This window comes from Sorex araneus, chromosome X, assembly GCF_027595985.1.
Source record: "Sorex araneus isolate mSorAra2 chromosome X, mSorAra2.pri, whole genome shotgun sequence".
Classification (NCBI taxonomy): Eukaryota; Metazoa; Chordata; class Mammalia; order Eulipotyphla; family Soricidae; genus Sorex; species Sorex araneus.
The window spans coordinates 110,960,319-111,104,497 of NC_073313.1; the positions used below are offsets into that span (position 1 = coordinate 110,960,319).

The 144,179-nt window shown below is 40.6% G+C and overlaps 1 protein-coding gene across 3 annotated transcripts; it reads right to left on the reverse strand.

The window, feature by feature from the left end:
• Positions 1-27,752: 27,752 nt before the first annotated feature.
• Positions 27,753-100,383, reverse strand: AMOT (angiomotin). 3 transcript variants are annotated; one of them, XM_055121028.1, is made up of 15 exons: positions 99,991-100,383; positions 91,698-91,831; positions 91,448-91,523; positions 82,124-82,271; positions 79,187-80,120; positions 70,864-71,368; positions 65,251-65,395; positions 64,348-64,440; positions 58,691-58,836; positions 43,036-43,185; positions 41,592-41,782; positions 35,913-36,035; positions 34,442-34,674; positions 32,234-32,920; positions 27,753-31,505 (listed from the first exon to the last, which is right to left on the reverse strand). In XM_055121028.1, exons 5-15 carry the CDS (start codon positions 80,056-80,058, stop codon positions 31,408-31,410), a joined length of 3,243 nt encoding a protein of 1,080 aa, XP_054977003.1. In that variant the 5' UTR covers positions 80,059-80,120; positions 82,124-82,271; positions 91,448-91,523; positions 91,698-91,831; positions 99,991-100,383; the 3' UTR covers positions 27,753-31,407. The 3 variants fall into 3 exon arrangements, with proteins under 3 accessions (XP_054977003.1, XP_054977004.1, XP_054977005.1); XM_055121029.1 differs by lacking the exon at positions 82,124-82,271; XM_055121030.1 differs by lacking the exons at positions 79,187-80,120; positions 82,124-82,271; positions 91,448-91,523; positions 91,698-91,831; positions 99,991-100,383 and adding an exon at positions 75,693-75,808.
• Positions 100,384-144,179: the final 43,796 nt, after the last annotated feature.

A 144,179-nucleotide genomic window follows, 5' to 3' on the forward strand; every position in this document is an offset into this window, starting at 1 on the left:
GCTCGAGCGGGCAGCAGGAATGTTTTCATTGTGAGATTTGTTGTTACTGTTTTTGTCATATGGAATATGCTATGGGTAGCTTGCCAGGCTTTGCCGTGTGGGCGGGATACTCTTGGTAGCTTGTCGGGCTCTCTGAGAGGGACGGAGAAATCGAACCTGAGTCAGCCGCGTGCAAGCCGAGAGCAACCTAGCCACTGTGCTCCAGTCTACCTACACTTCCACACACAAAAAAGAAAAATGTAAGGAGATTCAAGTAAGAATAAAATATGGTATTGAACTTTGATTTTGTCCTTGGGAGAAATTGTGACTGAACAGCAAACTCTTGGAAACTGCAAGATTGGCTTTATTCTCAGCCATTACATTTGTGGCACTTTCTTTTTTTTCATTTTTTTATTAGAGAATCACTGAGATGTACAGTTACAAACTTATGAACTTTTGTGTTTGCATTTTACTCATATAGTGATCATTTACCCATCCCTCCACCAGTGCCCATTCTCCTCCACCAATGATCCCAGTATCCCTCTCACCACCCCCACCCTATCACCCATCACCCCACCCTGACTCTGTGGCAGGGCATTCCCTTTTGTTCTCTCTCCTCTTGGGTGTTGTAGTTTGCAATAGCGGTATTGAGTGGCAATCATGTTTGGTCTATAGTCTACTTTTAGTTCGCATCTTCCAACCGGAATAGGGACTCCAAACACCCTCTACTTGGTATTATTTGTTCTCTATCTGAGCTGATAGAGACTGGTCAATGGTTGGGAATTACAACAAGGGTGTGGGGAATGGAGGGTAGTTAAGATAAAGGAGGGTCAATTATCAAAATACTAGTTGGAGATCATCACACTGGACAAGAACTGAATACTGAAAGCAGACAAATGTATACACATGATAACCTTTCAGCATCACTTGTCACTTGTCATTCCATTGCTCATCAATTTGCTCAAGTGGGCACCAGTAACGTCTCCATTGTGAGACTTGTTACTGTTTTTTGCATATTGAATACTCCATGGGGAACTTGTCAGGCTCTGCCATGTGGGCAAGATACTCTCGGTAGCTTGCCAGGCTCTTCAAAAGGGCCATAGGAATGGAACCCAAGTCGGCTGCATGCAAGGCAAATGCCCTACCCGCTGTGCTGTCGCTCCCGGGTTCGATTCCTCTGTCCCTCTTGGAGAGCCTGGCAAGCTACCGAGAGTATCCTGCCCAAGGCAGAGCCTGGCAACTCCAATATGCCAAACACAGTAACAACAAATTTCACAATGGAGACGTTACTGGTGCCGACTTGAGCAAAACCTTTCAGCATCTGTATCACAAATCATAATACCTAAAATAAGAGAGAGAGATGAGGTGCTTGCCATAGAGGTAGCCTGGGGTGTGGGGTGGCTTGAATGGATGGGAGGGAACCTGGGGACACTGGTGCTGGGAAATTACACTGGTGGAGGGATGGTTGTTGGAACATTGTATGACTGAAACACAATCATGAACAGTTTTCTAATGTTCTATCTCATGGTTATTCAATAAATAATAAAAATAAATAAAAATAAAACTAGCACTGCAGCACTATCGTCCCGTTGTTCATCAATTTGCTTGAGCGGGCACCAGTAGCATCTTCATTGTGAGACTTGTTGTTACTGTTTTTGGCATATCGAAAACGCCACGGGGAGCTTGCCAGGCTCTGCTGTGTGGGCGGGATATTCGCAGTAGCTTGTCGGGCTCTTGGAGAGGGAATGGAGGAACCAAACCCGAGTCGGCCACATGCAAGGCAAACGCCCTACCCGCTGTGCTATTGCTCTAGTTTTTTTTATCCAGTAAAAGTGAAACATTTTTTAAAATTGTGGCACTTTTTCATAATACATAATAGCAATAAACAACCTTAAAGCTCAATCCTTTTTCCCTGGCCATCTACTCCCCATCTTTTGTATCACAGCTAAAGTGTCACCATGTCTGAGGGTCCTTTATCTAAATAAATCCCCTATGCAACCCCATTACTCTCCTTTTAATTCATTGTTTTGTTCTTTCATGGCCTTATCATAAATTTAACTATATCACTTGCTTGACTTTTAAAAAAATATTGTAGGTACTTGCATGCCACTGTAGCCACACCTAGCAGTGTTTGGGGACCATGTAGTGCTGAGGATCAAATGCAGGTACTGTCACATGTAAAATATATGCTCTATTACTGGAGCCACCTACTTCCTCCCACACTTGTTTGACTGTTTTTCTTTTTGGACCATGCTCAATACTCTGGAGCTACTCTGGGGTTAGTGCTCAGGGATCCTTCCCAGTGGTGCTCAATAGACCATGCGGTGCCAAGGATTGAAACCAGTTCTTTGGCATGCAAATCTACTTCATGAGAATAGATAATCTACTTCATGAAGTAGATTCAAGAAGGATCTACTTCAGCTTTTAGAACATTTCCTGGCATCTTTATTATAAAGTTTAATGTAAATATCAGGAGAACAGGGATTTTTGTTCACTGGCAAAGAGGACCTGAATGTACTGAAAGAACAAAAAAAGTCTATAGTATACAACAGCTACTGTTTCTCTGGGATATAGAAGAGTGAATGACACAGTAAATACTAATTAAGTTTTCATTGAAAAAATGAATATTTATTGAGTATCTTATTTGTACCAGGAACTGCATTCTGCACTTGACCTACCCTATTCTCTTGCATCTTTACAATACCAATTCAACTTAGGCACTGTTACTTTCCCCAGTATCACACAGCTAATATGTGGTAGTATTCTAGTATTTAAATCCTGGTCTTTGTGACTTCAAAGCCTACAACACACCACACTGTGCTCTACTGACCACTAAGCATTTAGCACAGCTGATTACACTCTAGGGTTTACAATGGGTTAAAATATATATTCACATAAAACTTGCTAAATAAGGGTTTACAATGGGTTAAAATATATATTCACATAAAATTTGGTAGATAGGGGCTTACAATGGATTCAAATATATATTGATATAAAACCTGGAGTACAATTTTAGAGGTTTCAGAGAACCCATAGTAAGCTTCAAGTTAATTTCAAAACTGCTACCTGTACCGGTAGGTCTTCTTACTTTAATATAGGTTAGCTGACTCTTTAATTGGGACTACCTCAGTTGGATCATATGAACTTCAGGTACCCTTCTGGTTCTTACAAGGGCATTCCTGAAGATGTAGGAGTAACTGCAAGACTCGAAGTCATTAAATGTTAATAGTAAGATGACAAGTATAAACACAGCCCTTATTTTGGGAACAAGGCTCTGTTTAATATTCCCTATGCTTAAAAATCATGCAAATGTTTTTAACTATTACGTGTAGGTACGTGGCAGTTCCTCTGAGGGAACCCAATATTCCAAGTATTTGTGAAATTACCAGATGTTTAATAGACTTAAATAAGACTTAAAACAAGAAACAAAACCTCCCCCACAGAGCTGTGGAATTTGAGGTAGAAGAAGATTCCTAATCATCCAGCTCCTGTGGTTCAAGGTCTGGGAACTTTGACAATTTCCCCTTTTTTTCAAAAACCCCCACCCAGTCCTGAATCTGAGGAGCTTTTTAATGTCCCCCTCTGAGTACCATTTCATCAAATCCTAGTATTTATGTTCGCTCTTAGCTTTGGGTAACACTTAAAATTCCTTCCAGACAAACAAGAAGATTGTGGCCAAGAAGGAGCCAAGAAAGAAGTGAGAGATAAGACCTTGGGGTTTGATTTATGAAGTAGATTTTCTGAAAGCTGCTCAGTGGCCTGGCAGAAATGAGAAGATTTCTCTCTTCCAGTTGTGTTGCCACTGCCGTAGGGCTTGCCAGGACTCTCTGGTGCCCACAGCCTTGGAATCCCAGTACCCCTTCTTCTTATCATCCCGTCCCCTTCCTGACACTGAGTCCTTATGACGGCTGCACACTCTCCTGAACACAAATGAACCTAGACTGTTTGCATACCGAATTCACATGCAAGAATTTCTGCTTTTCCAAAAATATGACCCACCGCAAAACCTGTGCTTGTTTAACAGTTTGGATACTTTCCAGCTCTGTCCCCTTCATTTTTGTAAAAGGTTCCCTTGCTTCCCATAGCTGTTAGTGGGGTTTCAGCTTCCAACTTGCAAAGGGACACGACAGTCGTTAAAAATCTAGGCCATGGAGCCACACTGTCTAGGGCCTATCTAGATGTATTGCTTCTTGCAAGCTGAACTGTACGACCTGCAGTCAGTTTCACAGCTTCTCTGGCCCTCTTTCATGATCATCAGATGTATATAGTAACAGTCTTGGTGTTATAAGCATTCGATAAATTGCGTAAGCTAAACAAAGCACTAATAACATTGCTTGGCTCATTGCACTCAATAGATGTGAACTGTTTATCTTATTCTTAGAGACAGAGAACTCCAGCATATTCACAGGGTGTCAGTCAATACCTGACTGTTCAAACGGGCGTATGATAACCAAACCTGATCTATGCTTTGGTCTATAATAATAATAATAGTGTGACTTACTGAGCATTTTTTTTACATTTTAGGCCATGCCATAAGCAGTTTGGATGTACTGCTTCAATTAATCCTCACTGAAAATCTAAGAGGCGAGTGCTGTTGTTTTCCTCATCTGCCACATAAAGCCTCAAAGAAAGGAAAGAGTACTAATCATGAGAGGGGCAATAATGATGTGCTCTTTGAAGGCACTATAAATCTAATTTGATTTAGAATCACATGCTAAAATTTGGATAAGCAGAAGGGAAAAAGGATGAAGAATTCCAAGTAGAGGAAACCACAAAAATGAAAACTGGAAACGAGCCAGGCATGTGCAGAGTGAAAAGAATACTCTCCTGACTGTTCCAGGGGTCAATGAGGAAGAAAGGTATGGACTCCGGCTGATAGCATCGTCCATTTATCTTCAGATTGAGTAATTGAATTTTGGTACTGGAGTAGTACCACTTAGTCACTTAGTTCAAAAAGAAGCAATCTTTCATTTTTCTGTCCTATTGCATTCACGCTAGAGAATCATACTTTCTAGTTCATCCCTCTGGACTCCTTCCAAAATGTGCTCATGGCCATGTAGTACACCTTCAGTTTACAAGTTCTCCAGACTTCCTTCTCAGCTCCCCACTGAAACTGTACAGAATGTATTGACTGGATCAGGAGAGGGAGACTTAATTGATCTTTTCCTAAACTTTGGGTGCTAAAGCCATTTTAATGTACACCAGAACCCTACACATGCCTTCCCGCTATCTGTTTTCTTTTAAATTTCTTGCTTTATTGCTGACCCTGACTCCTGACTCATGTTTTGCCCCAGATGTTGAAAGCCTTTAAGAATAGTATATTAGGGGGGTGGAGAAATAGTTCAAAGTGGTGAAACACACTCTTTGCGCCACACAGACCCCTGAGTATGGCAGGGTGTAGCCCTGGTGGCCCTCAGAACTGCCATAATAATACCACATCAATAACCACATCACAGACCATCGCGGGACTGAATATAGCCCACAGTGGTCATTGGGTCCTGGAGCTCCAGTGGGAGCCCCTCCCAAAAATGGAACGTTTGTTTTTATAACCCAAACTTGCGAATCTCTCAGCCATGAAATACCAATGAAAAGAAGATCCTTATTCTATCTCATCCTTTCTCCATCTTTGTTTTCCCTTCTTCCTTCATTTTTTACCTTTAAAATATTTAGACTATTGGAGCCAGAGTGATAGGACAGTGGTTACGGCGTTTGCCTCACAATGCAACTGATCCGGTTCAGTCCCTGGCACCCCATATGGCCCTAGAGCCCAGGTGGGAGTGATATGTGATGAGGTTGAGATCTGATGTCGGGTAAACCATACACATGGAATTTATTATTGGCTGATTGTAAAGTTGGGAGCTATGAATAACTTTGTAAATTACAGTACCTCAATAAAAAATATTTTTTTAAAAAATGAGACTATCAAAAATAGGAAGAAATAAGAATCTCCATGTCACAATCATCATGGTCTTTCCCTCTTTACCTCCATATACTTGACAGCGACCCAGTCTCTTGGAGCAATAAATACCATCTGAACATGAATCAAAACCAGGTAGTATGCATGAATTGTATCTCCTCCCTGAAACTTGAGTTTCTGCCCAGATGTTGCCATGTAATTCACTATTTCTCAGGCTCCAAACTGCATATACATGATGCTTCACTTGTGACCATCCTACTCCCTAGATTATATGTTTTTTTTTTCCTTTTTCTGGACATCAGTAACAGGCTGAGGTCTAACCAGCTCACATCGTAGTCTGGCAAAACAATTATTTGACCAATAAATACCAAAAGGAGAATAAGATAAAACTAGTCTCTTGTCTTCTTTACTGAACTATATAATTCATCAAGATGCAACACCTCTTGAAGGGATAGGTATTGGAACATTGTATGACTGAAACCCAATCATGAACAACCTTGTAACTGTGTGACACGGTGATTCAATTAAAAAATGTATATCACTGTATAGCACTGTTGTCCTGTTGTTCATCAATTTGCTCGAGCGGGCACCAGCAACGTCTCCATTGTGAGACTTTTTGCTACTGCTTTTGGCATATCGAATATGCCATGGGTAGCTTTCCAGGGCAGGATACTCTCAGTAGCTTGTCGGTCTCTCCAAGAGGAATGAGGAATCAAATCTGGGTCGGCCATATGCAAGGCAAGCGTCCTATCTGCTGTGCTATTGCTACAAAAATGTATAGTGAAAAAAATGCAATATCTCTTTTGACCCCATATTCCTCTTCTGGTATAAGTGTAGGGAGTTTTGGATGATTTTCAAAGACTGCTTCCTCCTCCTAATGACTCTGTAAATCTTTAACACTTGCAAAAAGTGTCACTGATAACTTGTTTCTAGAGCATTATCTTAGGGCCTGAGGCTTTGAAAGAAGCTATTTAATGAAAGTCCTATGAATGGTCAGGAATAGGTTAAATAATTGGGAGTGGGAGGTTGGGATAGCTGAGAGTAGACAAATGTAAAAAAAAGTAACATTATTCCTTCCAGTTTGGTGAAAGAACAGACAGAGGCAAATTAAAGTAGGAAATGGAGCCACCTCTTCTCCTATATCTTTTGTACAGTAGCCCCCCACCCTTATCTACTGGAGGATAAGCCATAAGTAGTATCAAATACTATAGATACTATGTTTTTTGTAGACCTATGATAAAGGTTAATTTATGATACAGTAAAGATTAACAATAATCACTGTATCACTGTCATTCCATTACTCATTGATTTGCTCCAGTGGGCACTAGTAACATCTTCATTGTGAGACTTGTTACTGTTTTTGCCATATTGAATATGCCACAGGTAGCTTGCCAGTCTCTGCTATGCAGGCAGGATACTCTCGGAAGTAGGTTGTTAGGCTCTCCGACAGTGACGGAGGAATCGAACCAGGGTTGACCACGTGCAAGGCAAACGCCCTACCCACTGTGCTATAACAAATCATAAATATAGATTACTTCAGGGCCCGAGAGAGTGCAGTGGGTAGGCCATTTTGCCTTGCAAGCAATCAGCGCAGGTTCAATCCCTGGCATCCCGTATGTTCCACCAAGCACTGCCAGGAGTAATTCCTGAGCTCAGAGCCAGAAGTAACCTCTGAGCATTGCCAGATGTGGCCCCCAACAAACAAAAAAATAAATGAATTATGACAATAATAACATAATACAAGTGATATAAATATGGCCTCTATAATAAATTATTTTATGTAACACCTTGAGACTGAAACCACAATGAGCCATGAACACTTACCATATACAAGGTACCTACCTCCAAGGCAGGTAGCACTGTAGCACTGTCGTCCCATTGTTCATAGATTTGCTCGAGTGAGCACCAGTAATGTCTCCATGGTGAGACTTGTTACTGTTTTTGGCATATCAAATACGCCACGGGAAGTTTGCCAGACTCTGCTGTGCGGGCAGGATACTCTCAGTAGCTTGCCAGGCTCTCCGAAAGGGATGGAGGAAGTATTGCTAATTCTACTCATTATCATCATCATCATCATCATCCCGTTGATCATCGAATTTCTCGAGCGGTCTCAGTACCATCTCCATTCTTCCTAGCCCTGAGATTTTAAGAGCCTCTCCTCACTCGTCCTTCCCAACGATGCTGCATTGGAAGCTCTTTCAGGGTCAGAAGAATGAGACTCATTTTGTTACTGGTTTTGGCATATTAATACACCATTAGGACCTTGCGAGGCTCTCCCATGTGGGCAGGAAACTCCCGGTAGTTTGCCAGGTTCTCAAAGAGGAGAAGTAGGCTATAAGATATCGCTTCCGGGAGCTTGCTTTTAAGTCTCTGGATGCTGGCCATGGATGGAATTACACGGCGCTGGGGGCAGTCCCTGGGTGTGACTGCCTAGCTACTGGGAAATGGGAAATCTGGGCGGAGGAGGCCCAGTTCCAATTCAAGCAGGCTTGGAGGTCTCAGGCCCAGGTCCCACACACATATGAGTAGCTGTGCTCCCCTGCTAGAACCTCCAAATCAAGCTCTCAATTTTAATCAGTCTACAAAATTTCCAGATTACGTGGGCCATTCCTTCTTTTCTTATGTGAACTGCTGGCCCAATCTGAACTCCTTGTCATCTCTACCAAGCAAGGATGGTTGCCCTGGATTGGAACCAGGCTACAACCGCAGCAGCACGCAAGGTTTACTTCCTGTAAGATCTTTTCTGCCTCTACCTTTGTTATAAATTCATTTAAATAGTTTCAGTTTTTGATTCAATTGAGTTTTTATTGATATTAGATATGGATAGATATAAAGAAATCAAAATAATGTATTTTCTTTCCTCTTCTTTAGTGAATATTGGCAAGGGACATAGAGGGCCACACCTGCTGTGCTCAAGAATCACTCCTGGGTATACTCTGGAGTCTACATATGGTGCTGGGGATCAAACTAGAGTCAGAAAGATGCAAGAGCTTACCCACCCCATACTATTTCTTCAATCCCTCCAATGAAAAAAATTGTAGAGAAGCAATGCGCATACAAATGTTACAAATAAATAAAATGTATAGTTTAAAACCATGACAATTTTATGAAATTCATATATATAATATGTATGTATGTATGTATGTATATCTATATATCTGATTTGGAACAGATCCACACTCATTAGCTTACAAATCTGTGTAAGGCTGCTTTCACACCACAATGGCACGGCTGAACAGTAAAGACAGATGTGCGTGCATGACCTGCAAATCCCACACTATTTGCAACCTGTCCCTTTCTGAAAAAAAAAAACTTGCCAGTCCTGACTCTAGTCATGGCCTAGCAAATGGCAGGCTATTGGCATGAATGGGTGAACCAGCCTGGACATAAAGCAATAGGAATGATTACTGCAAACTAAAGAGCACCCATCAAATCACCTAAGTTTTTCAAGAGCACACAAGAATACAGATTTTTGTTAACATTGGCAAGCACTTCTCAGGTCAAATTCATCTTGTCTGCCAGTTGTCGGTTCACAGTACCGCCTCCTGAGCTTCTAATAGGCAAAGAAGCAGTTCAGGTTATAAGTCAAAGATCACATTCTACCATCCTTGCAAACCAAAGGTTCAAACAAAGAACAATTGATCACATTGAGAGACAGACTACTCCAATGCAGATGCCTAGGTGCCTGGGGGGTAAAGAGCAGAAATGATAATGAAAAAAATCCAGCCCTGCCTTCTGCTGCCTTTTCTTCCGTGGTGATTTCTCTGGGGGCCTTTGACATTAATAAACCTTTTCTTCTTGACCTTCTTCACAGTCTGGGATCTTCTGCTTCTCTGGCCTGCTTTACTATTTCATTCTCTGGTTTCTCTTCTGCTTTCATCTGTGGTTCCTCTTTTGTTATTTCAGGCACCTGCGTGGATAAAGTGTTCACAGAATTTATCCTTGACTCTGTTACTCTTGAAGTTTCTTTCAGATATTACACAGAGCGTGATAGGTTCTAGAAGGAGGTAGAGTACCTACTTAAACCTTTAAACTAAAAGTTCCAACTCAATAATCTTAGAAATACTAAGCATAGAATTTTTACATTTTTCTATTGGGAGTGGTTCTGTTAACACCACTAGACCATACTTAAAGTGCTTAGGGGCTACTCCCAGATCAGTGCTCATTTGTCATTCCTGGCAGTGTTTAAGGAGTACGTAGTACAGCAGCTAGAATCTAGTATTTCTGCATGTAAAGCCTGTGCTCAGTCCCTGAGCTCTCTCTCCACCTCTCCAGCTCTGCACAGATTTCGATTAGAGTGATACTTTGCCCCCAATCTGTCTACTGTTCTTTGCAAATCTTTCCATAGGTGATCTCATGGGAAAGAACTAACTGGCAAGGAAGAATTTCAGCATTCCCAGATCTTATAGACAAATGCTATCTAGATACTAGCAAAATTTCAGCCTAATTGAAAAGAGATCCGGGGCTGGAGTGGTAGCACAGCGGGTAGGGCATTTGCCTTGCACGCGGCTGACCCGGGTTCGATTCCCAGCATCCCATATGGTCCTCTGAGCACTGCCAGGAGTAAATCCTGAGTGCATGAGCCAGAAGCAACTCCTGTGCAATGCCAGGTGTGACCCAAATAGCCAAAAGAAAGAAAAGAGACCCTATCTGACTACCTGCCTGCCTCAATGTCTTCAAGATCAGAAAGGTCTGTAACTGTATTTTTAGAATTCTCCCCAAATGACGTTAAAACTATCCTTCAAGAGTGTCAAAATTGACCAGCAGATGTCACTGAATCCTTCCTAACCTCCACCACCCACTTGCCCTTTTGTTTCAAACTTTACACTTTTCTGGAAAACTATAACACAGCAAGTAGACCTTACCATATTCTTGCTGTATCCCATAGTTCAAATAACATGCACTATAAGGGATAACAATAGTATTGTTGCGTTGGCATCTAGAAACCAAATCCTTTCTTAGGCAGCTTATTGAAGTGAGCATCATGAAGTAGAAAAGCAGTCCCAAGGCCTGTGGTTTTGCATTAAATCTTGCTGCATTGACTGTTAAGATCAATGCAGCACGATGGTCTTGCTGCATGGTCTGAAGGAATCATTATTTCTTTGGGAGCCTAGACACAAATAGATCTGTTAAATGGAGCAGAGAATCAAGAATAGTCAGAGCAAGACTTCAAAAAAAAGACAAAGAAACGTTTCCTTTCTAAATCAACTTCAATTTTTAATTTACTTCCTGTTCTATGGAAACAGAATAGAGGTTTGGGGAGAAAGCAGAAGAGGGCGAAGAAATAATCTCATCCACTACAGAAGGTCTCTATAGAACTTGATCACTAAAAGAAGAAACACTGGTCCTTCTTTCTATACTTTGAAAGCTCAGCCTCTCAAAGTTTAATGGAAACAGCCTTGCCACAGAACGATTTAGCAATCTGCTCAAAACTGCATCTTTATTTTAAAACACGAATGACCCTCTGATGAAAAACAGTAGATAGCACCAATATGACACTGAATTTCAACATTTCTTTTCTAGGGAAAATATGGCCACCACTCATTCACATACCAGGTACTACTTTTCCTAATGTTTATGAGCCACAAATCATGGTAGATTTGTGGTCCTCTTGATTTGATGCCTTTCCTTCCACTGTTTCTGTATGCAAGTCTATCTATGATGCCCAAAAATGATGGGAAAAGCTTAGTCATCAAGAGATACCATAACATATATCATGGTCTAAGTGACTTAAATGACAGAAATGAATTTTATCACAGTTCTAGAAAGAGAACTTTCAAAATCTAACTAGCTCTTTTTGATTTGCAGCAGCAATTATGTGTTCACATGGCCTTTTCTTGATATTCACACATAGAAAAGACATCTCTCTGTCCCTCTTTCTATTCTTATGAAGTCTCAATTCCTTTTGGATTAGAATGATACCCTTATTACCTAACTTTATCTTAATTACTTTCTAAAAGTCCTTGCTTCAAGTACAGTCATATGTATAAACCTGCAGGAGCCAAAATTCAGTCCATATCAAGAAGACAGAAAAAGATGACTCCAAGCTAACAGCTAGGCTTAATTTTTCAAGCCCATGTATTCCCTTGAATACATGTATCTTTTTTCTCTCCCCTCATATCTAAGTAAATTCCATTAAATAGAAGTTATTTTGTGGGGCTGGAGCAATAGCAATAGTACAGAGTATAGGGTGTTTGCCTTGCACATGGCCCAGATTGGATGCCTGGCACCAAATATGGCCTCTCAAGCTCCACCAGGAGTGATCCCTGAGCACAAAACCAGGAGTCATCCCTGAACACAGTCAGGTGTGGTCCAAGAACAATAACAAAAATGTATTTGCTTCACTAAAAAAAACTAAAAAGAAAAAAAGAAAAGAAAAACAAATACTTAAGCCAGCTTGTAAGCCACTACTGAAAAGACCCAACCAGAAATAAAATAGCATACATGAGACAAGGGAACGATTCAACTACCAAAAGGTCGTTTAGCATGAAGTCCTCAAGGCATCCCTCTCCGACCCAGGCCCTCCATGTTTCTATCTCCATTGAATAGATCTGTATACCCTGATGGAGTGTCTGCTATAATCCATGTTTCATGAAGTGCCTCAATCAATGGATTTATACTCCCTAAGTCACAATTATCCTCCCTCCAAAAAGGAGAATGAGAAGTCAGATCAACTGTGTATCAAGTATCAGCAGAATAGGCCAGAAAACGTAACATTTTCTATTTATCACAAGAGCAGAGATATGATGTGGTTACATAAGAAAAATTATAATTGAATTCATAGAACATAGCTTACTGTAACTGAGTGCTTTCTAGTACATTACTCAATTCAGCCCTAAAAGAAAACTGGAGGGTATCATTCACATTTGACAAATGAGGACACAGAAATCATTTATTACATTGCTCAGGCGGAAAAACCAAGTTAGAGACCATATTGAAATCTAGAAGTAGACACCAAAAAAGGGGCTATACTGACATCTTGGGCATCAGAAGTGTTGTAGTATAGATAATGCTACAGATTTAGTACGGAAGTTATATTCTTGTATTTCACATACATTTTATTTGGGTCTCCTTAAACTCTGAATTTCGCAAAATCGGGAACCAACCCTACCTAGGTTTGTCTCACTGACAATATTTGTGCAAGCATAGTACTTCAGTTTGCAAAACGCTTATATATTTATTAGTTTATTTCATCTTTAAGGGAATCACCAGAAGACTATTTTAAGAAAACTCATTTTGTCTTCTCATCATATTTTATTATAATATAATATAATATAATATAATATAATATAATATAATATAATATAATATAATATAAGCTTATTTTAATACATTTGTTTTATAAAACATTTATTAAGAAATGACTATCCTTGGGCCAGGGAGATAGAGCACATACTTTGCATGCAAGATACCTAGATCAATCCCTGGCAACTCCTGGTCCCCCAAACACTTCTAACCCTAAAAGACATAAATGTTATTTTTCATTTAGCATCTACTGGACAGCAAGTATTAAACAATGAACTATGCCAAAAGCTGAGAACATAAAAAATACATCATCAGTGTCTTTGCCCTGAAGGAATACTATGAATAATTTTTTGTTTGTTTGCTTTCGGCCCACACCAGGCAATACTCTGGGATTTCCTCTGGCTCTATGCTCAAGAAAGGTAACCATCTGTGGTTCCAGGGTTTGAATGCAGGTACGTAATTTGCAAGGCAAGGGGCCTACTTGCTGTACTGTCACTCAAGCCCCTGTATCACTGTATCATTGTCATCCTATTGTTCGTCAATTTACTCATGCGGGCACGAGTAACGTCTCTATTCCTCCCAGCCCTGAGATTTTAGCAGCCTCTCCTTACTCATCTTCCCCAACGATTGGAGGCTCTTTCATGGTCAGGAGAAATGAGGTCTATCGTTACTGTTTTTGGCATATCAAATACGCCACGGGTAGCTTGCCAGCCCTTGAATAATTTTAACGTAGTTTGATGAATTCCTATTAAAGAGCATTTGAGCTCTGTATTATATAACTAACAATGAGGATTTTATCATCTTCAGAGCGGCTCATATCATTTTTTGCATAGTTCTGATAGAAAGATTTTTCTCATCCTGAGTAAATCTTCCTCTTCTTTGTTTCTATTACTTGCTCCTAGACAAATTCCTGGGCCATATAATGTAAATCTATTTTTTTACTTGACAGCTCTTTAAATATTTTAAGGTAGGGGCTGGAGCGATAGCACAGAGGGTAGGGCGTTTGCCTTGCATGCAGTTGACCCGGGTTCGATTCTCAGCATCCCATAGCTGAGCAATGCCAGGGGTAATTCCTGAGTGCAGAGCCAGGAATAACCCCTGTGCATCACTGTGTGTGACCCAAAAAGCAAAAACTAAATCAATCAATAAATAAATATTTTAAGGTAACTGGAGCGATAGCACAATGGGTAGGGCGTTCACCTTGCACACAGCCGACCTGGGTTCGATTCCTCCGCCCCTATTGGAGAGCCCGGCAAGCTACTGAGAGTATCCCACCCTCACGGCACAGGCCAGCTATGTACCTATGGTGTATTCGATATGCCAAAAACTGTAACAAGCCTCACAATGCAGACGTTACTGGTGCCCGCTCGAGCAAATCCATGAACAACGGGATGACAGTGATACAGTGAAGGTAACTGTCATCAGCCACCTCCTCCTCCTCAGATTTCTGGTCTCTGCCTTTGCCTGCCTCAATTCCCCTGCAACTGGGTCAACTGATCTACATCCCAATGACTCAGCCCTGATTTTGTTTACTGAGAAACCCAGATTTAAGATTGCAAGCACTCACTCATATGTTCATCGCAGCGTTATTTACAATAGCCAGAATCTGGAAAATACCCGAGTGCCCTAGAACAGATGACTGGTTGAAGAAACTTTGGTACATCTATACAATGGAATACTATGCAGCTGTTAGAAAAAATGAGGTCATGAACTTTGCATATAAGTGGATCAGCATGGAAAGTATCATGCTAAGTGAAATGAGTCAGAAAGAGAGAGACAGACATAGAAAGATTGCACTCATCTGTGGAATATAGAACAACAGAGTAGGAAACTAACACCCAAGAATAGTAGAAATAAGTACCAGGAGGTTGACTCCATGACTTGGAAGCTGGCCTCACATTCTAGGAAAAAGGCAGCTCAGATAGAGAAGGGAACACCAAGTAAAATGTAGTTGGAGGCCATGCGGGGGAAGGGTGAAGCATGCTGAATGTAGACTAGAGACTGAACACAATGGCCACTCAACACCTTTATTGCAAACCACAACACCTAATTAGAGAGAGAGAGAACAAAAGGGAATACCTTGCCACAGTGGCAGGGGGGTGGAGGGAGATGGGGTTGGGGGGTGGGAGGTATGCTGGGTTTATTTGTGGTGGAGAATGGGCACTGGTGAAGGGATGGGTTCTTGAACATTGTATGAGGAAACATGAGCACGAAAATGTATAAATCTGTAACTGTACCCTCACTGTGACTCACTAATAAATAAATAAATAAAAAGATTGCAAGCATTCAAGTAGATAGCCTCTTCAACTCCAAATGTTAATCACTAGCATACTCCCCTTGTTCTGTTAGTTTCTGAATTCTAGTTTCTCTCCACCTATGCCCTGCACCCTGGCATGTATAATAAGACTTCTGTCTGGGAACGTGGCCTGAATTTTTGCTTGTGGAACTGGTCTAAGTGCCAGGGCCTCTTTTTAAAAAGAACTGACAGTTTGAGCACATTTATTGGATATTGAGGAGGAAATGAGGAAGAGGGGAAAGATTGAAGATAAAGAATAGAAAGAATTTTGGGTAGATCAAAGTGCCTGAGGCGCTGAGGTTTGAAGTCCAGAGCAAAGGTTTAGGCGGAGAGCTAGATCTTGATGTAGAAGTATGCATTATTCTCAGAAACTGAGTGCTGCCTCTCCTGGGTGTAGAATTGTACGCAAATTGCCTCTGGGGAGGGCTGGAAGTTGAGGTTCTTCCTGAGGCTAATTTTGATAGGACTCCTGCCCACATGGCAATAGGAACAATTCACAGATGTCATGTATTCTGACTGGGGAATCAGTGTTCTCTAACAAATGGCTGTGCATTTTTAATGTGGGCCTGAACTTCCCAACTGAAAACTTAACTTTCCCACTGAATTGGAAAGGGAGGCTATATCTGTGAGTAAGGAATGTGTGTAATCAGGCCTGGTTAAATGACATTTCAGGATCAATTGAGAGACAGGGTGATGGATCAAGTAAGAACTTTATTGGCAACATGCCTGCAGATTGGCTTGCTCACATCCTCAAGGGAACCATTCTGTCAGCCTGATAACAAGAGGAAAAGTGGTTTGTATTATTTTTTTGTTATTGTTGTTGTTTTTTGTTTGTTTTATGATCTCTTCTTTTTCCTTATTTTAGCAGTGGTACAAATCAAATGCAGAGTCTCATGCAAGGCAAATGTTCTGCCACTGAGTTATATTATATCCCCGGTCCCTAGAAGCAGTGGCTATTATAGAAGAAAAGGGAAGCATACTGCATCCACACATGCAGTGGATGCTAATGCTAATGGCTGCTAAAGTGGTCAATAAATTCCACTCTGAGCTGTTCCCCTGAGGCATACTTCATTTTGTCTGCAAATCTAAACAAAGATTTCTAAGTAAGGCTGTCAACCTGTCGTTATCTTAAGCTTTGAGGGAAGGACTGATAGTGTAACTGTCCTGCTCTGAAGAGTTTGCTGGTTTTTAATTTTGAATTTAGCTCTCAATTTTCTTAGGGCAAGTTTCAAAAGGAATTTTAAGTTCCACTGCAGGCTGTGTGAGAAGAGTGCTATGTGTGAAATACCTTCTGAGGGAACCAGCAAACTAGCCAAGTTTTCTTTCTGGGGACTGGCCACTAAGGCCCCAGCTAAAATTGGAAATTCGGAATGTGTAGTGGCACCAGTCTACTCATCTTACTTCAGCTTGTACCAAGTCATGGGCCAATTCCTTAAAATAAATCTCATCTCGGTCTCTGCTTCTGTCCCTGTCTTCATCACTGCCTCTGTCTCATCTTTGTCTCTGACCCTCTCTCTTCCTCCATCCCACCTGACCCCTCTTTCTCACTCTCCCATGATTTATTCGTCATTGGTTTTGTTACACTGTTGCACCCTCTAATAGAATGTTAAATTAATATAGTATCACAATATATTTTTCTTAAAGGATTAAGATGTGAATTGCATAAAATACAAATCATTAAAATTCATTTTTTTAAAAAAAGGTTTTGTACCATCATATCTTTACTTATTTGGCTTTCAGGCTCACACAGAGGTGCTCCAGGGACCATATACTCTTGTATCATACTAGGACCTCCAATATGCAAAGGATGCCCTCCAGCCCTTTGAAACATCTCCTAAGTCTAGTTCATCATAATTTGTAGGTTTATTTGGAATAAACTTAAATCTGTTTTGCAGGTACATGAAATTTCACACTTTAACTTTCCAGCTATTAATAACAATACATTTTGATCAAACACACTATTGGATGTTCTTTCTATTCTCTTGAGAAGAATACTACAAAACTATGGTCATTTGAAGAGGTAGATATAAAATCAAAGTCAAAAGTATAGAGTACAGGTATGATAGAGTGTTAGCTAATTTAACATATTGTCATATTTGTGGATTCTGTCAGTTTTTTAAAAAATGTAATTAATAGTTCATCATTTTCAATATTAATGTATAAATATTCTAATAGTTTATTGTTTATGTTCATATTTAATTAAACATTTTAATATCTAAATACTTTGATTATATTAAATATTTATTATTTAATAAAGAAATTATACTATATTTTCTTATATATTGTTTATTTGGGGGTCACACCCAGTTCTGCTCAGGTGCTATCTCTGGCTCTGCACCAACAAATCACTCCTGGCAATGCTCAGGTGACCATGCGGGGATAGAACCCAGGTCAGCTGTGTGCAAGGTAAATGCCTTAACTGCTGTACTAATACTCTGAATCAATAAATGATACTTTAATAAAATTAATTCACAATATTTAGAATTTTTTGTTTGTTTTTATTTTGGGTCACAGCCATGCTCAGGGCTTACTCCTGTCTCTGCACTCAGCAATTATTCCTGGCAGAGCTAGGGCCACCATATGAGATACTGGGGATTGAAACCAGGTCGACCATGAACAAGGCAAACACCATACCTACTGTACTATCATTATGGTCCTTTAAATTTCTTTTTTTCTAAAAAAGGTTCTCTAGATTATCAAAATTTCAAGACTCACAAAATGGAGATCTACCCCTGCATGTGAAACCAAGAGAGAATGAAAAGATGCAATCATTATGTAAAATATAGTTGAAGTTTTGGTTTGTTATTATAAACTTTTGATATGAGAGTTCAAGAAAAGATGAACAAGCTTTTAGAATTCCTATCTATAATCTGCTTTCCTTATTTGTTTTCAATGACAAAGTGTCTAATGCCCAGCATTGAATTTTTTAGGCTGCAAATTCAAATCTTCCGTGGAGACAGAAACCCCAAACCCAGTTGGGATACTTAGAGGATATCAGCTCCACTTATTTGTAGGCCTGTGAGGGTTGAAAAAGCCACCCAGAATCTCAACTAAGAGTCAATTCTCTTTTACTTTTGTTTCTGAATTCAAGGCTCCAAAAAGCACATTTTTTCTCCAGCAATATCCTGCAGAATGAAAACAATACCTTCTGTTGTCTTCTGTCATTTTTAGATCCAGACTCAGAACACTATTCATCACTGCATCCTTCCTTTATAGTGCTGCCTGACTCTTTAATAGTATACAGAATATAAATAATGTTGCAATGACTCTCTCTGTATTAGTGCCTCGCAGAAAGTGTGTCATTGAAAGAAATGGTACAAAGAACCAAGCTATGTGGACAAAATTATTCTTTTCAACATACATAAGAATCACACACAGAATGCTCCAATAAAACTAGAAGTTTTAAAGAAAAACACTTTTAATAATTATTAACAGTTATAAATACTGCTAGATCTTATCACTATTTTGAATTTTCCTTAGGCTAATAAAATTCAATCCTAAAAAAACTTTAAAAATTATCCTAAAAAACTTTAAAAATACTTAAAAATCTTTTAACTTTGGTTCACTCTCACTGTCATCCCCTTGTTTATCCATTTACTCGAGCGTGTGCCAGTAATGTCTCCATTCGTCCCAGCCCTGATTTTTTTTTAATTTTTTTAGTAGTGAATCACCGTGAGGTACAGTTACAAACTTATGAACTTTCATGTTTGCATTTCAGTCATACAGTGATCGTTTACATCCCTCCACCAGTGCCCATTCTCCTCCACCAATGTTCCCAGTATCCCTCGCACCACCCCCACCCCATCCCCCACCACCCCACCCTGCCTCTGCGGCAGGGCATTCCCTTTTGTTCTCTCTCCTACTGGATGTTGTAGTTTGCAATAGAGGTATTGAGTGGCAATCATGTTCGGTCTATAGTCTACTTTTGGCATGCAGCTTTCAACCCGAGTGGGTCCTCCCAACATCCTCAACATCCTCTACTAGGTGTTCCCTTCTTTATCTCAGCTGCCTTTTCTCCCAGCATGTGAGGCCAGTTTCCAAACTGTGGGGCAGAACTCCTGGTTCTTATCTCTAATAGTCTTGGGTGTTAGTCTCCATTCTGCAACTTTATATTCCACAGATGAGTGCGATCTTTCTATGTCTGTCTCTCTCTTTCTGACTCATTTCACTTAACATGATACTTTCCATGTTGATCCACTTATATGCAAATTTCATGACTTCATCTTTTGTAACAGCTGCATAGTATTCCATTGTATAAATGTACCAAAGTTTCTTCAACCACTCATCTGTTTGGGAGCACTTCGGTATTTTCCAGATTTTGTCTATTGTAAACAGTGCTGCAATGAACATACAAATGCAGATGTCATTTCTTCTATACCTTTTTGCCTCTCCAGGATATATCCTAGAACTGGTATTGCTGGGTCAAATGGGAACTCAATGTCTAATTGTTTGAGAATCATTTATATCAGCCCCAAGATTTTAGCAGCCTCTCCTTACTTGTCTTTCCCAACGACTGGAGGCTCTTTCAGTGTAGGAGAATGAGACCTGTTATTGTAGTGTTTTTGGCATGTCGAATACACCACGGGGAGCTTGTCAGGCTCTGCCATGCAGGCGGGATACTCTCGGTAGCTTGCCGGGATCTCCGAGAGGCATATATACACATATATATACATATATATATGCATATATATATTCTTCTATGATTTTATGGAAAATGGGTTCTCAGCCGTGTGGTGCAGAAGTATGTTCACTCTTGCGTGAGGCTCGACCCAAGCATATGGAAGGCGGCCTGGAGTGTGGCGGCAGTTGGGTAGTGGAGGTCAGCTGCTGAGGCTGGGTCCCTAGGGGCAGGAAGGGCTCTCAACTGACCCATCTGGGGCGCCTAAATAAGGTTATGGAGCCTAATTTTATGTTCCTTTCCGGGAGAAGCAGCCATGAGATCTAGAGGGTGGCCAATAAGGAGATAATCTCCTCATCGAGCACAGGTGGGTATGCCCAAAAAAAACAATGAAAGTAAATTTGGTATACACTTTCGAAGGTTCACAGATTCATTTGCAGACAGTCCAAATTCAACTTGCTCTAGATCCTAGCCTCTCTCTCATCCACGTGGGTGACAACTCTATACAGTTTGTATCTTATTTTCCCTCCCCTGTTCTCAATAAAATTTCTTTTTAGTTATAGGGGATTTTAAAAAAATAAATTTTACTTTGGTTGTAAGAGAAAATGTCTATACTATATACACTGTAAACACTAAATGTGCTTAGCACAGTTTCTAAAACCTAATGCATTATTTCAAAAGTTATTTCTTTTTCCGCCTTTCCCGGATCTAGTTAGCCCCATGAGTGTTATGATCACTCAGTCTGCCACTCTTCTCTGGTAGTCTAATGCCACATGACACAATACATTATTTTCCCATTACCCTCTCATGATTTGTCAGTTAGGCCCCTACAACTGGATTAATGGAAATCACCATAAACTCATTAATTAAAATGCATGCAAAATATTATTGCCTTTCTGTGCTTTGATTTTCTCAGATTACCTTGGAAAATTGTTCCTGAAGCTAATGCCATCTTTGAAAAATGACATGAATAGTAGGAGAATAGAGAAGGTATAGTTAAAATGGGGGAGGAAAAAGTCAAATGCGGGCAAATTAAGTTTGCTGTAAAAAGTCTTCAGTATAATCTGACCCTAAAATGTCTTTTTTTAACTGCTGGAAATCGAACTCAGGGCTTTTGCACATTTAAGACATGTGTTCTACAAATGAGCTGCATCCCCAGCTCCTAAAATGTCTTTTTATCTGTGCCGCATAAGCAATTTTGGATCTGTGTGAAAGAATTTATGACCCCAGAGGCAGTATTTTAGTCTGATGGAGTCAAGGAATGTAAGAGCCAGAAGGAACATTAGAGATGGTAATCCAGTGACCTCATATTACAGAACAATCACGAAGCTAAATGATGTGGCCAAGATCGTAAATATGATTGCAGTTATCTTAAGGACTATAACCACGTAAACCAATAAAATAAAATGTATTGAACAAAGTATTCAGCAACAGGTATTACTTAATCAGAGCAGTAGATCTAACCACTTACGAGTCATATCTGGGAATTATAAACTTTCATTTCATCCTAAGTACTAAAATTGAATGAAGCAAATAAAATGGCTTCTTACTAAAGTAAGGGTGTGTGTGGTAGCTAATATCCAAAATGGACTTGGTTAACTATGGTTGTGTATATTGTAGTAAGGGAATTGGAGAGTGGAAGATAAGCAAGGTAAAAGCTGGGAAACAATCCTCCAGTGTTTCTCAAAGAATATAGCCAAAACATTATCTGTATAAAAATCATAGATAGCTTGCTAAAATGCAAATTACTGAATCATCTTCTAGAACAGCAGGATAAAACTCTCTAGGCATGTGCAACGAATTAACACCTGAGTGATCATGATTAATCTGGTTTGGCACACACTATAAGAAATACTGCTCATCAGGTTAAGAAGAAAGAAAATAATGATTCTGTAGCAATAATGGGAGTTTGTTTTATTTTTGTTGTCTTGGGAGCCGCACCCCAATGTAACTGGGAACTATTACTGGCTCTGTGTTCAGAAGTCACTTCGTGCAGTGCTTAAGGGATCATGAGGTGCTGTGGATTAAAACTTCGCTTCCCCCATGCAAAGCATGCATTCTACCTCTTTGAACCATCTCTTCAGTACCTAACAGTAGTGTTTTTATGCATAAGAAAAGAGAAGATACTCAAAAGAAGGCACAACAATGATTTTAACAGAATATAGTCTAAGGCACATTGGTTATTTCAAATCCATCAACAATTCAACTTTGGGTAGGTAGTTTTATCTCTTGAGATTCCATTATGTTTATATCACAAAATGAAGATTTTGAAAGATTCCAAAGAGAGAAATAACACTATATAAATTTTATTTGTTCGGCAAAATATATTTTGTCATATAATATAAAAAAATTTTGTGGGGGTAGGGCGCTTGCCTTGCACCCAACCAACCTGGGTTCGATTCCTCCTTCCCTCTCGGAGAGCCCAGCAAGCTACTGAGAGTATCCCACCCGCACAGCAGAGCCTGGCAAGCTACTGTGGAGTATTCAATATGCCAAAAACAGTAACAAGTCTCACAATGGAGACATTACTGGTGCCCACTTGAGCAAAACGATGAACAACAGGAGGACAGTGACAGTGACAGTGATTAGTGAATCACCATGAGGTACAGTTACAGGCTTACAAACTTCCGTACTTGCATTTCAGTCATACAATGATCTAGTACCCATTCCTTCACCAGTACCCATTTTTCACCACCAATGGTCCCAGCATCCCACCCACCACCCCCACCCTGTCCCCTCCACCCCACCTTACCTCTGTGGTGGGGCCTTCCTTTGGTCCCTCGCTCCTTTTGGGTGTTGTGGTTTGCAATAGAGGCATTGAGCTGCCATCATGTTCTGTCTATAGTCAACTCTTGGCACGCATATATCAATCTGAATGGGTCCTCCCAAACATCCTTTACTTGGTGTTCCCTTCTCTATCTGAGCTGCCTTTTCCTCCAGCATGTGAGGCTGGTTTCCAAGCAGTGGAGCAGACCTCCTTGTCCTTACCTCTACTGCTCTTAAGTTTTAGTCTCCCATTCTGTTACTTTATATTCCACAGATGAGTGCAATCTTTCTATGTCTGTCCCTCTGTTTCTGACTCATTTCACTTAACATGATATTTTCCATGTTGATCCACTTATATGCAAATTTCATGACTTCATCTTTTCTTACAGCTGCATAGTAATCCATTGTGTAGATGTACCAAAGTTTCTTTAACCAGTCATCTGTTTTCATCTGTTTTTCCAAATTTTGCCTATTGTAAACAGTGCAACAATGAACATACAAATGCAGATGTAATTTCGACTATACTATTTTGCCTCTCTGGGATATATTCCCAAGATTGGTATTGTTGGGTCAAATGGGAGCTCAATTTCTAATTTTTTGAGAATAGTCCATAATTTTTTCCAAATGGGCTGAACCAGCCGGCATTCCCACCAGCAATGAGAGTCCCTTTCTTCCCACATCCGCTCCATATGTAAGGTTGAAGTTTTAAGGTGTACGAATTATTTGGAATTTTTGGGACAACAGCAATATCAGTTCAGCAAAACCGTTGATTGGAAACAACTGCTGGACTGGAGCTGTTACCAACTGGATTCCACAGGACATCAAAAGAACGCCTGGCCGCCCACCTATGAGATGGTCAGACTTCTTCGTCAAGACCCCGAACAGTTTGAGGTTCTTCGTGTTCCTGGAGTAAGCAGACACTATTGGGCTACACTTGCAAGTGACAGGGACAAATGGAGATGTTACTGGCACCCGCTCGAGCAAGTTGATGAGCAATGAAATGACAAGTGATACAAGTGAAGTGATAAATTATTCGACGTTTTGGAAGATTAAAGGTCAGGGCAAAAGGCCTAGGAGCACAGGGGTTCATCGAGGGACTTGAGGTCTTTCAGAAGTCAAAGCACAGATAGTGAAGGGTACAACTGAAAAGATGGGAGAGGCTGGAGCGATAGTTCAGCAGGTAGGATACTTGCCTTATATGCTTCCTTACAAGGGGCTCAATCACTGGTACTACATATGGTCTCCCGAGCACTACCAGAAGTAATCCCTGAGTGCAGCTCAGAGCTAGGAGTAAAACCTAAGCAATGCCCTCAAATAAAACACGCGCACAAAGAGATGGGAGACTATGAGCAGATAATTTGAGCAACAGTCTGAAGTAGAGTGGAGATGGAGGTTGATGGAGTTGAGAATTTTGGGAAACTTGCTAACTGGTCAGAGTGCTGATTAGGTTACTTTGGGTCTCAAGAGCACAGCTGGTCCAGAAAACTAAAGCATGAGTCCACTTTGGCTAGTAAATAAACCAATAGAAATAGAATAAACAATAAATAGCCTAATAACATTAAGAACATGCATTGAGGATCCTTTAAAATATATCTTTTCATTAGATAATGAATGGTGGCACAATTAACCCAACCATTTTGAAATCAGACCTTTCTAATTTAAGGCAGAAATTATGGTATCAAAGGAGCTTTGTAAGTAGCAAAGTATAAATATGCCATGCCATCATTTTCTCATTTAGAAGATGGTTTATGTATTTCAGTTCCAGGCATAGAGATTCTGCACTTTTCATTATTAAAAATTTTTTTTTAAATCATCTATATAGCCAGGTTGATGATTCAAAATGCAAGAGTGCATGCTTTACATGTGGAATCTCAGGTTTGATCCTTAGCACTACATGGTCCTCAGAGAATCATCTATATATATAATTTTTATTTATTTATATATGTATATAATGTACATGTATATATACACAAATTGTATATAAGCCTATATGCATATATATTCCATATATACACATATATATAGAATGTGCTTCTATGGGTGAGAATGATAAATCACTTCATCTCTGCAGATTCATGTCATTATTTTGATGGTCATTTTTTATATTTTCACTTTGTGAAGCTCTTGAATACTTTATTTAGGATAAATACTAATAAATACTAATAAAAATAATAAAATAAATAAAACTATTTATAAATAATATATAAATATTATTATATAATTTATAAATTTATATAATATAATTTTATATTCAATTTTATATAAATTTATATAATATATAATTTATAAAATTATATAACATATAATATTGTATATCATAATAAAATAATGTATGATTATATAAATATGATTATAAATACTACTAATAATAATATTCTTGAATACTTTATACAATTCCATCCATATTACACTATTCCACAGCGTAATATATTCATCCTCATGTTACTGGCAAATCTCTCTGAAACCTTCCTCTGGTAAACATTTATTCTTTCAATTTGGGGGCTAATAATCTCTATTTCCTAACTGATTTAGAAATCTGCCACTAACATTAAGAGGGTGCTAAAATTCAGAAAAATTCTCTAGGACTTTTTTATTTTGGTTGCAGGTGTTATGTGAGATTGTCTTTTTTTTTATTATATTGAATCACCGTGAGAAAAAAAAAAGCTTTCAGGTTTAAGTCTCAGTCATACAATGATTGAACCTTCATCCCTTTACCAGTACACATGTTCTACCACCAAGAACCCCAATATACCCCCCTCCCACCCAGCCCCCACCTAAGTAGCTTCATTTTATTCTCTATACTTTGAATACATTCAATATTTCAATAGAGAACTCACTATTATTGTTTGGAATTTTCCCCCAACAATCAGGCCTGTTGAAAAGGCATAATTTAATAATTTCTTTTCATTGCTGAGAATGAGGATTCTCAGGTTTTGGATTTCTGATATTTTAGTTCAGTTCAGTCTAGATGCTTGCCTGTAAGAAGCCGCTCTGGGTGCCAAAATGGGTTAGAAGACCTCTTGGATCATAGTCTGTATGAGCAGAGGGTCTGTTTCGAGAGCAGCAGCTCTGGATCTTATCTGGGCCCTCTGTGAGATTGTCTTAGCACATACTATTCCTTCTGCATGCAATAGCTGTGCCTATCCTTACGTTCTTCCCACACATCTTTCACATATAGTCCCACCCCCATCATCTGTCAACCCAAAATCTTCTTTTGCACAGATACCTTGATCAAACTTTTTCCATTTCATACTTCACAGAGAATTATAAACATAACTCTGTGTATGGTTTTCCCTTACCATGGATTATTTTAATGGGGTGAGGGATTAAATGGGGGGAACTTTTTTTTCCAATGAAGCAAAGTAAGTTTTATTTAAATAAATTTTGAGAAATGTGAGAAAGAGAGATATGTATTTAAGAGAGGACATGGGGGGCTGGAGCGATAGCACAGTGGGTAGGGCGTTTGCCTTGCACACGGCCGACCCGGGTTCAATTCCCAGCATCCCATATGGTCCCCCAGCACCGCCAGGAATAATTCCTGAGTGCAGAGCCAGGAGTAACCCCTGTGCACTGTTGGGTGTGACCCAAAAAGCAAAAAAAAAAAAAGATAGAGAACATGGGCTTCTTCAGAGGGGAAAATGTCTATTTAATAAGGGAAAATTTTAAGCAGTTACCTAACAAACACAGGTGCTTGAAATCAGTGGTAGAGGCAATAGAAAAAGTGAAAAACCATGGGTGCCAATATAAATATCATGGGCTTGGTCAATTTTTGCAACTTAGATGTGAGTATTTATAATGTTCTATACTCTCTTGGTGGTGGGGTAAACATATTCCTTCTTGAATACAAAATTCGTGTCACTCAAGGATCTGTACTCAGATACAAGTGCAAGTGAAATTTTTCTAACAACAAATTACTCACAGGTCTTCTCTTGAATATATACTTTCCTTCAATTTAAGTTGGAAGTGAAGGTAGGAACGAGGGTGAATTTTCTTCTGCAATTCCAACTAGTATAGATTATACAGATTGTTTATCATGCTATGAAATGAAATACCATTTAGGTTATTGGATAAAGTATAACACTGTCTAATACTTTAAAATGTTCCTACAATTTGATCTCAATCACTTGTGAAAGAACTCTTTTTTTCGCCCCATAAATGACTGCTTATTAATAATGGGGAACTATAATTCTTTAAGAGTGTTTTACAAAATCTACAAGAAAGTCTGGTTAGCTTAAGACCATCTCTGATGTCCTGAAAAGGGGGTTGGCTTTCACACAGTTTTCAAGGTATCATAAATGAGAAGAATGTAGCCCAACCTATTTCAAAAAACAAAATATAAAATTCAATAAATTTTATACACTCTCTCCATACATTTTTCCACACCCATCAATCCATTTTCACCATGAAAGTGCGCTTTCAAAACCCTGAGGTCTTATCAGATTGGGAATAAGTAGTAAAAACCAGAGGGTCATGGATGACAGTGTAAAGGTAACTTTTGCATTTTGGGTGAATAAAAAACCAATTTTGTGTAGCTTTTATTTGCTTCCAATAACAAACTCCCTCAAGCAACACTGATTAATTGGCTTAAGAACAAGGGTACAAAGGGAACATCAAAGGACATTCCAAAATGCTGACCAAAAGGCGAATTATGTGCTTTGGGTGGCCATCATTTCATCTCTCAGAACCAGGAGATTAAAAAACAATGCAAAGTCTTTAATATAGGCTGCCTGAACACAAAGGCACAAATTAGAAAACGTGGTCTGTATTGTTGTCTTAATACTTTATAATGACATTCCATACTGAAGGCAAATGAAAATCCTCCTGCATAATGACCTTAGGAGGCAATTTAACTGCATGCAGAATTGAAAGTAATCACTCCCGTCGCACAAAAGAAACCGGCTGGATAAACACAAAGCATTTCCACACAGTGGTACATTTTAAAATAGCTAACTTTATTATCAGTGAAAAGATAGGCACAAAGTGGGTTCAAACCTGCTTAACTTTATTCGAACTAGCTCAATTGATTACAGAATGCGTTCTCAAATCGCTATGGAGTTACATACATTTTAAACCAAAGGCAATTCTTTTCTAGCCATCTGCCAACCCCAACTATCCATTTTACAAACACATGCCATTAATCACAAGAGAGGCCAGAAGGAGGTCTGATGGCTCTGTGTAACCCATCGTTGCTACCGGAAAAAAATAAACAAACGCCCAACACTTGTCCTACTGATGATGGATGGCACTTGGAAGTCACATTTCCAAGGATCATGGCGGGTTGAAAATGGTGGCCATTAGCCCATAGCTGATGCCTTCTTCTGAAAACATGTTCAGTAAGAATGCACATGTTTTAAGTAACACATTCCATATGTGAATGAGCAATTGAGCTAACAGGAGATTGTACGGCTATCACACATGAAAATACAATTTATGAAACATCTGAATACATGTTAAGGTTCCACATTATGTGTTTAAAGTTTCTTCATAAAGAGTAGTCCGCACAGTTTGTTCATTTTCCAATTATTGTACCCATCCAACAATGTAACAAGAAAAAGAGAATGCGACAGGTTTCTGTGCTTGTTTCCTATGACTTCTGATGGCAGGTATTTCAGGTTCTTCCTATTCTGTCATTCTGAAACTCAGAGCAGCATTGAAAATAAATCCTTCATTGATAAAAACAAGATACAAAAGTCTAGACAAATGCTCAAGTTACAATAATTTTATGAAAATTCACTAAGATAAATTTTGTATCAATAGTCACTTGTGAAGGGCTGTTCTAATGACGGTTTTCTACACAGGGGACTTTGGAGGTACAAGTGACTTAGAAGGTCAACAACGACCACCAGGCAATACAAATTTAGATAAGGTCACCCTCCTGTCCTGAGGTGCCAATGCATAGATAGGTGGGAATCAAGAAAAATACCCCAAATTACATTCTCACACTGGTGAAAGGGTGATTCATCTTGAGTTTTCTCCCATAAACCTGAAATTTTAAAATGACCCCTATCAGCGATATTTTTTTCAAAGGCTGAATCTGTCTTCTTTGTAAACATAATACATTGACATGGGCTTCCTGCAACTCTGAGATGCATGTTGGCTTTGAAAATTACCTGGGATTAAAACTGACTTTGGTGTGAGGGGAGCAGAGATGTTGTGGAAAGTTCAAAACAATTACTTAGCCAAGAATACCCCCTTTCTTCAAAGTACATTAATCTAAAGATGGAATGTATGGCTATGTCATCTTAAATTAACATTATGGCTCCCAGAGAGAGCAAAAACTCTAGTAATGTGATATGATCAGGAAAGGAGTAAACAAAAGGTTTATTTTTATTTTTGTGTTATTCATTTGGATAAAATGTAGCTCTTCTGAAGTCTCTAAGTGATTGCTTCTACTATTTGGGCTTTTTTTCTTACATAGGAATTAGTATTGAAACAACTGCTCTTTTCCTTTATATTTGAGATTCATTTAATAACTTAGGAGTAATGTGCAGCATGATCACCTCATTATTTAAACCGTCATGACAAGCTAAAAATCACATCATCCTCCATCTTGTTTACACACACACACATACACACACACACACACACCGCTACATTGAAAAGTAGTTAGGAAAAACACAAAAATACTGTTGACTATGCCATTCCTCTATTTACAGAGGAACCCTGTAAAATGATCCATGACAGTCAATCCCATTGAAAGAAGTGAGGCAGATTTCTTGTGGGGAGACCTTTGTTATGACTTAATGTTGAAATAAGAATAAGGAAGGTCAAACCTGGCAAAAGGCACTGCAGGAAGGACAAGATAGGAATTCCTATCCTGGACAAACCACTTAAGTCGCCAACATTTTACAAAGTACATTAATGACCCAGTCCGTGAAGATGCCTTTTCTGAAAATATGGATTTTTTTCTCGTATAAGGTTTCCCCAAATAAGCATGGAGATTGGCAGAGTGAACAACTATGTTCTGTGACTTTAAGAAAGTCAGTTAATATTTCCAGATGTCAGATTCCTCATCATGAAACCGAGGGACATAGAATACAAGTGACTTAGAAGGGTTATATATTGCTACGATTCCTTCTAGTACTATGCTTCATGACATAACATATCAGGCCTATTCTATTAATCTGATTTCTAACTAGCACACCCTCAATTCTCTACGCCCTACTCCTATCTAATACTCCCTACACCTCCCACCCTCCCAATACCCATGAAAACTGATCTTAATGACATTGTCTAGATTTGTCACCTGACTGAAGGGCAGACAGGTAACACAGAGCAGGGACCTTTGTCAATAGGCAGCCATTCTTTGTCTCTAGAGGCAGTCCTCTGGCAAAACCTGGAGCCATAACCTCCTTGGTCCCTGCCCATGTGTGCATTTCTTGCTGCTTGCCAACAACATTGCAACATGCATTCACTGAGTGTGAGAAGATGTAGCTGCAGCCCACATCTCCACTGACTACAGCATAGTAGCATTTTGGGCTTCTGATGCTATTTATTCCCCTGGAGGTGACAATCAAAGATGCCATTTAAGATGTATGCTAACAATGTGGGAAAACAAACTGAGTTATTCCCAAGTAGTCACCCGAAATTCAAAGCATTCAACCTGGAAACAAAAATGCCACCTCATTTGGTAAATGACTGGCATTTTGAGACTGGTGACACAGCCAGTAAAATTTGTGGAGAAGAAAAGAAACACAAAGCAGATCGGTCTTAGGAAAGGCAAGCACACTGTGTAACTGGCTGTACACCAACCACAAAAGCCTGCACACAGCACCTCATGCTACAATCCATCAGGCCTCTGATGGCCCAATTCCTTAAGAGAGGAAGCTGTACATCACTCAGCTAATTTACTCTCCTAGCATCTGAGAACAATATATTAATCATCCAAAGGCATAAATTTCTCCCGAGAATATATATGAATGCATGAACCTCCAGGAGGGAACCAAAAGAATTCACTTCCAAAGCACCACTGAAATGAAGAAATATATAATTCTCTGGCACAGGACAATGGGAACTTGAGAGGGAAAATTAACTCCAGTATGCTTCCATATCCCAATATACACACTACCTTTTCTCTAGCTTACATAGCTCTCCAAACTATTCTCTTTCATGAGCCTAAGGAGAGAGTTCTCTCTGGATGTTGCCTAAGTGGTAACTATACAAAACAGCACATGCACAAATTCCTTCCACCTTCCCACTCTGCACTACATGTTACAAACTGTCTTCCAAACATACTGTGCTTTTCAATTTTAAAAAAATGACCCAAAATATGAAAATGCTAATCAAATTGAAGCACTCTGAATACATCGGTGTATACCAAGATATCAACAGTTCGAGTCTTTATATAAATCCCAACAATGAACTTTAGAGCACGTTCTGGTTAACCTGTCTTTAGAGGTACTCTCCGAGGATACCAGAAGAGACTGGAGTTCGTATGGCATTATTTAAGTATGACATTGTTTCCATAACAAGTCCCTTTAAAAAACATCCCCCAACTCTTGTCCTCACCCTCAAAATAAGAAAAGCAACAAGGAAACATGATTAAAAGCATTCTTGCTTATAAACCACAGCTCTTGACTCGGACTCTCAGATGAGATATTCCACCATTTCTGCGTCAGGTTCTTGTCCCAGGATCTGAATGGGAGCTTTTCTTTCCAGGGTATTGGAGTGGAAAACAGGGCCATCTAGAAAGGAAGAGGGGTTAAACATGTTTCAGGGGAAGGTCAAAACTCAGATTTCTAGAGACCCAGACACCACCACCATCCTGTGTAGCCACAAGAGCAAAGTAAAACTTGTCTGCCTCCCCACCTTGCTCACCTGATCATTGTCCTTTACTCCTCCCCATATCCCCATTTCAGTATCACTTACACTAGAAATCAATTATACATTCCATCCTTTTCTCCTCTTAACAGGAAAAACTCCCACCAAATGGCCAACTGTGCGTAACAGTAGGTTCCCAGAAAGTTTGTAAGTCTGTAACTGTACCTCACGGGGTGATTCATTAACAAATAAATAAATAGGGGTTGGAGTGATAGCACAGCAGACAGGGCACCCTAGCGCAGCTGGGAGTTAATTCCTGAATGCATGAGCCCGGAGTAACCCCTGAGCATCGCTGAGTGTGACTCAAGAAGCCAAAAAAAACCATAATAAATAAATAAAATATTTTTTTTTGGTTTTTGGGTGACACCCGGCGATGCACCCGCGTGCAAGGCAAACGCCCTACCCACTGTGCTATCGCTTCAGCCCCCTAAAATAATTTTTTTTAAAAAAACTAAAAAACAACAACAACAAAACATACAACCCACCTGAACCATAAAAATCAATAATAAGGATCACATGTACTGGGGAAAAAAAAACACGTAGTTGCCCAGAAACCTGTCATTGAGGGAAACCCTATGAGGGATACTATTACCTATTTTGTCTGAATTGCAGGCCAAACTTGGAATAGAGAGACGACATGGTCCAGATCCAGTTGCTGGACTTGCAGGAACCTCAGCCTGAGCCAAAGTTGGAGCTGGAGCCGGAGCTGGAGTAGCAGTCGAAGTCGGAGCTGGAGTTGGTGCCTGAGCCGGCGCCGGAGCAGAAGCTTGAGGCGTCGCTGGAGCCGGAACCGGAGTTGAAGCCGGAGCTGGAACCGGAGCCGGAGCAGCTGGAGCAACCTGAACAGCAGCAGCAGCGATAGCAGCAGCAGCAGGAGCAGGAGCAACAGCAGCAGCGACAGCAGAGGCAGCGGTTGGAATCTGAGCAGCGGTAGCAGGAGCCACAGCAGCAGCAAAAGCGGTAGCGGCAGCAGTTGCTGGCGATGGGGTGGCAATGGTGGCGGCGGCAGCTGGCGCAGCAGCAGCAGCAACTGGAGCAGCAGCTACCATGGTGCTGGTGTTGCTGGCAGTGGCAGCAGTGGCAGCAGAGGCAACTGGAGCAGGAACAGAGATTGGAGCAACAGTTGGGGGTTTGCTGGCTTCCGTTCCCCTTTCTGTTTGCGTGCTGCAGTCTCGGCTGCCTGTCTTAGAGTGAGCTGAGAGCAGGGGAGTAGAAGGCAGCACAGGTGAGGGCACAGAAGGGACAGACTCAGAGCGGTAGTCTCCACCCAGGAGAATACCTACAAAGGAAAGATGGAAAGAAGTTGTAAACTCTAGGTTAGGCCAACAGAGACCTGATTATCTCTTCTACCTTGCAAGGATATTCGGGAGAAATTTAAACGAAGTCACTGGACTCTTGACTTGGGCAAAGGATTATTATTTGCTCAGGCACTTCCCTATCATGGCAAAAGATTTCTCGTGGCTCCCCTCTGGTTCTTATTCTCCAACTGCCAGAACGTGTATTAAAACCTCTTTAAGAGGGGGGGGCCAGAAGGTAGTGGAGCAGTTAGGGCGCATGCCTCGCACTGGGTTAGATTCCTGGCATCATATGATTCCCGCATTGCTAGGTGCAGCCCTGGGGGTCTCCAGCACCTCAGGGGTGTTGTGAATATCTCCTACACTACCAGGGCCTAAATATCACAGTATCCTCAAGAGGATTGCATAGAAGACCGAGAATCACCAGTGGGGGCCCCAGACTACCTAGCACTGCCTGGGAAGTTAAAAAAGGAAAAAAATAAACTCTAAGTGAAGTGCGCTGGGTATTGGTTCTGGTTTCTTTTTCCAATGGTAATTGCATTATTGCATGCTGTCAGAATGCTCGTATTCGGTTGCACTTACAACCAACATCATCCATTATCTGACAGCTAAAAGGGATGAGATAAAACAGTCTTTGGTGACAGTTGATAATAACTGTATGATCTAAGGTTCTAATAATGATGACAGTCCCCAATATAACATCTTTACCCAAAATACACACCCAAGTGTCAGAGGACACACAAAGGCAGCAGAACAAATAGGTAAAATTCAAAATACATAAAGGGGCCGGAACAAATAGAACAGCAGGTAAGGTGCTTCCCTTGCAATGCAGTCGACCTGGGTTTGATCCCTGGCATCTCATGATCCCCAAAACTCACCAGGAACAATTCCTGAGTGCAGAGCCAGGAGTAATCGAAGGGTATATCCCCAAAACAAAACAAGCAAATAACCAAAACCATAGTGCTTGCCTCCTCCGACTCTAAAAAACATGTGGATCATAATATTTCTGGGATTTTTATTAAAGGGCAAGAAATGAAAAAAAAAATGTATCTCCATTCTCATCTCAAAACACTCTGGGCACCAAAACCTGTCATCCACCTCCATTTTGCTTAAGTACAACTCTGAGTTCTCCTATTATATGGAAAGAAAAACCAGAGAGAAGGTAGGATTTCTGGTTTTGAATGACATGAAGACCACACCAGTTTTTAACAAAGCAAAAGTGTCCCACTGGGCAAAGGGCAGATCTGACAATTTCTAAAAGGAAAATGAAAGAATCTCCTTCCCACACAAGAAGGACTCAGGATGCTTATCTTCTAAAGCCAGGATTTCAACCAACTTTCTGTCAGAAACATGATATTTTCTAGAATCAGAACACATATGTTTCTAGAAAGGATATGGAGATCCTTTCTAGAATCAGAAACATTACTTCTTTACATTGCTCCATGAACAAGCACCTAAAACAGAGCTCACTTTAATATTCTTTTTATAATCATCTAATGTATTACCCAGGCTCCCTTTCCAGCTCTTGTCATCCCGCTTCTCTTCCATGATTGGGGTGCCAGTCAAAGTGGAAGAGTGGGAGAGCAACCCTGATCCAGCATTGGAGATGGACATCAGAGACTTTGCTGGTCGCATGGATGATAGCTGTTCTGTCTTACTTGGCTCCTTCCGGGAACGCTGCTGGAGTACTTTGATCATGGCATCCTTCTCAATAATCTGGGCATGAAGGGTTTTAATCCTAGGAGGCAAAGACAGAGAACATATAAAGATGATGTTCTGGTCTTAATGTACTTAAGCTTCTATTATCTTTTCAACCAAGAGGTCTAACTGCTTCTCAATTGCAAGACAAGGAAGAGGATAGTGTTTAGTGCTGTTCTGCATGCCCAAATAGACACAGCAGAGCACCCAGAAGTTGTTTAAACCTTACAAGATGAAGGCAAAGTACTGGTGAAGAAAAGGCTGTATAAAACAAAAATATCTTTTACATCACAAATATTTTCTACATTGATAGTTAAATTTTATGTGTAAAAGACACAATATATTATCTTTTGGTTGTTATTTCAGAGGTTAATATTATAAATTCTTAACAATATTGTTTGATACATCAATTTCTTCCCAAGTTTATTTATAAAAAATTTTTTTTATGTTTCAAACATTTTAGTATGTTGTACTTTCATTTATACACGTATATTTTGATTATTAGTTACATTTTTCTAGGTTGATTCAGATTTACAGTGTTTCATATACACCTTTTCCCAAAATTTCTTTTTCCCCCCAAATTTCTTTCTGTGACTAGTTTTACCATTATTAGAAAAGATTATTCATATGATTTCAACCCTCGTAACTTTGCAAGATCTGTTTTGTGACCTTTGAATAATTGGGTGGAATGCATCTATTAATATTATTATGTATATTAAAATATACCTTTTGTTTGTGTCCTCAAAAAAAGGCTGTATATATGAAATGCTGAACCAATAAAGTAGGTGTTATTATGAAACACTGTCAATGGAAATAATGTTTTCAGTGAGATGAGGGCTCCTATGATGGATCACAATCTTCAAGTAACAAGTAAATATATTCAAGAGACATCATGTGTCTGTAAGAGAAATCAAGTGCCCTACTTCTCAATTTGTGTAGATGTTGTTTCACCCAGCACTCTGCTGTATCACAGAGTTCAGGTGCAGTGCTAGAAAGTGCTCTAGAGTGCAAATGCCAACAATTCAGTTCTGACAGAATGTAAATGAAAAACAGTTACCAAGGTCAAGAGGGAAAGTAATTCTATTTGAAATTCTAGTTAATAAGGTCATTGCATCCTCAGTTATAGACCTGAACAGACTGGTAAGGATGGAGGGGTACGGGGAGTTTATATTATCAAGTTTCCCTGGTCATGAGTAAGGACGTTTGCCCTTCCCTACAAACCTATATTGTCTCTACACCAATGGATCAGATTCAACAGGGTCCTGATCAACATTTTACCTTCCCTCCATGTCAAGGCAACGCTTATTAGCCATCAAGATTTCTTCCTCTTCCTTCTGGATACGAGCTTCCAGGGCTGTGTCATAGCTGGTATTAGGAGAATGGTTGATGATTGTTGTGTCCCTGCAAAGGGAAAAAGCAGTGATGATGAAAAGTCAGAAATATAAATGAATCCTACCGTCTTTCTTAGCCAAGGTTATTCCTGGAAATCCCTAAACTGAAATCAAGTTCATCAGCAACTGTTGACTTCTGGGTGACTTCTGATAAAAGCTTCCAAAATGGACAGACTCATGCTTAGGTCCTAGAAGTTATGAGCCTGAACATAGCTGCAAAGTCAGTTAGGAGTTCTATGAGATGTATGCAGGTTTGCCTTAGAAGCAAAACAGATCTCCACCAAAAATATCCAAAATACTCTGGCAGATAATGCCTTCAAGTTTTTGATCATGGCCAGGCTACGTGAAGATATACATATGCATATTTATATTATTTGTTACACAAAATATCTTTTTATGTTATTCCCATGGTACAAATAAAAGGATAAAGGCTAAGGAGTCAGGGAAAGTACAAAATAGTGACTGCAACAGATTAATATTGCAAACTATATCTGAATATTAAAAACATACTACAGAATATCAAGAGGTTACGTGGTCAGACAGAACTGTGAATGAGTGAGAAGCAAGGCTTTTAGTCAGTGCCAAATGATTGCTATTTAGTGTCCACCTGAAACTCTGAATCATATCAATGAGTCTACCCTCAACTAAGTGACTATTTTCTTGCCAGAGTCCCAATCACATTAGGGACCATCGTGTGCCAGCTAAAAGTGTCTTAGGCCATTAATTTAAAGAGTAAGTAATAAGGACAGGTGGAGGAGGCAAAGAAGGGCAGGGAAAAGTGAGGGAAGAAGAGTGGATCTAGCTTATGAGCACAACTGCTGTCTCAATTGAAGAAATATAAGAATCCTGTATCCTGATAACGCATAAGGCTATTCTTCCTTCATTTACTTCATTTCAAAACTTGCAGAGAAAAGAAAAAGATAATAAAGGAAACTAGATCCTATTTGTGCAATTTGATAGAGGGAAAAACGAGGACCAGAGAGAATACCGATGTTATTATACTGGTTTTAAAGGAAACCAGACAATAGACCTATAAAACAATGAACCGACAACTACTTCATTATACATAAAATGAGAATGAAGATCTCTGGGAGAACTCCAGGCATATTTTCTGATGCCAGCTAGCTAATTATTTTAACATGAGGCTTTGACCAGTGAAGATGAGGGTTAAGGAGACAGGGGGATGAGTTTCCCAAAATGTTTGCAAAACGGAAACAATCTGAACAGTATTAATTGGAGAGAGTGAAGAGAAACAACTATAATGACTCTCAATTTGTTGAAATAAAATATTTCTGCATTTCAAAATTCTATACTTGCTTATAATCCTACTGGGAATGGCCCGGAGATTCCCAAAGTGCCCCAGTGAAAGTAGTATTGCATAGTGTGAGGACCTCACTTCTGACTAAAGATCACATAAGGGTCAAGTCCCATCTTTTCCAAATTCTCTGCCACTAACAGATGGCTACTCATACAGAGAAAAATGGCAATAGTAACTTTACCTTTGCCTCATGGGTTTTGGAGGAAGGAGGACAAAATTAATTATAAGGCACAGTAAGAAACCCTCAACAAAGTTCTGATTTCAAGGGGGAAATAGGGAGAAAAAGAATAACATATAAGAGAGTGCATAAAGAATTTCAGCTCTTGATATAACCCTGGAAGAAATTCCTACAGTGCAGAGTTCCAATGTAATGGCTGAACTTCAGATCCAGGCGATTCTAAAAGGTGCATAATGTCTATGGACACTGGGGAACTGAGCATAAATTTTGTCACTGGGGGATGGAAGGGGGAGCCAATCCTGGCTTCCTGCCACTTTCATTGCATAAAAGACCATTTGGGGACTCAGAGCCCTGCCAGCTAATTGATATGGACACTGAGCTCCTCAGGAATAGAGCCTGAAAATGTGGGGCACTTAGTGAATCCTTATAGAGATGCCAGCAATCCTCCTTCTAGTACACTGTGGTTACTAAGCCAATAACTTCAACAAAAGCAAAAAATAAGTGTTTGAAGGAGCAACTTGATTTTCTGTCTTCTAATACTCTGAAACTACTTTTTCTTTCATCAGGAGAGTTGCTGGGCCTTAAAACAAAACCTGCAGTCCCCAAACTCTGTACCTTTAATTTGAGTTCTCTAACTCAAATTCTTAAAGTACAGATTCTGTTAGTTATTCCTCCAGTAATCTGCCCTTTCTCTGATGAAGCTATCCCTGTATCACATTACTTACATGGTTTTCTAGAATGTCACTCATGATCTCCCAATTAAAACAGTTAGTGGCAAAAAAAAAAGTTAGTGGCCTTTTAACTTCAAGTCTATATTATCCTATCAGTAGCATCCTGTTCTTTATTTAATATGTGAACTCAACTGTGACAGCACCGTGTTTAAAGCTGCCAGAAGTTGCTAGAAAGTACACTTACATGAGTAAGACCCGTCCTTAGCTATAGAAAATGCACAAAGGTAAATAAAATGTAAATAATTAACTATTGCAGCAGTTAAAAGCTTGAACTTTATTCCAATAGGCTCTGGAAACTGTTAAGAGCTCTTTAAGAATGAAATCATGCAGGCCAGATAATTGCATCATCGGCCACGATCCAGAGTCTCATTGTCATTCTCTTCAGAAAGGTAGCATAACATGACACACGCCATAGCCATGCCGCCTGACCCCGCACCGGGCTGTTTCACTGGGACACCCTGGGGTGGGGGGGTGAAGCCTTCCATGCCCCAAGGGAACCGGCCCTGGCAGCCAACAACCTCCAGAACTCAACTGCTGCCAGGCTCACGGCTGCTCCCCACACTCTCAGGCCCAGCCTCACCCACTGAATATGCATTCTTAGACCTGTGGCCACGAGACAACTCATACCTCACACCACCAAAAGTACATTACCACATTTGATGGGGATTAAAGGAGGAGGCAGCCAACCTTAGAGGGAATTATTTTTTTAACAGATACACACACATACACACACACATACACACATGTATATAAGCACACAAGGTCAACCTTTAACAACATGTTAGTGATCTCTTATAGAAGGGCTTAATGGCCCCTGGGTGAAACACAACAATCTTCACACTGTTTCCTCTAAGGAAACTTTTTAGAGCGTTTTTAGCAGTTTTTCATAACAAACAATACAAAATATATTATTTTCGTTCTGCTTTGGGACAGAGTTTGGGGTTCCGAATGGAAACATCTGAAATATGGTGGTGGGAAGGTGTAATGGGAGTGGAATTGGTGTTCAAATATTAAATGTAATCAAATATTGTGAACTATTTTATAAAAAAGAAAGAAAGAATGAATAAAATTATGCAAACTCTGTTTTAGGAAGATAGCATTATCTCTTGCTGAAAGGTGGTGGAGGAATTAAAAGAACAATACCCTAGAATCAGCCAGGCTCAAAGAGAAGTTATTATAATAATCCCAGCAAGTGTTAATGAAAACACAAACCAGTGAAGTGGCAAGGAAAATGGAAATAGGATATAGGAGACAGAACTGTTAGAACTTGAGAAACATTCATATTTAAGTATGAATGTTATGTAAAGGGGAAAAATAAATGCAAACTTGGTTGTGTCTAACTCATATGGCAAGAAAAGATGGCATACCATTCATATTTTGTGGTAAGAAACTGAGAAAACATTTTTGAAGAAATTTTATAATGGGTTATGTTTTTAGATTATATTTGGAGTTAAAGATTCTTATTAATAGCCATGGTATTTTCTAATGAGTTGTTGAAAATTCTTTTGTCCTAGAGATATCAGTTACTGTTCAAAATTATAATATAGTACGAGATGATTAAGGCAGAATGTTAAATGATAAAAGCCGATTGTGAAGGAATAGTTATGTATAACAGGTATGAGCAGAGCGATTCTATTTTCTGCTGTTCTTTCCTTCATTTTCTTCTGAATTTCCTTCACCCAAAATTAAAATGAAATATCACACATTCAGGAAAATAGCAGACTGATTCAGTAACTACAAATTATAAACTGCATGACTGATCAGGTATGTTATCTTTTCAACCTCCTAGCAAAAAAACCCAAGGTTAGGACATTTCCTTTGGTAAAAAATGGTCCCACATCCCCTTTCCAGTGTTAAAGAGTTTCATGACTAATCTTTGAACAAGCACTGAGTACTGACATTTCCTCTGGAGCTAGCAGTTACACATAATTTAGCTTCTAAATCTGCTACAATCTTCTTAACCATCTTTTAGCGTGGCTGGGATTTCCATGTCATTTATTATGACACTGGCATGTAGTGAGATCACCTTTCTAAAAATAAATAAATAAAAAGGCAGATACACTTCAGTCCATTCAAACTCAAGGTGGAGATCATTTTGGTCCATTTAAGATTTATATCGAGGAGATGAGAAATATTTTTTTTAAAACCATAAAATTGCATTTTGGAAAATAAGCAATAGGCACCAGTCTGTCTCTCAAGCACTGTCCTCCCTCAGATTTGACAGGAGAAGGACTACATAAACACCTGAGTGCAGTGTATTATCCCTCAGCTTAAGATACCAAACTCCAAAACAAAACTCTGTCTGTATCACTAACAAGCTATGCTATGTATCACTTTGGATTTTTTTGGCTTCTTTCCTACATGGCAACTATAAATATAGCACTGTAGTACTGTCCTAGCACTGTCGTCCCGTTGTTCATCGATTTGCTCGAGCGGGCAGCAGTAATGTCTCCATTGTAGGACTTGTTGTTACTGTGTTTGGCATACTGAATATGCCACGAGTAGTTTGCCAGGCTCTGCCGAGTGGGAGGGATACTCTCGGTAGCTTGCCGAGCTCTCTGAGAGGGATGGAGGAATCGAACCTGGGCCGGCCGCGTGCAAGGCAAATGCCCTACCCGTTATGCTATCGCTCCACCCAATTATAAATATAGGAGAGAAATTGGCTAAGAGCATTGTCTCTCCTTCAATGTCCAATTATTAATGTTTATAATATGTAAAAGAACATAAAAGAAGCAAAAAAAAGGAAAAGATCCTCCTATCACGTCCTCTCCATTACAAAAAGGAATATGATTGCTTACATTCAATGGACTCAGGGACAAAGAAATGTGGCCCTCATATAGCTTCTTTCTCAAAGGGTAGGGACGGATTTATGTTTAGCATAGCCTTTGGTATAATCTGGATGAGCTAGAGCTATTAATTGGCAGCAACCACTCCACAGTGACATTTCGTTTCCATGGCAATTCTCTAAAGAGGCTTTCACTCCAGGTCTGAGGCTAAATAGAAAAACCTACATACGTAGGTAAAAAAATTCTGTGGTTCTGATGGATGAAGTATACAGACATTCATTTAATCCCCCCTGTAACTATTCTGGCTCCTGAGGAAAACTTGCCTATATGCTTCCAGTGATGTTCACAACAACTTTGAGTTTCAAATTCCCAGCCTTCTTTCCCCACAATGCAGCAGTCACTGCTCAAATCAGATGAAAGAAAACACACTCCAGCATAAACCATGACTGGGGACACTAAAGCAAAAACCCCACACACTGACAATCTATTAATTATGCACCTTTCTGCTCTGCGGTCCACATCCAAGCAATGACTCTACCAGCCAACTACATACCGCTGAGCAGCTACAGTTGCAGCAGCATCCAAAGCAAAATGTCTCATCACATTCTCCTCCAAATACTTCTGCTCCCACTTAGTCATATCAGCTTCTAGGGCAAGGATCCTCTCCTCCTTCTCACGAAGGAGCTCCATCAGGGCAGCGGCGTTGTATTCGGAAACATTTGTGGGCTGAGAGTTGCCCTGGCGCTGTTAAAGGAGAGAGATAACATGAGTCCTCAGGTTAGACAGATGGATGGATGCTGAGTCCCATTTGAAGAGCTCCTACCCTCCGAAGGGGTTACTGCCAACTGATTTTAGTTTGAATCCTCATTCAGAAGAAACGGGTCTTCGGTATTTGCTATCTTGGGCATGAATATGAGGAAAGGAGCTTGGAGGATCAAATGGCCCTGCTGCTCAGTGCTTGAAAACCACCATCCCTGCCTGCCCGCATGGTCCACAACAAAAATGAGATTAAAATTCTACTACTTGTTTTCTCTCTAGCCCCAAACTCGTCACATATCAAACAGCTCTTCTGGGGCTTGGTTTTCTCTTATCCCTCAGATGAAGAAGAGTATGGCAAGATAATTCTAAAGACTGTTCATTTACAATTCTTTAAGTCTATGGACAACATATTCACTTTTTGAAAGATCTATTGTTTCTGGAGTTCATATGAAAATCAAGGCTCCATGGCTTAGAAGCTGGCCTCACACAATAGAGGAAAAGGCATCTCAGATAGAGAAGAGATACCAGGTAAAGTGTGATTCAAGGACCTGCTGGGGATGGGACATGCAGGCTGAAAGTAGACTATAAATCAAACAGGATGGCCACTCAATGCCTCTATTGCAAACCACAACACCCGAAAGGAGAGAGAGAACAAAAAGGAATGCCCTGCCACAGTAGTGGGATGGGGTGGGGGGATGAGGTGGGGAGGTGGGAGGGATACTGGGATCATAAGAGTGGAGAATGGGCACTGGTGGAGGGATGGGTACTTGAGCATTGTATGAATGAAACAAAAGCACGAAAAGTTGTAAGTCTGTAAAAATAAATAAATAAATAAATAAATAAATAAAAATCAAGGTACAATAGGGTGCCAGGAGCAGTAGTATATTGTGTAGGGCATTCACCTTGCACGCGGCTGATCTAAGCTCTCTGCCCAGCATCCCATAGGTCCCCCAAGTACAGTTGGGAGTAATTTCTAAGTGCAGAGCCAGGAGCAAACCCTGTGCACTGCCAGGTGTGGTCCAAGGACCAAAAAGGGGGTACAGGATAATAATAGGCATTAAGGACTTTGCGAAAATAGGGAGCTAAGGAGCATGGTTCAACTTTACTAAGGGGAAGTGCTTTGGTGTAAGGTCAGGTGAGGAAGGAGATGTAAAGATAAACAAGAGATCAGTTTTTGCCTCATGTCAATCACCAACAAATCGATCAAGAACACCTCATTTTCTTCCATTTTTCCATACCTGCTGAATTCTGAGGGATTCCAGTTCCCTCTCCAGTCTTGTCCGTAGACGGTGCTCTAGCTGCTCACGTTTTTCACAGGCTGTTTGGAGCTGAACAAGGGCCTGCTGCATCTTCTCCACCTTATCTACATACACCTGCTTCTTTTTCAGCTGAAAATCCATATTGGCAGAGTTGCAAGAAGGAAGAAAAGAAATTAACAGGCTCAGTTATGTACTTTCCAACCCAGTCTTGCATTTAGATGGCTTCAGGTCTGGTTCAAAAACAGAACGAATGGTGAGAAGTTCCTTCATGCTGCTTTTTGTTACAATTTAGACACAGTAGGAAGGATAAGAATTTGGGGCCTCATCCTCCTGTTTCTCCATCTCTGTTTACCTGAAGTCTGTTTTCAACATCAAGTATTCTTGGATAGCAAGGATTCTTAGATACAAGGATTCTACTCAAGGAGATCTTTACCTCACTCTGTTTCACTATAAAGTGGTATATTCTAGGGAAAAGTGGATCCTAGTTTGGTAACTGGAGTGGATTAATGCAAAATCATACAGATAGGGGTGAGAAAGAAAGCTCCAAGAGCTAGGTACATGCTTTCTATGTGGGAAGCCCAAGAATCAAATGAGAAGTAGCCACCCCCCCACCCCCCAGCAGTACTGGGTGTGCATAACAAAGAAACAATAAATGAAAGTAAATAAAAAACAGGGAGTACTTCTCTTGTAAGAAAAGTTTAACCTGGTATGAAAAGAAGGCCCACTCCTCTCCATGTGAGAAGAAAAAGAGTTGTCAGTTGCTAGAGGTATAAGCATACCAGCATTCTAGCTCTGAAGAAAGTGCTCCTGATTATCCAACAGAGCCATCACTGCTCTCCTGAACATTTCCTGCTACTCAAAATTAAAGCTATATGGAAAGGTACAAAAAATGTTCTGTCTCCTCATGGACCAGCACTGCCCTGAGAGTTCTTTTGTTAAACCGACAGGTTAAGAAGATGTAATAAACATGCATAATGGAATATGACTCAACTATAAAGATAAGATCCTGGAGTCAGGGCTATAGTACAGCCTTTAGGGTCTTTTCTTGTACACAGCTGATCCGAGTTCAATCCCTGGCACCCAAAGTGGTCTCCAGAGTACACCAGAAGTAATTCCTGAGCACAGAGCTCGGAGTAGGTCCTGGGAACGACTGGGTGTGGCCCAAACACCTTCCCAAGCTAAAATATCTTTTTCAATAACATGCATCTATCTAGAGGTTATTATGCAAAGTAAAATAACCTATCTAGAGCTTATCATGCTAACTTGGATGAATAAAGATAAATACCATATGATTTCACTCATAATACAAGGATAAATAAAAAATACAAAACCAAAACCAAACCGTACTCTTAAACAATAAGGACAGAATGGCAGAATGGTGGCTACCAGATGGGAAGGAAAAGTAGGGTGGGTAAACTGGGAAAAAGGGATCACCTGCATCATGATGGATGGAAACTACAATTCTGGTAGTTAACATGCTGATTTATAAGTTTGGACACCTAAAACCTCTGATGTTATACACCAGGTACTTCAATTGAAAAAGAAAAAGAACACAAGGTGTTTGTAATTTCTGTAGATTCCTGAAATTGATAAAAGTGAAATATAACCTCTTAATTTCCATTCTGGAAATCTGAAAGATCCCTAAAACCTCAAACCAATGAATCCAATTCAGCCTAAATAACTTAAAAACGATATTTCTTCTGTGCAAGCCTATGCTCCATATCCAAAAGTAAGTAAAAGCACAATGGGACCAAGAATGTATGTTTTTTGTGCCTTATAACTTACAAGTAAAAATCTCACCTCTATGGCAATGAAAGACTGAATAGAATATAAATCACCTTAAAGAACAGATAAGAGGAACAGCAAAGGCGGCCCAAAGCACTGGAATGCTCCTTTGTAAGCAGGAGCCCTGGGTTCAATCCCGGGCACCACATGGTCCGCTGAGCACAGAGCAACTCCTAAGAAGCATGCTGACTGTAGCTCCCAAACTAAAATATACAAATAAACTAAAAATAAAGAATCGGTGTTGAAGAGATAGTTCAATAAGCCGGAGCACAAGCTTTGTATATATGTAGCCTGACAAATAATATCTGGCCAGACACTAAGGCACTTGTCTGGCATGTGATTTATACTGTCTGGATCCCTGGAACTGCATATGGTTCCCCAAACACTACCAGGAGTGATCCATGAGCAGAGTCAGGAGTAAGCCCTCTGCACAGCCAGGTAAGGCCCAAAAGTTAGGGAATAAAATAAAATGTAATAAAAATGAATTGTAAATAAAGAAAAGACAGGGCATACATACCTTCAATCTGACAAGGAAAAGGCTTTCTTGTTAATGAACAAGCAGATTATGTTTTTTCTACTATTTTCCAGATGCCTCTCTTGCTAATCAAAATCAACTCATGAACTTCTCCAAAGCATAAATCCACCCAAATTAGTCCCATCTACTGCCATCATTTTATGGACGCTGAAGTTAGGAATACTTTCACCATTGATATCTAAATATGGAAATATGGTCAGCAGTTTGGTTGAAGGAACATTCAGAAATTTCATTCAACTCTACTTTTTTTTTTCACTCATCACAGGTGACATAAAGTATATTTATTTAAATATGCAGTAGTTCCAATGTATTTATTTTCTGCAACTGTAGGAAATATTAGTATTCGATATTAAGTGTGTGTACAAATCACTGACACTGTATCACTGTCATCCCATTGCTCATCGATTTGCTCGAGCAGACACCAGTAATGTCTCCATTGTGAGATTTGTTACTGTTTTTTTCTTTTTTTTAATTTTTTATTAGTGAATCACAACTCTAGTTTTTGCTTGTTTTGACATAAGACCCAGCAGTGCTTGGAGTTTCTCTAAACACGGTGTTTAACAATGGCTACCAAGAGTGCTCAAGGTGCCATGCAATTCTGAGAATCGAGCATGGGCTTCCCACAAGCACAGCAAGTGTTGGACCACTGAGCTATATCCCTGACCCCTCAAGTTTTCAACAAACTCCGAAGCCCTTGAGCATTCTTGGTTGATAGTGGCAATTCAGTTCACTAACATTACCCATGCAAGTTTAGCTAGGCCAACTCAGAAGACCAAACCGACTCTCTCTTTGCAGAAATTAGGTAACACCTGATTAGTAATGAGTCCAAATCACTGCTATATGTAATCCCAGACAGCAATGGCATTGGTGATGCAGAAGCTCGTTTTTTTAAGTGCACCTCCCAAAAGTAAAATTACCAAAACTTCTCTAAGTGGAAGAAAAATCTCTTTTTCCATTAGATCCATGTTATGTTTTACATAGGTGACAGGGGACATGAAACTTAAAAACAAATTTTCTGTATTTTTCACATCTCTTTTATTTCAAGCGCTAGTTCAATCTAGCCTAGTAAACCATTTAAGTTTTAAATCTAGATGTTCATTAGATATTTTCCTAGGAAATAAAACAAAAAAATATCATTCTCTAACTCTCCATAGGTTTAAACCTTTGTTTCCTGGTACTGTGCCTATATAAACAACTTTCACTAGAACAATCAAAACCTTTAGGCAACTGATGTCTTCTGCCTTCCTATTTGCTAAGCTTTGAGTAACTGAAAAACAAAAACTATCTTCTGTACTTCACCTTTTAAGTTCTATAATCCCCAAGAACTATTTCAAGTCAAATGCACGGATTTGTGAATCATTCTAAAAAAACCCTGGGGAGCAGTGCAATGTTAATGCAGAGAGTGTTAACTGTAATTACTGAGGCTTATAGCAGTTAAATATACTTAAAGGCAAGTAAACATAGAAAATATGCAGTTTTGGCCTTTATGTAAATTATTGCAATGTGAAGTCAGAAAACTGAAAAAAATAAGCCATCCAGGGCCAGCTAGGTTTATCTTTCTTGAGAAGACCTCTATGCCTTTACAAGAAAGGATCCCTGGGGGGAAAAGTCACGAGTCAACTCTCTGGAAGGGAAAAACTATGCAGACCTAGGAAGCTTTCTGAGTTGGTTTGCAATAGGAGCACAGGTGAGATAACTTCCAGAAAACAGATAAACAAATTTCTATTATATTTGCCACTAGGATGATTCATCAGAAGGTTCCAAGACCACCGTTGTCATAACTCTCCAAGTTCTTTCAAATGTAGGAACAGCTTGCCCATAAATACCAGGATCACCTGATAAACGCTTACTCCTTAGGTAAGTTATGACAGAAATAGAATATAAGTGAAATCAATGAAGTCAGCTGTCTTCTAAGTACTATACTATATGTCTTCTAGGTCTCATCTATAATATGCAGACAGCACTGAGTTTATATATGTCTATTAGCTCCTCTTCTATGTTGGACTCTCTATATAGTTTCAATTTTACCCACACCTTGATACATCTCCTTTTATCTCCTGTGTTAAGCTTTTCAATTATTAGAATGGCAATTATGACATCATGGAAACTGGACTTTACTTTCCGGTATTATTATAAATATCAGTTGTTCTTTTGTTCTGTTTGTTTTCCTGACCACATCCAGCTGTGCTTAAGGCTTACTCATGGCTCACAGGTTCAGGGATCGGATCAGTCCTGACAGTACTCGGAGTTGGGGCAATATGTAGTGCTGGGGATTAGGGATTAAACCAGGACGTCCCTCAATTGTTCTTAAGTGGAGAGGCCATAATGTAAAATCCTTAAAATCATAAGCTCTGGTCCAAGACCATCCCAGGCCAAATCTTCTCTGCCACTCATTAGTTATGCAACCTTAGGCTAAGCTCCTCATTAATCAAGCTTTTCATCAATCGCATGGATATGATGATAATGGATCTACTTTTATGAATGAAGATCAAATGAGAATAAATGAAGTGCTCAGTCAGGTGTCATGCACAAAAATCACTCAGGGTTTTTCTTTATTTTAGAAAAAGTTAATGCCAAGTTATGTATCTTATAGCCTTCTCCACTTTGAACACTTAACTCTACATAGATTCTCAAAATATAATAGTATCTCTAATAGTCCTATCATTGGTATTTGGGCGGGCCATGGAGGCACACATGATAGTACTCAGGAGGCGATGCCCTGCTCAGTGTTCGAGGCCACTCACAGCAGTGCTTGGAGGAGTATGTGGTCATGGGGATCAAACCTTGACCTCCAGCATATAAAGCAAGGGCTCCAAACCATAAAATTATTTCTGTGGCCCAAATTTTCTTATCAATGTCAACTTGAAATATGAAAAACTCAGCCCCCCATCTAACTAAGAAGACATGCAACACCAGCCTTTTAACACTTTATGTAATAAAACAGTAAAGCAAGAGAGATAATACAAAGGGCAGGGTGCTTGCCTTGCATGTGGAAAACCCAGGCTATACGGTCCTCTGAACCCCAATAGGACTGATCCCTGAGCTCAGTGCCAGAAGTAAGCCCTGAGCACCACTGGGTATAGCCCCAAAACAAAAATTAAAATAAAATAATAAAACTTGATAGATATTTTAATGGTGCAAGGTCACTCACTACAAATAAAATTAGAAGGGCATACTGTCTCAAAATTATCTGATGCGAGGAGAGGGGTCAAGTGAATACTTCCACTTTGTAAAAAAGAAATATTTTACTTTGATTAGAGTACTATTTAAATTAAGTTCCAGAGTGGGAGGGGTAGGTGTCAGATGGGGAGGAATAAGTGAACTAGATGTGACATAACACAGGAGAGTGTTGGATTGTCTTGGGTGAAGGAGCAGTAACTCTTTTCATCATAAACATTTATCAATTATAGCCAAGTTACCTAAACTAAAATTTAAAATCATTAATAAATTAAAAAGCATACAAATAAGAAATAAGATTAATTAGGAGTAATCATTTCCTTGCAAGCATCACAAGTATATCAAGAAATTTTTACCTGACATCAAAATGAGAAATAAGGGAAAAAAGGTTATAGAGGTAGGCAAACTAGGATTCTCATCATAGGATCATTCTTAATAGTAACTTGCTTCCTGTACTCACCCTCAGAGGCACCAATTATTAAAAATGAAGGGGGTTGTTAAAAAAATCAGAAAACCATGGTAACTTTGGCACCATCAGCTTCTCACAACTGGCATTTCAGCATGGTTAAACAACTTAAAGTTCTTGAAGACCCTATGGTGGTCACCACTCATTGCTTTTGAAGATGGTGTCCTCTCTCTCTCAGGAAGGTCTTTCCCACCAGTTTTAAGAAGGTTAAAAACAACATTGGGCTAAGACAGATGGTCTCAAATCATCTATAATAATCTTTCCAATCCCAACTATTTTATGAATGTAAGAAAAACCTTTGACTTTCATAACTCACCAATAACTAGCAGGGTTAAACAAAATGAGATGATGGAATTGTGTATGGGGAAGGATTCTTGGAGGCAAAAAAGAAGTAAATTCTTGCTGCTTTTTTTGTGTATGAACATGTATGCATCAGAATATATCATATCTGGGGCTGGAGCAATAGCACAGCGGGTAGGGCATTTGCCTTGCATGCGGCCGACCTGGGTTCGACTCCCAGCATCCCATATGATCCCCTGAGCACTGCCAGGAGTAATTCCTGAGTGCAGAGCCAGGAGTAACCCCTGGGCATCGCCCGGTGTGACCCAAAAAGAAAAAAAAGAATATATCATATCTGTACTTTCTTTGGGATCTGTTTCTTTTTGTGTTCAGTGTTCAAGAAAATTAACATTGCTTGTAAAGTACTCAAAGCCAAGGAAGTGGCTTGGACTAGAGCCCAGTACCCATGGACCCCTAGAAAAAATCAGGTAAGTCCATTATTTGAACCAAATTCTCATGCCCAGAGAGTAGCACAATGAAAGTGCATGGTCATGAATTCAAAGCATATGGTCTTGAATTCAAATCCCCAGTGTGTCACCACATGTGCAAAGCTTAATCCTGGCAGCTTCATTGTTTGAGCCTGGCAGCTTTGTTCTCTGCAATTCCCAGCACTGCAAGCAATTTCTGACTGCGCTATAGCCAGGTGTGTGTATGCACCATTAAAAGGGGTGACAGCCTTGGCAATCACCACAATGAAAACATGTATGAGTGTCATGGCCAGGAAATGTGACTCCCCTGGGAAGCACCCATGAAAGTACTGCAACAATATCTGGTGAACAGCACAATCATAATGCATGTGCCTCAATTGAGAGTGTGCACATGTGTGCAAGCATCACAACTAAAGCTGTATAAACCTTAGTGAGCACCACAGCCGGGAATCCAACCTCATGTATGACCCTTGATGAGCAACACAATTTAAAAAACTGTGTGAATACCACAACCAGATATGTGTGCAATCCCCCAGTACTACCAACAGAGAAGAATAAGAAAGAATAAAAATTAAGATGAATTTCCCTTGGATATTCAGTGAACTGAAAGAACATTTCCTTACTAAATGCCAGTTTTCAAAAACCTGGCAAAATCCCCTTCCCTCATTTACACCTCATATGTTCTTTTAGTATGCTTCCTTAAATCATCTACAGCTTTTGCTTGGACGTTTTAGACACACATTTCTCTTTGCTCATACCTCCCACTCTCTGTAAGACCCTAAAGGTCCTCTCTATAATAATTTATTCTTTTTTCTCTTGTCTATTCCACTACTTGTCCAGTAGGAGAATTCGTGTGTGGACACTTTCATTCAGCCAACAGATACTGGACGCAAATCCTATCTGAGAGCAGCAATGACGCAACTGAAAATAAGAAAAAGTTCCTTCCCCATTGGAGGATAGTAACCCCTAAGTCATTTAAGGGTAGGGTCCTTGTAATTTCCTTCATATCTCTATTTATGTTTCAGTGTTCATTGTATGACTAGTAACCAGTCAGTACTAATTGTGGAATACAAGAACAAAGATGAACAGAACAGGACATAGCAATAACACAGAAAATATATAAACGAACACATATTCATGAAAATTTACTTTGCCTAGCAAATGAAGACAAGAGTTTTAACTTATTCCTATTTCAATATAATTGTTTAAGGGAAATCATAGAATTGGAAGAACAGCAGAAAGGCAAACTCTGGAAGAAAAGGGAAACTCTTGAATTAAATTAATTATATTTTCCACTGTACTTCTGCAGTAATCTGACCACATTCCCAGGCATTTGGCACATCTCAACACCGTTCTGACTAAGGAAAATCTGATCCCTGTAAGTGAATACTAAGTTAGAGCATCTCTTCCCTCCTTCCAACAACTGTGGATGTCTTTCCAAAGAAATAAGGAGCGGGCTAGTGTTGGGCCACACCTGGCAGTGCTCAGGGGCTATTCCCAGCTCTGCACTCATGGATCACTGCCCATTGTGCTAGGGGCACCATATGCAATGTCAAAGTATAACTGAGGTCGGCTGCATGCAAGGCAAGTACCTTACTCTATGTACTATTTCTCTGGTTCCAAAATTAATTTTTTCATCCAGTAACTTTAATCACTATTATTAAATTTTTATTAAATATTCAGGTACTGTGATTTACCCAATTACTCATAGTTGATTTTAAAAACTATTTTTTAAATAATGGGTATATACGAACAATATTTCTGAGGCTCTCCAAACTACCCATTCCTCTCAGCTGTTTGCAAGGAAATAAATTAACACTTATCAAACTCCTCTACTCACTGATACATGATGAAACATTTTGGAAAGAAGTCTGGGTTTTCTTTTAGGTTTATCATAAATAATAAAATGCATTCTGTCTATGAAGTAACTTCCTATTCTATCTTAAACGTGTGTGTCAGACTTAACAAGGTTGATAGAGGACAGAATAATAAATTTGGAAATATTTATGAAAGCTTAAAAAGTACATTTGGCATGTAGGAAAGGATAGGTCGAACACAAGATTATTAGTGCAATAAAATTGATGGATATATATCATTATACAGCTGTCTAGACCAAGAGAATGCCACACTAAAAATAAACCCAAATATGAACTGTGAGCTCTGAAGTGACTATAATGTGTCAGTACAGACTCATCAATTTTAAGAAATAGCCTTATCTGGTAGAGGGGGAGAGCTGCTGAAACTGGAAAAGTCTATGCATTTGTGAGGGTAGAGAAATCTTAATGCACCTTGCCTTACATTTTGCTGTGAACCTAAAACTGCTTGAAAAATAAACTCCATAAATAATAAAAAATATAAACAGAAGGCTATGGATTTTGACATAAGACAATTAATACCAGCTGCATGAACCCCAACATAGCCACATAATCCATGGCTAAAGGTCTTTGAAATTAAAACAAGGCATTCCGTTCAGTGCCACAAAGGATATCCTTTATTGTGTCTGATTTTCTTCTTTCATTCTATTGTCCACAATTCCAAACACTGACTGTGTCAATAATGTCACAATTAAAACATAATTCCTTTTTGCTCCTCTTTGCAAAACTAGTAAATTGCTCCATGACCCTTCAGTGATTTCCATTTGATTCAGTTGAGCCTTACTCTGGAGTCCCTTCTCTAAGGCAAAGTTCCCTCTCAAGTAATTTGGTAACACTACCCTCGTATTAGTAAGCTGCCTCTGACCACTGCCAAGAGACTGTGGTTCACTGGTGGATATTAAAAACTGAAGTGTATAGGCCCAGAGAGACAGTACAAGAGGTAAGGTACTTGCCTTGCATGTATTTAACCTCATCTGGAATCCCGGGCACAACCTATGGTACCTCAAGTAATGTCAGGGGTCACACCTGAGTGCAGAGCCAGGAATAGCCTCTGAGCTCCACTGGGCATGACCCCAAAACAAAAATAACACTAAAGAGTAGAAAATCAGCTCTAGAAACTTGCTACTAAGGAAACAGAACTCCTGATACAAAGATTCAGGAAATAGAGAAAATAAACAATCTGGAAATTTCAAAAGTCCCAATCATAGGAAAAATGAAAAAACTGAGCTCTGCTTCTATTTGGAGTAGGAACATAATTATACTCGGCAGAGTAACACTTTACAGAAAGCACATTTTAACAAATATGGGAAATGTTATTGCAAATGAAATGCTCTTCAAGTAAATTCAGAAAATTCTTCAAACACAATAGAAAATGGTGGATATGTATTTCATCTAAACTTCTATCAGTACTACAAAGCCATGATTCATATCCTGAGATCCTTCATCCACATTTTAAATCCATTATAATCACTGTACTCACTTTGCCTATATCAACAAAATCTCATCTTTGAAGATTGTATTTTGTATTGGACTTATAAATGTCTAAGCCTAGGTCATCTGCTTCTAATATTATGAAAGGGGTAGACAACTTTTGATATTGTGTGTGTCAGCAGAAAATCAGAAATCTCTAAAAAGATAAATGAGTAGCAAGGAACCTGACAATAAGAGAAAATATGAGACTTGAGGAACGATGGTAGAACTGAAGTGAAACAATATGAATTTAATCTTGGAGATTTGAGTAGAGTGGCAAGAGGATTCTGGAAAATTTATTGCCACCATCACAACAATCGCTAAATCATCAGTAGCCACTGCAGTTCATTAAAGGCTAACATTTAGGCCCCTATTTTCCTGAATCTCTAGCTGTTATTTTAGGCTAAAGCCAAAGAGTAAGACTCACTGACTTTGCCCCTTTCCTGTGTATTCTGCTTAGTACATAGCCCACCCGCAGCATCTTACCTCTTTGATCTTGCCAGAGACTTTTTCCCACCATCCATGAAACAATTACCCAAGCAGTGGCTCAGCTCTGGATCACCATAAGACAGCAGCCAGCCAGAAGCCTGGGCAGCCTTGAACCTTGTGAATAGATGTGCCAGACATCTGTCAAAATTCTCCAGTGAGGTCAAATTAGTGGGGGTAGGGGGAGTTTTCTTTGAATGGGAGAATACCATGGTTGCTGTAGAACACAGAGTTCTTTTGACTTGGAGTTTAATGAGCCTTCCCTTCAATAGGACCTACGTGTGCTGAAAGATAAGGGCAAATATGGAAAGACACCATTTACCTTGGCTGACTGCCTTCTGCATAGGCTGCAGATTGGTAGAAAGATCTAGATGACAGTGATTCAACAAGATAACAACATGACTGCTTGTCACTGAGAGTGCCATATCCTACTCAGAAAGATAATCCTCTGGATATTAACAGAGCAGGGACCAGGAGAGAATATGTGCTTAACTTCGAAGAAGAATGAAGTTATGATTGACTGCAGAAGAAGAAAGTTCTCCATAAGCCTGAGCACCGTTTCTGCATAAAGTTTAAAGTAGAAAGTCTTGGACAAGAGACTTAACAGTATTAGGAAAGTGAACTGGAATTCAGAAAAAAAAAATCAAGTAATTAGTGGAAAGAAAGATACACGTGTAAGAGGCTTCAGACCACTAAAGTAAAATAATCTCTTCATGAACATCTATCTTGATGCAATGTGAGATAGTTCTTGAGTTACTGTGTACTTATCATGTCCAACAGATAAAGAGACACATAGTCAATTCATGAATACCTTTTGGCTTAGAAATGATCACTAGTTTTGTGAAGGAATTACAGAGAAGACTGATTCCTTGCTTGATTAGCAACACAGCTATCTATTCACCTTACATAACTTCCTAATGTTCTATACTTTATTTTTTACCAAGAAAGACAAGACATAAATAAGGGTTGGTCACAACAGAAAGATCAATTTCAATTCCTCATCCCTATCTATAATATGGGGAAAGAGTATTTTGATTTGAATGTTACATTAGCAATAGGAAAAGCATCACCCTAAAGCAAATCCAGCTATTGCAGGTTAAACAATAATGAAAACAAGAATCAGTTTATTTTTTCTGAGACATGGTATTAAGCCCCTGTATATACTAGATGTGATCTGCTTGAGATGCTGGAAGACATTATCCAGCTTCTGAGATTCTATTTGCTCTTCCCCTTTCAAATGTTCTACATCTTTTTAGCAACAACCAAGTATTTCCCAAATATTTGACTCCATACAAAGGTATAAATAGGATCAGGACTAAAATAATGAGTAATAACTTATGAGTTCATCTGAGAACTGACCACTATATACCACTATTCCAAGGCCAAGGTGTGTCTTGCCTTGCATGTGTAAAACCCTAAGTTAAACCCCTGGCAACACATGTACCCCCGCCCCAAAACCCAGTTCAACATCTAGAACTTCTTCAAATTATTGATAATAGTTTGGATCAAAGTCCTGGGATAGTTATTAGTTTTGGATGTAGTTGGAAATAGTTCATAGTTGTGAGCAGATGCCTGGAAAAATGCTAAAAATCTCTGGAACAAATGTCCAGAAAAGTCTTAGAAGTCTGCAGTCAGGAGCTGGAAACTTCTAAGTGAAGGTTAACTGGGTAGAAACTCCTATCATTATCCTCACTATACTTGCATATTCCTTTATTATTAATAACTGGTTACCATTTAAACCTTAAAGACTACACCCAATGTGGATGCAGTCTTCATCCCAACCTAAAGTGACAGGCTTCCTGGTGAAACCGTGAGGCTGTATATGCGTCTCAGTCTCAAAGCAGTCTGACAAAGCATCCCATTATCTGCTGGAAAACAAAAGGGACTAATGAGTAAGTAATTTTTAATTAAGATAAGCTGAGCTGGACTAGAAAGATAGTACAGGGGTTAAGACACTTGTCTTACATCCCAGTGACCTTGTTTTGAATCCCTGGCACCAGGAGTGACCCCTGAACACAGATCCAGGAGTGAGTCTTAAGTACACCCAGGTGTGGTCCAAAAACACAAAAAAAATAAAAGAAAAGAAAAAGAAAATATGCTGCACTTACTGAAATCTTACTGCGCTTACTTAAATCTGAACATTTGCCCACACTTCTTTTTGGGAGTTAAACCAAAGGATGATTAAGACAGGGAGATAAGCAGCATAAGCAGCAGGATCAAGGGAATGAAGAGTCATGAGGTTCCACTTTGAATCCTGGCTCTATCCAAGAATTACCATGTGACCACCACCAAGCTACTTCTCAGCAAGGTCTCCTGCTCTGAAAGAATGCAGTCTTTTCCCTCATGCTTCAGCACCCTGTGATTCATGTACAAAAGGAGGAAGAGAACACATAAGGTATCACCAAAGGCTAATGGGAGTTCTAAGATCCTTAGACTGGACACCAGGTAAATACCAGTATTTCTCATTTTCATTAAAGCAACTTAGTATTATTTCTTATACTCAGAACCAATAAAGGACAGTAACATGATTTTACTGAGCCCGTGTTTTCACAATTAAATCAAGTTGAGGACATCATAGACTAGATGGCATTTGCCTGGTGGAAAAGTATCAACTCAAAACCCAATTCCAACAAGCATCTTAATACTCCCCCCCCAGATAATCATCTGGTGGGGTAAGAAAAGACAGATGGGAAGTAACAGGTAGGGATCAAGTGCCTCGAGATCATCAGTGGTGAAGAATTGTCATATAGGTATATACATGTGGAATATGTATATATGTATACATATAAACTACAGAGCCACCTACAAGCATGAAATCTGAACTGCAACAACTAAACTTGAAAATGTGTCTGCCAAGGAAGGAGACTGGGGTTAGAAGCAGACCTGGGGACGTTGGTAGGGGAAAGTCAACATTGGTGATGTGATTGGTATCCCTGAAATTCAACTATGAATAACTCTGTAAAGCACGATGCCTTAATGATATAAAAAAATCATAGGATCATCCCTAAGTTCGGAGATCTTTAGGAACTAGAAGCATTCTTATTAGAGGAAACAGGCGGTAACAATAGGGGAGCATATTGCCTACACATGTTGAGTTAGTCACTAAATAATCTTTTGGCCTAACACTTATGAAATTTTCAATTCATTATAATGAAAGGTGATTTTTTTATGTAAAGATAATTCAAATTTAGAATAGATAAGTCAGTGAGATGAAAGATTCTCTTGCTAACATATTTCAGCATCAGTGTTTGCTAGAATACACCCATCTCATGAAGTCCAAAACATCTAAGAATTAGTAGTATTCCAGTACAATGACAATAGACATACAAAATTAATCACAGGCCAGAAGCAAAGTTCCTTATATTTTACATGTGCATAGTTTACTGTTGCAACTAAGAAACAACTGTAGCAAAACTAATCAGGTACATATCATATGTTTAGAAGTTTGAGGGGCTTACACACAAATAAGTGAAAACTTCACCATTTGTCCAAGGAAAGCTCTATTCTTATACACAAATCAGTGACAACTTTACCACATCATGTACCTACATTCCCAAACCTCAACACTAATCAAGGTGATAGCTCTGACCTGTGATAAATGATAAAACTGCCTGAAGTTCCATACTATTATAGATTCCCCAAAACCATCTCTGTTCAAAAGCAAATCTGCATATTAAACTCATAAAACAGAGGTACAGTCAACAGATTAATTTTTTATTTAATTTAGAAAGGGATCACTAAGAATAAAGGGGCTGAAGCAATTGTACAGCAGGTAGGGCGTTTGCTTTGCACATGGTCAACCCAGCTTTGATCCCTGTTATCCCACATGGTCCTCTGAGCACCACCAGGAGTAATTCCTGAGTACAGAGTCAGGAGTAACCCCTGAGCATCACCAGTGTGACCCCAAAACACAAAAAATAGAATGAAGAAACAGGGAATATCTTGAATTAACACCACTGGAGTACTATATATGACAATATATGGAATCATTTTCTGATAATTCCAAAATGAAACTTCAAAACTATGTAAAGGCAGGAAATATTTACATATATGATATATATGATCATATATATATATAAAACTCATATTGTATGGGTCATATAGTGAGATAGAAATTGATATAGATATTTTGCTCTCGTGGTGGCAAGCTACTCCCATAGCGCCTGCAAGCACTGTTTCATGTCCTCGAGCTTGGCGGAACCTCCTGCCCCCGTGCCAGGCTGTCTTCACCAGGGCCCCCTAGGAGAGGGACAGGTTGAGTTTCCTTCCTTCCCCCAAGCAGAGCCCTGGCAGTCAAAAGCCTTCAGAACCCAGCCACAGCCATGCTCAAGGCCACTCTCCACACACTCGGACAAGCCTCATGCATGAAGGAACTGACAGAGGAACCCAGGTATGCGGAACTCATGGCTGAGATCTCCAAGCCTGCTCAGATCGGGACTGGACTTCCTCCACTCAGATCCCCCGTTTTCTAGTATCTTGGCAGTCACACCAACAAACTGCCCCCAGAACCATGTAATCTCATCAATGGCCATGATCCAGAGACTATAAAACAAAGCACCCCGAAGAGAGTGATGCAGAATCTCACACAGCAGAGCCTGGCAAGCTACCCGTGGGGTATTCGATATGCCAAAAACAGTAACAATAATGGGCCTCATTCCCTTGGCCCTAAACACGACAGGGACAAATGAGACCTTACTGGTGCTTGCTCAAGAAAATCGATGAGCAATGGGACAACAGTGACACAGTGATAGATATTTTAATAGATATATAAGCTTAGGTATGGCAGGGCACTAGGTACATAGGAGAACTAAGTGGAAGAGATGCTTAGCATATTATGTGAATGAGCAAAAGAGAAATTTTTCCTGGACTCTGGTAGCTGGAACTAAAGGAAGAAACTTTCAGAGAACAAATAGTCCACTCAAATCAACATGGGTGTAAGCAGTATATGGTTCCTTCCTGTTGGAGGATTGTGCAGCTGTCAGTCAAATCACCAAAGCTGAGAGCCCCAAGTGCACTTGATTTCCAAGCTCTCCCACCCTCAGTTTTATTTGCAACCTAAAAAACTCATGCATACCTCTTCCTCCAGTTTCACCACCTTGGCCTGTGCATTGCTCAGAGCCTGGTCTCGAATTTCGATGTGTCGCCTTTGGTCCTCATTGGTCGAACGAGCAGTGGCCAGCTCTGCTTCAAGCTTTTCCTTCTCTCTCTGGCTTTCCTTATCTATGAGAACACAGATTATTAATACTGCCATTTTGATGCTGGCCCCAAACCTTACCTGAACAAATTAATGATAATACCCTTTACTAAACACTCCAGTGTTGGATCACAAGACTAAACCAAGAGAGCCAAGGTCTAGATTCAATCCCTGGCTCCTTGGTTCTACCACTTTCTTGCCATTTAAATTTAGAAGTCATGACTGCTGTAAAGAAGCCATAAGAAATTAGATGCACAACATGTTATGAGAATCGTTACGCAAAGAACACACACCCATACCAGAACAGCAGGTAGGTTGGTCCTTCAATTTAACTGCTCCAAACAACCCTGTATGGCAAAAGGCAATTGCAAGAAAGAGAACAAGCAACAGATATGTATAGCATATGCAGGCCCTGAATTTATTCAGTCTACTCCACTGCACAACGCTCACCTTCAAATCTCTGGTATAGCACTGGTGGCTACCAAGAACTGCCAGTGTGGTTATGGTACCCATCTCTCCAAGCACCAACCCTGTGTCACATATTACTGAATTGGAGTATCCTAAGAATTGACTTCCCAAACCCTTCCCTAACACTGTTGGATAATGAGAGAAAAGGGGCAAAAGGGAGAGAGAGAGAGAGAGTGGGAAAGGGAGAGGAAGAGGGAGAGGGAAGGAGAGGTGCCTGCCATGGAGGCAGGGTGGGGGAGGACTTGGGGGGTGTGGGAGGAAAACTGGGGACATTGGTGCTGGGAAGTTACACTGGTGGAGGGATGGATGTTGCAACATTGTATGACTGAAACCCACGATGATTCAATTTAAAAAATTTTAATAGAGTATGTGGTAAAACTGGAACTCATTCTCTGCCTCTATACTCCCTCTGCAGGGAAGGTAGGGTATAGGAAGAGTACTGGAAAGAGTAGGATGGTGTATCAGGAATACATCAGGATCAAAGCAATAGAGGAAGCCAATTTACTTGCAAAATATCTACTTTAGAATTGCCTTTTCTGATGGCTGATCAAAGTTAAGCATACTCAGAGTTTAAAAATTTTAAATAAATTTTAAGGCAATCTAAGGTGAGGCTGTAACTTAGTGATAAAGCACATGCATCTTATGTGTGAGAACCTAGGTTCAAATCCTGCACCACACAAAACAAGTTAATCTTTTATATTTGTGTGCTTATATGCACACGCATACACACAGACACATGGGTGCTAATAGCATCTGTATCTTGTGTTTAGGAAGGAAGAGCTAAGTGAACAAATAATGGTCTCTTGGATTTTATAGATAGCTCAGCTAAACAGTACTTATATAGTAAGCACTCAATATACATCTATTAGAAAGGCAGAGGAAGAAAACTTAAAAGTTTAAGTCTGTTACCAACTTTACAATTTTTAACAGTGGAGTAATGGTACCAAAAGTTAGCATTTTGAGTGAGTTAACACAGGCTTTATACTGGTACACAGGTTTTACACTGTTAACACACAGGTTTTCATACACACCTCTATACTATTCTTACCTCAGTCTGCCCTCTTATAATGGCTCTACCTTGTTCCATTTCTTAGCTGCTGAAAGACTGAATAGTTCAACTAAAGTTATTATCACTAAATAAAAATGAGATAATTCTCATTAATGTTCACTTAAGGATTCCATTTCTTAGTCTTAGCCTTAGGTGTGAATGTTTATTTGAAGGACTCCTGAAGAAGTCAGTCTAATTAGTTTACTTGTTATCCAATTCAAAAGCAAAGACATACAATAAAAAGCAAATATATAAAGCATCAGGGTTTATTTATTAAGGAAACAAACTGTAGGGTAAATAAAAGAATGGTACAGTGTATGGTGAAGGGCACAGTGTATCCAGGTCTGCAAAATAAAAATTTTAGGTGAAAACTGCTCATAATAGGACTCTCACACTTTTATGAGCTTTACCTTCAAGAACTCAACCTGGTTCTCAAAGTAACTATCAGGGGGAAATTGTCCCTTGTGTTTCTGACAGGAGGAAAATAAACTATTTTTTAACATGTTAATGCCTACGTTGCAATTTGTATTGATTAAACCACCTGGAATGTGAGCCACCGGTGGTACACAGCAATGTCAACGTGTTCTAATCTACTAGAGAATTCTGTTCTTTTAAAAGTCTGTGCTCAACACAAACTACCTTAGCAGAACTTAACCTATTGGGGAGCGGTTTATCATACTCTATCTGACCTTGAGGCTGGGAAATGAAGAAATCTACTCTTCTGTATCAAAGAAAGGGTTAAAAAGAAAGCAAAACCCTGAAAAGTACTTGCAATGTTAATAGTCCAAGAGCATGGGATCATTAAAAGACAGAATTACTCATAGACCTACCTATGAGTATTTCACTTCCCCCCACACCTTGCCAAGACATTACTAAAGGCCCACCTACAGAAGTTCCTTTAAGACCAAGGATGTAGCTTAGTGGTAGAAAACTTGCCTTGTATACGTATGGCCCTGATTCCATTACATGTTCCGCTGGGTGCCACCAGATGTAACTCCCAAGCAATAAGCCACAAGCAGTTTCTGAGTATCATAAGATGTGGCCCCAAAACAAAGTTAGAAAACAGTGTAATTTCTTGTACCCTGTACAACGTGTCTGCTTTCCAACAACAAGAAAATAATGTCAAAGCAAGCCAGAGGCCAAAAGCAGTTTGAAATGATACAGAATCAGACCCAAATATGAAAAGGAGGCTAGAAATAAAAGATTGGTAATTTCAAAAAACTTATTAATATAATGAGAGTTCTAATAGAAAAGGTAGATAACATGCAGGCACATATAGTCTAAGCAGAAATAGAAATCCAAAAAGGAAACAAAAAGAAATGCTAGAGATCGAAGGAGAGTTTGGTCAGATACCATTTAATCTCAGAATATATTTTTTGGATCAATTGTGGTAAAGTAATTACTTAAATAAAACAAATACTATTAAGGCATGATAAAACACCAAAATAACTTACTATATACAGAGAATAATGATAGTCACCATTGTGATTAAAGAGATAAAATATAGATTTCATAATATGCTTTTTGTTTGCTAATTGGTAAATTCTGTGTTTCAAATGAGGTTGACTGACCTGATGAATAGAATTAGTAATTTTGTGTTTCTGAATAGAGATTGCAGTTGTTTAGTAGTTTCTAAATATATGAATGTACAAATTGTACCTATGACCACAATATGTGAAATTATGCTCCAGGCTTTTCTAGGTTCCTCCCCTTTTTACTACCACAGATCTCTCCCCAGAAACTACAATGAACCATTTTGATTGTCTTTTAGAGGTGGAATGCTCTTCCTCTAGAGACTCTGACACATAATTCACAGGAGATATTTTGACAGATTTCCTTCCCCCTCTGACTTGACCTATTTTGGAAATAAACATACATTTATTTGTTGAATACTTGCTGCCTATGAATTGTTTTAAAGTACTTATAACTTAATCTTCATAACAATCATACAAGAAACCGTTATTCTGTTTTTTTCATTTTACGTGCAAAAAAATAAGAGAGTATGGTGGTTTGAAGATCTTACACAAGGTCCACACCTACTAAGTAAGTCATGGAGAACATACTTAAGACCAAGTTGAATTCAACTCTGTGTTGTGCCAGACTGCCTTCTTCTAGTGGGAATACGGCTTCCCTAAGCTATCAGGAGCATGGAGTACATTGCTCAGAGAGTGTTCTCTTAAGGGCTCAAAGGCTCCTGTCACATTCTCAACCATGCAGAGCCTTCCCATTGCCCAAAGACAAAGAAATAAAGGAGCCATATTCTTTCCTGTTAACTAGGTAGTATACTTTTCCCTTAATATGGTTGAAAAGACTGAGCCAGGGATATAGCTCAGGGGTAGGGCACTTGTGCAGGATCTTGGTTCGATTCCCAGTATACCAAAACCACAAGGTTTAAAAGAGCCATTTGGCAGTCTTCCACCCTGCCGATAATATAATTTGATCAACTAAATAACATTTTATAAGCTAGTCACAGAACTTCTGTGTTTGATCAACTAAATCACACTGTGTAAGCTAACAGCACATCTCCTAGGAGTTCAGATAGTGTCTGAAATACTATCTCTGTGCAGAAAGGAGAAGCATATCCGGGGCAAGAATCCCCGCATATTGTTTTATTTTGCTTTGCTTTGCTTTACCCTGGGAGAATGCCACCCTCTTTTTTGCTAGCGAACTAACTTCCCGGGTAACTGTGACCCAACAAAAGCAACTTCACAACAATTTATACTAGACACTGATGACACCAGAAAAACTACATTCCTTCTCCTAAGACACAGTGACAAAGGAACAGGAGGTTCAGAGAAACCAGGAAGAAAAAAGTCACAGTTCTGAAGCCACAGCACAACAGAGCAACCCAGGAAGGGAGGGGGAATATTCTAAGTGAAGATCAAACAAACTTGTAAAAGCTGACTGGTAGCTGCATGGAATGACTTGAAAGGGTCATGCGGAGGCTTAAGTTGGGACCTAACAAGTCCCCACCAAGTTCTACTCCAGCTGGGAGCCACTCTGTAGAAAGCTGGGGGTAGGCGATACAAACTGAGGGGTCTGCAGAAGCTAAGATAGTTCCATCTGCTCCCCACCCCTACCCACAATTCACTCTCCCTAGGAACACAGTCCACTGCGTCGTTTTTATTGCTACTTTTACTGTGGCTCTTGGAAAGAATGAGGCTTTGTCTACTGGGGTGGAGTCCATTAGGAATTGATAATGAAGAAGAATAATTTAAAGTCACAATTCTAGGAATATTTCAAGATAAAGGAACCGTGAAATTATGAACATACAGCTCTGTCCTCCCTCAAACTCTCCAACTCCATAACCAGTCACTAGCTCATTCTGGAGCTGTGCTTCCAATCTAGCTATGCTTACAACCAGGTATAATGATATGATATAATGCAGTGTGTTTAGATAAGAGAGTTCTATGTGCAGGTTATATACTACAAACACTAACGTTCAGTCTTGCAAGTTAATCTCACCTTCACCAGAGCCAGTACACTAAGCCTTCAACAGTAAATCCCTTTAACACTGTATCAATAGGATCCCCCTTCAAAGTTAGGATTGCAAAGGGCTTCTCAGGTTTAATACAGAAAGGATCATACTTATTTGACTAGATGTCGCAAGATGCATTCTTGTACTGCACAGTAAAGAACAGTCTCCCAATTTTATGCCAGGAAAAAAAGAATCCCTAGATGACATGCATTCTACCTTGACTGAATTCTAAAAACTTAAACAAAAATGGATTACCTTTCTTTCTTTTTAATTTTTTTTTATTTATTTTTTATTTTTTATTGAATCACCATGTGGAAAGTTACAAAGCTTTCAGGCTTAAGTCTCAGTTACACAATGCTCAAACACCCATCCCTTCACCAGTGCACATATTCCACCACCAAGAACCACAGTAAACCTCCCCCCCCACTCCCCTACCTCCCCAGCACCCCCCGCCTGTGTAGCTGATAAAAAAATGGATTACCTTACTAAGCAGTAAGAGCCCACCCATAAATTCATACCTGCTGCTAAATCTTTCATACTTACTTTTTGCAAATAGCTGAGAGATAGTTTTTCTTGTGTCTTCTGACCCCTCATATTCCTTCTCTGCAAGCTGCTTGTTGGCAGACTCTAGACGCTCTGTGGAGTTTAGAGACAATCAATTGGGGCCCAGTGCAAACCAAGCACATGCTGTTTGCCCTTTAAATATGGACCTTGGTAAAAACATGTCTATCCCTTCTCTTTATACAAGGATGGTTGACAACTGATATAGGTTTGAAAAAAGTGGATTGCAAAACACAGTAAACCAGGGCAAAACAAAAGGTGCCTGCTTTACTATTGTCACCCCTTCTTGACAAAACCCAAGTGTGAAATTCTAAATTTCACAGATTCTATCTCTGAATATATAGATTTCATTCACCAGTAGAAAGCATCAAAGTTATTATAGATTCTTTAAACTCGTGCCAAGCTCAAACCTGCAGAGAGACCATGAGAAGCATCTAGTTCAGTTTTTGTATTTAACAGATAACGGCCTAATCCCAATGACAGAGGGTGCGGAAGTCAAATATTTCTCATCATCTGCAGTAAGATAACGTAAAAATACAAGGCAGGAACCCTAGAAACATTGATGGTCATCACTATTTCATACTTGCATGGTTGAAAGGCAGGTCTCTGCAAAAACCTCTAAAGAAAGAAAGATATACAGATTATGAGGACAGACAGGATGGATCCAGGAGTCCCAGGAAGTATACCAATGGATAAGCACATCAGCATACCCCCACTTTGATTAAGCTAGCTTTGGACCACATTTTTTTTTGTAGTTACAAATTCTTGTGTCTTGCAATTTACTGACCAGACTCACTGGGTTGAGCAAGGCTTTAGGGTCTCACTGTATGTCCACTGCCTTCCCCTTCAACATCCCAGCTGATCTTTCGTACGCTAGACGCTTACCTCTCAGATCCCGGTTAAAGTCATGCATCCTCCGTATCTCGCCCTCAAGCTTGTTTCTCATGGCTTTCTCCAGGGCTTCTCTTTTAGAAGATGACTTCACAAGGTTCTCATACGCCTCTGAGACACGCTGGATTTCAGTCTCCACCTGAATCGCAAAAAAGAATGATAGAAGCAAAGGAAGAACATTGATGAGGAAGATGGTCTGAAAGCATAACAGACAGATAAGAAAAAGTTCCCAAAGGATTGCTAAATTCAACCTTAAGCTCAATAATTAACCCATCTGGTCATGGGTCATGAGATTTAAGAATGCCTCAGGTTAAAAAAAAATCTTTCCTCTTAGAGAGCTGATAAGAGCAAATGAATTAAGTGCAGTTATAAATGCTTTTAGTATCTGAGCAAGAATTTTCTGATTTTTTAAAATATCAATAGTAACACATGCATCATGAGGTTAATGTTGCAGTGTTTCCCAAAAGAGCAATATTGAACCCTCCTGAGGTTTGGTGGGAGAGGGGTATGGAGTAACCCAGGGATGGGGGGTGGCTAGCAGCCCCAGATGCAAAAGAGAGCAGCTTTCTGATTATTCACTTAAAGAGGCAAACCAGAGTGATAGTATAGCAAGCAGTAAGGGTGTTTGCTTGCATGTGACATGGCCAACAAAGGTTCAATCCCGACACTCCATATGATTCCCCAAGCAGGGCAGATGTGATGCCTGAACGGAGCCATGAGTAAGCCCTGAGCACTGCCTGGTATAGCCCAAAACAAAAACAGGAAAAATGACAGCTGACTAGGAGGTGATGTTGAGTGAATTTATATATATATATATAAATTCATATATGGGAAAGTAGGCTAGTTAAGTTTAGGAAGCTCTGCTCCAGAGCTTTCCACAAATTTATTTCCACTTGCTTGAGAGTAAAACACTTTTCCTTCATTTTAGCAGAGAAGTCACAACTGCCTTCAAGAGAGGTTAGTTACAGAGACATGCCCTAAAATCCCCAAATCTCAGACTTTAGTCACATTTCAGTTGAATTTTTAAAACACATAACCAAGGGCCCAATATTTAGAAGAACTCTTTGTGGCAATATAAATATGACTAAGAATATTATTAATGCCCTCAAGAAGCTTTCAGTCTAACGAGAGAAAGAGACTGAAGAGATGGTACATGCAGGTGAGGTGCTTGTCTTGCATGTATAAAGCAGCCCGGGTTCAATCCTCCACACCACCAACAGGAGTGATTCCTGAGCACAGCACCAGGAGTCAGCCCTGAGCACAGTTGGGAAAATCCCAAATACAAACAAACAAAAAGAACATAAGGAAAGAGACACTATTAAGAAAAGGAGTAGTAGTGCCGAACATGCAGGGGAGAGGGAAATAACTTCAGGGAGGACGTGGCATTTAGAGTCAAATCCTAAAAGCCTGGTCAGATTTCAATGAGCAGAGGTGAGTAGAAGGATATTCTATTCTGAGTGAGCAAATGCATTCCCAGAATGACCAGTAGTCTAGTTTGGCTGGACACTGGGATATGAGGAGGGAAGCCAGTGAGATCTGGCTACAAAGATAGATCATAAAAGGTCTTTCATGCCAGGCATTTGGACTTTATCCCATAGTATGTGTGGAAAACCAGAACAGACTTAAAAAGAAAAATTCATGATTAGAGTTCTACTCCATAACACTCGTGAAAACCCTGTACAATTGGGGCAGAAGTCGGGGATCAAAGCTTCAAAGAGAAAGGGTCTTACCCTTAACTTGAGCCCAAGTTAAGAAGAAAGGAATTTCACCCCAGATTCTTTCTGTATCCAGTATATAACTTCCTTGCACATATAATACCAGTAATATTTGCATACTGTTTGTCTGAGACAAATAAACTCTGTGGCCTATTTAGCTATTTCCACCATATATTTCAATCTTGCAATCCATTCTTCATTAGCTTTCAGTTTTCCACCATCCTCCTTAAAAAAAAAGCTCAGAGTACATTATGTGGGAGACTGGGGGAAAGGTGGGTTATTAAACAACTCAAGTTTCACCTGGCTTCAGCTTCAAAATTATGTCTGATGCAGGACTGCCTACAAAACAAACGAGGCTTACACCAAGGAAAAGAGCAGGCTCCAGTGTTTTTCTCTTTGCAGATGGCACCAAGATAGCAGCCAGAGAGGTGAAAATTGACTAATGGCATTTAAAGACAAGACTGGCAAGGCCAAGAGTTGATAACACTTTTGCAGGAAAAGTCAAGCTCAGAGAAGAGAAAAATAAACGTTTCCATTTGAAAGAACAGGCTTGGTGTTGGTCTGTTCTGGGCAGCCTTTAGAAAGCTAAGGCTTTCCAGGACCCTGCAGAGTGCCACACCGTCAAGGCAGTCTCTTTATTCAAGATTTTTAGAGTACCATTTTTAAGTCTTGTACCAGTCCTTTACTGACCCACTGAGTAGATACGGTACAATCCAAAGAGGCAAGCTGGGTACTGATGGATACTGTACGATCCATCAACAGGGCTCCAGGGAAAGAAATCATGCAAGAGCACAGCTGATGGTTTCTTCTAAATGATGGTGAGTGCATGCAATAGAGAGATGATGGTGGGTCTCCAGACTCACTGTGTCTTTCTTTCCCTCACTAGTCTCACACCTCATGTTTTCTATTCTCCTCATTTTCTGTTCCTTTCTACCCAATGCACTGCAGCATGGATTTCACTTCTTGCATTACTCAAGTTGTACTAACTGCATTTATTTTAGGCATTTCACCCATACTGGGTGACAAACTACAGTACAGATCCATATACTTGGACCAAACAGATAATACAGTAGGTAAGATGCTTGCCTTGCATGCAGTGGACCTGGGTTCGATCCCCAGTACCCCCAAGTAGTCCCCCTAAGAATGACCAGGAGTGATCCTTGAACAGAGCCAGGTGTAAGGTCTGTGCACCAGCAGGTGTGGCCCCCAAATCCAAACAAACAAAAAAAACCAAAAGCAACAACAACAAACCAGGGTCCTTTGCAAAGAGGGGACTGCAAGATTTCTGGGTTTATCTTTCTGTTATTACATCAAAATGAGGCCAGAACCACCCAGAAATGAATGTATGGAGTAGTGTCAACTGATAAAGCTGGACAAACTCTTTCTATTGAGTATGATCAATTAAATGCATTGGTATACTGGGAAGGGGGAATGACAGTTAAAATCAAAGGTGGACTAAAATTTTAAATGGAGGCAAAGTCAGGTTAAAAAGTTTACATTCAATCCCAACAACACCCACCCAGAATTGGGAATATTACGTGGGACAACGTCCTAACTAGAAACTTATCTTTTCAGATTGTTCTCTTAAATTTTTCTCCACTCTTCTCTCTTCATTCTTACTAAATTGTATATTTAAAATGTATGAACATAGAACTATTCCTAGTATTTAAAAAATTTATGTATTTAGGAAAGATGAGGTCAGAGTGATAATACAGAAGGTGGGGCATATGCCTTGCATGCAGCCGACCCAGGTTTGATCTCAGGCATTCCACATGGTCCCCCAAGCACCTCCAGGAGCAATTCCTGAGTGCAGAGCCAGGAATAACCCCTGAGCATCAATAGGTGTGACCCAAAAAGCTAAAAAAGGAAATGCACAGTTCTTGAAAAAATTATCAGAGGCCAGAGTGATAGTCCAGTGCATAATGTGCTTGCTTTGCAAGTGGCTAACCCGGGTTCAATTCTCAATTCAATTCAATTCTCAATTCAATCATGCTATATGGTCTACTGAGCACTGGGAGTGATTTCTGAATGCCAGAGTCTAGAGTACTCCCTGAGCATCATGGGGTGTGGCCCCCCAAACAAACAAAATTTAACTACTTACTGACTTACCATTTTCTGAAATTTCAGGAGTTTAGCTTTATTGATCTATAACATGCACAGGTGTTATCACCTCCACGCTTTTTCAAAAGATCCCTCATGGCCAATGAAACAGTATAACAAGAGGCAGAGGTGGCTGGGTGTAGCCCAAAACTAAACAAACAAAATCTCTCTAATATATGGCATATTAAAAAAAACATAGTAAGGGAACAAATGAGCAAAGTCATCAAACTGGAGACATTGTCTATAAAACTGAGAATACACTGGAAGGGCTCTCCGGACACTCGTGGAGGGAGACAGACTCTGGTGATGGGCGTGGTGTTGGGATGATGTATGCATGAAACGTATAACTGACTGTATTATAAATCCTGGTATTACATACCTCAATAAAATGGAAAAGATTTTAAATAAGAAAAAAATAACTTAGGACAGAATCAGCCCCCCTCTGCTATATAAATACTGCAGAAAAGCCCATTATCTCTCAGTCTCCTGTGAGTTCAAGGTCTAGGGCAGAATTTATGGCCTTGGGGAAATTATACATTTCCGCAGTTTCAGAGAGAGCCCAGGAATTCACAGCAATGTTTGAAATGTAGGATGGGGACAGTTAAAATGGAGCTGCCTGCAGCTGCTGGCAAAGGGGAAATGATGCTTCCTTTTTCATTCCCTCCTGTCACGGATGAAACCCTGACTGCAAATTTGGTGTTTACAAATTCTCAGCTACATTCTGCCCCTGAAATTTCCACTCTTGGATGTCTTCTAAGGACAGAGTTGCTGAACAATACAAGGCAACCTCCCTGCACACCCTCCCCCCCACCTTCACCCTCACCTCCCTGAAAAGTTCACATTGTAAGGAGATCAAACCACAAAGGCTCAACAATGACAAAAGCTGCAGAGAAACTGCCAAAGGCATAGCCCTATTCACCAACAGACACTGGAAGCCAAAAGCTAAGGTTCCTAGCTTGGGGCAATCAAGAGCTAAAGTCCCAGCTGCTGGAGACAGGGGGGGCAGGGAAGAATGTGAACTCAGGACACACACTCCTTTTTCGAACTTCCTAAGCCTAGGGCTGTCACCTGTCACCCAGCTGTGGTGCTAAACTCCTCCTGCACCCTCCCCTCTACACACATATACACACATGGGACAAAAAGAACAGATGTTGAATTTGAGCTGTAAGCAGGACCAAAGCTAAAAAGAGGGGAGGAAAGGGGTGTTTGTAAGAATTGCTCTGATGACAACCCCACTAAGAAAATTATTGAAGCTCTATCAAGACAATAAGGCTATCTCTAACTTCTGTCGTAAGATATTTCTAGGAACTATGATTTCATAATTCAGTTTAGTATCAGAGAAAATATAATCAGGACAAAAAGTCTTAAAATACTGGTGGAAGGCCTGTGAGGTACACAGTGTATTATAAGGCGGTCAAGTGCTTGTTTAACACGCGCTAACTCCAACTCAGGTCCCTGAACCCTATATGATGCCCCATCCCTTCCAAGAGTAATCCCAGAGGAAGCACAGACTCAGGAGTAAATGCCGAACAATTCTGGGTGTGGTTCCAAAACAAACAAAAAACCCGGCAGGTCCTATTCCTACACAGACATCACGGGTGTTCTTGAACTTGGGGGTGGGGAATGTCTTTGCCATTCCGATCTATTTTGTAAGTTTGATCCATACTTACTTCGAGGTAAAAGAATCCTCCTCAATGGCTGCTCATCAGTCCTGCCAGTGGAGACTTTTATATACTCCACAGATCCACAGAAAAGGTTCAAGAAAAACTCAAGTCCCACATGGGGAACTCACCTTCTGCAGTCTGGCCACCTTCTCATAGCATCCTTCCAGCTCCTGCCGCAAGTTCCGGTTCTCATCTGAGAGGATCTCAACCATCTGCTGTGCTCTAGAAACAATGGCAAAGGGGTCCGCTGGCATTGGCTGATAAGAAGCAGACTGCTGAGCTCGAGGCATAGCTGAGTAGGCTTCTCCGGGCTGGTGCTGCTGCTGTTGCTGGGGATGGTGGTGGGGATGGTGCGGCGGCTGCGGCTGCTGCTGTGGCTGCTGACTCAGGCCAGGCTGGCTAAGGCGGTAGTGATCGCTCTGGTGAGGCTGATTAGGAAGGAAATGCTGCTGCGGCCTGGACAAGTGAGCCGCGTGGTCTCCTTGGTTTGGGACCAAGGGATGTTGGGCAGGAGATAATCGAGTGGATGGTGGAGACTGCAGCAAGGGCAAGGAACCCCCAGATGTGAGGGAAGAAGTGGGGCTGTGAGGCTGAGAGTTCCTGGCTGATAGCGGCAGTGAGATGTCTTGCGCCCTGTGAAACATGAAGGGCACGCTCAGATTAAACGCTTTCCAACGGCAGTGATGGAGAAAGCCACCAGATAAGTGAAAGTGAGATTTCCGGTGCCCCCCCAGATGCCTGCAAAATGAGGATCAGGCAGGGTTACATGGGGAGGTCTCCGCAAAGACCCCTATACAGTCCTTTGCAGACCTGACTAGCGAGTGAACCACATGACTTCAAAGGTTGCCTTGTGAAAATGTAAAAGATATTATACCTATACACTGGTCATCCGAGTCTAAGCGTTCTACATGAAACTTCTAAAAATATAATTTTACCCAGGCATTATTTTTGTGGGTACTGCCAGGGATCAAACCCAGGACCTCACACAGGAGATGTGTGTTCTCTATCACTGAGCTCCACCCCTCAGCTCTCACCGTCTTATTTGGAACGAAATTTCCTCTGACATTCTAATCCAGTCCTTCTCTGTCACTAGATCTGTCGCTAGACAGGGAGTAAACTCGGGTGTTGGGAAAGTGAGCCACACACCAAATATTACAGCAAGTTCGTAGTGATGCCAGGGTAGAAGCTTCAATTGCTTTCATTGTCATTTCTGGATTTTTACTAACATAATGCACTGATTTCCGTGCCCTGATATTCAGATCCTCATCTACTTCCTAGTCTAAGTTCTGGAAAGAGAATTTTGGTAGACTGGTTAATGTGATTCTCCCATTTTTTTTGTTTTGGAGCCACATGTCTAGTGCTCAGGGAGGTGCTACTGGATTGAACTTGGGGTTCCAGTGTGCAAAGCAAATGCTCCAGCCCCTGGAGCTGTCTCCTAGTATTAACTTTCACATTCCAGACTCTCAGTCATCAAAGAAAAAGATCACAGTATGGGAATGGACCACTTCTGTCACTACTGCCAGGAAGACTTCTGTCAGCAGACCCTGAGCATAGGAAAGCATGTTTTCCACCTTGTGGCCAGAACAACCGTTTTCCAGTAAATGGCCAAAATGACCAGTAGAAAGGGAAAGTGAGGCCTCCACGCTATATTCTCTAGGCCTTTCAGAAAACATGGAGTTGTTCCTTTGGCCACATATCTAGAGATCTACAAGAAAATCGATATTATAGACATAAGGGGATAAGGCACTGTTTAAAATGGAATGCCTCACAATTGAAGCCAGAGCAAAACTGGAAGAGCTTTACAGTTTTACAAAACAGGAAGAAGTTTAATATTATAGATATTGTGTACCTACAATATTATACAGCATGGTGTTGGCATGGTTGTAAACAAAGAAGTAAAGGCTAAGATTCTTGCCAAGATAATTAATGTTCGTATTAAGCAAATAAAGCAGTCTAAGAGTGGGATAGCTTACTAAAACAGGTGACAAAAAATGATCCAAAAAAAGGGAAGCTGAAGTCTACCCCAAAACACAAGAGCAGTAATTTGAAAGAGAATGTGCTATGTTCATCTCAGTGTTTATAATAGTCAAAATATGGAAACAACCCAAATGCCCAACTATGGATAAATAGATGAAGAATTGTGGTATATGTGCACAATGGAATACTATGCACCTCTAAGAAAGGTCAAAATCATGCAATTTGCAACAATATGGATGGAACTAGAGGATATCATGCTGAGAAAGGAAGGAATATATGCAGAATGATCTCTCTCCTAGGTGGGTTACACAGGAAGGCAGAACAAAGGACTGAAGGCAACACAAGGGGAGAATTGACTCACACTACTGAATTTTGGGTAGAAGTTTGAAAAAAAAATGGGGCGTTGGGACTGTGGGAGAGGAAGGTGGTGACGGTGTAATGATAGAATTATGTACACATGAAACTATTACTAATAGTATTGTAAAACACAGTACCTCAACCAATAAATAAGAATATATAAAATAAAATAAGATAATTAAAAGCAGAGGAGAAAATCCACAAAAAAGAAAACTAAGGAAAACCCTTCCAGGGTTCAGTTAAAACATCAGCCTGCTCTACCCACAGAAACCCACTTTGTGAAAACCAACGGAAGGAGCCAGTGCTGCCGCTGGAACCCATTCCCCAGGAATGCAGAGCCTGGGAGAAGTGAAAAAAAATAGAAGTGAGCTCTGGACTATGAAGAAAAAAGCATTTTTCACCTCCAGGCCATGCCCAACTAACCTCATAATCTCCCACATCCTGTGAATGCTTATCCTGATATTTCTCAATCCAGGAAAGATAAGATAGGTAAAACCATGAGTTTGGGAACCCGAAAGAGTCTGCAGGACTTCTCTACTGATTGCTAGCCCTGCAACCTTGCTCATGTTACCTAATCGGCACAAGCATGTTTCGCTCCTGAGGTCACAAGTGACTTACAAAAATAACTGGCTTTTCTCATTTTTGAACTCCATAGGAATTATAAATAGTCTCTTAACTACCTCCCAGTGAGATAAGTTGACCCTGTTAGTGAGTTTACTTATAGGATATCCGTTTAATCTTTCCACTGAATTTCATAAAGCTCAGGGCGGAACTGGGACAAATCACCAGGAGCAATGAACTTTTAACAGGCAAATGCAAAAGCACATCCATCCTACACACTCCAGTTAGCATTATTGTTCATTTATCTATACCTATAAGAGATTCTCTGTCAGTGTCTTTGTATATCTTCAAAAGCATCTCAGACACTTTCTCATAGGTTCTTTCTCTGTTCCATCTGTACCAACATTCCTCCGAATTCATACATATGTCACTGTAATTGCCGAATATTGAAGAGAGCATGCAAACTACTGTGGACAAAAGAATTTACATGGTCCTCATGATTACAACCAGAGAGTTACTACCACACATGTCCTTTGTTTCCAAAAGCTCAGAGCACTCATCCAATAAAAAGCCTGGGAGTTATGTGTGTAGAAACTTATTTGGGTTAAGATATTTTAGCAAAATTCCCAACAGGGTTGAGAAACAGGCAGGGCTTAAATTTTTTTAAAAAATTATTTTTTGGCCAGAGAAATGTTCAGAGGACTAAGCACATCGTTTGCATGCAGGAGGCATAGGTTCGATTCTTGGCATTTCATGGCACCTCCTGATCTCCTCCTAAGTACCATCATGTGCAGACTTTTGCGCGCACCCCCCCCCGACCCACACACACACAGTCCTCACACAAATTTCATGTTCTCCAATTCAGCTCTCCAAATTTAAGGGAAAATGACCATACTGACTTAGAAGCCGAGAGACAGATGTTCTGTCTGAATTGGGCTTCCTCCTGCAACTATCTCAGCCCCCATCAGCAATCCATACCCTTCTTTCAAACAAACTCAGTCACTGGCCCCCTCCCCACCCGGAGGCTGAAAAGCTCCTTCATAAACATGGGAAAGGACACAGTCTCCCAAAGACCTCAGCAGAAGGGATTCTACTTGGATCAGCCCGAAACAGCAGTGACTTGGGCTATGAATCTGGACTCTGCCTAGAAGTAACTGGAGATAAGGCAGCTGCCTCTCCATTCCCTCAGGCTGGAAAAGGAAGCAGATTTCGGTGCACAAGATATCATGGAAAACAAGCAGTTTCATTTCTGGCAGGTCTGCAAACACAACGCAAGTCTTGGGCAGTTGCAAAAGGAAAGAAAGTCCTGCAGCCAACAAACTCCATTTGGGATGCAGCAGCCACGCACCACCCCAGAGCAGGGCAATATTAACACGACTGTAGTGTGTCCCCCCACATCTCGAGCCAGCCAGAAGAGGGGGTCGGAGCCAGGTGGGGCCGGGGGAGGGAAGGTCATGTTAGAGAAGCAAAAGTCACCACGTGCAGTAATAGCAATAAGAAAAGGGGAAGCTGAGGGAGCAACGTGATCCCTGGTCTCTCACTGCCCACTGACACATTAACCTGAACAACAAGCCTCCAGCAGACAATAGAATCACATGATCCCAAGGAAGCCCTAGCCTGCCTCCCTGCCCTTCCCTCCCCTGCACCCCGGCTCCTTCCTCAGCAACCCATGTCCCCCTCGCACTCTGCAGAAACGGGGACATGGCAGGCATGAAGGAAAGAGGCCAGTGACCTAAATCAGCGTCCCCCATGCACCCCCCACACCCGGGGAGAATCCAACACAGGCACAGTTCAGAAGGACACAAAAGGGAAAGCGAAAGCCAGTCCCGACCCATCCCGTAGGCTGACACAGCACCTTTAACTCTGCCACCTCGATGATTAGGCACACTCCCACAAATTCCCACCCACGCTCCACACTCCTGGCCCACACATGCAAGCTCACACACCCACACCCGTGTACACACACACACACACACACACACACACTCTCACTCTCTCTCTCTCTCTCTCTCTCTCTCTCTCTCTCTCTCTCTCTCTCTCTCTCTCTCTCTCTCTCTCTCACCAGAGCAGGTGCCAACAACGGCCTGGAGCCTGATTTATTCTCCCACGGAAATTATGTCTTTTCCAGGTTCCGAGGCGGTGAATCTGTGAATCCTGGAGAGGGCTGCAAATTCTTGATTGCTTCTCTTGCACAACTAGCCCTGCTCTCAACTAGAGTTAGGTCACCCTCTGCTTCCACTAAACAAGGGTTTCAAGAAACCTCAGATCTGGGCATGATTTCAACAATTGAAAGGAGGTGGCTGCTTTCTAAACAGAAAAAGATTTAATTTTTTTTAAGCAGCTGATAAATGTAGAAACCAGGATACAGAAAAGGCTTAGAATTTGGAGAAACAAAGATTCAGAAAAATTAAAATTCTTCAGATGGCTGGGCCTCATTTCCCATCTGGAGTTCTGGGCACTCAGTATATTTATTTTTAAGCAGAGAGGAGGGCATAGGGAAGATGAAGTAATAAAAAGATTGTTTATAACATTTTGTTCATTTTAACAGCAAACCTCTAGCATTTCACTGCACCTCGGAAGGCAAACAAGATTTTTTTTTTTCAAACAGCAATTTGTTCGAAGAACTTGCCTTGTATCCTGATCTGTAATTTGTGGATTAAAGCTAAGAATTTAGTCTTCTGTTTGGCATAGCAGCAGTTACTTGGAAAGGTACTCACAAACTATCTAGCTGGTTGGTTAAAGGAAACAAAGGAGGAAAAATGTGTCATTGCCTAAAAGCAGTACACTTCCGGAAAGCAGTTCAACTACCTCCCAATGCCAGTAATTTGTCACTGGGTGCCACTCCCTCACCCAGGGCCCTGCAAAAATATTATTGCCAGAATTTGTCTGATGCAGATCCAACTTCACATAGAGCAAGCATCTTCTGATTAGCACCATTTTAGGTTTGAATTTTTGAAGAACATATCAAGCACTCCCTTCCTCTTCCACACACCCACCCCCCAAAAAAAAAAACCGGAGCAAACATGTGTATTAAAATAGTGTTCAAGGGTGTGGGAAGATGGCTGCAAGGGCTTCAGTGCCTGCTTTGCACGCTGTTAGCAAGGTTTAAGTCCAACACTGCAGGTCCTGAAATGGAGTAACAGCCCCACCTCCTCTGCCAGCACCGAGCAGGGTGTGGCCCCAAAACAAACAAAAAAACCCTGCTCAAGGCAAGGTAATCAAAACGGGCTCTCCTGCTCTTGGTAACAGAAAAGATCCACAAATAATATAAGACAACGGAGAAAATGCCAGAATCTTCCTGCAAAATACATGCAGTTAAATGTCTCTGGTTACTTAATCAGGTTGAGAATGGGGAAAAAAATCCCGCTCCTTAGGATCCTTATTTATTTAGGCAGATCAAAGGGCTTTTCGATGTAGCTTCAAACACTGTGGGAGTTGTTTCAAATCACAAACAATGCTAGTGAATGAGTTCTGAAAATAGCTTTCCTGGGAAGGCAGTCCATGTGCTAAGTAGCGCTTGGATTCTGTTCTACATCCTAGCCAACACACTCCTCTCCCACCAGGCAACAGACATTATTAGCCCATCCACAAAGGAGAAGGAGCTGCCACAGACTTTGCCATACTAATAAGAAAAGCAAAATCAAATTTCACCATTTCTCGGACATTTTGCTGGGTGGGATACCTTCCCAGTAAACTAAGCAATCCGACAGTCTGAACCCTCCCTGGTGTTTCACGGGGGGGGGGGGGGATTGGGTTCTAGCTCTCATCTAATCTAGAAGAGCCGTGTCTCTTACCCCATTTTGCGAACCAAGCCACTTAACAAAATGTAGGCTTTTGCCCTTTGAAAGTTGCACAAAGGGGGTTGAGCTGTCTAGAAAACTACCCGAGTTAAGGAAAAAACCCTACACTGGTGAAGTTTGGAGTGTAACACAAACCCAATTGCCTCTAGCTACAAAACAGGGCCTGTGGGGGGAAAGGCAATATCAGGAAATTCCAGGTGCTTTCTCTTAGCTTCACCCTACTAATCCACCCACTGACTGCCCTTTCTTCAAAGTCACCCAGTCAACTTCAAGCCAACAGACTTTTCTCAAATGACTAAGAAGGGAAGACAGAGAGTCAGACATCAAAGAGATAATGGGCCCAACTAAGCTATCTATGGATATCTAGGTCCAGGAACTTCAAACCTCATGGTCACTCATAAATACCCAAGATAATAAGAAAATGCCATACACAGCATTATTTGTGCTTGGTTCAAAACTTTCCTTCACCACAACTACTGAAATAAATTTCTGATCACTGGCACGGTCACAGCAGTAACCAGAGGAACTGCAATCAGAATCACGAAACTGTAAAATCTGGTGAGTATAGTCATGGGATGATAGGCTCCAAATAATTCAAGTAGTGTATTTAGGAAAAAAAAACTGCTTATAGAAAACACCCCACCTAAAGTCATGGTAAATGGTACAGAAGTTATAGGAATATTTCTTTCTCTGTGTATTTATTCTGCATTTTAGCACCTGATAAAAATTTCTATTATATAATATATGAATTTACCTTAAATGTTTCAAACATGTCAAACATCTAACAAACTCTACAGAAGAAAGATGAAGCAATCTAGATTCCATGAACCATAACCAAGTACATTCTATATACAACTGTGACCAAGTACAAGTGGGTCTGCACTTTTATAGCTCCCCTGCAGCAGTATCTGAGTGTTAAGTGTAAGAATCTATAACTGGCCAGAGGCTGGAGCGATAGCACAGTGGATAGGGCGTTTGCTTTGCACACGGCCGACCCAGGATCGATTCTCAGCATTCCACATGGTCCCCTGAGCACCGCCAGGGGTATTTCCTGAGTGCAGAGCCAGGAGTAACGCCTCTACACCTCTGCATTGCCGGGTGTGACCCAAAAAGCAAAAAAAAAAAAAGAATTTGTTACTGGCCAGAAACATAATAAAGTGTGTAGGGCACTGGCCTTGCATGTGACCAAACCAAATTCAATCCCAGACACCACATATGGTCCCCTGAGCACTGCCAGGAGTGACCCCTGAGCACAGAGCCAGAAGTAAGGTTCTAGCAGCATCACGTGATGCCCACATAAACCAACAAAAGAACCACAGTTATTCTACAGAAAAGTAGGTTGGCAAAAATCAGTGGCTAGAATTTTGCAGAGGGGAAATAAAAGAATATTCCAGACTAAAGTCCAATCCAATTTGCTTCTACTCTTCAAGGAAAGGCTTAGCTCCTAAGAGGAACACACTGAACCTTCTTCAGAATATATTCAGTCACAGGACAACAAAGACTATTCTTAAATGGTTGTATTCCCATTTATCCACTAGGTATTGAGACCAGGAAGAGCCTACAATATGAAGGGAATATTAATATGGTGCTGATTATGCTTAGAGATTTGCAGTTGACAGAAAACTTGCCAAGCCAGAGGCCAGCCATCTCTTGCAATGTTTGCAATTCAAAATACCTGCCTATTTCTTCCCCTAAGATTTCCCACAGCCAGCAGAAGCTGATTGGGGGTGAGGCAACAGAAAGGGAACTCTCTTACCTGGCAGCTCCATACTCAGGGGGATGCTGATATCTCATCAGTTGACCCTCGGGTCTGCCTGGCTGGTTCAGACGATGCTCACTATAGAAGAGCCCTGGCTCTTGGGGCTTGTACACTAGAGACTGGGAAGGCATGCTTTTGAAGGGATACTCTGGAGGGGGGCCTCGGAGCTCCATGCCTTTCATGGTATGCTGACTGGGAGGTGGCCCTTGGGTCTTGTAGAAGTCACTGGAACTTGTGGGATTCTTGTAGAGGTCATTGGGTTGTGGTGGGGAGAGGGGAGTGCTGGTCACAGGTGGATGGGCCTTCACTCCACTGGTGGCCAGTGACATCTGCATCAGCCGCTCACTCAAGGAGCGAACATGCCCTTGCTTAAGGTCTCTGAGTCCTTCATCCTGGTGCATCTTCCCAGGATTGAGTCGCTGAACTGAAGGGCGTCCCTCAGTCCTCATCTTCTGGTTAGTGACTCCAGTGACATAGAAGGCAGCTCCTACACTGGCATGCTGCTGGCCCCGAAAGTACTGGGACTGAACCTTGGCTTCTTCATAGGTCGGGAGTTCTTCATTATTCTGCATCCGAGGGGAAAGCTGCTTCTCCATGATGATGTTTTCGGACTGGATTTCCTGCCCCTGGGGTTCTTGTCGAGCAGCATGAGCCACAAGTTGTTGGTGGTGATCTTGGGGACTCAGCACATCATTCTGAGGGCCTGGGTTGCCACTGCCACTGGGGAAAGGGGGGCCATTCCCCGTGGCTTGCTGGTGTATGGCAAGCAGGTTTCGATTTTCGCTAGGATTGCCATAACGGAGCTGTTCTTGTAGAAGACGCTGCAGCACCGTGGTTCCTCCACTTGGCTGTTCTTCAGAATTTCTCATCTCTATTGCTGGTGGTGCCTTGTGAAGAGAGAGAGAAATTGGGCACTTGGGCTGCCCTTGACCTGGGAAGGGGAAACAGGAAGCTTAACATCCAAATGATGGGTAAATCAGTCCTCTACAGGGAAAGAACAGGTATCTGGGGACGGGGAGTGGAGGGAGAATTCCAGAGACAAAGTAGAGAATTGAATCAAGAATTAATAGATTAATTGTTGGAGACTCCTGGCCCCTGGATGAGGAACTTGGAGATATAAGAGTTCTGTTTCCTCTTTCACTTTTCCCTTGGGTTTAATGTTCAATCTTGACTTAACTCCTAAGAGGACTGGGGAAACCCAGGGCATTTTTCCTTGGTTCTTCCTCACAAGGCACATTTCTGTTTCCTATTTAAATGAAAAATACAATGTATATGGCTACCTGTGGTGGTGGGGACAGGACAGTGGACAGGATTTACTTCTGAGATAGAATTATAAAGTTCAGCATGTCAAGTGAGTTACAAATGCCAAATAAAGCAAAAAAAAGGAATAGAGAGTTTGGTTTGCATTAGATAGAAATGATCCCTTCTTGATGCAACTCATTTTTTTTCTGAACTCATAAAACTGAACCACGTATCTTCCTTAAAAATATCTTTGCATTGCACATTTGGGATGCTCCTTAGCTTAGTAATAAAAAGGTGTGAGATAACTGTATGGACAAAGTTTCTCTTCTGGTTATCCAAGAATAGTCACTTAGCTTGTTGTTGCTGGGAAAGAGAAGCATAAAGAGGATATCCTTCTTTGAGTTAAAAATATGCCGCTTTCAATAATGTTGAGTTTTTGTTTTTGTTTTAGGGGCAGGGGTGGAGCACACCTAGCCGTGCTTGGGGGACCAAAACGATCCTGGGGATCAAACCCAGAGCTCCCTCCATGGGAAGCGTACACTCCAGCCCTCGGAGCCATCTCTTGGACTCAAACACGTAAAAAATGCAAAATAAAAGCACCTCCTTCTAAGCAAGGATATGAATGAATACCATACCCTCTCCACCATAACCACAACCATCACCCATTCTTCTTAAAGAAGAAATAACCGATTGAGTAAAAGTTAACCAGTAGTAAGTCAAGTCATCCTAATTTGATCAGATCAAATTCTAATCATATTATGGGTTCACATGGTAACCTAATCAACTGACTTTTTTTCCCATCTGGTTGTTGATCTCCCTCTCTCTCGATGTTCAATATAGACTGCACACAAATTTATTAGAAGCACATAAAATCTTGCAGGATGTCTGTCTTGTTAAGTACTACAATTCATGACTAATATTCAGTGATGAAACTTTTACTCTAAGGATTTTAAGAAATGTTGGAGAATGGGATGTTATCACATAGTGTATTACAAAAAAGGTCAACATTCTTGACCTAATAGCCTCATGTTCCCAGATGAGAACCTTGACATCCTGGCTCCCAGGCTCTGATTTATTTATATTTTCAGTATCTTCAAAGCAGCCAAAAAAATACAATCCCACTCCCTTTTGTCTTTCAGAAAATTGCCCAAAAGATGCATGGCAAATGAAGAAAGGTCATCTTCTCTCCTTTGAAATCCTTACATGCTACCTAATTTGCAATTAGGGGAAAAAAGGGCAGTTTGATGCCATAATTAACCTTCCGAAGTCCCTTTTAAAATCCTATTTGTCATATGCTTTGGTCAAATATACATCAAAAGGTTACAAAAATCCAGCCCTCCTTTCAATTGACCCTCTAGGACTCTCAGACTTGAACTATCAGATCGGGATTTTTTAATAAGCTATCAAGTACAACATAGGAAAATCTCTTTGGTGCCTGAAACTGGAAAGGCGACTACTTTTCCTCTCTCAAAAACCTGGAACAAGGGCATGTGTGATTAAAACAAAATTACTCATAAACCCTTTCCACATAGCAGGGAAATCTAGACATTGAGCTACCCCCAACCCTGTAGTACACACCATCCCCTCCCATCCCATACCCATCCCACCCTACAGGTGCACACACATGCTCATACAGGGACAAACGCACGCGCGCGCACACACACACACATACACACACAGGATGGTTCATACCTATTTCTGCTTTCTTTTAGGCTTAAAGCCTCAATCAGGATAGGGAATTCTTGCTTATGAGCAGCTCCAGAAACCGCAACGGCAGATTCCCTCTCCCCTAACACTCAGGTTCAGGGTAAGCGCCGCCAGATTCCAACCACGGGTCACTCTGAAATGTTCAGGAGGGGAAGGGAGGGAGAAATAAGAAGGTCGTTTCTATTTTGCCACCAATGGCCAAAAGTTAACCACACCAGTCCTTCCAAGGAAATGATGTCATCCTCCCATGTGCGGGTCTTTATATGAGTCGTACGGTCCATCTACACTGGGGCGCAAAGAAACCTCACTGCCCATAAGCTGTGTCCAGGAGATCATGCAGGTCTCCAGAGCATGGAAATGCTCCAGTCCAAGACTGGCAAGACCCACTCAGTTCTGGCCACACCAACTGTCACATGTTACTCCCAACAATGCTGAGTCTGAATGGCAGGGCATAGAGAAAGCCACAGCTATGGTCATGATTCAGGTACAGCCCTGAAACATATTAGCGCAGGGCAGGTAAGTGAGAAACGCACCGGCTCACATCCAAGAATGGAAGGCACCAATTAGAAAGTAGGTTTGGGGGTTACACGTGAAAACAAGAAGGCTCAGTGAAATTCCCAGTTGAACTGCCTCAGCATCTGAAGGACAGAAGGAAACCAAAATGTTTTTTCAACCAAGTTATTAAGTGCTTGTTGCCTACTGGTTATTCCAGGAATGTTCCAGCTTCATGCTAGGTTCAATTAGGGATACAAAATCCACACAATGAGGTCCAGGAATATAGCTCAATAGTAGGTAAAGCATATGCTTTGCAGGATCTGGGCTCAGTCTGCAGTGTACACCCTGCCTCCTAAGGGAAAAAAAACACACAGCACACAGTTCCTGCCCTAATGCTTACAATGTGATTGTCAACCATCCATTCTTACTTAAGTAGCAACGGTGATTGCTCTCAACAGAAAGCGGCCACTCTTCTCCGATGATAAAATGCCTCCACTTGCCTTCTCAGCATTTTACTGACTCAGTATATCAGCAAATGCAAACCACTACATTCATATTGTAGAGAATGGATATATAAATGCCCACTGGACAGGAATTTGAATTCGTTCTCATTCCAACTACTGTTTGACTCTCTTTTGCAAAGCCCTGCAGTTTCAACCAAAATGGTTACAAAGCTGGGGCTGTTGTGTTTCGATGAGATACACATGATCCACCTTCCTTATTTTCTCTCCCGGTTTAGCCATGAGTCACTACTAGCACATAAAGGAAAGGCTTTCATCCATACCAGAGACACCATTTGAGGAGGAAGACAATGCAAAAGAAGCACACAAGAATCTCTGTATTTTGGGAGCAGGTCCAAAGCAGCCAAGTTTTGAAAAATCCACAAAACCGCAGTGATTAATTTAACATTATTTCCTTGCACAGTTGCCAAAAATGAAGCGAATAGATATCAAGTGAACATACACGGAACTTTGTCTTTCCATATTATTTTGATCAATGTACAAACACAGTCAAAAGCAAAATCATCTCCAATCTGCATGGTAATTATTTTGGGGTGCCTCCCCTAATTTTAAGGCAGAGAAACAACTAGTAATTGGGGCTTAAAGATAAACTTTTAACAGAGCCTTAGTTAAAAAAAAAACAAACACCTTGCTTCTATTGTCTGAATTGGGAACAAAACAGCTGTCTGTTCTGTTTTTTCACCGAAACATGCTCTCCTGTCAAGTAATCACTACCCAACTCTTCCAATACTACTGAAGCCTCTTCATGCTGATTTTCACTGGATTTCTCCTGACATCCAGACTTTCTCACCAAGAAATTTTTACTTCTACAAAGTCTTACTCTCTTGCCTTAACTCTGTCCTTTCTTCTCCATATCATTTTCAAAATGATAAATCATTATGTGCCCACTAGTTACGGATCGTCCATCTCCACCAAGGTTGCCTCCTGGTCTTTTCTGTTTCTGTTTATAGGGAAGGGGTGAAGAAATCAGCCTAAGAAGAAAATTCATCTCCATTTCTCTCCAGCTTATTCTTTTTCTTAAGAACACAGGCTCTGCTACGAGAGTCAAGTAAAAAGGAAAACACTACTCCACACTTATTAGTGGAAGGAGAGGAAAATTCCTTGTCTCATGCACAAGCACTAAAATAGTATGAACTCCGCAACCTTTAATCTGCCCACAGCTTTAATCACACCTCTGCCATGGGCCTGACATCATCTTCAATTTAGAAAAAAAAAGAAAAACACTTTGTTTCTCTTAAACAAACAGACTGTCCCTGAGGATAGTGGATAGGGGGAAAAGGATATCCATGGTTCTCTTTTTATAAAGGAATTTGCATTCACATATTTATTTCCAGGCTGAAGAGATAGTTGAAAGGGCTGGAACACAGCTTTGCATGAGGAGGCCCAAATTTGATCTCCAACACCACGTGGTCTCCTGAGCACTAAAAAACAAAAACTATATATGTACATATATGGGACTGGAGCGATAGCACAGCGGGTAGGGACTTTGCCTTGCATGCAGCCGACCCTGGTTCGATTCCTCCGTCCCTCTCGGAGAGCCCAGCAAGGTACCGAGAGTATCCCGCCCGCGTGGCAGAGTCTGGCAAGCTACCTGTGGCATATTCAATATGCAAAAAATAGTAACAACAAGTCAAGCCTTAGAATGGAGACATTACTGGTGCCCGCTCGAGCAAATAGGTGACAACTGGATGAGAGTGCTACAATGTATGTATATATGTATATATATATATATATATATATATGCGTGTGTGTGTGTGTGTATTTTTCCAACCTTTCTGTAACAACAGAACAAAATTGTTACCCCACTTGCAGTTGTCTGCCTCTTTCAGTTTACCTAGAAGGCTGGGAGCTTAAACCAAAATACTTTAATAAGACCGCAGATGACTCCCAGCTCTAGTTCCAGAAATCAACACTAAAAGGTGGCTAGGGTTGACTGAATACCCACCTTCAAAACAACTGCAAAATATCACTTCTATAAAGTCTAGTTTCTAGAATTTCCTGCTCCCATTCAGCTACCCCTCATCACTCCAACAAGGAAGATGAAGAACCAAAAATCCTATTTCACTATTAAATCCTAGCAATGTGTTTCATGCCAGTGAACTCCACGCTAAATAAAAAGAAAACAGATAAAAGTTTTCCCTATATCTTTATGCTTCTATTTGTGCATACATACATGTACAGACATACACAACTTCTCACACAAGAGAGGGGGCAAATGCCAACTGAATTTGCTCATGGTCTCTCAGCTGAAGCACTCTCCCAGAAAATATTTTTTCCAAGAGTCTTTTAAACCTACTAATATACTAATTCACTTCCACAGGAAGGTAAGAAATAATGGTACATTTGTAGGCTCTCCCTAAGTATTTTTAGGGGATATCACAAGCAGTGGTGATCATGTTATTCTGGGGATCAAACCAAGGAATCCCGATGTGCAAAGCATGTACTCTAGCCCTTTAAGAGAGCTGTGCAGCCCTGTTCCTAAATTTTTTATTTTGGGGCCAAACATGGCTGTGCTCAATACTTACTCCTACTTCTATGCTCAGGGATCACTCCTGGAATTACGGTACACCAGGCATCCTATTGGATGCTGGGGATCAAATGCAGGCCAGCTGTAATCAAGGCAAGTGTCCTGCTTACTGTACTATTGAACTGGTCCCCTATACCTAAACCTTTAATACGTGACAGGTAGGCAAAATAAAGATCATAGTTAAGAGTCTAGGACCAACATCAGTCACATCCCAAATTCAAATCTGGCATCTGTGGATTGCCTCATTTGTGTCTCTTGATAAATACAGCAATAACAATGTTGCTAGTGGTTTGACTATTATTGTTATTTTTAAATTATTTCAAAGTGATCTTTTTCTAGAAGGCTACAGTAGATTTTTGAAGTTAAGTTAGTATTCAAAACTTTATTTGCAGGCTGGGGATGTGGTTCAACAGTAAGGAACATGCTTAGCATGCATTAGACCATGGTTAGATCTTCAGTACTATAAAAAAAAGAGTGGGGAGAAGAGATAGCACAGCGAGTAAGGCTCTTGCCTTTCATGCAGCCAATGTGGCACTCCTTATGGTCCCATGTTCCCAGGAGTGATTCCTGAGTGCAGAGATAGCAGTAAAACCTGAGCACCACCAGGAGTGGCAAAAAAAAAAGAAGAGAGGAGGAGGAGCACTGTAGCACAGTCATCCCGTTGTTCATCGATTTGCTCTAGCAGGCACCAGTAACGTCTCCATTGTGAGACTTTGTTGTTACTGTTTTTGGCATGTCGAATACGCCACGGGTAGCTTGCCAGGTTCTGCCATGTGGGCAGGATACTCTCGGTAGCTTGCTGGGCTCTCCGAGAGGGGCAGATGAATCAAACCCGGGTCGGCTGCGTGCAAGGCAAATGCCCTACCCGCTGTGCTATTGCTCCAGCCCGAGGAGGAGGAGAAGGAAGAAGAAAGGGTGGAGGAGGAGGTGGGGAGGGAGAGAGGGAGAGAAGGGGAAGGAGAAGGAAGAGAATGAGAAGGAGGAAGAGAAGGAACTTGGAACTTTGTTTTCTGAAGGCAGAGATCCTTAGCTACTAAGCAAAGGTCAAATCTAGAAAGACTCATGAGAAACTGTTTGGTGGTCTCACCCCCCCACCCCTCCATCTTTCTATAGACAAATATGCAAGGACTTAAAAGAGTTCGCTAAAATTAGAACCCAGAATGGAGACTTTATTTTTCCTAAAGCAATAGCCCTTCCACTGCAGTATCTTGCCTAGCATTGTTAGCATATATATAGATGTTTAAAATATTATTAGATATAAATTGACTGGCTTTAAAAGACAACAAACTTAGATTAATGACAGCACCAATTTTCCAAATCTGCTGGAATAAAATGTGAATGGCAGAAGGAAAATGTTAAGGAGAACAAAGAGATATGTTTAAGTTAGAAGTATGGCAGAAATAACTGAAAATTCCTCCATAGAACAACATATGCAGGTAGATTGGAGAGTAATAATGAGCTCCCACAGATAAATGTTTCCATAACCCCAATCTAAGTCTGTCAGTATCATACAATTTTGGCAGTTGATTTCAAGTCAAGCACTAGTTTATTTATTTATTATTTAGTCATTGCGTTTTTTAGGGGGTCACACCCGGGGATGCACAGGGGTTACTCCTGGCTCATGCACTCAGGAATTACTCCTGGTGGTGCTAGAGGAACCATATGGGATGCTGGGAATCGAATCCGGCTCGGCTGCTTGCAAGGCAAACACCCTACCCACTGTGCTACCACCCCAGCCCCAAGCACTAGTTTAAAGAAATAATTTGAGCTGGCCCCACTTCTTACCTCCTGTATCTACTCCAAATTATGTTAGTAAGTTATTTTAAGAACCATTTTAAGATCTTTTTAATTTTTTTTTTTTTTTGCTTTTTGAGTCACACCCGGCAGTACACAGAGATTACTCCTGGCTCTGCACTCAGGAATTAGTCCTAGCAATGCTCAGGGGACAATATGGAATACTGGGGATTGAACCCGGGTCAGCAGCGTGCAAAGCAAACGCCCTATCCACTGTACTATTGCTCCAGCCCCCATAGTTAAGGTCTTGGTGTTCCCAAATATTAGGATCAGGGGCTGGAGCGATAGTACAGTAGGTAGGTTACTTGCTGGCTCGAGTTTGATCCCTGACATTTCCTATGGCCCCCGGAGAATGCATAGATGGAATAACTCTTGAGTATCACAGGATGTGGTTCCCCCACCTCCACACAAAAAATGATTTTTTTACAAAAAAACACTATTTCTAAGATTTTGCATGACAAGTTATGTTTTGAGATGGCAATGCAAAGGTGTGGTCATTTTTAGCCCCAGTTTCTGACTCTAAAGCAATGAACTTACACATGCTAACAGACAACCAGGTAATTAATCCTGATGTTTAATGAGCAGTGAAATCCTCCATACCATTTCTTGCTCCCATCCCTCCATACACACATTTTAAGACAGGAATTGATCACCTGCCAGAACAAGAATAGTCAGGAAATCAGACTGAATCTTAACCAAGAAAAGTTTAGAACTATACCTAGAAACAGCCTACTTTGCCCACCTACTATCTGCAATGACACACTACTCTCTTCTATCTTTAATTTTATTATAAAATTTAAGCACAATATTAAAAATATATTTTAAAAAATCATACCTAGTCCTAGCATGACAAATCAAACACTTTTTAGCATGTGTATTTCCTTGAATAAAATGTTTTTAAAATTTCCTTGAATAAAAATGTTTTATACATTTTTGTTATAACAATGAAGTATGTAAACATAATTTAAAATCCCAATTTTCACTTTTTCTTAAGTACTTTTTCCAAGTCACACAGTTTGTAACAAACACTTTAATGCCTTTAACAATCCAGTAAATAAGTGTATCAAGATTTACTTACCCATTTGCTAACCCTTTACACATTTAAACTTCTTCTAACTTTGTGCTACTCTCTATGTTACAAAAACATCTTTAGATTTAACCTTTGCCAATATTTTGAATTGTTTCTTAATGATAGAATCCCAGAAGTGAAATTAATGATCCGAAGAAGCATGAAATGTTTTTAGACAACCTCTGAAAAATAAAACTCCAAAACCCCATGAAATTAATTCCTTCATTTAATGAAAAGTTTCTCTGCTACCATTTTTCCACCATGGCAGAGCAGGATTCTTAGGAGGGAAAGAAGCCAAGAGAAGCAATGTAGTATCCCAGCGGCTTGCGAAATGGCAGAGTGGAATGTGGGCTCCCCTGTGAATCTAGCTTGCATGCACTTGCCCCAAATTGCCACTGGGCCAAGAAGCTAATTAGTAAAAGCATCAGGTGGGTGAGAACAGGTTCATGGCCTGTAATGGCTTATATCAAGTTTCATTTTTGCCCTTGGAAAGATCTGAAGTCAGCTTGAAGACATTCAGTTCTAGTGATCAAACTAGCTATAATCTAGTCATTTAATGTGAGAGTCTTCAAGACCACTCTTGAATATATGGGGGACAGGCACTGGGGTACACTGGTGGTCTCAAGGCTCACTCCTGGCTGTGCTCAGCGGATTGGACGCGATGCCAAGGACTGAACTGGGATTAGTGCATGCAAGGAAACCACGTTAATGGCTGCACTATTTCTTGAGGCCTCTTCAATATATTTTAGCTTTTTGTGGAGGGGGGTCACACCTGGCAATGCTCAGGAGTTTCTCCGGGCTCTGTCCTCAGGAATTACTCCTGGGAGACAATATGGGATGCTGGAAATCGAACACGGTTGGCAGCATGCAAGGCAAACGCCCTACCTGCTGTACTATCACTAGAGACCCTCTTCAATGTATTTTAAAAGGCATTTTGCTGCATCATAGTAAGTGTTCATAACTAAGAAATTTGTATTTCTCTATTTTCAGTCATAGTTAAGGTTCTTTATTTTAGGTCAGTTCTTCTAAATATTATGTGATTAAAGGGCACCAGTCTTAAACAGTTAATACTTCAGACAGAAGTTAAACTGCAAGCCCATAAAGGTCATCTGATCCTACAGCAGGGGGCTGTAATACAACAAAGAAGCTCCTTGCTTAGCAAGAGTAGATACAACATTTCTTTATTGGACTTCTAGGGCAAAAGTCTCAGAAGTCAGTTCTTTCATCGTTCTTCTCTTTAAAATGATTTCCCGGACTCCTTCACCATTCCACAAGGGAGCCAAACACTGGTCAATAAAGAAAATCCATACCAACTTTTGAGTGTTCCTATTGAACTTTGTCAACATCTGTACTGCAGAAATCAGCACACCATAACTTCCATACACATTTATTGAGCAATTACTATAATCAGAACTATATAGGCCCCTGGGCAGATTAAAAAGAGAAATAAAGCAAGCCCGAGATGCTAGTTTGATTTCCATCACCATATTTAGCCCCCAAAAACACCACCAAAAGAGAAAAAATAAATGGCCAGAGGGATAGAATATACGACATTTGCTTTACATGCATCCACCTGCCACTAGAGACCCAATGTATTTGTTGTATTCGATGTAACTCTGGTTAGATTATTGCCTTTCCACATCCTGAGCACTGCCAGGGGAGATTCCTGGGCACAGAGCCAGGAAAAGCTCCTAAGAACCACTGGACGTTGTCCAGAACCCCTCAAAAATAAATGAAATGAAAAATAAGAAAAATTAGGGCTAAAGAGCTAGCACAGTGGGTAAGGAACTTGCCTTGCATGTGGTCAACTTGGGTTCAATACCCAACACCAAATATGACCACTATGGCAGTCAGTGACAGGGACCTCCAGAGTTTCACCCAGTGATGCACCACGAGGAACCATGTGGTGCTGAGAATCAAACCTGGTCAGGAACATATTCAGCATGTGCACTAAATTCTATACTATCTCCAGGGCCCTAGAATTTCAGTCTTATGGGAGCTCCCATTCAAACAGAAGGGACATAATCCAATGGGAAACCAGTAGTAAGAGCAGAGAGCTCTGACAACTCATTCTATAAAAACTTGGGATCACCTGAACAAAGGCTTTCAGAGGAAAAGTTCTATGAGTAAAGAATCAAAGAATCTGATAACCAGCTTGATGTTGGGGAAGTGAGAAGGGGAAGAGTCTGAGAACAGATTGATATAAATGTTTAGGAGTCACTAGCATATAGATGGCATGGCAGAGCCTGGCAAGCTACCTGTGGCATACTCGATATGCCAAAAACAGTAACAACGACGGTCCTCATTCCCCTGACCCTGAAAGAGCCCCCAATACGCCATCGAGCTACGCTAGCACTCGACAGGGACGAATGGAGACGTTACTGGCGCCCACTCGAGCATATCGCTGAACAACGGGATGACAGTGATACAGTGATACAGCATATGGAGGACAGCTAAAGTCGGTCAAAAACTGGAGTGGATTAGAGAGACTAGGAATCGAACAGAACCAAGAATTTAGGACAGGTCCCTGAAAAAAAGTTGGGGTTAAATACTTGGAAAATGTAGGAATTAGAGGGAAATTCCCCAAACAACTTTAATCTAAACCTTAGAATATACTGCTCCTATGACAGAAGTTCCATTGCAATACAGGGAAAACCAGAAGTTAATTCTTGTCAATTCTAAGTATCCAAGAAAAAAATCACTGTAGAGTTGAGTCAGAGATAGAAGTTGCTAGACTGTGAGCTTCCAGGACACGGCTGGGTGTATGGTTTTTCACTGTATCTTTCCCAGCACTTAACTGACACAATAAATATACTTTTATTGATACAATATGCTTTTAACTGATACAATAAATATGTATTTATTTATTATGCGCATAGTGAGAAGGCAGGAAGAACTATTACCTTTAGTTTCTCAGATTTTCTTCTAAAAGAAAGGTCTTTCACTTTTGTTAATGGTTTTTTCTCTTTCTCAGCAGATCTGAAAGAAAATAAAGGTAAATGTGATTAATTTCATTCAACAACTGGAGACACTCAAGTCCAGAACTGGTAGCTAAGGAGCAGTAAATTGGCCAAAATTTCCCTGTTGTTCTCTGGGAGAGTCAGAATCCGAATCCAGGTTTTGTAATTTCCTTTCCAAGTTTAAGACACAAACCTCCACAAAATGAACTCTCCAGTTGTTGTTGTTGTTGTTGTGTTTGATTCTCCAGTTTTCACAAGGGAAATTCGTTAGGAACGCAAATTTCCTCAACACTCCAACAGGCTGTTGAACAAGCAAACACGCTGCACCTAGAAGAAAATAGCCTGAGTCACCTAGAAGAAAATATTTAAGAAATTTTCCCCTACTAAGTCACCCTGGGAATGACTAACAATGTTGAGAGCTCCCTGTTTTGCTGCACCCCCTGAAAAAAAAAAACCCAATATCCTTCAGACTGGGTTTGTGTCTGAGTGGGGCTCAGGTGCGGATTGCAGTGTGGCATCCAGCAGGTGCGTGGACAGGAGCCAGCTTTTCATATCTTCATACCAAAGAGCCTGACTCACTCCCCAAGGCTGCCCCTCCTCCTGCTACTGACTTGAAAGGCCCGGTCACCTGTCTTAACTGAATTGCCTTTACAAAACTAAACCTAAACATTGTCTTCCCGGGCAGGGCTAGGGTGAAATCAGTTAAGACGATAAATCCTACAAGCCAAGCAACTTTCCCACTCAGAAATTAATGTATGGATTTCATTTCATCTGATGAAGGCATAGCATAAAAGAATAGCAGAACAGAAAGGCTGTCTCCTGCTAGTTATGGGGGAACAGAGAATGGCAGGAGATGTACCTACGTAGCACTTGCTCTACTGCAAATGGCCCTGAAACCTCAGCAGCAAGCATTCATTGCCCTAAAAAAGACAGTAGGGTAGAAAGAACATGCTCGGAATCCTGCATCCGATTCCCATCATAACCACTCTCTTGGAGGCTGCCAAGGGATAACCGCTTAGCCTAGTTACAAAAATCACTAGGTCGGAATAGTTATCACATTGCCCTAATGGAAGCCGAACTGAGATGAGACGCTAAGGCAGACAGAATGCTTTGGGGGCAAAAGGAGGTCATCAAAATTTTCTTAGTACCCAAAATCATTTGCTTTTAAAAAAATTTTTTTTCTTTCCCCAATGCACACACTATATAAGGAAAAATCAAATGTAACTTCAATAAAAGTTTGTTATACATCATATTTCTCTAATTCATAAAGGAAATTCAAATTAATGAGCTCTAGTTTACAGCATATGATCCAGAATGCAACACGGGTTACTAAGCTAAACAGGAACCTCAGTATATAAAGTGAAACAAAAAACTAAATCCTTTGAATCGAAAGGAAAGTAAGAGTTCTTCAAAATAGGAAATCTAAATGATTTCCTCATCTGTAAATTTTAAGTTTGTTGTCACGTGGGGGGAAATGCCATTAATTCCTTGTAAATTCATGCCTCTTGAAAACAACCAAATCCGAGTAAGTGATATACTAATCATTTCCGAAAGGGGAAGGTTTTAATTGAACTATTCTGTAACAGCCTTCATTAAAGTTTCCAGGGCAACTTCATGACAGGATGCCAAATGTGGCCCATATTTTTATCCCCTTAAAAAAATTCTCAATAGACAAAAATACAGAAACCTTATTTCTCCTCAATACTGTTAACACTCAGGCCACTACATTTTCTGATGTCAGCAATCCCCTTCCCACAAATATTCCAAGTATGCACCACCACCGTCATTCTCCTTTCAATTATGTGGTTTCTCTGCTCCTTTACTGATTGAGTCCAGGCCTCTCATATAATGAGAAGCATGTGCAGGGAAAATATGCTTTTAAAAAACACATACATCAGTTTCCTCTGCATTATGTGTGTGGGGGAACAGATCATTTGTCATTATCAAGAGGATCAAAATAGGAGGTTTGCTCTGAGATATATAAAAAAGATTAGCATCCATGCCTAGAGTTAGGAGGTAATTACTGTGACCTGAAGCAATACCAATAAGAATGAGGGAGAAATACACCCAATCTACCTTTTCTAGCTTGGCCACATTAATATATAATACTATCTTAATGTTGCTTTGGGGGGTATTTAAGCTTTGACACACACATGGAAATGAGCCACGAATTGCACAGCAAGCATAAATATTCCATCATTAATAAAAACCAGCTGTTTATAAAGCACTGCAATGGCTGCGTTTCAGTTACTGGCTATCATCAGTATGTGTCACAAGCAAATATTACTCAAAACTTTCTCCCTTAAAACACACATACACATACAAACACATGCAGAAATTTGCTCTGCTCTTTTCAATCCTTTGGAAATGCTTTGAAGAACTCATGGATCGCCATGGCACATTCCAACAAATGACTCTTTTTGAAGATATTTTCATCACTCTTGCAGATGTTAGAGCACTCTTGCTTAAAATCCAACTTACTGCATAGAAGGAAAATGCATATTTTTTTTAAGCTCGGAGGGTCAGTAATAAAGATGTTGTAACAATCTTAATTATAATCAGTAAGGTAAGGTAGGGGTCACCAGAGGGCATTGCATGTTATAAAGAGCAAAGCTCATTAAAAGTGAACACCTGCTCAGGACCCTCTAAGCCTGCACTGCCATCCTGCAAACACCTTTCATCCATAACCTTAAAGCATGTGTCCAATATGAAGCATGCCTAAGTACCTCTGTGAAGTATTAATATCCTCACTTCGCAAAAGGTAACCGAAGCTCAGAACAGCTAATCTATTTACCCATGGTCACATGGCCAGTTAAAAGATGGTTGAGCAGAAAAACTCCGATCCTGGTTTCATGTTGTGCAGTCTAATATTTTTTGGAGCTGAGGTAACCATGAAAGTGACTTCACAAATGACAAAAGCAAGCTACCTTAGGAGGTATTATTACCAAATATAGCTAACTGCATTTTCTTCACAAATGCCATTCCCAATAAAATCCTTCCCATACTTAACTTATCCCTGAGCACTAAAACTTATATTTCACTTTTCTATGTTGTCTGAAAGAAACTTAATCTAATTTTCAATGACCAAATGGTTTCCGAATAAGTCCATCCAAAATGTGACAGCACATATGTACTAAATCTTCACTAGCAAAGGAAAATTAAGAATTAAGCAAAAACTTTGACTATAAGGTGAAAGACCCAAATGCAAGAATCCATGATATGTAGTTTATCCTGCTACACTACAGTATCATCTATTCAATTATCTAAGTAGACCCTTAACTTTCCTTATTATTTTTGTCTAAATCAAATGTATTTTTCAAAGTTACAAAACAAAACATGTGTGCTTTCCTGACATCGCTTTCTCATTTGGGAAATTTCTTCATCTACCCAAATTTGAACCTTTGTGACAAACTATCGGTATTTTAGTGGCTTAAAAAATCATTGCTGGAACCACAACACCCAAAAGGAGAAAGAGAGAGCAAAAGTGAATGTTCTGCCACAGAGGCAGGGTGGGGTGGGGGATAAGGTAGGGTGGTGGGAGGGATACTGGGATCATAAGTGGTGGAGAATGGGCACTGGTGGAGGGATGGGTACTTGATCATTGTACGACAGAAACGTAAGCACGGAAGTTTATAAGTCTGTAACTGTACCTCTCGATGATTCATTTAAAAATTTAAAAAAACTCTATCACTATCACTATCACTATCATCCCATTGATCCTCGATTTGCTCGAGCGGGCCCAGAAACGTCTCTATTCGTCCTAACCCTGAGATTTTAGCAGCCTTTCTTTACTTGTCTTTCCCAACGGTGCTGCATTAGAGGCTCTTTTAGGATCAGGAGAATGAGACCCATCATTTTTACTGTATTTGGCATATGAATACGCCACGGGGAGCTTGCCAGGAAAAAAACTAAAAAGAAAAAAATAAAATAAATGATCGCCTGACTTAAAAAAAAAATCATTGCTTGGACTGGAGAGAGAATTTAATGGTTTAATGGGTTTAGTGCACGCTTTCAAAGCAAGAGGCCCAGGTTCAGTCCCCAGCACCACGCGGTCCCTTCCCAAGGACAGAGCCAGGAACAACAAGTAAGCACAGCCAAGTGTGACTCCAACAGTAAAATTAAAAAATAAATAAATAAAAATAATTGCTAATGGAAAGTAAACAATGTGCTCTAGCTTTTGTTGTTGTTGCTCTTAAAGCGAGTAGGGGAGAGGTAATAGAGTTCAGGAGTAAAATTAACTGCCTTTGGACACATGAACACCCCCTAATCTCCCCCCAACAAAAAAAACAAAGTGTTTAGGGGTTACTTAGTAAATCTGTTAATCTCTCATGTTATTGTAAGAACAAGTATATGCAATTATTCATGTATTCTCAGTCATGTTCTGATTTCAGTCCACAAACACACACACCCACAAGCACACACACTTCCCCTCCACACACAGTGAGGCTTACAAAATTTAATTTCAAGCGGGCACTTGCTTAGATGTAATATGGTTTATTCCTATGAGCCTCATAATATAAAATTCACGTAAGAACCAAAATAAAGATTTGAAAGGACCTAGGAAAAATACAAGCAGGTGATCTGTCAGTTTAACAGAATGCTTAGTTTTCGGTAGGGACTTAAGGTTTTTTATTTGCTATGTTATTTTTTTTATTCGATACAAAATACAATGTATTTATACTTATATGTCCTTAAAGGATTTCAGCATTCAGAAGAGTGCAGGTCAGTATTTCTAACAATGGTCACACCTCTTTCTAGTAAAGATAATTCAGATTCATGCCAGAACTCAAGACCTCGGTACAGAATAATAAGTTTTTGAAAGATTGTTTTCAAAATCACCCCTCATGATCCCTCACAATTTACGGAGGAAAAAACCTGCCAAAGGAGGTAAACTGAGTAAGAGATGAGCCATGTCCCTCTCACCGAGAGGCTCACTAGGAAAGCTTATAGTATTAGTTGCCATTATTAACCAGAAACAGTTTCCTAGATGCAGATGTAGTCATATACAGTGTATCTGGAAGTTTACATGTGTTGAGAAAACAATTCCATCCTTAGATCCATCAAAATCTGTGAAATATAAGCTCCCTCTGTAAGTAGTTGTTGACCAAGGCTAAATGCAGGCATTATTTACAAGGCAGAATGATTTGGACCTGCATTTCTCAACAGCGTGCCACATGTCCTGAGGTGTGTGACACCATGCCCATATTCCAAAGGGGTCACGGGGGAAAACTGCATAAAGTGGGGAGAACGGGGTCAACCAGTAGGACAGAGGCCAACGGAAGAAAACAAGGTCCGAAGGGGCCAAAGTTTGAAAAAAGTCTGAGAAACAAATAATTCCATCCTATGTAACAGAAAGGCCAAATAACCTCTCTAAATTCAAGCATTAATCATTACAATAAAACTTATGGGGGATCCCACTTATAGTGAGTTTTTTTTTTAAATAATCAAACCATAGATTAAAGGTGTTAAATAGGAAAGCAAATTTATGTAAAGAAATCTGTAGAGGATTTTTAAAAAATGCAAATCACCTATTTTCTTTGTTTTCACTTCTCTGTTAGTCCAGATTTTGTGGCATGCATTAATGAAGGCACAACTTCCCACCTTTCTCTGGGTTAGAAGAAGTCAGAAGCCTGCCATGCAGGAGAGTAATGTCATATCAGTAGTCTGTTTAATGTCCCCTTATTTCCTGGGACCAAATTCTAACCTTTGACTTGGGGGTGGGACCCTAGATTTTGGACCAAAGTCCACAAAAGACAGCAAGGAACTAAGAAGTAAGCAAGACTAAAGACAACACGTCATGGTAAACCACCAACAAAAATTCCTGGAGACAGGAAATCAATGAAACTCAATTCTAAACAAATTGGTTTAGTCCCAACCTAATTAACTTGTCAAGCAGGATCTCCAAACCCACTGAATCCATGGGTGAAAGAGATGATGTAATAGGAGATTTAGGAACATTTACCCATTTACCATCCTAAAAGGCTCAGTCAGGACCACACACACCTCTCTCCACCCCTTTCTGTGGATTTAAGCTGGTCTTAATGGGTGCAAAGGACAATTTCTTCCAAGCAGTCCTTAAGAATAGACTGTTCTCATGCATTCCAAATGCTCAGTCTCCATGGAGGAGGCTACCTGGTCACAAGCATTTCCTAAGAGGGAATATACCCTCTATGCCTCCTCTTTGGCAACACCTACCCCCAACAAAATAAAATAACTTGAAACCATCCTGAAAACTGCAAGGAACTTTTTTTTTGAGGATGGGCATAAGAAACCTTAAGAGGGTGGTAGGGGAGTGTGAGAAACTCCTAGTCTCCAAACGGAAAAAAGGCCTTAAAAACTGGATCAAAGGCAGAAAGGGGGATGGGAGAGAAGGGCTGTTTAATTACAAAGACACCCTTTTAAAGAAGGCTAGGCCCTGAGAGAGGCTCATAGGAGAGGCACCAAAGCAGATGTACCCACTTAGAATTCTGGCACTGGATGGGACCTCAAGGTCATAGCATCCATACTTCTGCTTTCTGAACTGAATGTTTTTAAGCCATTGTAGAAAGAATCGAATACATTTCTTACAAAACATCAGAAAAACAACTCCACGACATTCCTAGACTAACAGCATGCCTAATAAATCCTACACTTCATAAGCCAGAAACAAGATGTCGGTTTCCAAATATAAAACAGTATTAAGTGAGTTTTAAAATTTCCTTCTAAAAACCTTTGAAGTAGTCAAACACTTTAACAAAGAAGTTACCATACATAAGTCATCAGGTGTTGAGAGGCTTACCTCATATCTAGACTATGGAGTTAAGCAAAATCATTTTCAATTATACAGTCCCAAACTTTTCCAGAGAAAGTATCTTCAAAATGAAATATGATGTAGTGCCAGAAAGTCTCCACAAATGACACCGGATAAATCCATACAGAATAGCTGGAACCTGAGTTATCATCTCTAAATAGATGCAACTACTCTACAACCACCTGGCTATTAAAATGTCCCTGGCCAGTTATAAAACGTAGTTTAGTCAGGCCAAGTTCTTCCTCCCAGCTGATCTGAAATAAGACAGCCTTTAAAACTGTCACCCTCTAAGGTTTCTTCTCTTCTTCCTTCTTTCTTTTCCGAAACTAAAATCAAGCAACAAAATTACTTAAGAAATATATGTAAATAACCTGTCTCCAAATAAGCAGTGGGTTGGGAATTATCTTGGTAACAGGTTTTTTAACAGCACCATTCTTATAAACATGTCATTGGAGGTAGTTGGGAGATGGGTGAAGATTTATCCTGAATCGAAAATGGTATTTCAAACTATTCTTGGTTACTAAATGAGGGTGCTGAAAAGATCTAACTGAGGAGGCTTCACAAAGGCTGACCTGAAAAAGGACTTTTCACAAAGCCTAGTTCAAGGAGACTTAAATACTCTTATCCCTCCATTATTGAAGATTATGGTGACTAATTATCTTCTTCACTGAATGGTAGAAGAGGGTTATATTAAAAATGTTTTAAACTGCCTCCCAACTTCCACTCTTGAGGGAACATGAAGGTGGTGGAGGAAGAAAAATTCAAAGGAGCCTTCCAAATGCCACAAATTGTAAAAGTTGATTTTTCAAAAAGTATTCCTTATCTAACTTTATTTAGTCCCTCGCTGCAACTTATTAGTTGGAGTAGTGGCAATTTACCAGGGACAGGTAACAGACTATAAAAAACCAAAATCTGTCATTTTCCCTCACTTTTGCTTCTATGCGTTTTCGTATATGGATAAGATTCATCCTCCTGTTGAACACTGACTTACAGTATCCTAGTTTGGGATAGTCAAAATAACAGAACCAAGATAGTTACTAACATCTATTAACCTTTCCTAAGACGCCACACACACGCTCACACACATGGCGCGCGCGTGTGCTCTCTCTCTCTCTCTGTCTCTCTCTCTCTCTGTCTCTGTCTCTTGCCCTCTCATTCCTCTCTCTTTCTTATACACACCCAGAGCAAAAATAGTGTAACTTTGCAGATTACTCCCATCCTGTTTCAAGGATTCCTGAGCCCCGGGGGGAGGGGTGTGTGAGTGCCCACCCCAACCCTAAGCATTTAGAAGGAAACACCTCTTGTAATCTCAGATAAGGACGCACATTCCTGCTGAGCTAAATGTGGACGTCAGGTTCCTTTGAGTCTTTAATTCTTTTTTGTACTCAATTACCTAGAGACCTACAAGGACCCCAGGGAAGGCAAGAGAGAGAGAGAGAGAGCAGCATCAAGCAGTGGTACCCACTAACTAGCATCTCCGCAGGACTGCAAGGGAGAGCGCACTTTGGAACTGATGGAACTCACTCCACGTCCCGTCCCCGTCCCGGGCCGGCCCGGCTGCCAATAAAGTGGAACGCAAGGGCATCTCACGCGCATCTCGACCTGCTCCCTCCAGCTCAGGGCACGATCAAGTTCATGCCACCAACCAACTATACTGCTCCCGTCCCCCGAGAAAAGTAAGCACGGCGGTTCCTACCCCTGAAGGCAACACACGCAGACCAGGTGACGGCTCGGCTCGCTTCAAATGCCTCGGGTCCCCGGGCAGCGGCCCCCGGAGTGGTGGCTTGGGTGGGTGGGGGGTGGGGGACGGGGGGGGTCAGCCCCAACTCGTCGCTGCTCCCCTCTCGCTGCTCCGTCCGAACTCCCGTGGGTGGCAGCAGACAGGCAGGTTGCCGGGCCCGAGGGTGGAGCAGCTGACGGCCGGAGCCGGGCAGGAGGCGGGGGCGGAGGGGACAGCGGAGAAGTAAGAAGTGAGAGGAGCCGGGGCGCGAGGGAGCGGAGCTGCAGGGATGGATCGGGAGGGAGGGGGCAGCAGCCGGGCAGTCCGCGAGCGCCGCGGGAGGAAGGGGCGTGCCTGCGGGAGGGCAGCGCCTGGCCGGGGATGGGAGATCGGGGAGGGGGCGATCGCCGCCTTTTCTTCTGGCGGTGAGTGGCTGGGCCCGCCCAGGAGGGGAGGTGGACAGGGAGGGGGGCGGAGTGGAGGGCGGGGAAAGGAGAGAGGCCGGGCCCCAGCTCCGGGATGGGGGGTGGCGGGGGGGGGGGGAGAGGGCGGCGCGAGAGAGGCGGGTCCAGGGGGCGGGGAGGATTCAAACAATTGAACTGGCGGGGTCCGGCCGCCCGGGCGCCCTCCGTGGGGTCCTCCCAGGAGCACTGCACACGCCGCGGCCTGAGCAGCGCAGAGAGTCGCGTCCAGAAGGACCTGCAGGGGGACTCGGCGAGGGGGAACAAGCCATCCGGAGCAGCGGCCCCGCGGCCCGCGTGGAACACGGACACATAGAAACGTTGAGAGCGTTTGCTAGCGCGGGGGGCTGGCATGGTCCGGGAAGGAGGGTCGCAGCCCTGCGGGCCCCCTCCTTCCTACGCTTCCCCCGCCGCCCCCTCCCCCGCCGGCCCTGCCCGCCTCCCAGGGCCGAGCCCGGCCCGCGGCGCTGGGGTGGGCGGAGCCCGCGAGCCGCTGCCTCCTGGGCACACTGGCAGCGCCGGCTCGGGCCGAAGCGGGCGCCAAGCGGTAAATCCCACCCACCATTCTCTCTGCAGCGGGCACTGAGCGAGTCCCAGCCGAGGACTCGGCTGCGATTGGTCCACGCGGCAGTCGATCCGCTCTTTTCTCCCACCCCCCCCTGAAATTAATAAAACTAAACAAGAGGCTATTGTCTCGCTCTCTGCTCTCTCCCAGCTACTGCCGAGAAGGGGGAAATGAGATGCTTGGTTTTTCAGTCGCCCAAGAGCGCCGACGACGTCTGCCGAGACGCCGATTGGTAGCATTCCCTCTCCCCCACTACACACACACACACACACACACACACACACACAGATACACCAATTGGTAGCATTCCCTCTCCCCCACCAAGCACACACACACAGACACACAGACACACACACACACACACACACACACCGATACACCGATTGGTAGCATTCCCTCTCCCCCACCAAACACACACACACACACACACCACACACACACACCCTTATTAGGCCCAAGGGGAGGAAAGTACACTGAAGTGTTCATGCAATGTTCACGTTGATCATTGCTTCCGAGCACAGAGGGCTGAGAACAGCATCCCGGAGTCCTGAAAATCTGCCATTTTCCATCTGGGAAAATGAAAGCACAGTGAAACTTTCTAAGGGTCGCAGAACAACACGAAATTTGGAACTAAAGGAAAAGCTCATTTCCGATGGGCACTGACCAGTGAGATTTCTGTTTCCTCTTCTACTCTGGGATTTCTTTTACCTATCTGTAAGTAAAGGCTGTGAGATACGTTAATCGCACGGGTATATAAAAAGAACGAAAAATGTTGTGAAAATTAAACACGCACGAAACACTCTACACATGTGTGTTCCTACTTGTGTGCGCCATGTGGTGGGGAGTCACATGCATTTGCAAATCAAATAGTCTCGTGTTTTAAGTATTTGCATCCAAAGAGTGTAGGGTCCCTGGCTTCATTTTTAAAAGGCAACTTTTCCTACGGTTTTAAGGGTAGATCTGTGAAGTTGGCTCCCTGCAATTCCAATAATAAACTTCCCCATATTCCAACCCCAGGAGAGTGAGATTTATATTTTGAGCAAGTCTGTCCTGGCTCTATGACCTACATCTATTGTGGTGCTGACACTGAAAGAGAAAATTATGCTGTATATCACACAAGTGTACTTGGGGAAAAGATATGAGGGAATATTTACCATGGAAACCACCATTCTTTGCATTTATATATTTTCCTGGGGGGAGGGGAGCGAAAGGTTATAAGGAAGAAACAAGTCTAAGTGTAAAGGTTTTGACAATGCCATGCTTTTATAATGAATGTATCATTCCAAAAAGTGACATCTAATTCAAGCCTGCCTACAGGAACCTTCCTTATCATGGGCCAGGGATCAAGGTAAGGGAGAGGAAACGTGCTGGAAGGAAACAGTAGCTCACTGCAAACAGGGTCTTAGAATATAACCAGGTGCAGGAACAGCAGTGAGTGGGTGGCACGTGGCATGTTTTGGGGTACTCTCAACATACACAGAGCTCTATTAGAGCTGTTTGAAAGAGTCAGAAACAGGAGGCTGAGCAAAATGGATTCTTTTTATGATTCTGTTTATGTGTGAGGTGAGAATATTTGGATGATATTTCACAGAAAAGGTGTTAACAATGTGGATGCATCTGGTTCCTGAAGCGAGGGAACATTATTTCAGCCTTATTTGGAAGGGAAGGTGGGTATATAAAGGTTGGGAGGGTATATAAAGCAAATTACTACAGATCCTATGGCAGTAATAGGATAGTTACTGTTAAAATGCCAGTGTAGGGGACAGTAAGATAGTACCCCATGTAGGAGGGTTCAACCCCTGTCACCATATATGGTCCCAAACACCAACAAACACCAACTTTGCACAGTCAAGTGTGACTCAAACCACCCTCACCCCCAAATGGCCTGGGCCATGCTGTCAAATTTAAAAAAAGTGAAATAAGGACATAAAACCAAAACAAAACAGCACATACAGACAGCAATGAAAAGCTACTCTGTTTTACTCTATTCTTTAAATGTCTTTCCTTGCCTCTGGGTAATTTTCAAAGTATATTATTTGCATATTTTTTGCATTCTTCCTTTTTACAAGTGGGATCGTTATTTTAAAAAGCACACCTTGCATTTCTTTATTCAACAATGTCTCTTAAATATGTTTTCACTGGGGATTACGTCCTTTGCATCATTCTTGTTTGTGGTTGCTTGGTGTTCTGTTACATAAATGTGCCAAAATTCTTTTACTCATTTCCCCATTGAGAGGTAATTTTGTCCACTCCCTGTCTTTTGCCATTATAGAAGAAACTTGAAACAAATATTAATAGCAAAGACCAGGTAGCTATGCTTGTGGCATGCCTGCCTTCTCCACATCTACTGGATTCACCATACAATGGAAATCCCTGAGATACCCTTTCAAGTTCTTCCCTAGACAAAACTGTTTTCCCAATTTGAATTTTGATGAGACCAGTAAGCATAGCTTCAAACTTTCTGGTGGGTCAATCTATCCTCAGTCTGAGACTAACAACCAGGGTGATTTTTTTTTGGTTTGTTTTTTGGCTTGGTTTGGTTTTGCTTTTGATACCTCAGCTTTGCCAAGGTCTTCTGAACATCTTAGGTCTTCCTTATCTTTTGCCACTGCAAGACTTCTTCCTCCTTTTTACTTTGAAAAATGCTTCAATTTGTTTGAACTTAAAGCGATGCTTTATGGTTCAACTTAAAAGAAGGGGGGAGACCAACTTAGCAAGCATTGAGCTGCTATTATGGACAAGACTGAGAAAAACAAAGAGAGAGGAGACTTGGCTCTTGCCTTCCAGGGTATATACATAAAAAGACAACTAACAAACATGTGCTAAGTGCTAAATGAATGGGATTGACAGTAAAAGCTGTGGAAGTTGAAAACAGGGAGTGAAAAAGAGTTCCAGAGAGTAAGTTTATATAGCAAAGTATGCCACACGCATTTAATTAATCCCTACAGCATCCCTGTTTATTCATATTCTGACTGTAAAATATGGAGAAGTCGTTGGGAGATACTGGAAGAATTAACCACTAGCTGTAAAACACCTGTGTAAAGACACTGGCTTTTGCCTAAGTACTACACATCAAACACTTCCATACATTAATAATGAATGTAATGTTCATTTTAAACATAAAAGTTTAGAGCGTCTTTCTTAAGCTACTTGTCCTGATTGGTCTTTTTTTTCTTCCATACAATGTAACTCCTTTCTTAACATGCAATATAAACAAATGCTTGTGCTCTAACAAAATGCCAATCAGTATTCGAAACCATTCTGCTAAATGAGGGAAAGTAGGCACAAGAGGGAGGGCAAATACTGTATTATTACAAAAGTTATGTTGAGTAGGTACATCATGGTGACAGAAAACAGAATAGTGATTTTGAGCACCTAAGAGGAGAAAGGAATGGTGGTTATTATAGTTTCTTGAGCAGAATTTCTGTTGAGTGATGGAAAAGTTCTAGAAATAATGGTGATGGTTGTACGCTTTGAATGTACTTATTGTCACTGGACTGTATGCCTGAAATGGTTAAGTTTATATTATGAATATTTTTCAATAAAAAATAGCAATTTTAGAGGAAGTAGCTCTCAGGATCTTTGTCACTAGAACATCTATACCGAAGATGGAGGATATAAAAAAAACTGGGGATCTGGTTGGTCCTGAAGACAGCTCAAAGGGCTGGAGGTCATATGGGAGCCTGGGATGTGATCCCCATCACTGTAGTGATCCCTAGAGTGTTGCAGATATCTACCCCCTCCTATTCCTCTGCCTTACTACCAAGCAGTGTTGGTCCAAAAACAGAATGAAAACCAAAGAAAGCAAAAACAGGCCTTACATAAAAATGTCAGCTTGACCAACATCATGGGGAAATGCTGGCCCAATATGATCAAAACTTCAAACTTTTTAAAAAAAGAAACTGAAAGTCAATTTTTCATTTGTTTGTTTCTTTGTTCTTTTGGTTTATTTTATTTTGAATTTGGTTCTGGTCCACACTTAGTGGTTGTCAGACTCTATCCCCAATTATGCACTGTGGGGTGAGATGGGGGAGTCTGCTTACAGTGGTTCCTGGGGTCCATGTGGTACTAGGGATTGAACTGGGTTGACTGCATGCACATCTGTAACGCAAGCTGTTGAGATATGGCTCTGCACCTCCAGACGCCCCCCAACCACTGTCAAATGTTAAAAGCATTTAAAGCATTTCAAGTCAATGCTTTTAACGTAAAGAGTACTGGTTTTATTGTTTTTCCTGTTTTAGTTGTTTTTTAAAGCTTTGTCATTTCTCCTGGGCTGGAGCGATAGCACAGCAGGTAGGATGTTTGCCTTGCGTGGGGCTGACCCGGGTTCGATACCTCCGCCCCTCTCAGAGAGCCCAGCAAGCTACCAAGAGTATCTCGCCTGCACAGCAGAGCCTGGCAAGCTACCCATGGAGTATTCGATATGCCAAAAACAGTAACAACAAGTCTTGCAATGGAGACGTTACTGGTGCACGCTCGAGCAAATCGATGAGCAATGGGATGACAGTGAGAGTGATACAGTGATTGCCATTTCCCTAATTCGCATGCACTGCCTTTGTCCCAGGTATTTGGTTTAGGGAGCTCAAGAAGGCCAAAATCGATCCTATAGGAAGAAGGGACAGGGAAGCTGGTTAGTAAGGGCTAAACACAAAACATTAACTGTTGCGGTTTTCTAACTTAAAAATGGGAGATGTAGTCTGACAATGGTCTAGTTCATTGTGCACGTATAGCTAGATGATTGATTTAGATATCTCTGTGTTGATTTTAGACACTAAGAGTCCAGGTTTTTTTTTCTTTTAGGGTTACATCTAAGTGTTTAGATCTTACTCCTGGCTCTGCACTCAGGGGTCACTCCTGGGAACTGTACGTGGTATGGGGGACAAAACCCAGGTCAGGGGAGTCAATGCAAGTGCCCTACCTGCTGTACTATCTTCCCAGATGCGAAATCCACTGGTTTGCCATTTGGGCAATAAATATATGTTCCAATTTTTTTAGATCAATGCATTGTATTGGAGGTCTTCAGGGGAGGATCAGTTTCCTCAACTGACCAGGATCTCTCTGGCAATACAGCAGCAGAAAACTCAATTATTTTTTTTTATTTTTTGCTTTTTGGGTCACACCTGGCGATGCACAGGGCTTACTCCTGGCTCTGCACTCAGGAATTACTCCTGGCGGTGCTCAAGGGACCATATGGGATGCTGGGGATTGAATCCGGGTCAGCCCCGTGCAAGGCAAACGGCCTATCCACTGTGCTATCACTCCAGCCCCGAAAACTCAATTAGTTTTTTTTTTTTTTTTTTTTTGCTTTTTGGGTCTCACCCGGCGATGCACAGGGGTTACTCCTGGCTTTGCACTCAGGAGTTACTCCTGGCGGTGCTCAGGGGACCATATGGGATGCTGGGGATCGAACCCGGGTCGGCCGTGTGCAAGGCAAACGCCCTACCCGCTGTGCTATCGCTCCAGCCCCTCAATTAGTTTTTTAAGTCTGCTTTTTGCATCTAATAATTTTGCCTGTTGTGCAAGAAAAATAGCAAGAATTTGGCCCACAGTGTATTTCTTAGCCCCTGGCTAGATTATTGAAGCAAAGACAAAGAAAATAACCCGGCTTTTAGGGCCCAGGAACTTGGGTCAGTAGTAGAACACTTGCTTTGCATATGTGAGAACCTGGATTCAATTCTAGATACTCACCAAACAAACAACAAAGAAACACTATTTTTGCGTTGAGTGATATTCTCCCCACCCATTCAACTAGGGGTGTGAAATTAACACATCTTTCTCTAACTGCCCTGTGAAGAATGAAATAATTTAAATGCACTTATAAGCAACAGCAGAGGCCAGCAAGCAAACGGGGGATGGAGAATATTAAGGATTTATAATTCTATATAACCTTTCCCAAAAAGAATCCTACAAAATTATCAAACACAAAAATGAATTTTTTCAGGAATGCCACTTAGGGTCCTCCTTACTCATAAGGATGCCCAGCCTTGTATAAGTAGAAGCCGGCTGGTTAGAAAATGGCAACTTTATCTGAAGGGTGAAGGAACAAAGAGACACTTTAGGTAATAGCAGTGAGTAAAACGCTCTTCCTCATTGTTCCTTCTTTCCATTCTTGCCAAGGTCACAAGTACACACACACATATGCACACACAAGCATATATACAGGCGCACATATACATGAACACTTGATGTGTCACACATGGTCCAGACATAGGACATTAGAAGCCTGATTCATGTGTATGAAATAGCAAGGTGAAAATTTAGGAAAAAACAGCACCACCGGAGCTATGCTAAGACCCAGACCTGCTTGCTACAGCATTTGGGAGCCAAATTTTTCCTGGGGTTCTTGAGGACCCCAGAATTTTGAGAGTAAATTTGGTAGAGGAAAATAAAACTGACTGGAAATCTGCTCCCCAGTAACAGATTTGGGTCTATTCTTGAGCAACCTGAGTTTGTTTGCCCGTAACGTATGCAGAATTTCACTTCAGCTAACTGAATACCTAACCACCAAACATCCTTTTTAAGTTTCCAGAAAGGGCGAGACTGTCCAAACTGTGCTTGCTTCAGCAGCACATATACTAAAATCAGACTGTCTGAACTTCTCAGAGGCCTTGCAAAGTCTTCAGTTAGGTGATGCAAGAAGGTTTTAAGGAAGACAAAAACACATACCAAAACCTGCCCTCTAAAGGGTGATGGGCTGAGAGGAGGGTATATGATTAAGTCAATGACTTAAAATATCAATGATTTAAAGCAAGTCAGAGCATATCAAATCCCAGAGCCAGTAAACTCCTTAAAATGAACAAAGTTATCAGGATGTAAGGCAGTTCATTTTTGGACACTACCTTTTGCAAATAAATTCGTGATTTACTCTGCATTCCTATTTTTGAATAATTGCAGAGTTCTAGTGAATTGTAATCCCAGACGGAGGAGTACACTGTGATAAGTGTTGAGTTTTATCTACTCTGGCATACTGCCTCTTTGGGAACTACCAGGGGAGGAAGGTCAATGCCATTCCAGTGTGATTTAAACCAGGCCCAATTTGCAATCCCTAATCAGCCATCTCGTTAATTCTGCCATGGCCCCATGAGATTTATACAGGAAAGACCCCTGTTAAAGTGCAAATTTATAACTTTGGAAGGGTTAAATATTAAGCCGCCGTCGTTGGTGCTCTGTGATGGAAAGGATATAGACTTTAGGAGTCACTCAAGCCTGGATTGCAACTGTAACTCCACCACTTACCATGGAGGGAAATTACTTAACGACTCTGGTGCATAGTTCTCTCATCCGTAAAGTGATACTAATTTCGCTCATTATAAAGGGTTGCTGTGTGGATTAAATAACATATTTAGAGACCTTATCATGATGCCTGGCATTTTAGTCACTTAATACACTTTATTTCTTTATGTACCTCTGTTCGTTTTTGTTAAGATTAAGGAAGGAGTACGGCAGACATGCCCAGTGGTTTACTGGAATTAACAGCACCTAGAGGTGAGGTGATCATAATCACTAAGCAGGTACCTGGCACATAACAGCTGCTAAGGAAATATTTTTGGGGTGAAGAAAACAAATTTTATGATATAGGTTTTTGCCTAAACAAAGTGTTTTAATTTCCTATTCTACTTTGAGTCTAAATTCCAAATCAAATCTATTTTCCTCAAACTATAGTTATAGTTCTGGTAGACTCTGACCCAGTGAAGCTATTCCAACTCCATTCTGGTGGCTTTTCCAAGTTAACCTCAATATTTAAAAATTGATCTGCTTGTTTTCTTAGAGCCCAGACTTGGTTAGATTTTTTTTGCTTTTATTTTGGTGGGGGGGGGGCAATGCACAGGTGTTATTCTTGGCTCTGCACTCAGAAATTACTCCTGGTGGTGCTCAGGGAACCATATGGGATGCTGGGAATCAAACCCGGGTCGGCCCTACCTGCTGTGCTATCGTTCCAGCCCTAGAGCCCAGACTAGTGACTTAGATGGTTTTCAATTTAAAAACCTTTTCAATTTACTGTCTGATGAAGTCTTTATATTTTCTTTTTTTGGGGGATGAGGGGTTGGGCCACACTGGGCAATGTTTGGGGATTACTCCTGGCTCTGTACTGATGAAGATAGAATCCCAGTTGTTAAAGTGCAAGGTCAGTGGCCTACCCACTGTATTATCAATAGTTCTGCCCTCTTGCTATTCCAATATTTCTTGCTATTCACTATCCTCATATCTAGCTCCTAAGTAGGGAGTTCCCTTTCCTAGGAAAGAACTTGTTTCCCAGTTTTTCCCAACCCTGGTGTTTTTCCACCAGCTTCACTAGCAGAAGTACAAAAATAGCATTGGAGCGTAGGAATAGGAGAGATAATAGAGGGGTTTAGGGAGTTTGCCTTGCATGTTGCTGAACGTAGTTAGATCCTGGACAATCACCTATGGTTCCCTGAACACTTCCAGGAATGACCCTTAGTACTGGTCCCTGAGCTCTACCCAAACCTCCATCCGGAAGAACGTTGAGACTGGAATCCTGACAGATTTGAATGTGGCATTGCATTTTACAAGCTATTCAAACCCAACAAGCAGCTCAAACCTTCGAGGCTTCAATTTCTTCAGTAATAATTTGGGCTGGGGGCTCGGGTGATAGCACAGCAGTTTCGTTTGCTTTGCATGCAGCTGACCGGGTTCAATTCCCAGCATCCCATATGGTCCCCTGAGCACCACCAGGAGTAATTCCTGAGTGCATGAGCCAGAGTAACCAACCCCTGTGCATCGCTGGGTGTGGACCCAAAAGACAAAAAAAAAATTGGGGGTGGATGGGGCAGTGCACAGAGACAGTACAAACTAAGGCTCTCGCTTAGCTTGCCAGACCCTGAGTCCAATTCAAGCACCACATACGCCTCAGCTTACACTCCAGCGCGGGCATGGCTCTGGAACACAGAGTCAAAAGTGTCCCCTGAGCACTTCAAGACATGACAAAACAAAACTTGGGACAGTAATCTGACCTGTCATGCCTCAGGATCACACAGCCTTTTGTTTTGTTTTGTTTTGTTTTTGGTGTCAAACGGGCAGATGCTCAGGGGTTAATCTGCAGTCAGGAATTTCTTCTGGAGGTACACAGAGGGTCCATACAGGATACCAGGGGTTAATCTGCACCCAGGAATTTCTTCTGAAAGTGCACAGAAGGCCCATACAGGATGCCAGGGATCGAAACCTGGTCGGCCATGTGCAAGGCAAACGCCCTACCCTCTGTACTATGGCTCGTGATGTACTATGTACTATGTACTATAGCTTGCTATGGCTAAGTACTATGGCTCGCTCCAGCCCCACCACACTGCCTTCTTTTAAAGCTTCAGATCAACAGTGGTTGTGACAAAGCCTTGAAAACGGATATAAATGGTTATTTTCAAGTCACCTGTGATTCAGTTGGTTACTACCCATAGTAACCTCCCCCATCCCCCAATTAGGCACCAAGTATTTACCCCAGCCCTAGGCTATAGATGGGTGGGGCCGGCATTGTTCTTCCGAACTTCTTATAAGTAGATCTCTGTTTAAGACTTACCCTCAGGACTGTTGCCATCAGTATCTGGGGTGGGGGGAACCCCTCCCCTTTGTTTTCTTAAACACAAATTTGTCAGGTGCTTCTTTTAGATACTCTAGTTTCTACCTTCAGGCCTGTTTGTCATCCCTGGTGAAAAGTAGTTCCTGTGGGGGATGAGAGAAAGGCAACATTCCCAACCTCTTCCTCTCTGGCAACAGAATCCCCAAGGTCACCAGACTACAATTTTCAGGCATAATTTCTTAATATCCATCAGGGTCTACTCCATAAAATATTTGAGACGGATCCCAGGCAGGTAAGTTACATTTTGCAGATATTTCATTTATTCCCAAAGTGCAGTCTCAGCTGCTTGTTAATTACAAAGCCCAGGACTTTTCCCCCAGCCTTTGCGGTGAAAAACACACTAAGCCTTTGCCTCTCCTTGACCTTAGTTTCCAGACTTTTGGGTCTGCTTTGAAAGCTCCTGGGGGAGTTCGCTAGCGGTAATCTGGCCAGATGCTCAGTGTCTTGTTCAAGTCACACTCACCAGATGAAGCCGATGATGATCGTTGTGATTATTATTGTTTAACGTTATGCTTTGATAGTTTTTGCACAGTTAGATTCATTCAAACGTGTCCTCTTTCCCCCTGCAGCTAAAATCCTGTTGGTGCCGGGAGTAAACGTTGCCCTACTTTCGGCTAAGCAACTGGGCAACTAGGGCAACAAACTATTTTTTCATAACTCTCGTCACATTTATACCCTAGAGCAGGATTTCACTTTTAATAATTTTAAAAAATTTTAAGCACTGCAATTTACGGAACTATTTAATGGGCTGGAGCGATAGCTCAGTGGGTAGGGCGTTTGCCTTGCACGCAGCCGACCTGGGCTTGATTCCTCCGTCCCTCTCAGAGAGCTCGGCAAGCTAACCAGAGTATCCCATCTGCTCGGCAGAACCTGGCAAGCCACCCTTGGTGTATTGGATATGCCAAAAGCAGTAACAACAAGTCTCACAGTGGAGACATTACTGGTGCCTGTTCCAGCGAATCGATGAACAAAGGGATGACAGTGAAGGTTTCCCGCTTGTGGCCCCTTTTCACCTGCAAAATGCAATATAGGCAAGGGCTGCGCGAAACACCCCAGACTCATGATGTAATTGATTTTGAACTAAGTTTTGTAAGTTTCACACTTACAAAGGTTTTACTTGCCAAATTTTCCCTCCACCCCTATATTTAGTTTTTCTTCGACCCACAGTTTAAGAGGCTAGGCCCTAAATAGTTCTCTGTGCTCATTCTATATAACTGATCTCACCACAATATATAATTTTTCAGTTGAAATCTAATTGAAATTTACATACACTGTATCACTGTATCGTTCATCAATTTGCTCCAGCGGGTGCCAGTAACGTCTTCATCTGTCCCTGTCGCGTGCTAGTGTAGCCCAATGGCATCTGCTCGCTCCAGGAACACTCAGAGCACATTGTTGCTGAAATTTACATACACACAAACATATAACATCTTGCAGAACAAGCTTAGACAAAGCTCTAATAAGACTTCAAAAAGCTTTAAAAAATTATCATACAAGGCCAAAAAGAGAGAGACTTTAAAGTGCTTTTTTTGAGATATAAGAATTGAAAGAGGGCAGGGCTCAGACATGTGAAGCCTGTGTTCTACCACTGAGCCTCAACCCTGAACATTAATATATATATATGTACATATATATATATTGCTTTTTGGGTCACACCTGGCGATGCCAGGGGTTACTCCTGGCTTATGCACTCAGGAATCACTCCTGGCGGTGCTCAGGGGACCATATGGGATGCTGGGAATCAAACCCGGGTCGGCTGCGTACAAGGCAAAAGCCCTACCCGCTATGCTATTGCTCCAGCCCCTGGACATTAAAAATATTTTTAAAGAGAATGTGAGACCTTGACTATTGACTTAAAAATTTTAAAGCCTAAAATACTTATAAAGTGATCCTTTATAGAAAAAAAAAAGATTCCTAGAGAATTTTCTTGAAGATACCAAAATAGAGTGGGACCTTAGCACCTTGTCTCCCAAGGTTACAGTAAATTTCTAATTTATTTATTTATTTCCATATATTTTTACCATCTTGTCTGTCTCGGCATTCAATTTCTCGTCTAATCATGAAGACCTTGAAAGATTTCTGTTCTGCCTCCTGAACTCCCATTTCATTCCTTTCCCAGGGAATAAATTAACTTCCTTTGGTGAGACCAGCTCTTGTTCCTTTCCCTCTTTCTACTAATTAATATCCCTATGGCTTTTGTGGACACTTTGGAAAGTGAGAGCTCCTTGCTCATTTTCAGAGTCAGAGAAAATCACCTGGGTAATTTGAAGACAGAGCAGATGTTAAACATGGAGAGTTTTTTTTGTAGACCACTAAACCATGGAGACACTTAAAATCCCCCTGCAAATGAAGACTAACCCTGTTTCACCCACAAGGTGATTTATTTCCATAGCTCTTTGGAAGAAGACAGGATCAGTTTACTAGGGCTCAGTTTACTCAGCAGAAGGGCTAATCTCTTCTATTAAAATGTATTTTCTGCTGAATTTAATCTTACTTCTCATTGGTTTTCCTTGTGCACTACTTTCATAGTTACTGAGGGTGGGTCAAACCTAAAGAATGTTGCCAAACTCAAACAAAGAACATTAGCAGTTAGTCCAAACACATATACTTACTGAATTACTATTAGATATCTGGTGATTCTGTGCCGTGAATGAAATGCTGCCAGTCTCCAAGTCGGCCTTCCATAACTGCAGTGGAGCTGGGGAGACTAAATGCTAAAACACCTAATTCTCTGATCCAAATCAAATGAGTGACTAGCCTTTATTTTATTTTATTTTATTTTATTATTTTTAATTTTTTTAATTTTTATGCTTTTTGGGTCACACCCGGTGATGCACAAGGGTTACTCCTGGCTTTGCACTCAGGAATTACTCCTGACAATGCTCAGGGGACCATATGGGATGCTGGGAATCAAACCCAGGTCAGCTGCATGCAAGGCAAAAGCCCTACCCCCTGTACTTTATAGCTCCAGCGCCCTAGCCTTGATTATAAATAGCTTATTTTGATTATCCCTTGGACATATATATTTATATGCCATTTTGTTCTGCATATAAAGTTGCTAGATCCATTTTCCAAGAAGAAAAGACAGTTATATGAAACTTTGATTAGGAAAGAAGGTATATTGGATAAGTTCAGTGAAGATTCCTTGAATTCCTGCGGGTAGGGAAGTTAGAGGGGACATTTGGACTTTATGAAATAATAGTATTAAGGAGGGTTATGAATATGAAAATGTCTGGTTGCTTCGCATACAAGTGAGTAGACTAGTCTCTTTCTAGTAGAGAATTGATAGAGGCAAAAAATGCATTTCTGTTACTGATTAGATTTTTTTTATTGTCGATATTGACCTTAGGTTGACTAATGGCTATATGCTCAAGGGTCACTACTGGTGTTGCCCAGGGGACCAAATGTGCCCATTGAGCTATCTTTCCAGCCCTGATACATAATTTGGGGGTGGGGGATTGGTCCACACCCTGCTGAGCTCAGAGTTTACTCCTAGCCCTGCGTTCAGGGATCACTCCTGACGGGGCTCAGTGGGCCATATAGAGTGCCAGGGATCAAACAGGTTGGTTGCATTTAGGCAAGTGCCCTACCTACTGAAGGACTTTTTAGGTCCCTAAATTAGTAGCTGAGACACATTGGAACTACTCTTGACATCTTACACATTCCTGCTATCTGACCATTGACAAAATATTTCAAGTCCCTCTTCCTTACTTTTTTTTTTTTGCTTTTTGGGTCACACCTGGTGATGCACAGGGGTTACTCCTGGCTCTGCACTCAGGAACCACCCCTGGCAGTGCTCGGGGACCATATGGGATGCTGGGAATCGAACCTGGGTTGGCCGCGTGCAAGGCAAACGCCCTACCCGCTGCGCTATCGCTCCAGCCCCACTTTTCATTTTCTTTAAAATTGAAGTGTTAATATATTCTTCACAGGGTTGTTTTGAACTATGCTCCAATGAGCTGAATGAGTGAGATAAAGTATTTTGGCATGAAATAAAGTAGCTGGAATTTTAGCAAAGTGTACATGCTGAGCAATTGTTGATTGGAACTGAACAAGTGACCACTAGAGGGTACAGGACCCTTACTCCCAAAGGACCCATCCAATGCATATTAGAACTAGGGCCCTTATTCTTTTTGGTAAGTTTGGTTGGTTTTGTTTTTTACTTCAAACTCCTTTGTGCTTGGAGGAGCCTCTGTGCTCCAGTCAATCCTTTCGGTGCTCAGGTGACCATTCATCGCCATATCCTGTTTGCAAAGCAGGCACTCCAACCTGTTGGGCCCTCCTCATGCACAACACTGAATACCTTTTGTGCCATTTAATTTTGTTTTTTGCAGTGCCATGGGTTGACCCCAGTCTCGTGCATATAAGGCATTATATAGTGTATCATTATCATTAAGTTATCACTAAGATACACCCCTGCCACATTATTTTTAATGCTTTTTGATCTAAGAAAGCACCCTTTAAAAATAAGATACAGGGGCGGAAGGGATAGCACAGCTGGTATGGCGCTTACTGTGCATGCGCCCAACCTGGGTTCGACCCCTGAGCATTGCGAGGTGTGATTAAAAAAAAACTAAAATAAATAAGTAAAAATAAAATGCTTCTCTGATGGTGAGCAGGTTTTATCCCTCAAGCTGACACCTCGTTCTTTTTTAGAGACAAATATCTTATATTTATTTATATTTGATTTTTTAATTGACTCATCATGAAATACACATTAAAAAGTTGTTCATTGTTCGGTTTCAGTCATACAATGTTCCAATACCTGTCCATCCACCAGTGTACATTTCCTATCACCAATATCCCCAGCGTCTCTCCTCCCACCCCCAGCCTCCCCTCACCTGCTTCTATGGCAGCCACTTTTCTTCTTTCTTTCTCTCTTCCTCTCCTCTCTCTCTGTCTCTTAGTCTCTCTTGTTCTTAGTACCTTAGAAGGGAAAATGATCACAGTCAAAATAAGACTGTTTAAAGGGACACTCGAAAGGACAGGTTGCTGGGGAAAGGCAGAGGGAAGCAGGTGGAACATGTTAGAAAGTGAGTTTTGGGGCTGGAGCGACAGCACAGCTGGTAGGGCATTTGCCTTGCATGCAGCCGACCCGTGTTCGATTCCCAGCATGCCATATGGTCCTCTGAGCACTGCCAGGAGTAGTTCCTGTGTGCATGAGCCAGGAGTGACCTCTGTGCATCGCCGGGTATGACCCAGAAAGCAAAAATTAAAAAAAAAGAAAGTGAGTTTTGTAATACAAAATACAGGAATTAAACAGAGAGAAACACTGTCTATTTTATCAATTTGCCAAGGTATTACTATGGCGGTGCCAAGGTTACAAACATGAAGGTATGGGCTCTGTTACTGATGTTGACATTTGTTTGGTCTTTGATACGCACCATCATAATGCTGCTTATAGCTGGAAGCTGAAATATTTAAGAGCTTATGCATACTAAGTTCTGATTCAAAAAGGGCAGCAGGAGGGCCAGAGGTTAGAGATTGAATTTAATGTTGTGTACTTAGTGAAGCAACAGCAATCCTAACAGAACTAGACCAATTAGTTGAGCAATCAACCTAGACAGGCAAGGAACTAGCTATGGTGAACTAGCTCGGGCATCCTAACTGTGTCAGTACTTTGTCACGAAGGGATATATTTATATAATATATAGATCAAAGGCAGACAAAGGGCAATTAGGGAAAACCTTGAGAAAATCGCTGCACTGGGCATAAAGATAGTGAAAGCACTTCCCCTAATGTTTCCACTCTCTTCCTGGGAGTTTTCTGGTCCTGGAAGCTTGCAGGCTGTCTCTGGCTACCTGCCAAGAAGGCAGGGGAAAGATGGACCTGGGTGGTCAGTGTCCTTTGCTTTCCTCACAACCTTGTACTCACACAGATCATACACCATGAGGGAAAGGCATCATATTATGACATCAAATTAATAGTATATTATGTTTAGAGAATGAAACAATGCCTCAGAGTGTTCCGTGAGTAGCATTCCATAAAATGTGTGAGGAACACTTCATTTTAGAGCCGGAGAGATGACACTTGGATTATGGATTCATCAGAAGAGATATGGGTAGGAAACAAAATGAAAGCTATCTTAGACCTTTTCCCTTTCCTCTCTCTACTGATCTTCCTTATCATGGTCTCCCCAGAAGAAAAGAGAGTTGTGTCAGTGACTGTGTCCAGGAATAAATGGTATTATCATGTGTACCAGGAAAAAAAGTAAAAATATCTGTTTTTTTAGAGCACTTATATACTCAAAATACATAAACAAGACTATATATGTATATATATATATGTATAAACATCATAAAAAACTGAAATTTTCGTCAAGCATGAAAGAACCCTGCCCTCTGTTTCTTCTATAGTGTCTGATACATAGGTATTTTATAGTAAATGCCTTTCAGGTAATCAAAACAAAACAACCCATCAACCAACAACAAAGGCTTTTCTAGGACTGCCATAATACAGTGCCACAAACTAAATGGCTTGTAGCACTGTAGCATCGATTTGCTCGAGCAGGCACCAGTAACGTCTCCATTGTGAGACTTGTTACTGTTTTGGAAATCGAATATGCCACGGGGAGCTTGCCAGGCTCTGCTGTGCAGGTGGGATAATCTTAGTAGTTTGCCAGGCTCTCCGAGACGGATGGAGGAATCGAACTCAGGTCGGCCTTGTGCAAAGCAAACACCCTACCTGTTTTGCTATCGATCTGGAGTCCAGAAATCTAAAACCAAGGTGTTCAACCAACTAAAGTGTGGTTGGATGACCGGCTCGGGATGGGAGAGGTATGCTGAAAGCAGACTATAGATTGAACACGATGGCCACCCAATACCTCCATTGCAAACCATAACACCCAAAAGGAGAGAGAGAACAAAAAGGAATGCCCTGCCACAAAGGTGGAGTGAGGTGCAGGAGGATGGAAGGGGGGTGAGAGGGATGCTGGGGTCATCAGTAGATGAGAGTGGGAACTGGTGGAGGGATGGGTGCTCGAGCATTGTATGACAGAAACACAAGCACAAAAATATGTAAATCTGTAACTGTACCCACACTGTGATTCATTAATAAAATAATAATAAAAATAAAATAAAATAAAATAAAATAAAATAAAATAAAGGTTTTCATAGGGCCAAACTTCTCTGAAGTTTCTGAAGTTTATGGAGGAAAATTCTTTTCTGCTTCTTCAGGCTTCTGGCATTGCTTGATTGCTATCAACATAACTTCCGTCTCTGCCTCCTTCATGTAATCATATTTCTTCTGTATGTCTATCTCTTTACAAGGTATTTTCTTGTCTCCCTCTCTTTACCTTTATCATTCTACCTTTTCTTTTTAAACTACCAGCCATACTGGATTAGGGCACACCTGAATGACTTCATCTCTACTTGATTATATCTTATTTTTGAGGTCGCGTTTATAGATACTGGGATGTTAGAATTCCAACATAACTTCAACGCCATTCAGCACACCAACAGGACCCAAATGAATTCATGTACCTAACAACATTTCCTGGTTATTAAGTTTGATATCATAACCTTTTGTCAAATCTCACTTTAGGCTTGATCTCTACAATGATCAAGCTCACTGTTCCTAACATTCTTTCTGTAGGAAAAAAATATGCATAACAGTTTTTTGAATGTCCATGTTTTTAATATCTTAACTTGCTTGGACAAATTGTATGCCTATCCCTATTGTGTCAGATTTGCTTGCTTTTTTCAAGTGCTCTGCTTAAATTCTTTCAGTGTGGCAATATGTTTATGTTTTCTAGTTTTCAAATATCCGTGATGGGAGAAAGGAGTGCTTTTGAAGAAGAAAGGACTAAGATGCTGATAAAAGTCCAGGAAATGCATTTTAATCTTACTTCTTGATTCGACAAACCTAGCTAATGTGGTTGTGTTCCTTGCGATTCTTTTAGATCCAATCTCACACAAGGCCCTGTGGGTTACTACAATCATCCTTCTACTTTCTAGGTCAATACCAGGCTTTGGATTCTGCCCAAGTTTCTGGCTCTTGATTGGTAAATAAGAAAATCTGATGTGAGAAGCATATTGAGCCTAGGATCCACAGACTAACTGAAATTTATAAGCTTATGAACAAGTATGTGTTCCCATTAGTTTCTTTTGGCTCGTGTAACAAATTACCACAAACTTGGTGACTTAAAACAACAGAATCTCTCCCCTCCCCCCTCCTCCCCTCCTCTCTCTCAGTGCTGAAAGCCAAAGTACTAAATCAAGGTGTCAGCAGAATCCTATTCCCTCCAGAGACTCTAGGGGAGATTTTATTCCTTGCCTCTTGCAGCTACTGATCACTGCCAGCATTCCTTGATTTGTAACCATACTGCTTCTCAGTCTTCACATTACTTCCTCCTCTTCTGTCTCCTCTTTGTGTTTCTTATATGAACACACTTGTCCTTGGATTTGGGGCCCAAATTTCGTTATCCAGAATTATCTCCTTATTTCAAAATCCATAAATTACATCTACAAAGAAACATATATTTTATGGAGTGACTGTTTTAAAACACTCATGTTGCATTTTTCCCCTGTAGACAGCACCATAGTTTATATTTTTAATTCAGATTCTCATGGTTTATGATACAGCTAAAATTAAAAACTAAAGATCCTTAATTTTTTTAAGGCCATCAATTTATGAGTCTGTAACTGATAAGGTAAATGCCACTTTCCCTTAGTAAAATACCTAGTAAAATACCAGACATGTTAGAGGTATATTCTTCAGTGAATGCTTATAAATTTGATTTGGCATTGGTGTTATAATTAATGTTGATACACCTAACACATGAGCACTAAGCACTAAACATGTGCTAGACACTATCTATATGGTTTGTGAATATCAACTGTTTTAATCCTTACCACATTTGAAGTAATATTATAAACTCTTTTTAATATGAGGAAGCTGTTACACAGAGATATTTAGTACCTTGTTTCAGGTTGCACATTGAATTGGGGCAGAGATGAAATTCTTATTTAGCCATTCTGGCTTCAGAACCTCTGTTCACAACTACTATACTTTGTGAAAGAATCTTGCTTCGATTTTTAAATTTATGGAACATGCAATGTTGCATAAAACAAAGAGAGAACAGATGTATATGTACTCCAGATTAAATGAGGCTAATGGGATATAGCAGATAACTGCAATATCTATTCTAGACTGGGTCTTATAAGGGTGGGAAGCAGTATGTTATTGAGAACATTACTAGGCCAGATAAAAAAAATGCAATAAAATGGTTGTTCTAGTGTAACTATTACTGAAACCATTCACATTACTGTAGCATATAGGAGAATATTCTTATACTTAAGAAAAATACACCATAGCATATAGGGGCAAGGGGTCATGATGCATGCAGTTTATACCCAAGTGAGTCAGGAAGAAAGATCAATAAAAGAAAATAAGGTAAAATGTTTACATGGGTCTGGGCAAAAGAAATGTGAGTATTGTTTGTGCCAAAATATTATTGCAATTTTATACCTTTGAATGATTTCAAGTAAAAAGTTATTTTTAAAAACAAAACTGTACGTTTTAGAAGTATATGTTCACATGTCATCATATGTATGTTACTACACTATGCCTACTACCAAAATAACATGGTCCACTGACCCTGCCCTAGCTTTTTCTTCCACTCTCTGGTAACTTCCAATCTGCTATCAGGACTTGGTTCGGTTTATTTCTTTATCTCACATATTTGTGAAATCATCTAGTGTTTGTCTTTCTCATTCTGACTTATTAAACTAATAACTACTTTTGGGTAGGGACACCACCTGGTGATGCTTAGTGATACTCTTGACTCAGTGCTCTGGCATCACTCCAGAGAGAGCTGGAGGAACCAGGTGGTTTCAGGGATCCAAGCCAGGGCTCTTGTATACTAAGCATACACATGTATTCCAATCCTATTGAGCTTTTTCTGCAGTTGATAAAGCTGTTTTGGGGGCCAAATCGATGGTCTTTTTTGTTAAAATATTTGCATTTTATACTTACAGGTGAGTAAGATTTTAGTACTTTTACTAAATGTTGCTAACATTTATTGTCTACTATGTCTAAGGAACAGTCTAAGGAACAGTCATAAACTTTGGCTTTTTTTTGGGGGGTGGCATACTCTGGGCAATACTCAGGGATTTTTCCTGGCTCTGTTCTACTGGTGGTGCTCAGGGAGCCACATGGGATGCCAAGGATCAAACCTGGGTCAGCCACCTGCAAGGCAAATCTCCTCCCCACTGTACTCTTTCTCTGGCAAGTCATATGTATTTTTCATTTAACACTCTCTCAAGCACTACATTATTTATTTTAAATTACATTTTACTGATGAAGAAGCTGAGGTGCATAGAGATTCTGTGGCTTGCGTAATATCACATGATATAGACAATCAAGTGGCAGAACTGGGATTTGAACTCCGCTCCTATGACTCTAAACTCATACTCTTTTTACACTATGCCATAATTATCTCCAATTGTAAGTGGCCCATTTTCTTGTTCCTGAACATATGTGCGTGTGCGTGCACACACCCACACATTCTCTGCTCAGGGCTCACTCCTGGTGGGGCTCAGGGCTCATATGGAGTGCCAGGGATCGAACCTGGGTGGGTTATGTGCAAGGTAAGCACCCTACCTAATGAACTACTGCTAAGGTCCCTAAATTAGTAATTGAGATACGTTGGAATGTATCACCATTGCCAAACAGGTATCTTAACTATTATCTGTCTGACTTTCTGAGCCATTGGTAAGAAGGACAGTGACAGGGTTTTCTCCCCTCTGAATCCACTAGTGATAATAACCTTGAGCTCTGAGGAGCCAACAAGGAAGATAAGTCTACAGAAACAATGCTTATGTCCTGTTTGATAAGTGAAATTAGCATTCCCACAGGAACAGGAAATGTTTAATTGTTAATTACCTCCCTTAGGCTTATTATATCCAGAATTATCTACATACCTTAGATATAATCAGAAAAGAGTAGATCAAACATGTTTCTTACTCTCTAATATCATGGCACACACATATTAGGTTAGTTACATGTCGATTGAAACACACTTTACCAAACATAACTTATGTTAATATAGACATAAACACATCAACATATTGAATATCTATAATGTTTACAATACTTGACTATGTACAGTGGAAGCATTTAGATATAGAGTATGTCCACAGGTCTTAAAAATTAATTAGTAAAATGAGACACAAAACCAGAAAATATTTCTACAAGGCAGTACATAGAAAATGGCTGTTCAGGTATCCCCCATTTTTTAGAAGTTTACATGACAACATTTTGTTTTAGCTTTGGGACCACACCCAAAATTTGTGGTGTGGGAAACTCCTGACTCTGTGCAGGAATCATTACTGGAGTTGCTTGGGGAACCATGTTTTTCTGGGACATGCAAGGCAAGTACTGTACTGCAAAGCTACATGCCCAGATTCTGATTTCATTATATGCATACGGCATTTGAACTTTTATGTGTTATTTGGTATGTTTTACTACGATACTATGGGTTTCTTTGTCTAGGAATGATAAAAACAAATCAGAAAGAAAGTTTATCTGCTTTCTGATATTTGAAAGTTTTCAATGGATTGCTCCAATTTTGGAAGTGGAGGAAACCTGTATAAACTAAAAACTGCATAGTAGATGCTCATGAAGTGGCAATTTACCACCATAAAGTTAATCATATTGGTTTCTTCCAACACACAAGGAAACAAACAAACACAAAAAGACTGCCTAAGTTTTATGGTTGCCTAGTCTGCGGGCCTGCTATTTATAATTGCTCCCCCACCCTGACTCCCAACTAGTAAGCCAGTGTTTAAATTGACAGAGATATTAAGGACAGTTAGTGAGCACACCGAAATTCAATGGGTACATTAAGAGCAGGGATATTTTACATAGCCAAGCAGTAGTTATCCTTAAAATATAGAGTAAACTCATGTCAATTTCTCTATTCAATTTTTGCCTGTTTCACCCTCTCCATCGATAAGATGCTAAACTGTTTTATTCTATTGTTTTTTGGTGCATGCATGTTTGCTTTGCTCTCATTTATTTTGTTCTTTCCTAGGTACAAATTAGTTTGCTCTGTTTGTCTTCATTTATTCTTTCTTGGGAGCAAGTTTCCATCCATGATAAGATATAAACAGTTTTTTGCCCGGGCGACTATCTGCACTTTGGGGTTTTGTTAGGGGGATGATTTCCCACACCCACAGTTTAGATAATCATTGTTGTCTGGATTCCTTAGAGAAACATTCTTCTTGGTAAACTACCTTGAAGGAAGGGAAATATTTGGATAGGCAGAGGAAAGGAACTCTAGATAATGTTCTTGAAGATTGGAAGGTGTAGCCCTCATGTTATAGAATTGAGTCAGATTGGAAAGAACTTTAAAATTCGTCAGTCAAAGTGTATTAAAAGTTTTTGAACCCATAAATTACATAATAAAAGCGGTGCTTGTGGATTTCCTGGCAGTAGTGAGTACAATGGAATGAGCACAGATTTCACAGCATTTCATGAACATTAAAAGAAACTCAAGGGGCTGGAGCAATAGCACAGCGGGTAGGGCATTTGCATTGCATGCAGCGGACCCGGGTTCAATTCCCAGCATCCCATATGGTCCCCTGAACACTGCCAGGAGTAATTTATGAGTGCAGAGCCAGGAAAAACACCTGTGCAGAGCCAGGTGTGACCCAAAAAGCAAAAACACAGACATAAAAAGCACACTCTCAAGATTTGACAAAACATTGATGCCTTGATTCTAGCCCCAAACTCAATTTAATGTTATGGAATATAGTCCATAACATTTTATTTTTATTTGAGGTTTTATTTTATTTTTGTTCTTATTATTTTGTAATCATACCAAATGGTGCCAAGGGAGGGATGTTTTGCAGTCTTGGAAGCACCCATATGTACTATACAGCTTAAGTCACGTCTCTGGCCCTACCATGGGATTTAAAAAAGATACTCATAGGGTGGGGTGATAGCTCAAAGTTCTAGTGTGCATTCATGGATCTACATGGTCCCCTGAGCACCACCAAGAGCAACCCTTGAACACTGAACTGAGAATAATTCCTGAGTACCACCACGAGTGCCCCCTGCAAAAACAGAAAAAGAAAAAGGAAAAAGAGATCCCAGGTATTCCAAACATATACCGAAGTTTCAGAACTACTGCAATGGAGGGAAGTGAAGTACTAACATAGACTAGTTAGAAAAGCTCTTGTAATGTAAACTAAAAATAATAAGTCCTAGGAATGAATAGCAAGAGAAATAGAGGAAAGTTTGGACACGAGTGACATTTAAAAGGAAGAACTTATTGAGATTTAGTATAGAATGAAGACAGAATGAGAAGGAAAATTTAAAGAGAATTTTAAACATGTCACCATAATTTTTAAGCTAAGTGGCTTGTTTATAATAACCAACCAATTATTATTTATGGAAATAAACTAAACTAAATAGGTTAATTTGGAATGATGATGGAGATTTATATTCCGTTGGCAATGTCAGGAAAGAAAGTCTTTTTGGGAAGATATAGATTTTTTTTCATAGGCCAAGTATGAGATGACATCAAGTTATCTGTCACTTCTGAGATATGGAATTGGGATTCTGATGCAAAATCAGAGTTGAAAACTGACACCTAGAAATCATCTTCATAGGTGATATTTGAAATTCTTAGAGTGTTATTTCCAAATTACTTAAATAAGAGAATGTAATAAAAGGGAAGACATAGTCATTTCCATTAAGTAATTAATATAAAAGATTTTATTATTATTATTATTATTTTATTGAATCACCATATGGAAAGTTACAAAGTTCTCAGGCTTATGTCTCAGTTATACAATACTCAAACACCCAGCCCTTCACCAGTGCCCATATTCCACCACCAAAAACCCCAGTATACCTCCCACCCCCGCCCCCCACCACCGCCTGCGTAACTGATACATTTCACTTCATTTTCTCTTTACCTTGATTGCATTCCATATTTCAACACAAAACTCACTATTGTTGTTGGAATTTCCCCAAAAAAAGACAGCTCTACTGCCAAGGAAGCATTTGATAATTAGTTTTCCATTGCTGAGAATGAAGTCCCGCTGTTCCAAGTACATAACATTTTTTTCATCCTTTCCGCACCACCAAGTTCGTGCCTGCTTAATAGTCCTCATAATATGGCTGATGCCACGCCACCCAACAAGGGAAAAAAAATGAGAAAGAGGGTTATTTCCTGTCCTCGGTCTGTGTGGGGCTATGGCTTAGTTCACAGTCTAGAGACATGGCTGCAAGCAGTTTCTGGAACCAAAAGTAGTCTAGTTGGCCTCCGGATTCTGGTTGATCAGCAGCAAAGTGGCCGCACAAAAGTGTGGACACCCGGGTCGAATCTCGGCGGAGCATGTGCTGGTATCGGCCCCAGCCCGAGACTGCCCAAGTGTCCCACTGTTCCAAGTACATAATTTCTTTTTCCCCTTCCCGCTCCACCAAGTTCGTGCCTGCTTAACAGACCTCATAATATGGCAGACGTGACGCCGTTTCTTCCTGAAAAGGGAAAAGAACAGAGAAAGAAGGATATTTCCTCTCCTCCGTCAGCGTGGGGCTATAGCTTAGTTCACAGTCTAGAGAAATGGCTGCTACTTTGATTACCTTCAATATTTCAACAAAAAACTCACTATTATTGTTTGGAGTTTCCCCCCAAAGTCAGATCTGCTAAAAAGGAACCGTTTCACATTGCTGACAATTAAGAGATATTAGGTCGTGGTTTTGGATTTCTGTATAAAGTCCAGGGAAAATTCTGCCAGAAATTGCATCACTGCAAGCTTTTACTTCCATTTTGTGGTGCTCATAAGATGGAAAATCCTAGAGAGAGAAACCCTTGCCCACTGGCGCCTCATGGGGCAGTGGCTCAGTTCATAGTCTGGAGGCATTTTTTTGAGCTGCTCGTGTCCAAAGTAGTTCAGTTGACCTCTGGGTTCGTGCTCGTGCAGCAGCGGAGAGGCCGCACACATGTGGCTGCTGTGCTTAAATATCAGCAGAGGGCGGAGCCGGTACCCCCCCCAACCCCTGGGATCTCACGCGCATCCCGCCATAGTCGGGCTGGTACCTCCATTTTGTGCTCAAAAACCGGTGATCGCCATGCTGTGCCCAGGAAGTAAGGGTTGAGAGAGAGGAACCCTTGCCCGCTGGTGCCGCATGGGGCAGTGGCTCAGTTCACAGTCTGGAGGCATTTTTGAGAGCTGCTCATGTCCAAAGTAGTTCAGTTGGCCTCTGGGATCGTGCTTGTGCAGCAGTGGAGAGTTTATTGTTATTTTATAGTATTTATATTTATATTATTTATTTTACCAACATAATGCGGTTTGCACTGCTGCTAATATTTACGCTATTGATACACAAAGTTATTGCACAAGAAGCACCAATACCCCTCCACCACTGTTCGTAGGTTTTTTGAAAGACAGAGTCTTCTGGGTTTGTCGTTCTTACCAACTTGAAGGTAAGGAACAAACAAATAAGAGCTGTGTAGTTTCATATAGCTATCAAAGAGGTAGAAATAAGAGTCTCTTTCTTTTCAGGTATATTATAATCAGTTGTGTAGATAAGCCAGGGTATTCCCTATATTTGACAGTAGAGCTGTTCATGCTAAAAGTGACAATATGTACTAGAAATGTTCACAGGAAGGGCAGTAAGGTTGAGTTTAAACAGTGGTTGGGTTTACACCTTAATTTTTGATTGGAGAAAAGGATGAAAAAGGAAATTCAGAGGGGGCAGGAGCGATAATACAGCGGGTAGGGTGTTAGCCTTGCACGCCGACCCGGGCTGAATCCCCGGCATGTCATGTGGTCCCACAAGCACTGCCAGGGGTAATTCCTGAGTGCAGAGCCAGGAGTAACCCCTGTGCATCACTGGGTGTGACCCAAAAAGCAAAACAAAACAAAGCAAAACAAAACAAAAAACAAAGATATTCAGAGATAGAAACAAAGGTGGAGAGAACAGGTAGAGAGAATTTTTTACTCCTTAAAAGCAGGACCCGGGGGCTGGAGCAATAGCACAGCAGGTAGGGTGTTTGCCTTGCATGCCACTGACCTGGGTTCGATTCCCAGCATCCCATATGGTCCCCCGAGCACTGTCAGGAGTAATTCCTGAGTACAGAGCCAGGAATATCCCATGTGCATCGCCGGGTGTGACCCAAAAAGCATAAATAAATAAATAAATAAAAATAAAAGTAGTTTAAAAAAACAGGACCCAAGGCACATTTCCATTCATCTTCCTTGAACACTTTAGTCTATAGTTTGCTTGCTCTACCTTCACAGGCCACCCCCATAACATACTCCTCCTTTGAATCCAGCCCCGCCCTGAGTCAACAGACAACCCTTGAATTGTCTTTGTTTAAGACAATATTTTCCTAAATGTTCCCTGGGGGACAATTTAGGAAAATATTTCATGCTTATTTGGTGGTTTCTTTAAATCAGTATGAACTAAATGGTCAAAATCTGAACTAATCAGTAAGTTTATTCCATCTCAGATTGTCCTGAGAGTCTTTCCTTAAGGTTCATTCATTTAAGTATTTTGTGGATGTATTTATTATCATATATTCAGTACTGTGTATGAAGATGAAGTTTGTGAGGGTGACCAAGATAATTCTTCAACTTCACAGTGCTGTGGTGAGGCAGACTTGACTGTGTCTCAGTAGAATTTCATTTTGCCAGCTAACAGTGTAGGCACAACCCGAGACGCTCTTCAGGTTACTGAATCAGCTCATTATTTGTTTAGTGCCTTACTATTTGCTTGACATTATGTAGACACAGGCTCTGTTGAATGAGGAGAGTTGTGTTCCCTGACAGGGTCATAACTGGGACCTTGGGATTACAATCCAAACAACCTGTCATACATTTCAGTCACACATAGCAGCAATAAAATTCTGTTGCTTTGGAAATAGTTAAGGAGCCAGTTTTACAATAAGAAGACAAGCTCTTGAAAACAGGGAGAGGGTATGGTTGGAGTGTGATTGACAGACTGTCATTAGTATTTGACAGATCATCCATGATTGTTTCTTCTAAGAGGAAAATGGTGATTCTAAAAAAGTTTGAAATTTCTGTTGTTTTTTAAAGAAGAAAGCTTATTTCTCCAGTTTTTCTGTGTAGTCTCAGTAAATGAACTGTTTCCTTTCAAATTATCCATATTGCCATTCACAGAGCCTTCAAACTGCATAGTAATATATCACAAACATATGGATGTGGGAAAGGCAATGACCACAAATAACCATTTAGGTCATATGGGCTTTCAAATGCATCTGTTTATGCACAGAGGGTCCCTATAGAAGACTACTTTATTGGGGGAATATTTTACCCTGATGACAAACTGTAAGTCAGTGAGTCATTTTTCATGCTGACATTTTTTGTAACAGTGCTTGAAAGAGCTGTTTCACTTTTACAGGCTGCATGTATTATGAAGCAAAGTTGCAGGCATTGTGTGACACACATAAATTATTTTGATTGGTGGACCTTTATGAGACTAACTTAAAACGGAAACATGTATTTTTCAACTTTATTTCAATTACCTTGTTACAGACTATTATAGTAATTTAAATTGGGTAATTCAAGGACTACAGAACGGGTTTGATATAATTTAATTATAATGCCTATAATGTTAGTTAACTATAGCCATGATAATTTTTCTCCTGATTAAAACTTCATTGTCGTATACCTGTAGATATCCATTGAGATATATGAACTATACTTCCAAAACAAATTCAGGAAGTCCCCAATTAAAGTTCCAATGGTATTTTTAGTTTTATTTTTCATTTTTTGGGCCACACCTGGTCATGCTTAGGGCTTACTTCTGGCCCTGTGTCTAGAGATCATCGCTGGTGGTGCTTGGGTGATTACATAGAGTATCCTGGATTGAACCTGGGCCTCTCCTGTGCAAGCCAAGTGCCTTATCTGCTCTACTCTCTCTGCAGACCCCTCAAAGGTATTGTTTTAAAAACTCAAAATCAAGTTTCCTACATAAGCAGTGTTGTTAGTTGTAGGTATATTCCCAAACCAGCCTACCCATGGTATTTTATCAATAATGTCCTTGAAGTAATATATTATGTAATCGTGCATTTCTATGAAAAATCAAAGTTTATTTCCAACATAAGAAAGTCAGAATAAATTTCCCTTTCCTGAAGTTATTTTCTTTCAGTGTGCCTCCAACCCCACTCTCAATCTTTTAACAATCTGGTACTGTGAAGGTGAGCACTCTTGACACCAAGACTGCTGTGGTTTCTTTAGTTTCAGGAGATGGAAAGGCAATGAGTTTGGGCATTTTAGGCTGGCTGCCTCTTTTCTTTCTCATCATCAGGAATCGTTCTATTTGCTACACCGAGAGCACAGTCCTTTTATGGATCTATCTTTAGGATTTTTAATTGATACTAGTGGGAGCAAATTAAAATGGGAGCAAAAATTCTCTGATATGTGCTATCACTTCTCAGCATTTATTTATTCAGCAATGTCTTAATCAGTTCTGACAGAGCAGTCACTGTGTTCTAAACCTTGAGTAGCTAACTTGAATGAGTTTTTGAGTTTTTATAGCCATGTAAATAAACCATTGCAAGGTGTGAGCTACCTGCCATAATGGAGAATTGGATTAAAGAGAGCGGTGGTACAAAAGAGGCAGTATTCTGCTTGGCCTTGAGGGCCAGGTAACCAAGTAGCTTCCACAGAGCAGATACTAAATTTAATTTTTTTCTTTTTGGGTCAGACCTGGCGATGCTCAGAGGTTGCTCCTGGCTCTGCACTCAGTAATTATCCCTAGCGGTGCTCAGGGGACCATATGGGATGCTGGGAATTAAAACCGGTTAGGCCATGTGCAAGGCAAACGCCCTACCCGCCGAGCTATCACTCCAGCCCCCACTAAGTTTAATCTTGAATAATAAAATATTTCATAGGCAGGTAAGTCACTTTGAGAGGCATTTTAGTCAGAAATAAGAAGTTATGAAATTCCACATTTTGGAAAAATAAGAACAGTTTGGTATGACTTGAACAGCTAAAGTGAGATAGAATTAGGTAGATGGGTTAGGATATGTCAAGAACCTTGATCATCAGGCTAAAGGCTACATCTAATTTACTGTGAGTAATGTGGACAACTGTGTTTTAACTTTATTGTGGCACTATGAGAAAATGGTTGAATGGGAGACAAAAGGAAGTATAAGGAAGAGCAAGAGGCAGTGAAAAGACAAGAAGAGCACAAGAAGAATTATTTTCATTTAGATATTTTAATTAAAATTATTTTAATTAAATTTTTATTATGGTAAAATAGTCAATACAAAATTTATCATGTTGATTATTTCAAATTCACGGTTCACGCTGTTGGAGAGGATGTGGGGAGAAAGGGACCCTTCTACACTGCTGGTGGGAATGCCGACTGGTTCAGCCCTTCTGGAAAACAATTTGGACGACTCTCAAAAAATTAGATATTGAATTCCCATTTGACCCAGCAATACCACTGCTGGGAATATATCCCAGAGAGGCAAAAAAGTACAATCGAAACAACATCTGCACATGTATGTTCATCGCAGCACTGTTTACAATAGCCAGAATCTGGAAAAAACCCGAATGCCCCAGAACGGATGACTGGTTGAGGAAACTTTGGTACATCTATACAATGGAATACTATGCAGCTGTTAGAAAAAAGGAGGTCAAGAATTTTGTAGTCAAGTGGATGGGCATGAAAAGTTTCATGCTGAGTGAAATGAGTCAGAAAGAGAGAGACAGACATAGAAAGATTGCACTCATCTATGGTATATAGAATAACAGAGTGGGAGACTAACACCCAAGAACTGTAGAAATAAGTACCAGGAGGTTGACTCCATGGCTTCGAGGCTGGCCTCACGTTCCGGGGAAAGGTCAACTCAGAGAAGCGATCACCAACTACATTGTAGTCGAAGGCCATGTGGGGGAAGGGAGTTGCGGGCTGAATGAGGGCTAGAGACTGAGCACAGCGGCCACTCAACACCTTTATTGCAAACCACAACAGCTAATTAGAGAGAGAAAACAGAAGGGAATGCCTTGCCACAGTGGCAGGGTGGGGTGGGGGGGAGATGGGATTGGGGAGGGTGGGAGGGACACTGGGTTTACGGGTGGTGGAGAATGGGCACTGGTGAAGGGATGGGTTCCAAACTTTGTATGAGGGAAGTATAAGCACAAAAGTGTATAAATCTGTAACTGTACCCTCACGGTGATTCTCTAATTAAAAATAAATAAATTTAAAAAAAAAAAAAAAAACAAATTCACGGTTCATTGACACTAAATATATTCATCTTGTTGATCAAAGAGTCAATACCATTGATCCCCAAAAGGATGAGAACATCTTCCCATGTGGAAATTTCTTACTCATCAAATAATATGATCAGATTTTTTCTTCACTCATTCTCTGGCAAACACCATTTTACTTTCTGTCTTCTGAATTTGGGTACTCCTCGGTTTTTCCACATGTGGAATCCAAAATCATTTGTCCCTTTTTTGAGATTGTTTTGTTTTTATTTTGTTTTAAAACAAGGGCAATTCATGTCTGTGGTTTGAGATTCAAATAATATAAAAATGTGCAAAATGAAAAGTGAAATCATATTATGGATGGTGGATTTTGTTACATAAATTTTCAATATCCATTTGGGAACTAAAGTTTGTTGAGTGTATGCCATATGACACTGTGCTGAGGGCTTTTCATAAGTATTTAATTTCCCTCTAAAACATATGTGATTTCATTTACTTGCCATACTTCATTATTTTATCATCTACAATCTCTAGAGAGAGGGGTCTGAGAAGAACTAGACAAATACAGTTAATGCCAAAAGACTGGAATATAAAGAGTTTCCATGACAATGAGAGAACTGGAATATACTCTGGACCTAAGGAGGCCGAGCCTTAATGTGGAATGGAAAATAACTAGATATGTGAAAGGTAAATCATCCAAACGGGCTCACAATTTATAGAATTCTCCTCTGACACACTGGTTCCTGGGCTTGAATAGCTTGCTCTCTAGTGAGGATTGCCTTCTTCTGAGCCTTTTTGGCTTGGCTCAACAGGCTGTTAGGTGGCTGCCAGAAAGTTCTGCTAGTGTCTTTGTTCTCCAGTATCACTGTTATTGTCATCCAGTTGTTCATCGATTTGCTAAAGCGGATGCCAGTAACGTCTCCATCCGTGCCTGTCGCATGGTAGTGTAGCCCAGTGGCGTATTGGGGGCTATTTCAGGATCAGGGAAATGAGGGCTGTCACTGTTACTGTTTTTGGCATATTGAATACATCACGGGTATCTTGCCAAGCTCTGCCGTGCAAGCGGGATACTCATGGTAGCTTGCCAGGCTCTCCAAGAGGGACGGAGGCTTTTGGGGTGGCCTCTAATCACCTTTAAAGGTATTCCCAGTCTATCAAATGTAAGCTTTTTGTAGACTGGCATGTTGTAACATCTGCACACTGACAAATACGCACCTGCCTGCATCTCTGGGAAGCACCTAGGACATCTATGGCCTCAGGTTGATCTCCTTCAGGTTGGTGGAGTGCATCCAGAGGTTGTTGAGCAGCTGGCAGAGCAGGACCCTATCACGGAGGGTCGGTGCCAGGTTGAACACCTGTGCCAAGTCCCAGGTCACCCGGTGGTTGGCTGACAGCACCCCACAGTGGATGAGCCACTGTGCGCACTACCACCATAGCTCTATGTCCGATAGCGCTGCGACTTGGCCCGGCTGGGGCAGGCGGTGACGCTGGGGCCATCGCCATGGTTTCTCCATGCCCCACCAACGCCATTCTGTCTGAATCTTGCAAAACAGCTGGTGATGTCCATCACGAATCAAGTTTAGAGTTCCAGCAGGGATCACGTGTAGAGTTCCATGCCTGGCATGCTGAGCTGCACGTCGTCTAAGGTGAAATGGTGAGCCAGGCTCGGGTGGCATTGGGCCATCTTGCCTCCAATCAAATATGGTGTGGTAATTATGGAAAATAAGTAGGGAGTGTCTTATGTTGTGTCTGGTCGCGTGGTTTAGGAATATGTTCACTCATACGTGAAGCTCGGCCCAAGCTTGTGGAAATCAGCCTGGAGCGTGGAAGCGGTTGGGGTGTGGAGGTCTGCTGCCGGGGCTGGGTCCCTTGGGGTGGAGAGGGCTCTTACCTATCCCCCTCTGGGCACCCCAAGTGAAAACAGTTCTCCAGTATAGATATTAATTGGTGTTTGTTACGCCTATTGCTACACTGGCCTAAACTAGTAGTTCTTAAACTGTATTTCTTGGGAGGGCGTTGGAGCCACACCTGGCAATGTTCAGGGTTATTTCTGGCTCTGTGCTCAGGAGTTACTACTGTTGGTGCTCCAGGAACCATATGGTATGCCTGGGATTGAAACCAGATCGGCCACATGCAAGGCAAATACCCTACCCGCTGTACTATATCTCCACCCACTTAAACTGTATTTTAAGAAAACATACTCATTTTTCATTACTTGTTAGTATACAGTTAACAAAATAGAAGGATGGAGAGAGAGAGAGTACAGGATTTAAGGTGTTTAGTTTGCATGTAACCTACTCGGTTCAATGCCTGGTACTGTATGATCAGCTCATTACCCCTGAGTACAGATACCCAGTATTGGATATGACCCCGAACCTCACACCTACACCCCTTCCTAATGAAACAGAACAAGACAAAAAAGCAAAAAGAAAGAAACAAGTAAAAATCTATGGTCAAGTACATTTGGAATCTAGTTAATATTAGAAACTCTAAAGATTTGTAGAATATATGAACTATATTAAACCTCTGAGAAGTCCTTTAATAAATTAGAAACACCTTGAGCACTGAAAACCTTATTTCACATGTATTTAGGCCACTGTGACTTCCCCCTTCCTAACATCTGCCTATCTCTGCCTATCTCTGTTTATTTGGAACCTACTGTTCAGACTAGCCCATAGTGTTACAAGAAGTTCTGAAAGGTAAAATCAACTATGAACTGAATACAAACAATGTGAATAAAAATTCACTTCCTCTGTTTAATAACCTTAAAGTGATTCAAAAATTCATTAACATATTTATTTCATGATGGACTAGAGCAGTGTGGGACTATATATATGTTTTTGAGTCACTCCCTGTAGTGCTCGGGGCTTACTCCTGGCTTCCTGGCTTTGTGCTCAGGAAAGAATTCTGGAGAGGCTCAGGGAATATATGTGGTGCTGGTCAATTTCTAGATTTTTGAGGAATGCCTATATTGTTTTCCAAAAAGGCTGGAGCAGTCAGCATTGCCACCAAAATTGAATGAAACTCCCTTTCTCCCCGCAACTGCACCAGCACTGGTTGCTTTTATTTTATTTTTTTTTGATGTGTGCCAATCTCTGTGATGTAAGGTGATATCTCATTGTTGTTTTGATTGCCATCTCCCTGATGATCAGTGATATAGACAATGTAGAGCATTTTTTGTATGTCTTTTGACCGTTTGTATTTCTTTTTTTAGGAAGTTTCTGTTAACTTCTTCTGCCCATTTTTGATGGGGTTGGAGGTATTTTTCTTATAAAGTTCTACCAGTGACATACATATATTGGATATTAACCCCTTATCTGATGGGTATTGGGTAAATAATTTTTCCCATTCTGTGGTCTGTCTCTGTATCTTTGTCATCATTTCAGTTGAGGTGCAGATGCTTCTTAGCTTAATGTAGCCTTATTGGCTTATCTTTGCTTCCACTTGCTTGGTCAGTGGTATTTCATCTTTAAAGATGCCTCAATGTCATGGAGAGTTCTATCTATATTTTCCTCCATGTACGTTATGGATTCAAGTCTCATATTGAGATATTTAATCCATTTTGATCTGACATTTGTGCCTGGCGTTAGACAGAGGTCTGAGTTCTTTTTTTGTATATAGCTGTCTAGTTTTCCCAGCACTACTTGTTGAAGAGACTTTCTTACTCCACTTCACATTTCTTCCTCTTTTGTCAATGATTAGGTGATCATATATATGAGGTTCTGTGTCAGTATACTTAACTCTATTACATTGGTGTATTGTTTTTTCTCTATTCCATTGGTGTGCAGTTCTGTCTCTATTCCAATACCATGCTGTTTTAATTACTGCTGCTTTGTAGTACAGTTTGAATTTGGGAAAAGTGATGCCTTTCATCTTTTCCCCAGGGATTGCTTTAGTTATTTGTGGGTGTTTATTGATCCATATGAATTTCAGGAATGTTTTGTCTATTTCTTTGTAAAATGTCATAAGTATTTTTATAGAGTCTGCATTGAATCTGTATAATGCTTTGGGGGACAGGAAATGTCCTTTAATCATTTCTTGAGTGTAACATCTCCAGCTGTGACCTAAACATATTTTCTATATCTCAAGTAATTATCTCAAATCCATCTTTGTCACCTTATTCATTACATTACAATTGCATTTGGTATATCACCCTAATATCTTTTTGATTAATGACTCCATTATATACACCATTATCACTTGTACCACTTGTCATCCCATTGCTCATTGATTTGCTCGAGTGGGTGCCATTAACATCTCCATTTGTCTCTCTCACGTGCTGTGTAGCCTAGTGGTGTCTGCTTGCTCCAGGACCACAAAGAGCCTCAAACCATTCATTCACGGACTTGAGGAAAAAGTCTGACCATCTTGTAGGTGGGCAACCAGGCATTCTTTTGACGTCCCATGGCATCCAGTCGGTAACAGCTCTAGTTCTGTGGCCGTCTCCAAATCGCATTACGTGTCCTGCCCATTTGATTTTCGACACCTTGGCAACTGAGACAGAGTCCCTGATTCTCTATTGTCTACGGAGGTCAAAACTCCTGATGCCTTCTCTCACTTGAGTGAAACGTGATACTCCAAGCATAGCTCTTTCGATTCCTCTTTGGGAGACCTGAATAGTGTTCTTATCCTGTTTTCACAGGGCCCAGCTCTCTGAGGCGTACGTTAGTGCAGGAAGAACGGTGGAGTAAAAAAGATGTATCTGGATCCAGAGGTTCTTCGTCCTTTTAAAAACTTCTTCGATGTTCTTGAAGGTGTTCCACGCTTCTCTCTTCCTCCTGTGCAGCTCAGGTGCCAGGTCATTTGTCATGTTGAGTTCTCTACCTAGGTACACATAACTGCTGCATTTGGAAATGTTCATTTCTTTGAGAGCAAATGGAATGTCAGGAACTTGTCCATTTCTCATGAACATTGTCTTCATGAGATTCAGCTGCAGTCTGACCTTTTCACATTTTTCGTCGAAGTCAGTCAGCATTCATGCCGCTTGGCTGATGTTTGGTGTTATTAGAAGGATAGAAGGATGTCATCAGCAAAGCAGAGCTGGTGTAGTTGCCGACTGTCTATCTTCACTCATCTATCTTCTCTCCCATTCCTTCCCATTCAGTCGACTCATGGAGTTCTCAAGGGTGGCACTAAATAGTTTCAGCGAAATGGTATCACCCTGCCAAACTCCTCTCTTTACGTCGATGATAAGTTCAATGTAGAATGGTGAGATCCTGGAGCTGATCCAGGATACAGCTCGCGGAGGATCCTGATGTACTAAGTTTGAGTGCCCTGTTTGGCTAGGGCTTCAATGACCACTTCAGTTTCAACAGAATCAAAGGCCTTCTTTAAATCAACGAATGTTAGAAAAGAGCGGCATCTTGAACTCTCGTGAAACCTCAATGAGCTTGGTCACCATGTGAAAATGATCGATCGTACTGAATCCTTTTCGGAAGCCAGCTTGCTCGCAGGGTTGTCCTTCTTCTAGTGTTCTGCCAATCTTATTCAGAATGACTCGAGTGAACAACTTGTAGATGAAGGACAACAGGCAGATTGGGTGATAGTTGTCAATGTTGTGCATGTCTCCCTTCTTGTACAACAGAATAGTCCTGCTGATTTTCCAATAGGATGGAACCTTGCATTCAGACAGGTAGTGTATGAAGAGCCAAGCCAGTGTATTGATGAATACTGGCGGCAGATTCTTCAAGTGTTCAGGTCTAACTTTGTCTGGACCAGATGCTGTATGCTTCATTACTGACAAAATTGCTTGTCAGATTTTGGAAGAGAGAACGCTTGGAACAACATATCCATCCTGTTGAATTTTGTATGTGGGCAGGTGGACTTGGCTATCGAAGAGATCCGAGTATAAGTCATGGATAACCTTCTCCATTGCCTTTCTGGAAGATGTGAAAGACCCATCAGGACATTGGACGGCAGTCATCTTAGGACAGGACAGGCAGGCATTGAGAATACTTTTCCTGGTTCTGGCGCATCGACCAACACTGCTGCTTTTCTCTCTTTGAGGTCTTCCTTTATCGATTCTCTGCACAGCTTTGCAAGCTCTGACATTAGCTTGTGATTGCCTGAAGCTCTCACCAAACCACATTGTCAAATGAGCTCAAGAGTTTCTGAAGAATACATACACCATTATAACAAAATAATTTTACAGTTGTCTTACTACTCTTACTAAACTTGTAAAATTACTCTTCTTATAGCTTGCATTTCTTCCAAGGAATTCCTTGAAAACTCTCTAATACACCAAACATAGTTGATACTTGAGTATCTGCAAATTCAAACCATGCCTATTTTAATCATGCCAATCTGCTGCCTTCATTAGATATGACTACCCAACAAAGATTCTAACAGCGCAGATATTCTTCAGCACTAACTCAGTTCCTCTCTGTGCCAACTCCCTACAGAGGTCTAAATTTAGTCATCTGCTCAGAAAATAAGATTAAAAGCCCTTAGATAATATACTTGTTTTATCTTTTTTTTCTGTCTAGCAACTTTGCTTCTTTTGGAGAACTTCTCCTTTGGTCTAATGATAGGAGTTGGTAGCATCTGATTGTCATAGTGCTCTGTTTCATTAGCCACAGGGCAGAATACTGATCCAAATCCCTCCAAATAAAAACCTCCATTCCTTTAACCACAATGATTGTTCTGGGCTGGGCTTCTGACCAATCTTAATTTAAATCCTTCCTTGAGGTTTTCAATTTTGTGCTAAGACAAACATGATCTTGCTTTTTAAATCATAAGTCTAAAAGAAGAAAGGAAGCTGCAAGCAGTCATTAGCCCTGATATAAAGAAAAACTATCTTATGAAAAAGAGTAGGTCAACAAACAAAAGTGAAGGTAAAAGATTTACAGATTTTCCTTATGGCATTGTTTGAGTGTCTAGTCCAAATTTTTCCAATTTATTTTGTTTTCCAAGTAATATAAGCCAATCATTCCCATTTTCTCCCTAAATGGCTTTGATTTGGGATTATGTCATATGCAAATACACTTCTTCACTATTGTCATTGTCCATTTGGTAGTCTTGTCTATCTTCGTAACTCATATATTTCTGTTACAGAAACCCTTCCTTTTGTGAAAAGAGGGCACCCTTGATATCTGACCATTTGTGTTTGTGACCTGCACTGAGCGCTAATACAACACTATTACATTCTAATTTGGAATTGGAGCAAACTCTTTGGAGCAAACTGTTTTGGTTTGGGGCCTCAGTTGGCACTGCTTAGATATCACCCCTGGCTCTGTGCTCAGGAATCACTCATGGCAGGGCTTGACTGACAATATGGGGTGCCTGAGTGGAAGGATCAAACCTGGGATATCTGCAAACAAGAGAAGTGCCCTTCTATACTATCTCTCCATTCCAGGGCAAAAACTTTGGAAGTAGCCATCCAGTCTAGAAATTGGATGTATTAGGGTAGTATAAAGTCAAATCAGGAAGGGTTTACAGTGAAACAATGGGAATAATAATCACTGTCTGTATCACTGTCACTGTCATCCCGTTGCTCATTGATTTCCTCGAGCTGGCACCAGTAACTTCTCCATTGTGAGACTTGTTGTTACTCTTTTTTGGCATATAGAATACACCACGGGTAGCTTGCCAGGTTCTGCCGTGTGGGCAAGATACTCTCAGTAGCTTGCCAGGCTCTCTCAGAGGAACTGAGGAATCGAACCTGGGTGGGCCGCATGCAAGGCAAATGCCCTACCCACTGTGCTATTGCTCCAGCTGGGAATCATAATCAGAGACATATGATAAGACAAGGAAATTTAGAAGTTGACAATATTCAGACAATGAGACTAAGAAATCTAAGTTAGGCATTCAAAATGAATTTCTTTTTTTTCCCTCAGTGTTATCTGTTCTAGATATTTATGGTCATTTACCTAGTCTCCGATAGGTTTTTTTGGGGGGAAGAAGGAACGTGTTTGAACCATACCCAGATGTTCTCAGGCATTCTTCCTGGCTCTGTGCTCAGGGATTACTCTTAGTGGTGCTTGGGAACCATATGTGGAGCAAGCTTCAAATCCACATCAGCTGCATGCAAGCTAAGTGCCTTATCTGCTCTATCTCTAACTCCTCCAGCTCTGTTCACTAGTTTTACGGTTTGTAATCTATAATTACGCAAATTAGATACAGGACATTGTTATTGAGTCAGGGGTCAGAAAAATGGGTTAGCAATAAAGCACATGCCTCTAATATATAAGGCCTGGGATTCTGTTTCCAATCCTTTAGAATACTAGAATTATTCTATTTGAATTTATCATATATTAATCAGTTACCTTATCACTGTTTAGTCAATAATTTAATTTCTGCTTCTACTTTTCTAAAGCTTTCACTTGCTATAATAAAAGTAAAAGGTTAGATTTCAGTAGAATTTTTTAGGTTCTTAATTTACTCTTATTTGTTTGTTTTGAGCCACACCTGAAGATGCACAGGGTTAACTCCTGGCTTTCTGCTGAGGGATCACTCCTATCAGGGATCTGGGGATCCTATATGGTGCTGGGGATTGAACCAAGGTTGACTATATGCAAGGCAATTACCTTCTGCGTGGTACTATATCTCCAGCTCTTATTCTTGTTATCTCTAAACTAGTTGTGTAGTTAACACTAGTTACATTTAGGTATCTGTAGTTCAGTAAAGTGATGAGAAATTAGAGTTGAAAGTATCACTTTAAGCATCTTATACTAATTATCATTTAGTTAGCTACTAGTTAACTTGTTTTTCTATTTTGTTGATACTATTGTTGTGTACCAAGGTTGGACTTGTTGCAGTGCTGGGAATCATACTCAGTGATGCCCCACAGTGCTCAGCTAAGAGTAATTGAAACCATGGATATCATTATAAGAATACACTTACTGAATATATATTTGCTAACAGGATCCTTTTATTATCTCACTAATAACTGATAAGAAAATAGAAATTCAGTGCCTACTAACTTTTGAATATATATGGTAGAAGCATTTTGTAAGTGAAATGTCTCAAAGATCATCTAGTGACTCATGCACGGTATATTTGGGGCCTTTAGTCTACATAGCTGAATTTTTCAAAAAACTGAATTTCTCTTACGGAGTCCATAGATGTCAGTATAACATAAAAAATACACTGAAAGTGGATTACATGGTGTATAAAACAAGGATGTTTTAAAATTCTTAAGTATGGAGGGTTGTAAAATTTCAAGTTGACTAGTCATTCTGGTAAAAATCAAATTAAATATCAAACACAATTTGTCAAACTAGTATTTTCCAATGTGAAGCCAATAAGAAACCTAGGTGTTTGAGAACATTTTTTTACTTCTATATATTGAGAAATCATATGTAGAAAGGAACCTAGTGTCTTGAACATGAGCATTTGTAATCTTCAAACAAATAAAAAGTTTCTTCAGTCTTAAGCACGCACTTTGAAACGTGACAGACATTTCTGAAGCTGGTAGAGAAATGAAACTTGAAGTGTCAGATGGAAACCGTTTCTGTTGAGAGAAATATCACTGAAAAGGTATCTGAGAAACTTCTAGAACACTCAAGCAATGCCACTTCCTGAATCGTTATTCAAGTTTGAAAGGAAGCGGAATACAAAAACAAAACAGAACTAAAGAAAAAATATATGGGAGTTATCTCAGTGTCTATTTAATAACAAATAACCATTTTGTTTTTATTTTTCTGTAATCCTTTTCTCTTTGTTCAAAGCAACCAGAGTTTTTGTAAAACATAAGTACTGTGTATTACATAGTGCCACAGGACACTGATTGACTCTGCTATAATTCAGTATACTGGGTTTACTTTTTTTACTGCTATACAAGTATTTCTATAGTGGATCTAAGAAAAGCACAGTTACAGGCAGCTATTGTACTACCAGAAGACAATGAATATAAGGTTACAATTTTTCAAATGAAACTTTCTAGTTATAATTGCAAGTGTGGCACATTCCTCAATCTACTTACTTAGAAGACATTGCCAATTACTTCTTAAAGTCAAGAAGGGACAATTAGGTGCATATTCATATGCTAATGAGCATCTTATTATTTAAACTTGTTTTTCTTTTTAAACTATGGAAGTGGGAATTGAGCAGTAGCAATGGAGACATTTTAAGTACTAATTACCTTCTTCACAGTGCAGCTTTTCACACAACACATTTCAACTAGCAGATTTAGTATTTATTTTTTAACAGTAAATTTGGTAAATAAACCAAATTTTCCTCTGTAGAAATAGCCTTTAAAACCCAAAATTTAAAAAAAAAGGAAAAAAGAAAGGAAACACAGACTATCAGGTTACCTTCAAAACATCTCTAAGGGGAAAACAATTGCTTCAAATATTGCAAATTTTCCATTTCTTATTTTTGAAAAATAGACTTTATAGAATATGCTAGATCTTCTACTTCCATTTTAGAAAAGAAAATCACCAGGTAGGGAAGCCAGAGTTTCCCCATGTTCTCGTTTATTGGCATTTGTTGCTTGATTCCAGAGAGATTGAAGAACATGACTATTTTATATCTTGGAAATCAATTCCAGAATCTCACAGAACGTCTCAGCTTTAAGATGTACTCTCACAGCAAGTGTTCAACAGGAAATTATTGTTTAACAATGTTAAATGTGTTGGGTGATGGAGCTATGTGAAACTTAATCCCTGATGTGCTTTAGAGGTAGATTTTCATTTACCAAGTTTATCAGGACACAAACAATCATGAAATTAAAATAATTTACAACTCAATTAGGGTATTTTTGTGAAGCTTATGTTATACTGCATAGTGAATATTTGGCATGCAGTGCTTAGCCATTATTATTGAACATAACTTATCATGTCTGAATTGTGCCAAATTTGCTGAGCAACTTGCATACCTGGTTTCTCTGCATAATGTTTAACATACTGAAAACACCAGTGTATTTGGAAATACTGGATGAGCTTGTCACACACTGCTGTGAGATTTTCCTCCCAATCAAGACTTGAAGGAAGCAGAATTGTGAGGTTTTCAGATGTCATCATTGCTCGAATATTTAGCACAAAAGGCTATTGATTGTTATGCCTATAAAACCATAGAGTAAATCATTTAACCTTTTTGTGCCTGAATATTTTTTTCATCCTTCTGTTCTTTTTTCACCCCTGTCTTTCATGTCTTTTTTTGTATTTTCCTGCATTGCAGGGGATGGAACCTAGGGTTTCACACATGGAATGCAATCAATCTACTACTGAGCTATATCTCCAGGCTGTATCTAATTTTTTCATCAGTCAAATGCTTATATTAATGAAAATATGCCCACAGGGTTGGTGGAATATCAAATGAAATAATGCTTAAAAAAGTCTTTGTAAATAATAAAGTGTAATACAAGTGCAGTACATTGATAGAAGTAATTATTAAGAAATGGACTTTGTTTCTTTTTCTCTGGATTTTGTTTCTGCTCCTGCCTTTCTGCCTTGTAGAGGCCAGATATTTGTCCTCCTGCCCTTAAAAAAACCACAGAAATTCAGAATCAATTTATCTGCCTACACTGTGTTTTTATGAGGTTGTTCCAAGGTGATTGCCGATGCCATTTGGCAAACTGCACATGCTGCAACCTCTGGTTCAAGCCAGAAATAAGCTGGAAGGTATGTTCTGTGGCATTCTATATGTAGCAAAAGCTCTTTCTATCAAGGATAGAATAACACAATGATAGCAGAAGTGTGCATCTAGATTCTGCTTAATAGTGTGGTATAAACAGGAAAACCAAACAAAGAAGCAATCACATATTGAGTTTAATAAATCATGTGAGTAAATGAGCAAAGGCTATTTTTTTCACTCTTGTTTTCCCCCCATAAATCATCCTAGTTATCAATTCTGTAGTGAAACACAGAAGTAGCATTGAAATTCTCTTAAAGAGAAAATGAAAAATACAATGTTATGTTATACAAAAAGCATTTAAAGCCTTGTTAGTCATGAAATTTCTGTATGGAATATGTTGTTAGGGCTGCATGAAAATAGTGATATGTAAATCTGTTTCAAATGTTATAGTTTTCTAAATACCTCAGTTATGTCAGTCCATTAGTTCGATGCTATCTGAATGATCCATTTTAGTTGAAACTTCATTTTAGGCCTTTAAGAATTTTAGTCTTCACACAATTTTTCTTATTACTATATTCCAAGTACTTATGTGTTGCTGTAAATTATCATAAAATGGACCTGCATTTTACAGCCAACCTACTATTTACAACTTTATATATGTATATGTATATATATATATATATATATATGTATGTGTGTGTGATTTCTTGACAGTATAAGAGAAGAGATTCTCTAGCTGTTCAAGCACTTCAAATTCTTTAGTGATAACAGTGTTGAACCATTAAAAATCCTGTGGGAAGGAAGTTCTGAGATGATTAAGGGCCCCATGGAAGTGATTAAAAATTGGAGACTGAAGGGCCTCACCTATTTCAGCATTTTCCTCTTGTAGGCACATTCAAAAGATATTTTATGGCTGTAGTAACCTTGGAAAGATAGAATTGCACAATAGACACACACCTGTCACAGTGGCAGTCTTTAGAAGTTTACTTCTATCAGGCATCTGGCCAGCTTAAAAGAATTTTAATCAACTAGAGGCTTATAGGGTAACATCATTTGGACTTTCCTTTCTGAAACCCTTTTGATGCCAAGTAGAATGTTGCTTAATCAGTTGTTATCAGGCCTCTCATAATTACACCTTGGAAATCAGTATAAAAGTTAAATTGTCATTAAGCTGTTACTAAACTGTCTTAGAAAGTGTGTACTCTAACTGTCTGTGCATTTCTGAAAGGAGATTTTCATCATCTTAAAATTCACAGCTGGAGCATGACTAAAACCTAACACCAGCCAGGAAGCCTCCTGCTGGGTGCAGTTTCTTAGCTTTCAGCATAATTATGCAAATCCATCTTTGACTTAGAGAAAAGCCAATGACAATGTCAGGCAAATGTTTCCTAATTTTTACATAGCCCCATTTTAGGTATAAGTGCTAAGATCTGAATATCGTTTTAATGTCTAAGGAGTTGCCATTTAATTCCTGCTACTAGAGTGAGTGGTTCAATTCAAAAGAAGCAACTGCAGAGGCCTCTACACCTCTATCTCCTCAACCAGCAATAGTGCTTTTAGTTATGGAAGATTCTTGTGACAGTCTCAGGCAGTGGTTACCATGACATTGACCACTGTGAACTCTGGGATTCTGGAATTCTGTTGTATTTGAATGTAAAACAGAAGCACCTGCAACCAGCATTTTCTCTTTTTTGTTTGGTTTGGTTTGGTTTCATGCAGTGCTACCCAGCATAGCCACAATGGTCTAGGAAACCATAAACATTATGTGGCATTTTAAGTAGAAGCAAATTGGTTACAGAGGCGGCAGAAATGTATTTGTGGATATGATCATTTGGAAA

Excerpts from the sequence above, each read along its gene's own strand:
- AMOT (XM_055121029.1), bottom strand. The coding sequence starts at position 80,058 with ATGAGAAATTCTGAAGAACAGCCAAGTGGAGGAACCACGGTGCTGCAG. Across the intron at positions 58,837-64,347 it reads CTCTCAGCTATTTGCAAAAA|ATAAGGAAAGCCAGAGAGAG; the intron begins GTAAGTATGAAA and ends GTGTTCTCATAG. Across the intron at positions 32,921-34,441 it reads GAGCTGGAAAGGGAGCCTGG|GTATTCTCCTGGGTGGAGAC; the intron begins GTAATACATTAG and ends TTTCCTTTGTAG.